We start from the raw sequence: 144,179 nt of genomic DNA, 5'->3' as shown, positions 1-144,179 counted from the left end.
CCACTCAAATTGTAGTTATGGATCAAAAGTTATGCTCATGTGAAGTTCCATGCACACTTGGCAATGATTGGATCATATCTCCTTAACCATTCATCAGATGCTCATGATCTTGGACATTTTCGAAATGGGAGAGAAAGATATACAACTTTCATGTTCAATAAAATTTCATTTGAAGCTTTTTTGATGATGTAAGATTGAGTTGAAGTTGGTCCAAAACCCTTCCATTTTTGGAAACTTCAAATTATGGGTCACCTTCCATTTTGGGAAATTTTTTACTTGACTTCAAATTCTTCAATGTGAGTGTTTGAAATGTCAAATGAGACTTGTTTGAACATGAATGAAGTATTTCTAATCACTTCCCACCTCCAAATCCACAGTTGACTTTGCAGTTGACTTTCTGGGTCTTTAGATGACCTGGCAATGTCCTGATGAAATTTAAGCCTCTACCACTTGGGATTTTGCTTCAAAATGACATCATAGCTCATATGAACTCTTGATAATGATCATGGGGTCCAAATCTCAAGAATAACCACCATCTATTACTCAACGAATGCCTTTCATTGCTTGACCTGCAAATGCTTCAGCTGCAAGTAACAAGGGTTAATGACATATTTTTGTACCTTTTGGTTAGTGATAAAAAGAAATGCAATGACATACAAATGCAAGCAATGCTTGGTGATCAAGAACCACTCTCAAAGGGATTCCACCCACAGGGAAGGAAGCAAGGTGTCCAATGATCCTTGAGGCAATGCAATGATATGATATGATGCCATGAGGGATCTTAGGGCCAAAATTGGGGTCTTACAGATGCCCCTATTTAAGGTCATTCTTGCCGGAGAAGTGAAGGTTAAAATCTTCATCTCGACACGGTAGAATGGGCTTAAATAACAGTAATGAGACAAATTTTGGTCCCTAAGAGACCTCATGATGAAAATGTATGCACGCAAAGGAAACAAACTTTGTGGGAATACTGGTCCACAAAGAAGAAAAGACGATCCATCGAAGTAATACACTCACCAGGAACAGAGACTCTAACAGGACTCTCATGGGGATAAGAAAAGAACGCGTGAGCAGGACACGACTCTGAATTAGGGGAAACAAGAACTAGACACAGCGTGAGCAGGACACGACTGGACTGGGGACTCACTGGGGAGTAAAGGACTCAAACTAGGGAGAAGAAGAAATTTCCAAAGGGAACACATCCAATGGAAAGACTCGAGCTGACTCAAAATTGCATGCATTAGGGAAAACGCCAATACAGCGAAAGGGTAAAAGCACAACAGAAACACTCCACCGGGGAATGTCTAACAAAGAGACTCTCCTGGGGAAAACAACAGGGGTGAGGTGTTACCGGTTACTGGGTAACAAGCTCAAAGAGACATGTGATCTAAACACCGGTTACTGGGTGAAAGAACAACAAGCTCAGGAAGAATGAATATCTAAGACCGGTATAAGGGTGAGAGATATCAATCAACCAAACATATGAGAAAGACCTGAAAAAGGTACATCAACTCAGGAAAATCTGACTCCGCAGGGGACCAAAGTCATAATAGGGAGCAGAAAGGAAGGAACACCAGGGATACCGGTTACTGGGTATATAATAGGTGACCGACCGAAGCGTGAATTGGTATATATGCCAATACACTCATCATCCTGAAAGGAGAGCTTAAAAAAAACAAATCGACTTACAGGATGGACATTCGAATCCGCAACGGGAAAACGAATCTTACTCAAATGGGGAAGGACAAAAGACTTCAACCAAAGAGCGCATGAGATATCTTATCCATTACCGTCAGAACGTGGATAGCATACTCGCATGAGATATATTATCTATTACCGTCAGAACATAGATAATATACTCGAAAATGGAAGGGACACCAGGGATACCGGTTACTGGGCATATAATAGGTGACCGACCGAAGCGTGAATTGGTATATATGCCAAAACACTCATCATATTGAAGAGAGCAAAAAGCAAACTTATCAAAGGACGGATATTCGATTCTACAAAGAATACGAATCTTACTCCGCTGGAGAAAAAATCAAAAGATTTTGACCAAGGAGTGCATGAGATATATTATCTATTACCGTCAAAACATAGATAATACACTCGCAAGGAAGGAACACCAGGGATACCGGTTACTAGGCATATAATAGGTGACCAGTCAAAGGGAGAAACAATCATTATCAACAAAGGATAAATGAGAGATGACTCACAGGGGATAAATTGCAAGCATACGACAATTATCCAAACAAAAGAGGGGGAAATAACAACACCGAATATTGGATGAAGATAACCACAAAGAGGGGATTACATTTACCGACTACTGGGTAGAAAACCACGGAAGAGGGATATTCGATTCCAACACGGGAAATATGAATCTTACTCAACTGGGGAAAGACCAAAAAGGTTTCGATAGAAGAGTGCATGAGATATATTATCCATTACCGTCAGAACGTGGATAGTATACTCGCATGGAAGATTATCCATAACCGGCTACTGGGTTAATAAAGGATAAATCGACCGAAAAGAAAGGCATCGGGATACCAAAACTAGGTATATAATAATGACCAATCAAAGGGAGCAACAATCATTACCAACAAAAAGGGTAAATGAAAGATGAATCACAGGGGATGCATTGATAAACATCAATGATCCGGGGAACAAATCACTGGAAAACGGTGAAAGGACCCACTGAGGATAAAATTGCTAGAATCCGGCAATTATCCACAAAAAGACTTGCTGGGAAATACAACTGCTTACTCAGAGCAATTACCCAAAAGCAAGGAGGGAATATCAACATCGAATACTGGATGAAGATAACCAACAAGAGTAACCGTCATCGGTTAGGATGAACAACAAGGTTAACTCTGCAAAGGGGAGTGTCGTACCCCAAATTTTGACCACCTTTTCATTTTTATTTTTAGCAGACACTAACACATCCAGAGCATACCAGTCATATGATCAAATGACCTAAAAAGTCAAAGGAAGACCATTTTAATTTTTTTAGTCCCTCCTAGGAGTTGATTTTAGTTTAGAGGTATTATTTAGAAATAATTTATAGGATTATACTAAAAAGTGGTTTATTATTATGAAAATTATTTTTAAAAAATAAATAAATATGATTAGAAATTATAATAGTATATCTCATTAGATTATATTACTTAAAAATATAAGTATTATATTAGGGTATTAATTATTTAATGAAATTATAGATTAATAGTTTATGAGATTTTTTTTGCCTTAGTTATTATTCGCTAGGAAAACATTTTAGCTATCTAAGTATTTAAATTATTATAAAAACTATTTGTTTAAGTATTTAGGAGTGTTATTTTATTTTGAATGAGTGCAATAGTCTAATGGAGGGTAGAACATGGGCATGGAGTTATAAGTGTGAGAGGTCATGAGTTTGAATCCTATAAAATATCATTTTTCACTTTCTACATTTTATTTTTATCAAAATAAATTACATTTTTTACTTTCTTTAAAGTTTAATTTTAAAACAGTTTTAGATAAATATTCTATTTTATGCACTTTTATTTAGAAAGAGTAAAAAAAGAAGAGAATGTTATTTACTTGTTTTAAAAAGAGTAAAAAAAAATCAAAATCAAATTCTTATTAGGATATTAGTCTTTGGATGCAGTTTTGTTTGAAATAAAAGTAATAATCCATTTGGTTAAGGTTTTATGTTATTTTATTGTTTTTTATCACTATTTTAATTTTGATTTATTTAATTTTTTCCTTTTTATATTTATTATAAGTTATTATTATATATTTTATTCTTGTTATTAATTTTAATTATCATTATAAAAAAAATATCCTTGTCATTAATATATATTATTATTAGTTATTATAAAAATCCAAAATAATATTATTATCATATTATGATTCATTATCTTTTTCATTATTACTACTTTATTACGAGGAAAAAGTTGTTATTATAAAAGTGAATGAGACCCAAAACTTCCAAACATGACAGATTGGAAAACACGATTGATGTTAATGTATCACTCCAAATCATTCCAAAATATAAGTTTCATATCACTCTAAATTAAATCAAAATTGAAGTTGATTCACTTTCTTTCCAAAATAAAATAGGAGCAAATCATGAGTCTGAAATTCAGAAGATTATAACCTTAAATTCATGATCTCAAAATTCCACTATAAAATCCACCATTTATCACCATAATAGGGGACCGAGGTTTTTCTAATGGAAATCATTAACATCCAACAAATCAAAATCCATAGAAAAATTCTGGTTTGAGGGAGAAAACAAGAAAAATTGTAACCGCCGCATTTTTGCTCATTCCACATCGCGCGTTGCCTTCCTATTGCAACTCACTCCGCCACCACCAGCCGCGTAGCATGCTCCCGCCGCACCGCCAACGAGTCCAGCCGTCGGGGAAATGCCCCTCCACAATACCAGATCCGCAGTGCAACGATACCTTCCACAACGGTACCATTTTTCATTTGTTGTCTTTATCATTATATGTATGCTTGTGATTGCTCTTGTTAGAAAGAGTGAAAATTTTATGAAAACGAAAAGCCAAACGAGAGAGATCGAGGAAGGAGATAAAGGAATTTTTTCTCTGTATTTTTTCTTTCTTCATTGTAACAGGGGGTGAGTAAAAGAGAGAGATAATTTTGTTTGTTTTTGAGTAAAATAATGTTGTTAGATGTACTACTTGTTATTTGTTTTGTTTTTATTGTGCTAAATTGGTATACACATGGTTGATTTCTATTGGTCCTCATTAATGGTTGAAAAGTCAATATTGGAAATGCATTTATTTTCTTGTTTGAAACAAAAACATGGAAAAGAGAGAAGAGTAGCTTATTTTTCCAATTTCTTACTTTCAATATAGTTCTTACTGAACATTTAATTTTAAAAAAAAACAAGAGAAGTGACTGAACCATCCCATCCAATAATGCTATCACTTTTATTTTTTTAATTTATTATTTAATTCATTTATTTAATATTAGAATTGAGTTTAATTTAGATTTGGGTCTCCCCCTCTTACTAGTTACACACCATAATCATAGTCCATTTTTAGCATAGTTAATTCGCACCTCCTGGGATTTTATTTTATTGTCTTATTTGTATTAATTATTTTCTATTTTATTTATTAATTAGAATTATTATTTAGGGTTAGATAATTGATAGATTACAATTAATTAGCAAAATAAAAAATACCAAAAATACATATATATTTAAAAGCTTAATTAGGTTTTTGATTAGGATATTGTTAAGGACTAATAGGATCTAATTGGAATAATTAAGCATAATTATGCATAATTAAATTAATATATAATTAATTGGCATCATTATTATATTTTCATTTAGAAAAATATATAATTGAATAGTTAATATTAATTAATTAGGAAATTAGGGAATATGGGATAACTATGGGATAAAATTTATGGATAATTTCTAGGATTTTAAGGATATAAATTAGGGATAGGGGATATATCTTATTATACTTTATTTAATTTTCTTAATTAAATTAAATTATATTTTCAAATCAAATGGGACAAGGACATGGGATACAAACATGGGATAAAGTACTAGTAATTTTCAAGGGATAAAATTATTGACAAAATAAGGGATAAGGGTTATGTCTAAATATTCGATTATAATCACTAATTTATTTTCTTAAATAAGTTAAATATTTTTATTTTTATAACATAACATGGGATAAAATCTATAACATTTGTTAGGGATAAAATTGGGATAAGGGATACATCTTATTACATCTAAATTAATTTATTTTTATCAATTAAATTAAATTATATTTTCAAATTTAATGGGATAAGAATGCGGGATACAATGTGGGATAAAACTCCTTTCTTTTCAAGGGTTAAATTGGGGATAAAATCGGGATAAAGGATTACATCTAATACATAACTATGACTCCTAATTTATTTTCTCAAATAAATTAAAACAATATTTTTGCAAGGGATAAAATCAATCTAAACTCACCTCAAACTATAAGTCCTCCGCTTTATTGCATTGAGACATTTTTCAAAATCAATTACTTCTCCGCCCCCGATGCGTGAGAACTTTTAAGGGATACAAATAACCAACCGACCAACATTTTTAAGATGAACTACGGGGCTCTGATCCTTCAATAAATTTGAGGGTACGTAGGCATAGAGTTGTAAGACTCTAGCGAGTATAATAATCAAAAACATTTTTGGGGATTCTCTTACTATAATAATAAAATATTTTTGTAAATAAATAAATAATTAAACAATTAATAAATATTAAAGCAAACTTTCCTTATAAACACACTAACCCTCGAACTAAAGGAGGATCCCATTGAGTACAATGGAGGTAAGGGGTGCCTAACACTTTCCCCCTACTTAACCGACTCCCGATCCCAGTATCTCACATTTAACTTATAGGTTTTATCATTATTTCCCTGTTCCTTAGGAACGAATAAAGGATGGTGGCGACTCTGTCATTTTTCCAGCCGCGACAGGGAGAGACTCTGCTGGGGAGTTCTTATACTTTCCCTAAAGAGAGTCCATCCTAACCTTGGGTTTTAGGGTTATGCTTGTTTCTATGTGTATTTGCTTTCCTTTATTTAGGTTTATTTAATATTTATTGACTTTATTCTTTATTATATTCTTATGCCTGTCATATCATGTTGATTGGGATTTTCAAAGGTGTGAAGCCAAAACCCAGGCTTGAGAAAAAATATAAGCTTAAGTAAGGGGTCGTCCTGTCTCGGCCACCGGGGTTTTCATCCCGTGGGGTCTTTGATGACGATTCCACCCAGAATAGATCAATTCAAAAGGGTTATCATGAGAAGTCCAACACTTCTTCGTGATAAAACTTTGAGTTCGGTCCATGACTCTGGGGACCTCTTCTAGAACCCTCTTAACTTAGGGTGACCTTATGTTATCAACCTGCAAAGGTCGTTACTAAGGTCCCGCCTAGACGAGACCTATCCTGAAGGATTGCCGTAGGAAGGCTTGCTCCTTCTCATGGTAAAACAAGGGTATAATCCATGACTCTAGGACTATTATCTTACCCAAAGCTTTATATCCTACAAGTGAAGGGATTGGGTAGTCTAAGCCTAGATCTGACATATCATAAGGAATCTACCCTTAACTAGGTCATGCTTGCTTATTATCTTACATATCTCAAAATCGTTTGGGTTTACCATGGCAATTATTACCCCTATCAATAAGGAACCTTTTTAAACAAGGTGTCCTTATATTCGACATTATCCTTAAACCCATATGTGGGTTCTATATCCATCACAATCTCTAAACCCGTGTGGGTTCTCCTATCTGTCACTGTCCTAATGGGATAGTTGCATTGCATCTTAAAAAAAAAACTTTTAGCATACCTTCAAATTAAAAAATTAAAAAATATTTTTGCATACCCACGCATTTTTGTGCATTTGCATACATACATATACATTTGCATACATACATATACATTTGCAAATCCATACATATACATTTGCATATCCTTTCCACTTTCTCCCCTATCCAGCTAGCAAGTCTCCCGATGCTCGCAAATGAACTTGCCACATGTCTCAAGAAGAGAAAGTACCATTTAAGAGAGAAGGTAACCATTTTCCTTGCAAGCCACCGGCCTATCCAATGCTTTAAGTACAATGAACCTGGATGATGTCACCGTAACAAGGTCTACAATAATATCTTCTTCAGCATCAGCCCTATGCGCCTCATTAATCACAACAAAGGAAGCTTGGAAGGAAATTGGATCATATACTAATATCTCATGACTTAATCAGAGGTGCCCTAGTGGAACTACAACCGAATGATCTTCCTCCTCGTCCATATCCTACAAGTTATGACGAGAATGCCCAATGTGAGCACATAGTCCAAGACTTGATCGACAACAAGCAATTGACTTCCAAAAAAGGAGTCCCATTGTTAAATAGTCACCCCTTATCTTTATAAGTGGGAGAACTTCAAGAGGTGTTGCCTAAATCCGGTTGGATCAACAATGAAGCTTGTCCCTAAGATCAATAGACTTTATCATTTCTAGTTGTAATCTCTTTTTTGCTAAGGGTTGTTTGTACTTAAAATTTGTACTCTTTGAAAATTAATTTTAATAAAATGAGCATGCACGTTTTTTGGATTGATCCATTCGCTTTCACTCTGTCTTTAAAAAAAAAGGCTTTTCCATTCCACTTTTCAACCATTAACAAACTCAAGAGGAGAATGATGTAATAAATAATTGAATTTGCCGATTATGCTTTTAATAGTAAGACCTGGTTGATGATGTAAGGCATTATTTCACTTCCTAAACACTGGAGAAATAAGGAGATAATCCGTAGTCACCCCCCTCGAGCCAGAAGTTGGTGTTTCTTTCTCTATTCATAAAAACCCTTAATATTAACCAGGGGCAGGGTAGTTTCAATTAAGTCAATGATGCATTCTAGTCTCAAGAGAATTGTTCCATATAATCATAAGGATGATAGGTTCAAGCACATCTTATTCCTCACACCATTCAACGTCGAGGAAACAATGAAGTCAAAGCTTACAATAGCTAACATGGCAGTCACAACTTTTGAAATCAAAAGCAAAATCACAAGAGTTGTTTAAAAAAGGCCCGCTAAGTCAAAAAAAAAAAAAGGGGAAACAACAATGTTTTGACCTAGACAAAAGTTAGGGCATTATTTTAAAAAAAACGCCCGCTAAGTCCAAAAATAAAAAGGAGTTGACTTAGGCAAAAGTTAGGGCATCCCAATGGACCACAAATTCAAAAGACTGGTTCCATGCAAAAATAGGGATTAAAAAGAAAGAAAGAAAAAGGGAAATAATCTTGTGAGTGAAAGTAGGTGACTGCCACCTCAAGAATCTCATTAGTGCTTGAATCATTATACCATAATCATTATCAAAATTCTCTTGCAGACTAAATGCATTGGCTGAATTAATTGGATTTAGGAATGAAGATCATCAAGGAGAAGGGGTGGGATAAAATTAAAATTTGAGCCTTATATCTTTTGTTTCATAAACCGTGAACCAGGCCACGTTATAACATTTAAAAGTCCTAATTGAAGCTAGGTTCACTATGAAAGCATACTCGGCAAAATCGTTGTTAAATTAACTCTGAATGTTTGTTATTAACCATCTTGTTCTATCATATCTTCCTTTATGCCAACCTCATGGCCATATATCATATGGATACACCATATCCATTTTCCATAACAATTTTCGATTTCAAAAGCTTGCATGAGCATGATGTTAGAATTACTTTTCAAAAAGAACATTTTTCTCACAAATCAATACTTAGCACCAAGAAAATATCAACAATGGTCTGATCAGGGGAACACCACTTCGAGACATTACGGACTAGGGGCAAGTCACCTAAGGATCCTTCCAGTTAGAGGGAAAATCCTTATAATCATAGGGGCACATCATCTGAAGATCCTATTGATTAGAGGAGAAACCTTTCAATATTTGATACATCTATGTCAAATAACATCCATGACCCTCACGATCATAGAGATACCTTTCAAGACTCTCATACTGGGGCATACCAACTCAAGGGCATAGTGAGGCCAATCACTCCAAAAAGTCATCCAATCTGGGGAATACTTTTCAAAGATTCAAATACTGGGGCAATTCATATAAAGGTCATACTACATCATGATGGGATCCAAGCTCCTTTTCAGGAAATACCCTCCAAGCCTTTATCAATTTGGGACAGACCGCCATAAGGCTTGATCAAAAGAGACCACTTCAAATGAACAATTCATCTGGGGCAATATCATTCTAAAGGTCGATTAGTCAAGGACGAATCTCTCCAAGGCTAAAATTACGGCATGACGTCTCAAGTGCATGGTATGGCTAAGTCACTTCAAATTCGTATTGACATGAATTTCTTCAAAGACCTAACAGACAGGGGAAACTATGGGATACTGCAGGGACAATCCCTCTCAATACTTTCAAGATGCATGTACAAGATCTATCATAGATCAACAATCGCCAAGTTTCAAACAGGTATCGGTAAGCCATGCTAGCGTAACACCCTACCACCTTTTGACAAAATAACTTGGTTACACAAACAACCTCTTTAACCCCTAACAGTCCACGACCCACCACAGGGGCACTTGTGGAAACATTCAAATCATTGTCATACATTAATCATGTCGCTACGCTCTAGCGTTAAACCATTCATATAGCACATTCCCATATCATGAATCTAACATCTATGCAAGCCCAATCTTACTTGGCACCACACAAAAGCCTAATCTTACTTGGCACCTATATCCTAAAAGCCCAACCTCATTTGGCATTCACCCCAAAAGCCCAACTCTGATTGGCATCTAACAAAAGCCCAACCTTGTTTGGCATTCAATACCTACAAATGTCCCATTCTTCAGCGGCACAACCCAAGACTAATACATTGCATGCATCAATCATCACATTAATACATCATATCACGCGTAGCATATCCATAAATGTGAAGCATTATACCATACAAATTCTAAACATGCATATATAGCATGCATAACATAACATAGGTTGAAACTCAAGACTCATCGTGAGAGTCTGGATATCCCCAACTAATCGGTGATAGATCTCAGTCCAAGCTTCTCCCGAGTTTTTTTTTCATTGTACACCCAGTGGGTTAGTCTTAAGGACAATTCCCCCGCAAGTATCCTTGGAACTCATTCTCCAAGTAGAAAACACTTAGCAACATTGTCCCCAGTATGCCCTAATGGTATATAATTCCTTCACCAGATCCTTGCAAGGATTTCTTAGGGCTTTCTCCAACACCCGCGCTCCTTAGGGAACCTCGCCTCGAAGCATATTCCCTAGCAGACAGTCATCTTACGTGACACCAGTCTTCCCCATTAGGGACATCGAGTTCTTTTGTCAATCTCCTTTTATTCACGTCTTCTTAGAGAACTCCTCAATAAAAGTTCTATCACCATTGTCACTTTGGTTCTTACACCACTGTTCACTTTGGTTCTTACACTATTACCACTCAGTCACTTCGGCTCTTACACCGTTGTCATGTACTCACTGTGGGTTTTACGTCGTTTTCATCCAGTCATTTTGCTTTTTACACTGTTTATCAATTCATTTGTACAGTTTCTTATACCGTGTATCATTTCGGTTTACGGTTCTTCTACCGTTGTTACTTCTTTTAGTTCTTATACCACTATCACTACTCTCGGGGTTTTACAACAATGATAATTTATTTAGCATTGGTTCTTATATCGAGGATGATTGAATTCTCAATCCCCAGCTATACAAGTACAATTCCCAAGCAAGAATGCTTATTGGGCTTCCCCAATAAGTAACCATCTCCATAGAGCCTTGCCAATAAAGGACTTTCCCAACAAACTCACTCACCGTGAGTCGTCAGAGGAATATATCCATTAGTATGTCATCCTGAATGATCGTTATCAACTATTGAGCGGGTATTCACCTCTTACATCTCCAACTTATTAACTTATCCCATACAAGGGATGTGTTCAATCAAATACACCAGGGTTTTATCAAAGGGTTACACCGGGGTTTTTTAAGGGGTTCCACCAAGGGTTTCATTAAAGAGCTTTTACCAGGAGTTCCATTAGGGGTTTCATCAGAAGTATAAAGTATTTTAATCAAGGGGTACTATCAAGGGATTTTACCAAGGGATTTTATCAAAGGAGTTTTATCAAAGGGGTTCAATCAAGGGGTTTTCATCAGATATTATCCACCGAGGGTTCACTAGGGTTTTACCAAGAAGTTTCAACAAAATATTACTATCAAGGGGTTTCATCATGGATTTATCAAAGGGTTTCACCGGAATTTTCTATCAAAGGGTTCCACTAGAATTTTATCAAGGGATTTTATCAAAAGGGTTTTGTCAAGGGATTTTATCAAAAGGGGTTTATCAGGAATGTCATCGAAAGATTCCATAAAGGGGTTCTTCCAGAATTTTACCAAGGGGTTTCATCTAGAGTGATTGGGGTATCAGTAGAGTACTACCCGATTCCCTTAAAATGATCGAATGATCACGGGAATGGTATGCAAGTTTCACCTAGAAGGGCTAAGATCGATCAAAAAGGGTTTCATTAATAGGTTTCATCAAAGGTATTAAGGGTTTCATCATGGTTTTATAAAAGGGGTTCCACCAGGATTCCACCAGGTTTACACTGTGGGTTTCACTAAGGATTTTATCAGGGGTTTCATCAAAGGATTCTATCAGGAGTTTCATCAAGGGGTTCTATCAAAGGGTTTCACCAGATTTCTATCAGGGGGTTTCATAAAGGGATTTCATTAAAAGAGTTTTATCAAAGGTTTCATCTAAGAATCCTATCTGAAGGATTCTATCAAGGAGTTCTATCAAGAGTTTCATCAAAGGGTTCTATCAAGGGGTTTCACCAGATTTCTATCAAGGGGTTTCATAAAGGGATTTCATCAAAAAGGTTTTATAAAGGGTTTCATCTAGGGATTATATTCGAAGTTTCATCAAAAGTTTCCATCAATGGGGTCTACCAGAACTTTCTCAAGGGGTTTCACCAGAATATCACCAGAGGGGTTTCATCCAGAGTGATTGTGATATCACTAAAGTCCTACTCGACTCCAGTGACATGATCAGGGGATCATAGGCAAATGTCACCCGGAGAGGTTGAAACTGATCATCAGGGATTAATCAAGGGGTTCCATCAGGAATTCGTCAAAGGGTTTCATTAGGGTTTTATCATCAGAGGTTCCATTAGAAGTTGTATCAGGGGTTTCATCAAGAGTTTTGCAAAGGGTTTTATTATCAGTTTTATTAGGGGTTCTACCAAGGTTTTATCAAATAACGACCGGAGGATCGTCAAAGTCCTACCCAATTTCAATAACATGATCGGGTGATTATAGGAATTGTATACAAATTTCACTCGGATGGACTGAAATTAATCACCAGGGTATTATTGGGGTTCCATCAAAGGTTGTTCTTGATCCCATTAGAGCATCAAGGATTGTTCAATCATTGTGTATTCCCAGAATCTACTGACTACGTGGTCAAAATTAGGGTCTCTCTCTATATTTAATCATCTTCCACCATGAGAAGATGAAGGCTCAACGTCATCATCCTCTCAGTTTGAAGCTGATTAAATAGGGGCAGCTGTCGTACCCCAAATTTTGACCACCTTTTCATTTTTATTTTCAGCAGACACTAACACATCCAGAGCATACCAGTCATATGATCAAATGACCTAAAAAGTCAAAGGAAGACCATTTTAATTTTTTTAGTCCCTCCTAGGAGTTGATTTTAGTTTAGAGGTATTATTTAGAAATAATTTATAGGATTATACTAAAAAGTGGTTTATTATTATGAAAATTATTTTTAAAAAATAAATAAATATGATTAGAAATTATAATAGTATATCTCATTAGATTATATTACTTAAAAATATAAGTATTATATTAGGGTATTAATTATTTAATGAAATTATAGATTAATAGTTTATGAGATTTTTTTTGCCTTAGTTATTATTCGCTAGGAAAACATTTTAGCTATCTAAGTATTTAAATTATTATAAAAACTATTTGTTTAAGTATTTAGGAGTGTTATTTTATTTTGAATAAGTGCAATAGTCTAATGGAGGGTAGAACATGGGCATGGAGTTATAAGTGTGAGAGGTCATGAGTTTGAATCCTATAAAATATCATTTTTCACTTTCTACATTTTATTTTTATCAAAATAAATTACATTTTTTACTTTCTTTAAAGTTTAATTTTAAAACAGTTTTAGATAAATATTCTATTTTATGCACTTTTATTTAGAAAGAGTAAAAAAAGAAGAGAATGTTATTTACTTATTTTAAAAAGAGTAAAAAAAAATCAAAAGCAAATTCTTATTAGGATATTAGTCTTTGGATGCAGTTTTGTTTGAAATAAATGTAATAATCCATTTGATTAAGATTTGAGTGAAAGGAGCAGTAACCATGGTGTCCAAGGTTCAAATCCAATTGAGACCTTTTATGTTATTTTATTGTTTTTTATCACTATTTTAATTTTGATTTATTTAATTTTTTCCTTTTTATATTTATTATAAGTTATTATTATATATTTTATTCTAGTTATTAGTTTTAATTATCATTATAAAAAAAATATCCTTGTCATTGATATATATTATTATTAGTTATTATAAAAATCCAAAATAATATTATTATCATATTATGATTCATTATCTTTTTCATTATTACTACTTTATTACGAGGAAAAAGTTGTTATTATAAAAGTGAATGAGACCCAAAACTTCCAAACATGACAGATTGGAAAACACGATTGATGTTAATGTATCACTCCAAATCATTCCAAAATATAAGTTTCATATCACTCTAAATTAAATCAAAATTGAAGTTGATTCACTTTCTTTCCAAAATAAAATAGGAGCAAATCATGAGTCTTAAATTCAGAAGATTATAACCTTAAATTCATGATCTCAAAATTCCACTATAAAATCCACCATTTATCACCATAATAGGGGACCGAGGTTTTTCTAATGGAAATCATTAACATCCAACAAATCAAAATCCATAGAAAAATTCTGGTTTGAGGGAGAAAACAAGCAAAATCGTAACCGCCGCATTTTTGCTCATTCCACATCGCGCGTTGCCTTCCCATTGCAACTCACTCCGCCACCACCATCCGCGTAGCATGCTCCCGCCGCACCGCCAACGAGTCCAACCGTCGGGGAAATGCCCCTCTACAATACCAGATCCGCAGTGCAACGATACCTTCCACAACGGTACCATTTTTCATTTGTTGTCTTTATCATTATATGTATGCTTGTGATTGCTCTTGTTAGAAAGAGTGAAAATTTTATGAAAACGAAAAGCCAAACGAGAGAGATCGAGGAAGGAGATAAAGGAATTTTTTCTCTGTATTTTTTCTTTCTTCATTGTAACAGGGGGTGAGTAAAAGAGAGAGATAATTTTGTTTGTTTTTGAGTAAAATAATGTTGTTAGATGTACTACTTGTTATTTGTTTTGTTTTTATTGTGCTAAATTGGTATACACATGGTTGATTTCTATTGGTCCTCATTAATGGTTGAAAAGTCAATATTGGAAATGCATTTATTTTCTTGTTTGAAACAAAAACATGGAAAAGAGAGAAGAGTAGCTTATTTTTCCAATTTCTTACTTTCAATACAGTTCTTACTGAACATTTAATTTTAAAAAAACAAGAGAAGTGACTGAACCATCCCATCCAATAATGCTATCACTTTTATTTTTTTAATTTATTATTTAATTCATTTATTTAATATTAGAATTGAGTTTAATTTAGATTTGGGTTTCCCCCTCTTACTAGTTACACACGATAATCATAGTCCATTTTTAGCATAGTTAATTCCAACCTCCTGGGATTTTATTTTATTGTCTTATTTGTATTAATTATTTTCTATTTTATTTATTAATTAGAATTATTATTTAGGGTTAGATAATTGATAGATTACAATTAATTAGCAAAATAAAAAATACCAAAAATACATATATAATTAAAAGCTTAATTAGGTTTTTGATTAGGATATTGTTAAGGACTAATAGGATCTAATTGGAATAATTAAGCATAATTATGCATAATTAAATTAATATATAATTAATTGGCATCATTATTATATTTTCATTTAGAAAAATATATAATTGAATAGTTAATATTAATTAATTAGGAAATTAGGGAATATGGGATAACTATGGGATAAAATTTAGGGATAATTTCTAGGATTTTAAGGATATAAATTAGGGATAAAATTGGGATAGGGGATATATCTTATTATACTTTATTTAATTTTCTTAATTAAATTAAATTATATTTTCAAATCAAATGGGACAAGGACATGGGATACAAACATGGGATAAAGTACTAGTAATATTCAAGGGATAAAATTATGGACAAAATTAGGGATAAGGGTTATGTCTAAATATTCGATTATAATCACTAATTTATTTTCTTAAATAAGTTAAATATTTTTATTTTTATAACATAACATGGGATAAAATCTATAACATTTGTTAGGGATAAAATTGGGATAAGGGATATATCTTATTACATCTAAATTAATTTATTTTTATCAATTAAATTAAATTATATTTTCAAATTTAATGGGATAAGAATGCGGGATACAATGTGGGATAAAACTCCTTTCTTTTCAAGGGTTAAATTGGGGATAAAATCGGGATAAAGGATTACATCTAATACATAACTATGACTCCTAATTTATTTTCTCAAATAAATTAAAACAATATTTTTGCAAGGGATAAAAGGGATAAAATCAATCTAAACTCACCTCAAACTATAAGTCCTCCGCTTTATTGCATTGAGACATTTTTCAAAATCAATTACTTCTCCGCCCCCGATGCGTGAGAACTTTTAAGGGATAAAAATAACTAACCAACCAACATTTTTAAGACGAACTACGGGGCTCTGATCCTTCAATAAATTTGAGGGTACGTAGGCATAGAGTTGTAAGACTCTAGCGAGTATAATAATCAAAAACATTTTTGGGGATTCTCTTACTATAATAATAAAATATTTTTGTAAATAAATAAATAATTAAACAATTAATAAATATTAAAGCAAACTTTCCTTATAAACACACTAACCCTCGAACTAAAGGAGGATCCCATTGAGTACAATGGAGGTAAGGGGTGCCTAACACCTTCCCCCTACTTAACCGACTCCCGATCCCAGTATCTCACATTTAACTTATACGTTTTATCATTATTTCCCTGTTCCTTAGGAACGAATAAAGGATGGTGGCGACTCTGTCATTTTTCCAGCCGCGGCAGGGAGAACAAAGGATTTACGACTACCGAATACTGGGTAGAAGACCAAAGATTCTGGCTGAGGAAACAAGAGGTTTACCACTACCGACTACTGGGTAAAAAACCAAAGACTCAGCTGAGGATAAAATTGCTAGCATACGGCAATTATCCACAAGAAAGCACAGACTCCGCTAGGGAGACAACAACAACATAGGATTTACAACTACCGAATACAGGGTAGAAGACCGCAAAATCTACCATCAACCAGGATGAACCACAAAGGTTACCTCTGCTAGGGGAAGAGAGATAGGACTTATAACTACCGAATACTGGGTAGAAGCCACAACTCTGATGAGGATAAAAAGAACTAGGGTTTACAACTACCGAATACTGGGTAGAATACCAAAGCCTCTGTGTGGGGAGTGAAAGGATCACAATTCCGCACGGGGAAACACAATAGGGTTTATAACAAACCGCAAACTGCTGGAGAGCAAGAAAGTAGGATTCACGACTACCGAATATTGGGTAGAAAACCATCGACTCTTGCTGAGGAACAAAAAGTTCACAAATACCAATCTCTGGGTAAACAACCACAGAGTCCACAAAGAGGAAAAAAGGTATACAGGATTTACAACTACCGATTACTGGGTAGAAGACCACAAAAATAGGACTTATAACTACCGGTTACTGGGTAGAGGCCACAACTCCGCTGGGGATAAGATGAACTATTGCCGGTTACTGGGAAATTTATTCATTTATTCCACAGGGACGTACAAAAGACAGTTGAAAAAAAGGCCAATTCAGGATCAATCCAAAAAGGCAAACTGAAACCAGACTCATCCTAATGAGGAAAGAACTCAAAAGGGAAAACCCATCCCAATATATGTGTTGGGAGGAAACGGAAACAACCGTCATCCACGAGGATATATCTCAGTGGGGAACTGCAGAAAGAATGACAGACATTTTTTGCTTATGGGGCTGACTCTATATTGAGAGAGTAAACACCCGACATCTGCTTGGAGGATCCACTAGATAGATCTATATCACCATTAGCAGGAGACAACAAACAAAAGATACATGGCAAAAAATGCAACATGAATATCTAAATGTTGAAAGTATGCATGAATATGCATGATTTATGTTTGATGAATGCTGACAAAACAGACATTTCTAACACAAACAGGTCCAGGAACCAAACGCCCGATACTACACTTCCAGAGGAAAATCCAAGAAATACAACTGGAAAGCCAATCCGCCGGAGATCTGAATGCTAAAAAGCAAAGATCTGCTGGAAAAATCAGAGATATCAAGAAATCACAAAATCTCTGAGTGACGGATCATCAGTCTACCCAACTGGGGAATAGAAGTCTACAACAGGCAGCAACTGCCACAAAGACAAATCTGTTGGGGAAATGGAGAAATCCCGAGATTTCTGCAGGGGAATCATCAGTCTCAACTGGGAAACAAGAGCTCACTGCACAAGCAAAAACTGCTGAAGAGAACCGAACGCACAAGTAGAATCTGGCTGCACAAGCAACTTTAGGATACTGTCAGCAACTCCAATGGGGATAAATCCACTGAGGGAAAATAGATCACACAAGTAGATTCTGCCACAAGCCACTCTACTGGGGATCAAAAGCATCAGGAAATCAACCAAATCTCTGCAGGGAAGAAAACCACTCCCAGGTACAATCCACCACCACCAAACTACTGGGGATTTATCTGAGGCAGAGAAGGAGAGTTGGGGATCAATCACCAAAAACTGAACCTTCCAAAAGGAAAAACAACTGCTGAGGAGGAACGAATCACTGCTCTGCTGAAGGGAAAAGAGGTATAAACCTCAACAAGCACCCTGATGGGGAGAGATAGCTTAGATGCAGTACATCATACCCACAACTCCGCTGGTGACTTTACTGAGGAAAATAACGAAGTACCGGGATATCAACCCACCAACTACCAAATCTTCCAAAAGGAAAGCATCCATGCTGGGGAGAGAATGCTGCAAGAGAGGAAAACTGAAGTTTCCAACAAGCATTCTGATCTGGGAACACAAAATCTCAACAGAAGCTCTGCTTGGGGAGCAACCCCAATAACCATCTGGAGAAAGAGGATACAACCATGCCAGGAATATGAACAAATGTCTTACCCTGTTGGAAATCATGGCACCCTTGGGAGAGCACTGAGAAATTCTTAAGTATCCTTTCATCATTGTGAATGTTCACTTTGTTTAAAAAATAAATTTTGAAAAATTTTATTTGTTTAAAACAATGATATTTTATCAATTAAAACATGCAAAACATTTGTTGAATTGAAACAAATAAGAGTGCAAATAATTGGATAAAAGCTCAAATTTATTTGATGGAATGATAACCTGCAAATGGCAGGACTCCATAGATCTGTACAAATTTGAAATCGGTGATATATATTGGAAGAGGGCTACATTGAACATAATGATCCTTTCTCTACCAATTTGAATCCGATGTATTCGAAGCTTCAGTCGACAACGAATCAAGAATCTCTGACGAAAAGACAACTGCGAAACAGAAAGTCTTGTCAGGATGCAGTTACTTGCCAAATCCCTAATTTTTGCCTAGATTGCCCCAGGGTGAGGTATTCAATCTAGCGGGATGCAAATGTACTTTTTTTTTCATGTCTCTAACTTTTGCCTGGATCGCCCTTTCGGGTTTTCAATCCACCGAGACGCTCATTTTTGCCTAAGCCGCCCTTTCGGGTTTTCAACTTAGCGAGCTATTCTGTTTTTTCTTTTTAGGCGAAGTATTTCTTGATTGCATCTGAATTCACAAGACGAGTGAAATCCTCCCCATCCATTGTTGTAAGCATCAAAGCACCGCCTGAAAAGGCTCTTTTAACAACATATGGACCTTCATAGTATGGAGTCCACTTGCCCCTGGAATCGGGTGTGAAAGACAAGACTTTCTTGAGCACGAGGTCACCTTCTCGGAACACACGAGGCTTGACCTTCTTATCGAATGCTTTCTTCATTCTCTGCTGATATAACTGACCATGACACATGGCCGTCAATCGCTTCTCTTCAATCAAATTCAGTTGGTCATAACAACTCTGAATCCATTCAGCATCAGTCAACTTGGCTTCCATCAAGACTCTCATTGATGGGATCTCCACCTCTACTGGGAAAACAACCTCCATGCCATAAACAAGAGAGAAAGGGGTTGCCCCTATTGAAGTGCGGACAGATGTACGATATCCATGCAAAGCAAATGGCAGCATCTCATGCCAATCTTTGTACGTAACAACCATCTTCTGGATAATCTTCTTGATGTTCTTGTTAGCAGCTTCAACAACCCCATTCATCTTGGGTCTGTAAGGAGAGGAATTATGGTGTGCAATCTTGAACTCAGCGCACAACTCTTCCATCATCTTATTATTCAGATTAGATCCATTATCAGTTATGATCTTATCTGGCACACCATAACGACAAATTAGGTGATTCTTGATAAACTTCACGACCACCTGCCTGTTCACATTCGCATATGATGCGGCTTCAACCCATTTGGTGAAGTAATCAATTGCTACGAGAATAAACCTGTGTCCGTTGGACGCTTTCGGCTCAATCATGCCAATCATGTCAATTCCCCACATAGAGAAAGGCCATGGTGATGAAATCACATTCAGAAGTGTCGGAGGAATATGAATCTTGTCCGCGTAAATCTGACACTTGTGGCATTTCTTCACATATTTGCAGCAGTCAGACTCCATTGTCAGCCAATAGTAGCCTGCTCTCAGCATCTTTCTAGACATGGCATGTTCATTGGAATGAGTACCAAATGAACCCTCATGGACCTCAGTCATCAACAGGTTTGCTTCGTATCTATCCACGCATCTGAGCAAAACCATGTCAAAATTTCTCTTATAAAGCACTTCACCACTGAGGTAGAAACTGCCTGACAACCTTCTCAAAGTTTTCCTATCTTTCACAGATTCCCCAGGCGGGTAGACCTGGTTCTGGAGGAAATTCTTGATATCAAAATACCAAGGCTTGTCATCATTCACTTCTTCAACTGCAAACACGTGAGTTGGTCTATCCAAGCGCATCACGGTGATGTTGGGAACTTCATTCCAATACTTGACTACAATCATTGAAGCAAGCGTAGCAAGAGCATCTGCCATCCGATTATCTTCTCGCGGAATATGATGAAAGTCAACTTCTGTAAAGAAAGTTGAAATCCTCCTCGTATAATCTCTATATGGAATGAGACTGGGTTGGTTCGTCTCCCACTCTCCCTTGATTTGATTGACAACCAGGGCCGAATCACCATAAACGTCAAGATGCTTGATCCTTAGATCAATGCACTCTTCTAATCCCATAATACAGGCTTCGTACTCAGCCATATTATTCGTGCATTTGAAAGTTAGCCTTGCTGTAAACAGAATATGTGTGCCTTGAGGAGTAATGACTACTGCCCCTATACCATTTCCATACTGATTTACAGCGCCATCAAACACCATCGTCCAACTGGAACCAGGTTCCGTACCTTCATCAATTGTAGGCTCATCACAATCTTTCATTTTCAAATACAGAATCTCCTCATCCGGGAAGTCGTACTGAACAGACTGATGATCTTCAATCGGCTGATGTGCCAAGTGGTCATCCAAGATACTACCTTTGATCGCTTTCTGAGCTCGATACTCGATATCATACTCAGACAACAACATCAGCCAACGGGCAATCCTCCCGGTTAAAGCAGGCTTCTCGAAGATATACTTGATTGGATCCATTCTGGATATCAACCAAGTTGTATGATTTATTATGTACTGGCGTAAACGCTTAGCAGCCCAAGCCAAAGCACAGCACGTCTTCTCAAGCATAAAGTATCGAGACTCACAATCAGTGAACTTTTTACTCAGGTAGTAAATAGCAAATTCTTTCTTTCCCGATTCGTCTTGCTGACCGAGGACACAACCCATCGAATCTTCAAGAACAGTCAGATATACGATCAGAGGTCTTCCTTCTACAGGCGGAGACAAGATTGGAGGTTCAGGCAGATATTCTTTGATACTGTCGAAAGCTTTCTGGCAATCCTCGGTCCAATCATGAGACTGATCTTTCTGGAGGAGCTTGAATATCGGCGCACATGTGGCAGTCATGTGGGATATGAATCTGGAAATATAGTTCAAGCGGCCAAGAAAACCTCGGACTTGCTTCTCAGTTTTGGGTGCAGGCATCTCTTGTATTGCTTTGACCTTTGCAGGATCAACCTCAATACCTCTCTCGCTGACAATAAAACCCAATAACTTGCCAGAACGGACTCCAAATGTACATTTGTTCGGATTCAGACGAAGCTTGTACTTCCTTAAACGCTGAAAAAGCTTCAACAAATGCTTAACATGTTCAACTTCCGTTCTTGATTTAGCAATCATATCATCGACATAGACCTCTATCTCCTTGTGCATCATATCATGAAACAAGGTAGTCATAGCTCGTTGATACGTGGCTCCAGCGTTCTTCAAACCGAAGGGCATCACTCGATAACAGAATGTTCCCCAAGGTGTGATGAATGTTGTCTTCTCCATATCTTCGGGTGCCATCTTGATTTGATTATATCCGGAAAATCCGTCCATAAATGAGAAGACTTTGAACTTAGTTGTATTGTCTACCAACATATCAATGTGTGGCAGAGGGAAATCATCTTTCGGACTAACTTTATTCAAATCTCTATAATCAACACACATACGGACTTTTCCGTCTTTCTTAGGCACAGGCACAATATTGGCCACCCATTGAGGATATGTGGAAGTCACCAGAAACCCCGCGTCAATTTGCTTCTGAACTTCCTCTTTGATCTTCACTGCAATATCTGGATGAGTTCTTCTGAGCTTATGCTTCACAGGCACGCACTCAGGCTTCAGAGGTAGGAAATATTGCACAATATCTGTATCTAGACCCGGCATGTCTTCGTATGACCAAGCGAAGATATCGGAATATTCTCGTAGCAAACTGATCAACCCCTTCTTGACAGACTCTTCAAGGAGTGCCCCAATCTTCACCAATCGAACACAATCTTCAGACCCCAAGTTGACTGTTTCCAGATTCTCAAGATGCGGCTGAATGATCTTCTCTTCGTGCTCAAGAAGACGGGTAATCTCATTAGGAATCCCTTCTACATCATCTTCCTCTGCTTCAAATACAGGGAATTCAAAATTGGGAGATGGCGTTGGATCATTATGTTCAATGGGTTTTAGAATCAATCTGCATAATGATTTTGGATAATAAAACTTTAGAATTTAAACAAACAAATCATTATGCAGATGAAAAGATTGCTTTTATTCTTGTTTTTAGGGTTTTTGGTGATCACCGATTTCATGCAAAAAAGCAAAAAGTGAAAACAAATGGAAAAACAAATGTTTAACATGAATTTATTGAATGAAATATCATTGTATATATGATGCCATCAATGTCATCACTTCTCCTTTTGGCTTGGGAGAAGGGTTTTAAACAAAATGAACATATTACTCTGATCTATGAATGACTGTAGGAACATCTACAGCGACCCAATTATGGCAGATCCCGCCAGGGATAACAAAGTTGCCAGTATCCTCTGCATCCTCTTCTAAGATAGCAACAGCTTCGTCAGCTTGATCGGCGTGGATGAAACCTCCACTCTTGAACAGCCCTTTGTCGTTGAAGACCCCTGAAGAATAGCCAATGCCAGCCCGGGATTTATTATCTTCAAGCTCGATCATATTCCCTAACCCAGCAACTGCACCACATTCAATGGCCAGTTTCGCATCACGGTAGGAAGCAAATGAAGGAGACTTCTTCTCAATTTGCTCAGCAATAGACAAAGCTTGGAAAGGCATTCCAACTTCATCCTCAGCATCAATATATGAGAAAGAAGAAAAGTGGCTAACCAGGAGAGCCTTTTCTCCCCCTACCACAACCAGTTTCTTATTCTTAACGAATTTCAGCTTCTGGTGTAGGGTGGATGTCACGGCGCCAGCCTCGTGAATCCATGGTCTACCAAGGAGACAGCTATAAGATGGGTGGATATCCATAACCTGAAAGGTAACTTGGAAATCACTTGGTCCAATCTTGATTGGGAGATCAACTTCCCCAATCACAGTCTTACGCGACCCATCGAAAGCTTTCACAACAACACCACTCTGCCTTATGGGAGGCCCTTGATATGACAATCTAGAGAGAGTGGACTTCGGAAATACATTTAGAGATGGCCCAGTGTCCACCAGCACGTGGGACATTGCGTCGTTCTTGCAATTCATGGATATATGTAAAGCCATGTTGTGGTCTCTTCCCTCCTCAGGGAGATCAGCGTCACAGAAACTCAAAGTGTTGCAAGAAGTGATATTTGCAACAATACTGTCAAACTGTTCAATAGTGACATAGTGACCAAGATAAGCCAGATCCAAAACTTTATGCAGAGCCTCCCTATGGGGTTCTGAATTCAGAAGCAAAGATAACACGGAGATCTTGGACGGCGTTTGTAGAAGCTGGTCTACAACGTTGTACTCACTCTTCTTGATGAGCCTCAGCATCTCATCACAGTCTTCATTCACAGTGCCACTTGGGCCAACAGAAGAAGTAGGAGTCTTATTAACAGAGGAGGGTTTGGCAACAGGTGCCGGGTTCGGAGGATTAACAGCATTTCCAACCGTACGCACAACAGTGTCAGCAACATCAGCCCTAGCCGGAGGCTTTGGCGCTGAAAACACACGACCACTACGGGTCAATCCGCTTACATCAACAATATTAACAACGGAGGACGAAGGCAAAGGCACTTCTTTCCCATATTCCACAGCAATAGGATTATAGCGGAAGGGAACAACTCTATCTGAAGAATAAGGCACAGGGCCTGCAGGCTTGATTACCAAAGAAGGAGAGACCTTCTGCTTGCTACCATCATAACGGATGACAACTGGCTCAGGGATATTGAACACAGGAGAAATCACATTCACCTCTGGTTCGTCTTCATCAACATTCCTGTTCTGAAGAATCTCAATAGTCCCATCATCTAGCAACTCTTGCAGCTCTCTTCGCACTTGGCGACAACCCAGACGATTGACAGAGCAAATACGGCATTTGTCATGGTCGTGCTCCATATGACTGTAATCACACAGCATACGATGCAACTCAACCAATGACTATCGAATATGGCTTACATATTTGACTTTATATTTGCGAGGGCAACCCTGGACCATGTTAACCGACTTCCCATGCTCGGGCAATGGGTTCTTCGTAACATTGGGGCCTGAGTCCTCAAAGCTCAGAATGCCGCACCGCATAAGGTCTTGAACCTTAGTCTTCAATGGATAGCAGTTTTCTACATTGTGACCCGGAGCACCGGAGTGGTAAATACAATGCTGATCAGGCTTGTACCACCACTGCGGGTTAGCAGGCACAACCGGAGGCTCTATAGGAGTAATCAGTTTCCGCTCTATTAAAGAGGGATATAGCTCAGCGTATGACATAGGAATCAGATCGAAAGTGATCTTCTTCCTCTCATAATTTAAATTAGCCTGATTACTACTGTTGTTGCGAGGCTGGTAAGCCTGTTGCTGAGGACGATGTTGTTGCTGATACTGAGGTTGTTGCTGATTATGCTGATATTGCTGACTGTTGTCTCTGAAGACAGGTGCTATGTGAGCCACCTGATGCTGGTTGCTGGCATGACGCACAGGCTTCCTCTTAACAGAGGGTCTTCTAGGTTTAGCATGAGATTGCACAGCATGTGCCTCCCCATCTTTCTTCTTAGCAAACGCCCCATACCGCTTGCTTGAAGAGCCTTCGTCCTTGGATAAACGTCCTTCACGGACTCCTTCCTCCAATCGAATCCCCATGTTCACCATCTCGGTGAAATCAGAGGGAGCACTAGCGATCATCCGCTCATAGTAAAATGAACTAAGAGTTTTCAAAAAGATTTTGGTCATCTCCTTCTCTTCCAGCGGAGGAGTAATCTGAGCTGCCAGCTCTCGCCACCTCTAGGCGTACTCCTTAAATGTCTCTTTGTCCTTTTGGGACATGGCTCTGAGTTGATCACGGTCAGGAGCCATATCCACGTTATATTTATACTGCTTGACGAAGGCTTCGCCAAGATCGTTGAAGGAACGGATGTTTGCGCTATCTAGGCTCATATACCACCGAAGAGCTGCACCAGACAAACTATCCTGAAAATAATGAATCAGCAGCTGATCATTATCTGTCTGAGTAGACATTTTCCTGGCATACATAACCAGGTGACTGAGCGGGCAGGTGTTCCCCTTATACTTCTCAAAGTCAGGGACTTTGAATTTGAAAGGTATCTTAACACCGGGAACCAAACATAATTCAGCAGCAGATTTACCGAACAAATCTCTTCCTCTAAGGGTCTTCAATTCCTTGCGGAGTTCAAGGAATTGGTCGTTCATCGCGTTCATCTTTTCATTAACATTTGGGCCCTCAGACGGCTCAGAATGATAGATGGTGTCGTCTACCCTGGGAGTGGTATGCACGACAGGAGGAGGCATTGAAAGGACCGGGCTAGATGCCGGCATGGAAGCAAATGTGGGAGCTGGAATATTAGGCATAAAACCAGGAGGCATACTGTCATACCCCAATTTTGTCCGGGCATATTTAAATTTTCGTAGAATTAATTTCATTTTTCATTTAGCATCATATGCATAACATGACACACATTTGCATCATGAATAGTACCTAAAATGTCAGTCAGAATGAATTTATTTGATAATACCGAAAAATCGGTTGAATCGTTAAAATTTGAAGAAAGAGTGTTTTTCAAATAATAGGTTTTGTGCTGACAATTTTAGTGTGACTGGTTTAATTTTTCCGAATAAAATTTGTACTCGATTTTTTTATTTTTTAATTGGTCAAATATTTTTTGATATTTAATTAAAGAAATTAGAATGATATTTAATTAAATATTAGTTAGTTTTTTTAAAATATTATTTAGTTTTTTAAATATTAGTGATTTAATTAAATAATAGTTAGTTTTTTAAATATTAGTGATTTAATTAAATATTAGTTAGTTTTTCTTAGATATTAATTAGAATCAAATAGTAATTAGTTTTTCTTTGTTGATTTTAGTTTGTTTAAATAAATAACAAGTGTATTAATAAATATATATATATTGTGTGCATTGGATTCCTTCTTTGCATAAAAAACAAAAAATCTCTTTATATCTCTCTCCTCTAACGACTACAAGAAAAAAATCAAAAAAAGATCTAAAAAGATCTCTTCCATCTGGCACTCTCTCTCTCGCTATATCCTTCCCCTAAAATTCCTCACCTTTATTCATTCTCCTCTCAACAGACAAAAACACACACCTCACAACGCTCTCTCTCTCAAAACCCTTCACTCTCTCACTCTCAGCTCACAAGTCACTCACATTTCTCACTCTCTGAAAAGCCACCTCCACGCCTCTCTCACAAATCCTCAAAGACTCCTCACGAAAACCCTTCATTTTCCATCTTCATCTCCAATCACCTCCACCGCTCAAAATCGCCGCCACACAACCACACGCGACTTTCATTCTCACCATCCACCGTCATCGACGCTGTCAAAACCCTAAATCCACCATCTACCCTCAAATCGCCACCCCACAACCATCTCTCGTCATCATCTTCATCGCGACTTCACCATCGCCTAACATCCTCAAACCCCAGCTTCAACCTCCGGCGCTCCACCAACAACCAAACCTTGCCGCCGCCTAACACACGAAACCCATTCCTCCGTCAAAACCCTAGACTCGCCCCCTTCACCGTTAACCTTCCGTCGATCCACCTCCAACCCGTGACTTCAAGTCGACAACACAAATCCTCACTCTTCTCTCTCTGTTAACGAAAGAAAACAGAAACCCTCACCGTATTTCAAGTCATCTCACGAAACCCCCAAAACCCTCTTCGCCGTCGCCGGTACACCATCACGAAATTCTCCACCCTCCGAAGCTCCTCTGGATTCGCCGCCACAGCACAGCAATCCAACAACAATAGCATTCCGCGAGCTCCTCTTTCCATCCGTCCACAACCGAGCTCCAGTTGGAAATTTCCGAATCTGACATCTCCAAGAAGCTCAATTTACAGCGGCGCGAACTCATCAACATTGCCAACACAACAGCATTGGGGGTAACGACATTCTAAGGCCATATTTGTATTATGTTGGTTATCTGTTTTATTGAGAAATTCTGTGTAAAATTTAGGTCTCTGTGATGTTGATTTTGTTCCATAGCATTGTTTTAACCTTTAGGGTGAATAAGTGTCATGCATAGTAGGTTTCTTTTGTCTTATTTTTCCCTGTGGATTCATTGTTATCATCTATTAGAGACTGGCGTATTGAGTGTTGCAGAATGTGGATTTACATTAAACTCTGAACTTGTTGTTAAGGTCACTGTAGTCATATATTCAATTGGTGTGTGTAGGTTTTTGATGTTTTCAATTGCAAAGTTGTTTTCTTTTCGACTTTGCTGTTGGATTCCTTGAGTCCAGCTTATTAAACTTCTGGGAAAATATATGTTGCTAATCATAAGATACCGTGCTTTAAAGATATACTGTGCTATTGTTATGATATTAGTTTTAGCTTCAATTACATCGTTATGTATAAACCGCTTGGATTGTGTTGGTAGCTATGTAAATATGGAAATATAGTTTGGTATTACCATCTTGTCCCATTTTTGCTCGTTCAAATTAACGGACTCGACAATTCTGTGTCGTTGGACCACCCAAAGTTTCAATAAATTAATGGACCAATTTCACCGCGTTATGAATTCGCGAATGACATCAATTTTATTGTCATTTCGCCCTAACCGGTTCTCGAGCACATTTTGTGACCATAATTCAATTTTGCAAATCAAAATCACACATTTCCATTTTCTTTAATTAATCAATTAATTTAAATATTGTTTAATTAATTACTATTAATTAATTTTAATTATCATGATTATTTGGTCTAAATAAATAATTTTGATAATTAATTTCAATTAAGTTAATTAATCGATCCATTTAAGTCTTAATTAATTAATTTGGCTAATTAGAAATTTATTGATTTATTCACCATCAATTCAAGCCAATTTCAAAAAGCACAAACAACAATTCTCGATTTAATATCGAGCCCACTTTCAAACACCCTTGTAAGTCGATTGCTCTTCGCATCGCCATCAACCTCACATAGCTTACTCTTGGGCTTCCTTACAATGAAACCTACTTGGTTATTGATTAATTGAGTAGATGAAATAATACACAAAACGAAATTCATTTTCATTCATAAACACAAATTCAAATCATTTTTTTGTAAACCATTCAATTTCAAAAGGATTTTCTCTCTTAACATAAACTTGGGATGAAAAGGAGATAGTAAGCGTACGCTTCACTATTTCTCAAACACTTGAATAATTGGCGTACGCCATATTGCGCGAGTTCTTGTCACCCGATTAAACCTTAATCATACACATTCAAACCACTTTTTTTTAAATCAATTACAAATTCCAAACCCTTTTAATTCCGTATTTTGGATGAAAAGGGGAATAGTAAGCTTCCGCTTAATATCTCTCGACTATTCGAATAATTGGCATACGCCATATTGCTCGGATTTTCGTCATTCAAGTAAAACCCTAATAATCATACAAGTTCAAATCACATCCTCTAAATCAATTACAAATTCCAAATCCTTGTAATTCCATAATTCAGATGAAAAGAGGATAGGAGGCGTACGCCTCACTATCTTTCGATTATTCGAATAATTGGCGTACGCCACATTGCTCGAATCTTCGTCATCAAATCAAAACCACAATCGAATAAATCCAAACTTACCAATTCAAATACAAACCATTTTCGCAAACCACATACAAACATCAAGACATATCTTTTACAATTTAAACTTCGGATGATAAAAGATGAGAGGCGTACGCCTCGCCATCTCTCGATTATTTGAATAATTGGCGTACGCCATATTGCACAAATTATCGACTTCCGATTAAAACACGCTAAATAAACTTGGATAAAGGAATAAGGGGCGCACGCCTCATTATTCTTTGGATAAGCAAGTAGGAGGCGTACGCCTCACTACCATGCATATTCAACATCCACAAACAAAAATTTCAAAATAATCTGAATGAAAAAGGAATAGAAGGCGGACGCCTTATTACTCCTCGAAAGAATTGGACGATTGGTGAACACCACATTGCTCAATCTTTCGTCGTTCTTCAAAAACATCTCAAACAAATCAAACCTAATTTCTCGCCCCCGAGCGATCGAAACCAATCAACCATCAAACCCAAACACATCAATTCAACTTGTCACCCCCGCGTGACCGAAACCCTTTTCAAAGGAACACTGTCAATCCTTTCTAATGCGCACAGCAAACCAGTGCTAGAGCCTCCCTCGAGAGTAAACAAGCCAGCGTTTAGCCGTTAGAACGCCGACCAACACAGTCGTTCATCAAAAACAAAACCCATCAAATATTCGTAGTAGCCCGAACTACGAATGCTCTGATTTCCTTATTGCACCATAAGGATACGTAAGCCAGCGTTTGCTATGACTGTTGGAAGATATTCTTTCTTTCCATGTTTATCTCTCTGTATTTTATTCTGATTACTTGTGTTGTATATAATTTGCCTTGATACTTTGATATGGGACTTGGTATATGTTGTGAGATAAGCTCCATACCCGAGCTTCGAGAAAAAACTTAGAACCCGAAGTTGTGTAGTATTGAACCGAGGGGTGTACACCTCATTGGGACAATACGAAGACTCCACCTAGAGTAGATCTGTTTGGAGTTTCCATTACAATATGGCTATCCCATCATTGCGGGGGAGGTTCTAAACACGATCCGTGACTCTAGGGACCTCGCCTTAAGCCCAAGTTTTGTTTTCATGATTGGTGATTGTGTAGTATTGAACCGAAGGGTCTACACCCTGTTCGTACAATACGAGAATCCCACTTAGATTAGATCATTTCAAAACTCCCATCACGATGTGGCTAGCCCACCATTGCGAGGAAGTTTTGAACTTGATCCGTGAGTCTAAGTTCCTTCCTTGAAAACATAACTTTAGAACCTACCTTTGGGGAATTTCTTGTGATCAGAGAAACCTTTGCTTCTTCCTGTTATCCTGATGTACTCGACATGTGGATAATTTTGAGTTTGTATTCCCCTGCAAAAAACATGGCAAAATTTCATACATTTGCATATCATCAACATGCATTGCATATCATCTTCCAGAATCAAAAACTTACACCATATTCTACCCTTTGTCCAGTAACGCTGACTACTCGACACCGGTACGAGACACGCCGCAATTACAAGATGACACTTGAACAACTGGAAGCAAACCAAGTTTCGATGAGAACAGACATTGACTCCATGCAAGAAAAGATGGATCGTTTGCTTGAGACCATGTTGCTCTTGGCCCAAAAGGAAAAGGATGCTGAGACTAGCGCCGAAGTCAGGAAAGTTGCTGCTCAGTTTGGATCGCCATCACTTAGCATCCCTGGAGTAACTAACCTTGATGGTAATCTTGCCCAGCCTAGAGGAGGACCAATCCTTATTCCTGCTCCCATGATCAACATGAATCCCCATGAGCATTCTGCTACATCTGCTCGACATGGATCAATGATGGGCGATGAGGATCCATACGACGCCTTCTTCATGCCACAACCCGCCAAACCTGCTGTTGGAGGTCTTCCAGACCCAGCTGTTGATAGACTCCATGCTTTGGAGGAAAAGTTTAAGTCCTTGGAGGTTCACACTACTCCCGGTTTGGACGCCGTTGATATGTGCCTGGTGCCAGGACTCGTGATTCCGCAGAAATTCAAAGTCCCAGACTTTGACAAGTACAAAGGGATCAGTTGCCCAAGAACACACCTCAGAGCCTACTGTCGCAAAATGGCTGCCCACATTAGTAATGATCAACTCTTGATTCATTACTTCCAAGATAGCCTCAGTGGGGCATCCTTGGAGTGGTACATGCAACTGGAGAGAGGTCAGGTCCAATCATGGAGAGACCTTGCTGAAGCCTTCCTGAGGCATTATCAGTACAACACTGATTTAGCGCCCAACCGCACCCAGTTGCAAGACATGACTCAACGCAACAACGAGTCATTCAAGGAATACGCACAACGTTGGAGAGAGCTAGCAGCTCGTGTTCAACCTCCTCTCCTTGATAAGGAGCTTATCGACATGTTTATGGGAACTCTGCATACCCAGTACATGGAAAAAATGGTAGGATCCAGTTTCCCAACTTTTGTTGAGGTTGTCTCCGTGGGAGAACGAATTGAAAGCCAGATCAAGAAGGGGAAGCTACCTTGCACTGCTAATGCTTCAAGTGGGATGAAGAAACCCTATCCCAATCTCCCAAAGAAGCCAAAAGGGCAAACCAATGCTATAATGGGAGAAGGAGGATATAGGACACATCCATATGTTCCTGTACCTTATCACCAGACTGTCGCGGTCATCCCAACACCATATCAGCCACCATATCAGCAACCCTATCAACAACAGTATCAACAGCCTTATCAACAGTCGGCTTACCAACAACAACATCAGAATCAACAACAACGTGCTCCGCAACAACGTCAACCTAACCAACATAGGGCAAGGAGGCCAGAAAGACATTTCGATCCTTTGCCAGTGTCATATAGCAAGATCCTCCCCTACCTGCTAAAGGATGGATCGGTTGTTCTGAAGGAGATAACACCTGTAACTCCACCATATCCTCCAGGCTACGACGCCAATGCTCACTGCGAGTATCACATGGGTGCTCCAGGGCACACAATAGAGAACTGTAAGGCTTTCAAGCACAAGGTTCAAGATTTGGTTGATAGTAAAGCACTTACATTCACGCCAGTGAGGCCAAACGTTGCAACGAACCCCATGCCGGCGCATGCAGAGTCAAGTGAAGCTCGAAGGTAAAGCTTCCCACCAGCCTGAACAAGCAGAGCAAATTCTGACGAAGAATTAAGAGATGAAGACCTATTCATTTGAATGAAGGCAATCTTGATGCCACTTTTACCATTTTTTGCATTCTTGTAATTTGTCTTGATTGTTTAAGTACTGTATGCTTTAAACATTGTTACTTGTATTTGGTCTTATTAATGGGATGATTATGCATGCTTTGAATCAATCTTTCATATTCACTCATCTATCACCTTTGCAAATCACAAAACACATACTTTTCCACCTCACCTTCTTCATCACAATATTGTTAGTAAATGTTGGAAGGAGGATGACGAAAACAAAATACTCATAATTGCTGATCATATGCTTTCGGATAAAACCTTACTGATGATGTACAGGCATTGTTTCAAATCCCCAAACACTGGAGAGATAAGGAGTCAATCCCTAGTCAACCACTTCGAGCCCAGAAGTAGGAGTTTTTTTCGGATCTACAAACCCTTACGCTTAACCTGGGGCAGGGTAGTGTTCAGTTAATCCGATGACACATTCAAATTACAAAGGTGAAATATCCCATACGCGGATCAACCACATGATATTCTTCACACACATCTTGAAGTGTCGAAGGAACCATACAAATCCAAATTTTATGTCGGTTGTTCTTCAATGACCAATGACTTGGCAGTCACAATTTCAAAAAAAAAATCAAAGAAAGAGCTCGCTAAGTCCAATACCCTAAAAGGAGACTTAGGCAAAAACAGGGGAAATCCCGATGGATTAAGGCTTCAACAAGCGGTCCATGAAAAAGTTAGGGATCAAAACAAAATCGAAAGAGACAATGAAAGTCTCCAAAACAAAACAAGATTCAGTGACCACCATACCAAAAGCAGGGGTCACCGACATCAAAAAAACAAAATAAGGTGGCTGCCATTCCAAGAAACCTTGAATCACCATCTTTATCCTTACACATGCAAAAGACGAATGTGTGTGAATTAACTGAACGTAGGATTGGAGATCATCATGAACAAGGGGTGGGTTAAAATAAACTTTGAGCCTTATATCCTTTTGTTTCAATAACCATGAACCAAGCCACGTTACAACCTTCAAAAGACCTAATTGAAGTAAGATTTGTTCTGAAAGCATACTATAGCAAGGTTGGGTAAACTAACTCCCAGAGATTTTCTAATATTCTCTTCTCACTATATCACTCACACGCTAGCTAAATCAACACCGCGTTTGGACTCATGATCCACTCGCCACACACTATCACGACACTCCAAATGAATGATTATTTTTCAAAACTTGCATAACTATTGCATTAAAATCACCATTTCTTGAATAACAATTCTTAATTGTCAGTCAGTACTTGACATCGAGAAAATTCCAACAAGGGGAAATTCAAGAGGCACTTGATCATTGTTGCTGACACGAATCAAGACCATCTCATAAATCAGGGGCATGACATCATTTTGATTAATATTGACCTAAGAAGCAGTCAGTACAAGACAAATCTCCAAGCATCGGTTGATCAGGGAGGAAAAACACTTCAATACTCAGTCCGTCTGAGGCAAGTCCCTCAAAGGCTAATCAGGGGAAAACCATTGCAAGATTCAGGAGCAGGAAAAACAGACTCAGACCATGTCATCAGATAACCACTCCCGAGGTTTCCTTTCAAGGAGAGTTCCTGTGAACACCCTACAGTCTGGGGCAAGACAAGTTGCAAGGGGCAAAATTCCCTTCATATCTTCAAGTCAGTCAAGCAGATTGCGTCAGACACTAGTAACTGCTTGAATTCATAACAAAAACATCGAAAGTTCATACCAATACAACATCATACCTTGACAAGAATCCTTAGGGCACGTCAAAAGCATAACCATCATGCGTTGATCACGTCGCTATGCTCAGTTACAGACTGGCCAAACACTTTAGAAGAAGCCAAGATCTTCTCAAAGACAAATACATAACGTATCAGTAAGATCCAAACTTGGGGCACCAAGCGTATCCATCTCCTATACGTGTTTATCACATCATCAACTACCGAGTGTTGGGAAGTCAGATCTTTTCCACCAACTGATGGTCCAACCCACATTGACAATTACCAGAAAAACCAAAGCCCACCTTGGTGGCACCTTCACAAAAACAAATACAACCATCATTGGTTTCCAGAAAACACATTGCCTTTGAAAAGGGGGGCCAATCCCAAACAAACCAATCAGCCTTTGCATTCAAACACGCATCACATGCATCACATGCATCACCTCATACATAACGCATACATGACATTTATGCATATAGCACGAATCAAAATCCAAGGTTTAGTCGTAGGCATCCAGGCCAACCCGCAGTTGAGTCATTGTCAATTCCTCTAAGTGAGTTCCTACCCTACTATCGGGCGTTCTCCATTGAGTTACATCCTTCAACCTTTTGTTGATAAGACGTACCCTCAGCTAAGTCAAACATTGCTTCTTTAAACACATACCTTGTTTCATGTTGAGCGTCCCTCAACAAGTCGTTTCCTGTAACCTTTTGTTGACAGAAACTACATCTCCCCAGAGAATATTTGTTCTGCAACCTTTTGTTGTTGATACTCCAAGCGAGTCCTACCCAGCAATGTTCCAATACTACCCAGCAAATCAGGTTTACTGAACTTTGACAGTAGCCTTATTTTTCCAATATTTTTCTCACTATCATTCTTTTGGTGAAAGTCCGTTGAGGAATAATATTAATCATCACCCTGTTTACGATCACCGTTATCCTTTTGGTAATGGTAAATCCTTGACATCTGTGATCTTATCGTCATCCTTTTGGTGTCGAAGATCCTTGAAGTTTTGGTTCAACCTTCATCCTTTTGGTGAATGGTGACCTCTACAGTTATTACAACCTACCGTCATCCTTTTGGTGTCGGCGATCCTTATGGTGATAAGCAATCCTTGTCATTTTGGTTCAGTCATCATCCATTTGGTGATGACGTCCAGTTTAATCTAAAATCATCCTTTTGGTGATAGAGATTACAAAGTTTGGTTTAAGCTATCATCCTTTTGGTGATGGTGACATTTGGAAAGTCCAATCCCACTGTCATCCTTTTGGTGTCAGCAATATTTGAATTTTTTATAACTTATTATCATCCTTTTGGTGGTAACAAGTTTCGAAGTTATAATCTCACCTTCATCCTTTTGGTGATGGTGATTGTTGATTCATTATCATCCTTTCGGTGATAACGAGTTATGTTGTGTTGTAGTGCCTTCATCCTTTTGGTGATGGTGACTATCGACTTATTATCATCCTTTTGGTGATAACAAGTTTTTGTTTTGATCTTACCCTCATCCTTTTGGTGATGGCGATCATTAAGTTTGTGTCGGCTTATTATCATCCTTTTGGTGATAACAAGTTTTTGTCTTGATCCTACCTTCATCCTTTTGGTGATGGTGACTATCGACTTATTATCATCCTTTTGGTGATAACAAGTTTTTGTTTTGATCTTACCCTCATCCTTTTGGTGATGGCGATCATTAAGTTTGTGTCGGCTTATTATCATCCTTTTGGTGATAACAAGTTTTTGTCTTGATCCTACCTTCATCCTTTTGGTGATGGAGACTATCGACTTATTATCATCCTTTTGGTGATAACAAGTTTTTGTTTTGATCTTACCCTCATCCTTTTGGTGATGGCGATCATTAAGTTTGTGTCGGCTTATTATCATCCTTTTGGTGATAACAAGTTTTTGTCTTGATCCTACCTTCATCCTTTTGGTGATGGTGATCAATTGTTTGTGTGCTTATTATCATCCTTTTGGTGGTAACAAGTTTTGTCGTTTGACAATACCTTCATCCTTTTGGTGATGGTGATTGTTGACTTATTATCATCCTTTTGGTGATAACAAGTTTGTGTCTTGATCCTACCTTCATCCTTTTGGTGATGGTGATCAATTGCGTTGTGTGCTTATTATCATCCTTTTGGTGGTAACAAGTTTTGTCGTTTGACAATACCTTCATCCTTTTGGTGATGGTGATTGTTGACTTATTATCATCCTTTTGGTGATAACAAGTTTGTGTCTTGATCCTACCTTCATCCTTTTGGTGATGGTGATCAATTGCTTCTGTGCTTATTATCATCCTTTTGTTGATAACGAGTTTGTCGTTTGACAATACCTTCATCCTTTTGGTGATGGTGATTGTTGACTTATTATCATCCTTTTGGTGATAACAAGTTGGTGTCTTGATCCTACCTTCATCCTTTTGGTGATGGTGATCAATTGCGTGTGTGCTTATTATCATCCTTTTGGTGGTAACAAGTTTTGTCGTTTGACAATACCTTCATCCTTTTGGTGATGGTGATTGTTGACTTATTATCATCCTTTTGGTGATAACAAGTTGGTGTCTTGATCCTACCTTCATCCTTTTGGTGATGGTGATCAATTGCGTGTGTGCTTATTATCATCCTTTTGGTGGTAACAAGTTTTGTCGTTTGACAATACCTTCATCCTTTTGGTGATGGTGATTGTTGACTTATTATCATCCTTTTGGTGATAACAAGTTTGTGTCTTGATCCTACCTTCATCCTTTTGGTGATGGTGATCAATTGCGTGTGTACTTATTATCATCCTTTTGGTGGTACTAAGTTTTGTCGTATGACAATACCTTCATCCTTTTGGTGATGGTGATTGTTGACTCATTATCATCCTTTTGGTGATAACAAGTTTTTGTCTTGATCTTACCCTCATCCTTTTGGTGATGGTGATCAATTGCGTGTGTGCTTATTATCATCCTTTTGGTGGTTACAAGTTTTGTCGTTTGACAATACCTTCATCCTTTTGGTGATGGTGATTGTTGACTTATTATCATCCTTTTGGTGATAACAAGTTTGTGTCTTGATCCTACCTTCATCCTTTTGGTGATGGTGATCAATTGCGTTGAGTGCTTATTATCGTCCTTTTGGCGATAACAAGTTGTGTTTTTTAATTATACCTTCATCCTTTTGGTGATGGTGATTGTCAACTTATTATCATCCTTTTGGTGATAACAAGTTTGTTGTGTGATTGTACCTTCATCCTTTTGGTGATGGTGATCATTGAAGTTATTTGACTTATTATCATCCTTTTGGTGATAACAGGTTTTGTTGTTGGATCTTACCTTCATCCTTTTGGTGACGGTGATCTCTAAAGTTGATGAGTCGACTATCATCTTTTTGGTGATAGCCTTGATATTATGCTTGATAACTGGAAACTTTACCAGAATAACCATCATCCTTTTGGTGACGGACATCATCCTTTTGGTGATGGAAATCTTTGAATTGGGTCTAACTTTCATCCTTTTGGTGATAGTGAGATTTGTTGTTGATCTTACCATCATCCTTTGGTGATGGAGATCTTGGTTGTAGCCACTGTAACCATCATCCTTTTGGTGATGATTACTTTTGAAGCTCGGTTTATCCATCATCCTTTTGGTAATGACGATCCTGACGATCATGGCGAATTTCTGTCATCCTTTTGGTGATAGCAATTAACTCTACTGTCATCCTTTTGGTGATAGCAACTAGCTCTACTGTCATCCTTTTGATGCCAGAAAGCATGTTCATGTGTCTCACATCAGAAACAACCTGTGCAAGATTTGAGGGTCGACTCGAGGGTTGGCATTGATCGGACAATCTACCCCTATTACCTTGGTATCCATTGCATTTTCATCTGCATCTCTCCATTGCATTCCAAAGGACAAAATTCGGATCTTTCTGTATTTAATTACCTTCTACCACGAATGTATGAAGACTGTTGTCATTCTTACCTTCTAGTTCAAGTTAATTAAATAGGGGCAACTGTCATACCCCAATTTTGTCCGGGCATATTTAAATTTTCGTAGAATTAATTTCATTTTTCATTTAGCATCATATGCATAACATGACACACATTTGCATCATGAATAGTACCTAAAATGTCAGTCAGAATGAATTTATTTGATAATACCGAAAAATCGGTTGAATCGTTAAAATTTGAAGAAAGGGTGTTTTTCAAATAATAGGTTTTGTGCTGACAATTTTAGTGTGACTGGTTTAATTTTTCCGAATAAAATTTATACTCGATTTTTTTATTTTTTAATTGGTCAAATATTTTTTTATATTTAATTAAAGAAATTAGAATGATATTTAATTAAATATTAGTTAGTTTTTTTTAAATATTATTTAGTTTTTTAAATATTAGTGATTTAATTAAATATTAGTTAGTTTTTTAAATATTAGTGATTTAATTAAATATTAGTTAGTTTTTCTTAGATATTAATTAGAATCAAATAGTAATTAGTTTTCTTGTTGATTTTAGTTTGTTTAAATAAATAACAAGTGTATTAATAAATATATATATATATATATTGTGTGCATTGGATTCCTTCTTTGCATAAAAAACAAAAAAATCTCTTTATATCTCTCTCCTCTAACGACTACAAGAAAAAAATCAAAAAAAGATCTAAAAAGATCTCTTCCATCTGGCACTCTCTCTCTCTCGCTATATCCCTCCCCTAAAATTCCTCACCTTTATTCATTCTCCTCTCAATAGACAAAAACACACACCTCACAACGCTCTCTCTCTCAAAACCCTTCACTCTCTCACTCTCAGCTCACAAGTCACTCACATTTCTCACTCTCTGAAAAGCCACCTCCACGCCTCTCTCACAAATCCTCAAAGACTCCTCACAAAAACCCTTCATTTTCCATCTTCATCTCCAATCACCTCCACCGCTCAAAATCGCCGCCACACAACCATACGCGACTTTCATTCTCACCATCCACCGTCATCGACGCCGTCAAAACCCTAAATCCACCATCTACCCTCAAATCGCCACCCCACAACCATCTCTCGTCATCATCTTCATCGCGACTTCACCATCGCTTAACATCCTCAAACCCCAGCTTCAACCTTCGGCACTCCACCAACAACCAAACCTTGCCGCCGCCTAACACACGAAACCCATTCCTCCGTCAAAACCCTAGACTCGCCCCCTTCACCATTAACCTTCCGTCGATCCACCTCCAACCCGTGATTTCAAGTCGACAACACAAATCCTCACTCTTCTCTCTCTGTTAACGAAAGAAAACAGAAACCCTCACCGTATTTCAAGTCATCTCACGAAACCCCCAAAACCCTCTTCGCCGTCGCCGGTACACCATCACGAAATTCTCCACCCTCCGAAGCTCCTCTGGATTCGCCGCCACAGCACAGCAATCCAACAACAATAGCATTCCGCGAGCTCCTCTTTCCATCCGTCCACAACCGAGCTCCAGTTGGAAATTTCCGAATCTGACATCTCCAAGAAGCTCAATTTACAGCGGCGCGAACTCATCAACATTGCCAACACAACAGCATTGGGGGTAACGACATTCTCCATATTTGTATTATGTTGGTTATCTGTTTTATTGAGAAATTCTGTGTAAAATTTAGGTCTCTGTGATGTTGATTTTGTTCCATAGCATTGTTTTAACCTTTAGGGTGAATAAGTGTCATGCATAGTAGGTTTCTTTTGTCTTATTTTTCCCTGTGGATTCATTGTTATCATCTATTAGAGACTGGCGTATTGAGTGTTGCAGAATGTGGATTTACATTAAACTCTGAACTTGTTGTTAAGGTCACTGTAGTCATATATTCAATTGGTGTGTGTAGGTTTTTGATGTTTTCAATTGCTAAGTTGTTTTCTTTTCGACTTTGCTGTTGGACTCCTTGAGTCCAGCTTATTAAACTTCTGGGAAAATATATGTTGCTAATCATAAGATACCGTGCTTTAAAGATATACTGTGCTATTGTTATGATATTAGTTTTAGCTTCAATTACATCGTTATGTATAAACCGCTTGGATTGTGTTGGTAGCTATGTAAATATGGAAATATAGTTTGGTATTACCATCTTGTCCCATTTTTGCTCGTTCAAATTAACGGACTCGACAATTCTGTGTCGTTGGACCACCCAAAGTTTCAATAAATTAATGGACCAATTTCACCGCGTTATGAATTCGCGAATGACATCAATTTTATTGTCATTTCGCCCTAACCGGTTCTCGAGCACATTTTGTGACCATAATTCAATTTTGCAAATCAAAATCACACATTTCCATTTTCTTTAATTAATCAATTAATTTAAATATTGTTTAATTAATTACTATTAATTAATTTTAATTATCATGATTATTTGGTCTAAATAAATAATTTTGATAATTAATTTCAATTAAGTTAATTAATCGATCCATTTAAGTCTTAATTAATTAATTTGGCTAATTAGAAATTTATTGATTTATTCACCATCAATTCAAGCCAATTTCAAAAAGCACAAACAACAATTCTCGATTTAATATCGAGCCCACTTTCAAACACCCTTGTAAGTCGATTGCTCTTCGCATCGCCATCAACCTCACATAGCTTACTCTTGGGCTTCCTTACAATGAAATCTACTTGGTTATTGATTAATTGAGTAGATGAAATAATACACAAAACGAAATTCATTTTCATTCATAAACACAAATTCAAATCATTTTTTTGTAAACCATTCAATTTCAAAAGGATTTTCTCTCTTAACATAAACTTGGGATGAAAAGGAGATAGTAAGCGTACGCTTCACTATTTCTCAAACCCTTGAATAATTGGCGTACGCCATATTGCGCGAGTTCTTGTCACCCGATTAAACCTTAATCATACACATTCAAACCACTTTTTTTTTAAATCAATTACAAATTCCAAACCCTTTTAATTCCGTATTTTGGATGAAAAGGGGAATAGTAAGCTTCCGCTTCACTATCTCTCGACTATTCGAATAATTGGCGTATGCCATATTGCTCGGATTTTCGTCATTCAAGTAAAACCCTAATAACCATACAAGTTCAAATCACATCCTCTAAATCAATTACAAATTCCAAATCCTTGTAATTCCATAATTCAGATGAAAAGAGGATAGGAGGCGTACGCCTCACTATCTTTCGATTATTCGAATAATTGGCGTATGCCACATTGCTCGAATCTTCGTCATCAAATCAAAACCACAATCGAATAAATCCAAACTTACCAATTCAAATACAAACCATTTTCGCAAACCACATACAAACATCAAGACATATCTTTTACAATTTAAACTTCGGATGATAAAAGATGAGAGGCGTACGCCTCGCCATCTCTCGATTATTTGAATAATTGGCGTACGCCATATTGCACAAATTATCGACTTCCGATTAAAACACGCTAAATAAACTTGGATAAAGGAATAAGGGGCGCACACCTCATTATTCTTTGGATAAGCAAGTAGGAGGCGTACGCCTCACTACCGTGCATATTCAACATCCACAAACAAACTTTCAAAATAATCTGAATGAAAAAGGAATAGAAGGCAGACGCCTTATTACTCCTCGAAAGAATTGGACGATTGGTGAACACCACATTGCTCAATCTTTCGTCGTTCTTCAAAAACATCTCAAACAAATCAAACCTAATTTCTCGCCCCCGAGCGATCGAAACCAATCAACCATCAAACCCAAACACATCAATTCAACTTGTCACCCCCGCGTGACCGAAACCCTTTTCAAAGGAACATTGTCAATCCTTTCTAATGCGCACAGCAAACCAGTGCTAGAGCCTCCCCCGAGAGTAGACAAGCCAGCGTTTAGCCATTAGAACGCCGACCAACACAGTCGTTCATCAAAAAGAAAACCCATCAAATATTCGTAGTAGCCCGAACTACGAATGCTCTGATTTCCTTATTGCACCATAAGGATACGTAGGCAGGAGATTGTTGTATCTTCGCGAGCACACTAATAAAAAACCTCCCATTTCCCCCTCTCGAGGTCTTCATCCATATCTATCAATAATTCCAATTATTCGAAGCAAGCAAGTAACAGTCAATTAACAGTCAAATAGCAAAATCAGAATAAAAGGTTCCCGTTGAGTACAACGGACGTAAGGGGTGCTAATACCTTCCACTTGCGTAATCGACTCCCGAACCCGAATATGGTTGCGACGACCATTATTCTTATCTATAAAGGTTTTCTCGATATTTTCCTATTCCTTCATTGGAATGAATAAAGTTCGGTGGCGACTCTGTTACGAACAACATTTTTTCCGCGTCCTATCTCGAGGGATCGCATTTTTGAGGTGCGACACATACCTCACGGAAACCCGGCTGGCATGGCTGGCATGAAATGGGCACTGGCAACTGGCACAGTTGAAGAAACCACTTCAGATATAACAGTCCTCTGGGGAGGAGTTGCAGGCGTCGGGGATGGTTGATTCTGAGCAGCCAAGAATTGCTCCATCAAAGCGGTGAGTCTGGCAACTTCATCCTTCAGCTCTCGGTTCTCTTGTTCGAGTTGATCCATCACTCTGGTAGAATTGGCTCGAGTATAGTACCGATGAGTCAGCTTGTCTTCAAAATAAATGAAGAGCACAAAGTTAGGCCACATACAAGAAGACCAGAACAACACCTGCTTATGCAAATGATGCATGCAATGCTCGTGCACATGATTTATTTTTATTTTTTTGAAGGAACTTTAGGGTATTATTTGCAATTTTTGAATATTAAGCATTTTAACCGCATATGGAAAACATCTCATCAAATATATTTGAACAAAGAAGTACAGCATTGTCAATTATATTACAAGAGAGAAGGAAAATAAACATCCTATGGATCCCTAGAAGCTCGGGATACTAGAAGATAAGCTGCACGAAGCCTCTTGATCTCTCTCTCATATGTTGCTTCCATGTTCGCCTTATCTTTGGCGAGTCTGTCATACTTCCTTTTCCAGAACTTAGAAGACTGAGGAAGTAGAGAAGTCCAAGTATCATTAGGATCATCAATCACCTGATGCTCGAGGAACTCGATCAGAGCATCCTTCTCCTTCATCTGTTGAAGCAACTCTTCTCTTTCACGGATCCAAGCACGTGAAAGGTATTCATCTCTCAACTCCTCTACGCCTTGGTTAGGGAGGGTTGAAGGCCCAACCACAACCAAAGGTGTAGGTCTCGGATAATCATAAGGCATGAGATACTCGGATGCTCTCTTCCTCACCCAAGTCGTATATGGCTCCAGAGCTATGCGGTTCTTCGGACCCAATTCACTTCTACCCTTCTTGTGAATCTTACGCCAAGCGCGGACCATCCTGGCTTTCAGGCCTTGGGGATCTTTACCCTCCTGAAAGAACACACCTTCTAACAGAATGTTATTAGGTTTATCCTCTAGGGGGTACCCAAGCTGACGACGTGCTAAGATAGGGTTGTAGCTAATTCCACCGCATGTAACAAGAAGAGGCACATTGGAGAATTCACCACAAGAGTCAATAATCTGGACACCGTTATATGCACGATCATACCAAGAGATATCATCATTAGTGAGAGACATGAGTCTCGTAGACCACCGTAGACATCCCTTGTTCTCCTTGAAAGAGACCGTCTGAGGCAAGTGCGAAATAAACCACTTGTACAACAGAGGCAAACAGCACACAATAGCGCCACCACCCTTTGCATTCCTCAGGTGCAAAGAGATATAGGTATCACCCAACAGAGTCGGAACGGGATTAAGAATAGAGAAGATCCTAATGGCGTTCACATCCACAAATTTGTCGATGTTGGGGAACAATACCAGTCCATAGATGAGAAGCACAAATATGGCTTCAAAGGCATCCTCACTCATGGCCTTTCCATATACGGTAGCTTGAGCGATGAGGAAATCAGAAGGAAGACCTTGAATTCCACCTTTGGTAGTCATATGGGCTTTAACCAATGATTCATCTATGTGCAACATGTCAGCTATCTCTCGAGAAGTAGGGATGCTCTCCAAGCCACTGAACGGCACCTGATCCAGAATCGGAATACCCACAAGATGAGCATACTCCTCCAGGGTAGGCAATAGCTGAAAGTCTGTAAAAGTGAAGCAGTGATACAGAGGATCATAGAACTGAACCAGAGTTCCCATCAGTCCCTCATCAACCTGAGTAGTCAGCAGAGGCAGAAGCTTCCCATAACGAGCTTTGAAACCCAAGGGATCTAATACATAAGATGTCAGATTCCTTAACTCTTTCACATCGGGTTGTCTAAAGTTGTACTTCTTTGTATGCCTTTTTGGTCTTTCCATATCTGAAAATTTTGCAAATAAACCCCTTAAGTTCCTTGAAAATTTTCTTTTTATCTGATGATATGGATGCAGATGAATGCATGTATGCATGAATGCACCAATCACACTCAAGGATCAAGCAAAGCACACTAGACAAAGGTCATGGGATGGTTCGTATTATCCTTAATATCAATCATCCATTTCGGTGGATTATGGTTTTCACCTTATCGACTCCCAAGTTCCATTGATATTAACGATACATGAACTGTTCAACCATCCTTAATATCAATCATCCATTTTGGTGGATTATGGTTTTCACCTTATCAACACCCAAGTTCCATTGATATTAACGATAGTTGAACGGATCAACCATGAATCACGGGTTTATTGTGAGTCACGAGCATGGAGTCTCAGTTAAGGACCACCCAAAGGGAGTGTACTATGGTTTAAACCTGCCGAACATGTTCTACCAGAGGTTCCCATAGTCATCATCCCATCTTTCGAATATTATCGGAGGAACGAATACTCGTATTCCAAAAATATTCTCAAGAGAGACTCTTATGAGTGTAGTATCGCGTAACAATCGCATCAGATCTTACATCTGAACGACCTCCGCACTACGTCCTAAAAAATAGGCCAAGATGGGCTTGGTAAACTAAGGTCCTTGGCTTCTAAGGTACATGATTGAAAGAATAATGCCTAACCACAAATAACTTGTGTGACATTATTAATCCAACATGACCTCCACCAAGTGAATGGACTCGCAAGTCAACTTGCTAAGGAATAACTCCACACAAGTCGACGAGACTATGCCATTCTCCTATCATAGGGTGCACTCGAGTTCGGGTATAGAACTCATCTCACAGAGATCACCAAGCAAGCAAGCAATTGATATATCAAGCAATTCAATCATTACAAACAATACAGTAATCCCAAATTGCACAAAAATATGTCATAAACAATATACAAATATAATACAACAAAGTGTGAAAAGTAGGCAAACCCACCAGGGAAATTTGATGAGTCCCCAGCAGAGTCGCCACTTTTCTGTAGCGGTGTATTCGTCACTTTATGATTTATTGATTAAATCAAAAGCAAAGCATACTGTAAGACCCCAATTTTGGCCCTAAGATCCCTCATGGTCCATATCATATCATATCATGGCCTCAAGGATCATTGCATACCCTAGCTGCCCTCCTAGTGGGTGGGATACCTTGTGAGTGTCGTTCTTGATCACCAAGCATGTATTTCATTTGTATATCATTGCTTTTCATATGTCCACTAACCAAAAGTACAAAAATATTGTCATCTAACCTTGTTTCTTGCAGCTGAAGCAATCATAGGTCAAAACAGTCAAATCAGGCATTAAGCAATTGATAGTGGCCATTCTTGAAGAATTTGGACACCATGATCATTCATAAAGAGTTCATATAACTTGTGATATCATTTGGAATCAAGATCTCAATTGAAAGAGGTTTGGAATTCATCAGAACATGGCCCAGTCAAGAAAAGTCAACAAAAGTCAACTGTGGTCGACTGTGCATTTAATCAGGGATTGGAGGGTGTGAGATGGTTAGAAAGACCTCTTTCATGTCCATACAAGTCTCATTTGGCATTTCAAAGATCAAGGTTGAAGGATTTGAGGTCAGACAAAAAGTTTCCAAAATTGGAAATGACCTATAATTCTCACCTGCCCAAAATGGAAAGTTTTTCTCCCAAATATTACGTGTCCAAGAAAGCTTCAAATGAAATTTTGTCCAACATGAAAGTTGAAGATATTGTTCTCACCATTCCAAAAAGTCCAAGAACACTCAATTCCCATGTGTGGTTGACAAGATATGGTCAAATCAATTTCAGAAAATGCCCGAATTCAAAGTGGCATAACTCTCACATGGAATGTCCAAATTGGATGGTTCTTCTTTGAGCAAACCACATTCGATATGTACTTTCATAATCCATCATCACATTTTGCCAAAAACCTTCACATAAAAAGGTCATTTTTTAAGTGTACTAATTAAAGGCCAAGGGCAAAATGGTCCAAAACTCAAAGTACATGGAATTTTGGCATGGGACCAATTCCAATAGCTTCTAAATGAAATTTGTGACTTGTTCAAATTGAAAATTTACTGTTACATTGGTCATAGCTCTCCAAGGGCAAAAATGCCAAATTGCATTACAAGTGCATTTTTCACTAATTATCATTTTTGCTTAATTATGATTAATGGTGGATTAATACATCATATATAAGGTTAATTATAACAAACTCAAGAGGGGAATAATCATTTTTTCAGATTCATCCAAAAAACTCTCAAATTCTCTCACTTTTTCTCCAATTTCCACATACACTTTTTCATCAATTCTTCAATAATTCACTATTGTTTCTGCGAATTCTTGGTTGAATCTTCATTTGCAGGTGATAGTAGAGTTCTGTTTGTAGCAAATTGAAGCAAAAACCATCCAAAACTCCAATTGTGCAAAGCTTCTTCTTCAATGGCGGTTGGAAAGATCGATTGATTCGTGCGTTCTTGAGCTGAAAGATCATCATCATTCACTTCCTAGAGCATTATACTCCATCTGTTTTCATCAATCGAAGCGAAACAAACACCGAATCACGAGCTGCACTTCAAGAAGGTAAAAATTCGAACTCTTCGATTCTTGAAATCAGCATGTGGTTTAGATAGATCTCACGACATAGAACAAACTGCAATTCGAATCGTGTTAAATCATTGAGTATTCATGGAGAAATATGGATTTGAACATTTAGATGCAAAACTTTTCTTGATTGAATCTTTTTATATGTTGAGTTCTGGATGAAACTATGGTGATATTAGTGATGTACGTTGCATGCCGGTTCCAACGGTATATGGTTTGTGCGATTTGGTGCGAAAATGTTCATAACCACATCTAGAATCAAGAACACGAAGAACGCTTAATTTTCTGGAATTTTCGTGAGTTTGATCCGCTGCTGTGCGTTGCCATTTGAAAAACGCGTTTACCGCCTGCTCCGTCCAATGGGAACGCGACACCGCTTTAAGTTGCTACTGTGTCGTTTTGGCAAGGCTAGTATATTTAAGGAAGTACCACTGCTGAATAACAATTCCATTAACTCACGTTACTGCTACTGCTATTGTTATAACATTTAATAATTATTCAATTAATCAATTAATTCATATAAGCCAATTAAATAATCATTACATAAAATAACCAAACTTAAATAATTCATAAAAAATTCAATTTAAATCCAAATTAGGTGGGATTTTTTTTGATAGATTCCAATTTTAATCTACTTTTTTTTAGGCATAGTAGTGTAAGTTGTGCCTGGTAGAAATTTTAATTGGCATAGAGATGTTCATCATGTGTGCTATTTTCATATGTTTTACCATTTTAATCACCAAATGCTCATACATTATCCAAAATTAATGAAATTTTATATGATGATTCTTGACACATTCCTGGAAGTTTTGATGTATCATTTGTAATTTTTGGACTTCTGGATTGGTAGATATGAATTATTCTTTTTGAGTGTGACAATTTGTGTCACACTATGCTATGCTGACTTCATGAATTATTTTTCCATGCTTCCCTTAGGCCAATGGCTCTGATTTTTTGCATGAGATACAATGTATATGTTAACTTTCAACATGAATTTTTGTGGATTTAATTGATCTATTTTCCATTTGATTTGGATTTTTGATTGCTGTTTAGCAATTTTGGCTTGTTTTATGTGTAACAAAATGTACATGTATCATTAAATGCTCATCCCTTATCCTATGAATATGAAATTTGGTGGAGTGCTTCCTAACATATTAAACCTTGATTTGGCTTTGGTCCCACTCATTTCTAATTTGATTTCACTGTTTACCATTTGATTGAAGTTAGTGTACATTTTGTGACCTAGTTTAGGATGATTTTTGCATGCCTTGACATGTTGATTTAATTGACATAGCTCCACTAGTCCAAATGGCATGAAAATTGATATGTAGCTTGTTGAATGTCTTCTGTTTAGGATATAATTTTTGTGGAATTTACTGTGCTGTTTTGATATTTTTTAGATTGAAATCATTCTGGTTGTCCATATGTGATTCAACATTGCTTACTTTGCCTTAATTTGTGCATAAAATGAGATTAGTGCATAGTTTGGATGTGAGACCACTTGGGATCTCTTCTTATTTGAATTACCTTGACATTGATTATGTTTTACTTGCTGTTTTAAGTTTTTCCCTCCTTTGGACCCTAGGCTTGTCCTAGTGGTCTTGTTACTTATGTTTGAGCTTGACTTTGACTTTTCAGGTTAAAAAGCTAATGCCTTAAGGAGGTTGATGCATATTTGAGTTGAATTCATTTGACTATTGTTGACTAACCTATTTGTTTTGTAGGGTGCTTGGTTCACTTGAGATTGGTGCTATGCACATATTGCATCATTGATTGTACATTGTTGATTGATCATTATGTTGTTGTTTTGTTTATGCTGGGATGCTGATTATATTTGATTGATTTCAGGTACCCTTAGTTGCTCAGTTCTCTTAAGAACTTGCTTTGCTTTGCTTAAATAGCAATTTGCATTGAGGTAGACTCTCTTGTCTCCATGTAGTCTGGAAGACCTGGCTTGTTATTTAGCCAGGCAACTGTCTGAAGTCCTCCTTAAGAGGCGATGTTTGTGATTGTTTATGTTTGTCCCAAGCAGGAAAAGTCCTCATTTGAGGCAATTGGTGGATATAAGAGATATGTAGCCTATCTCCCACTATTCTGTGAGTCTTCTCCTTGCTCCCATTACATGGTTGTAGCATTGAGATCCTACCCCAAGATCTATAAAGTCTAAAATGTGGAGAGAGTTCCATCTTTCTGAACTCCCACACCTTCTGATATTCAATACTCTCTCTGACCAGAGATAAGAGTGATGAGGCACACCCCTCATATCCTTTCATCTGCTTCACCTTAGCCCCTCAATGGCAAGGTTAAGAGCAACTTGAACCTATTACAGTTGGCTTTAATGCCTCACCCTTTTGCTTGAGCCTCATTGAATGGTTATAGTGTGTGCTACTTGAATTTATGTGATTGATTACTTGATTCATTTATACATGATTACTTGAGTTTGCCATTGTGCATTCATCATCCTTATTTGCCATTAGTGCATGATCATTTCATTTGTCTTTGTGACATATTGTTGTTTGCCCATTGAGGACAATTATAAGTCCATGTAGATTGGCTTTTGTTCCCATGATATGGAAGAGATAGAGTGTAAGACCTCATTGGTCACTCATATCTTCTTTGCTCTTTGTTTGAGCATTGGTGTTGTATGTGAGGATTCATTGTAAGTCCCTGTGATGTGGCATTTGTATTCCTAGGATCATACTGTGGAGGTTAACATAAGTCCAGATAGATTGGCAGTCGACTTCCCTGTTTTGTTTTTTTTGTTTTATTCTGATGGAGATTAGTGTAAGTCCATGGAGTGGCTTCTGATATCCTTACTTGTTTTAGGAGACAGGTATAAGACCATTGAGTGGCATCCAGTATCCGCTTTTATTTACTTTCATTTGTTACCATGTTCATATTATTGCTCATTTGTAGCCTATTCCTAAGGACCCACTTGAATCATCTTCTATATGATTTCAAGAGGTGGACCCTCCTAAGAAGTTTTACCTTCACTCCACCATTCCATTCATCCCATTGTGTCCTACCTTTTCACACATGTTTAAAACTTTGAAATAAATGTTGTGCAAACATTCTCACCCCTTTCCAAATTAGAAACTTGGACCTTAAGTCCATGACTTTCCAAACTTCATCTTTGTAAATACTTCATTTTGAATTGACTTTAACCATACCTTGACCATATTTTGTAAATAATCATAATCAATTAACTCCACCCATTCAATTGTTTTGGCTTTGTCCATTGTTAATATGTTTTCATACATTAGCCGTAGGTTTTAATTACCATAGTGGTTGATGTAAATCTTACCTTATCCTTAGTGAGTTGATTGTAAGTCTTCCATACTTATTATAGGGTTAACCCCTCACTAGTATGTTGAAGCCGTCCTCGCATGGTGGATTGTTGATGTTGGTTGAGTTTTCTCCCATTGGTAATGAAGAGCCTTGGTGCTTGTGTTTTAAAATGAACTCACAAATGTTTTGGAAATATTTTAGCCGAACTACGGCGTTTTGATCCTTACCTTTGATGGAAGGTACGTAGGCAACGGGTTCATCCGTTCGAACACAAAAATAATTAACTTGTACATTCTTTTCTCATCATCCCATTCATGTTTGCACAATATGTCAAAACAAATAAACATTTTTATACAACAAGTGTGAAAAGGGCTCCCTAGGAGTACCTAGGACGTGATGGGTGCCTAACACCTTCCCATTGCGTAATTTACCCCTTACCCCGATCTCTAATCTTTTTCATTAGTTTTCTACGTGTAAAACTTCTTAGGTTTTTGTTCGCTTTTTAACCAGTCCTTAGGATAAATAAAAGTGCGGTGGCGACTCGAATTCATTGTATACTTTGCTTATGATTTAACCAATAGATCATATAGCGACGAATACACCGCTACAGAAAAGTGGCGACTCTGCTGGGGACTACACCTTGGTGGTATTGCCTACTTTTCACCTTTGTTGTGATATATTATTATTTGTTATTTGACATATTTTTGTACAATTTGGGATAACTGTATTGATTGTAATGTTTGAATTGCTTGATATACAATTGCTGTTTGCTTTGGTGATCTCTGTGAGATGAGTTCTATACCCGAACTCGAGTGCACTCTAGGATAGGAGAATGGCGTAGTCTTGTCGACTGGTGTGGAGTATTCCTTAGCCAGTTGACTTGCGAGTCCATTCACTTGGTGGAGGTCATGTTGGATTGATAATGTCACACAAGTCATTTGTGGTTAGGCATTATTCGTTCAATCATGTGCCTTAGAAGCCAAGGACCTTAGTTTACCAAACCCATCTTGGCCTATTTTTAGGACGTAGTGCGGAGGTCGTTCAGATGTAAGTTCTGATGCGATTGTTACGCGATACTACACTCATAAGAGTTTCTCTTGAGAATATTTTTGGAATACGAGTATTCGTTCCTCCGACAATATCCGAAAGATGGAACGATGATTATGGGAACCTCTGGTAGAACATGTCTGGCAGGTTTAAGCCCTAGTACACTCCCTTTGGGTGGTTCTTAACCAAGACTCCATGCTCGTGACTCTCAGCAAACCCGTGATTCATGGTTGAGTCGTTCAGACACCGTTAATATCAATGGAACCCGGATCAGGTGTAAAACCTAAAATCCACCAAAGCGGCTGGTTGATATTAAGGATGTTTGAGCCGGTTCATGTACCGTTAATATCAATGGAACTTGGGTGTCGATAAGGTGAAAACCTAAATCCACCAAAATGGATGATTGATATTAGGGATACGTTGAGCTTTCCGATGACCTTTGTTTGGTGTGCTTTGCTTGATCCTTGAGTGTGATTGTTGCATTCATACATTCATGCATTCATCCGCATTTCATGTCATCAAAAAGAGAAAATTTTCAAGGAACTTAAAAGGGTTTATTTGCAAAATTTTCAGACATGGAAAGACCAAAGAGGCATACGAAGAAGTACAGTTTCCGACAGCCTGATGTAAAAGAATTAAGGAATCTGACACCTTATGTACTAGATCCCTTAGGTTTCAAGGCTCGATATGGGAAGCTTCTACCTCTGTTGACTACCCAGGTTGATGAAGGCTTGATGAGCACTCTTGCTCAGTTCTATGATCCGCTGTATCATTGCTTCTTATTTCCGGACTTCCAGCTATTGCCTACTTTGGAAGAGTACTCTCATATCATTGGGATCCCGATTCTGGATCAGGTGCCGTTCAGTGGCTTAGAGAGTATCCCGTCTGCTCGAGAGATTGCTAGCCTATTGCATATAGATGAAGCTTTGATCAAAGCTAATCTGATTACCAAAGGGGGAATTCAAGGATTTCCTTCCGAGTTCCTTGTCGCTCAAGCTACCTTCTATGGAGAAGCCAGGAGTGAGGATGCCTTTGAGGCTCTATTTGTATTACTCATCTATGGGTTGGTTTTATTTCCCAACTTCGACAAGTTCGTGGACATGAATGCTATTAGGATCTTCTCGGTTCTTAATCCAGTTCCGACTTTGTTGGGTGATGCATATGTCTCTTTGCACCTGAGAAATATGAAGGGTGGTGGAGTTATCGTCTGTTGTCTGCCTTTGCTGTACAAGTGGTTTATTTCGCACTTGCCACAGACACTTGCCTTCAAGGAGAACAAGAGTTGTCTACGTTGGTCTCAGAGACTCATGTCTCTCACCAATAATGATATCTCTTGGTATGATCGCGTGTATGATACTGTGCAGATTATTGATTATTGTGGTGAATTCCCGAATGTGCCTCTTCTTGGTACATGTGGTGGGATAAGCTACAATCCTATTTTAGCACGTCGTCAGCTTGGGTTCCCCCTAAAGGATAAACCCCATAACATTTTGTTAGAAGGTGTATTCTTCCAGAAGGGTAAAGATCCCCAAGGCTTGAAAGCCAGATTTGTCCGTGCTTGGCGCAGTATCCATAAGAAGAGTAGGAACGAGTTGGGTCCGAAGAATTGCATTGCTTTGGAGCCGTATACTTCTTGGGTCAGACAGAGAGCTGCCACCTACCTGATGCCATATGACTATCCGAGACCTACACCTTTGGATGTGGCTGGGCCTTCAACCCTCCCTATCCAACGTGTAGAGGAGTTGAGAGAAGAAGACCTTTCACGTGCTTGGATCCGTGAAAGAGAGGAATTGATGCAGCAAATTAAGGAGAAGGACGCTCTGATTGAATTTCTCGAGCATCGGGTGATTGACGATCCCAATGATACTTGGACTTCTTTGCTTCCTCAGTCTTCTAAGTTCTGGAAGAGGAAGTATGATCAGTTGGCTAAGGCGAAAGCAGATATGGAAGTTGCCTATGAGAGAGAGATCAAGAAGCTGTGCACTTCTCGTCTTCCAGCATCCCGAGCTAAGAGGGATCCATAGGATGTTGTTTTCCTTTTCTCTTTGTAATAATCAAAATGCTGTACTTCTTTGTCCAATATATTGAATGAGATATTTTCCATGTGAAATTCAAAATGCTTTTAATGTTCAAAATATTGCAAATAATGCCCTAAGGGTTCCTTGAAAATAAAACAAAGCATCTGCACAAGCATTTCATGCATCATGGTTGCATAAGCAGGTACCCTTGTTTCTGGTCTCCCAGTCCTAACTCTGTGTTCTTCATTTATTTTGAAGACAAGCTGACTCACCGGTATTACACCCGAGCCAATTCCGCAAGAGTAATGGATCAGCTAGAGCAAGAGAACAGAGAACTGAGAGATGAAGTCGCCAGACTTGGCGCCCTGATGGAGCAACTTCTCGCTGCTCAGAATCAACCTGCTCAACCGCCTGCAACTCCTGTCCAGAGGACCGTGATTTCAGAGGTTGCTACGTCAGCTGTGCCTGCTGCCAGTGTTCCTTATATGCCCAATGCTATGCCAGCCGGGTTCCCGTGGGGTATGCCTCCAGGCTTCATGCCTGATATCCCAGCTCCAACTTTTGCTCACATGCCGGCATCTAGCCCGGTCCTTACTGCTGCTCCTCCTGTTGTGCATGCCATGCCAAGAGTAGAAGAACCCATCTATCATTCCGAGCCATCTGAGGGCCCGGACGTTAATGAAAAAATGGATGCTATGAATGACCAATTCCTTGAGCTGAGGAAGGAATTGAGGACCCTCAGAGGGAAAGATCTATTCGGCAAGTCTGCTGCCGAGCTCTGCCTTGTTCCAGGGGTAAAAATACCTATCAAATTCAAAGTTCCTGACTTCGAGAAATATAAGGGGAATACCTGTCCTCTTGCTCACCTGGTTATGTACGCCAGGAAGATGTCTACTCAGACTGACAATGATCAACTCTTGATCCACTACTTCCAGGACAGCTTGTCTGGTGCTGCGCTTCGTTGGTATATGAGTCTGGACAGTGCCAACATCAGATCCTTCAACGACCTTGGCGAGGCCTTCGTCAAACAATACAAATACAACGTCGATATGGCGCCTGACAGAGATCAACTCAGGTCTATGTCGCAAAAGGATAAGGAGACTTTTAAGGAGTACGCCCAAAGGTGGTGAGAGCTTGCAGCTCAGATTACCCCACCACTCGAGGAGAAAGAAATGACTAAGATTTTCCTGAAAACTCTTAGCTCATTTTATTATGAGCGAATGGTGGCTAGTGCTCCCTCAGACTTCACCGAAATGGTGAATATGGGGATGAGACTTGAAGAGGGTGTCCGTGAAGGACGTTTGGCCAAAGATGAAGGCTCTTCTAGCAAGAGGTATGGCTCATTTGCTAAGAAGAAATATGGGGAAGCACATGCTGTGCAGTCCCATAAATCAAGGAAACCTCCCGTTCATAGGAAATCAGCACGCCGTGCTGGTCATCAGCATCAGGTGGCCCATATTGCGCCTGTCTTCAAAGACAATGCCCAGCATCAGCAATATCAACCTCAGCAACAGTATCAGCAACCACAGTATCAGCAACAACAACGCCCACAACAACAGGCCTACCAGCCTCGTGGAAGCACAATAAATCAAGCCAATTTGAGTTATGACCGAAAAAAGATCAGCTTCGATCCTATCCCCATGTCATACGCAGAGCTTTATCCCTCCTTGTTGGAGAGGAAATTGATAACTCCCAGGGATCCTCCTGCTATTCCTGCAAATCCACAATGGTGGTACAAACCAGATCAGCATTGTGTATATCATTCCGGAGCTCCGGGCCATAATATAGAAAATTGTTATCCACTCAAGACAAAGGTTCAAGACCTGATGAGATGTGGAATTTTGAGCTTCGAAGATTCGGGCCCAAATGTTACCAAGAACCCATTGCCTTCGCATGGGAAATCTGTGAACATGGTCCAGGGATGCCCTGGGAAATATAAAGTCAAATATGTGAGTCATATTCGACAATCGTTGGTGGAGCTACATCGCTTGTTGTGCCAATACAGCTATATGGAGCATGATCATGATAAGTGCCGTATCTGTTCAGTAAATCGCCTGGGTTGCAATCAAGTCCGAAGAGAATTGCAAGAGCTGTTAGACGAAGGGACCATTGAGATTCTCCAGAATCGCAATGTTGATGAAGATGAACCTGAGGTAAATGTTATATCTCCAGTATTCAAGTTACCCGAGCCTGTTGTTATTCGCTATGGTAGCAGCAAGCCGAAGACTTCTCCTTCACTCGTGATCAAACCCGCCGGCCCTGTGCCGTATTCCTCTGATAAAGCTGTGCCATTCAGGTACAACCCAGTTGCCGTGCAAGATGGGGTGGAAGTGCCTTTGCCTTCAACTGCTGTGACCAATATCGCCGATGTGAGCGGCCTGACCCGGAGTGGTCGTGTGTTCTCTGCGCCTGCTAAGGCTCCTGTCGCATCTGAATCTGCTGAACGTCCTGTTGGGACTGCTGTTAATATCCAGAATCCGACACTTGATGTTGCCAGACCCTCCTCCATACAAAAAACTCCTACTTCTTCAGCTGGCCCGAGTGGCATTTCGAATGAAGAATCTGATGAGATGCTGAGGCTCATCAAGAAAAGCGAGTATAACGTTGTAGACCAGCTCCTACACACGCCTTCCAAAATCTCCATACTATCCTTGCTGATGCATTCAGAACCCCATAGGGAGGCTCTGCAGAAAGTATTGGACCTGGCGTACGTTGATCACGACGTCACTATTGAGCAATTTGACAGTATCGTTGCAAACATCACTGCTTGCAACACTTTGAGTTTCAGTGACGCTGATCTCCCTGAGGAGGGAAGAGACCACAACATGGCTCTACACATATCTCTGAACTGTAAATCTGATGTTATGTCCAACGTGTTGGTGGACACTGGATCATCTCTTAATGTGTTGCCTAAATCCACACTCTCCAGATTGTCATATCAAGGTCCTCCTATGAGACAGAGTGGGGTCGTTGTGAAAGCTTTCGATGGGTCGCGCAAGACCGTCATTGGGGAAGTTGATTTCCCTATCAGGATAGGCCCGAGTGATTTCCAAGTTACCTTCCAGGTAATGGATATCCACCCATCATATAGCTGTCTCCTTGGAAGACCATGGATTCACGAGGCTGGCGCCGTGACATCCACCCTACACCAGAAGCTGAAGTTTGTTAAGAATAAAAAACTGGTTGTGGTAGGGGGAGAAAAGGCTCTCCTGGTTAGCCACCTGTCTTCCTTCTCGTATGTCGATGCAGAGGATGAAGTTGGAACGCCGTTCCAAGCTTTATCTATTGATGAACCTATAGAGAAGAAGTCTCCTTCATTTGCTTCCTACCGTGATGCAAAGCTGGCCATTGAATGTGGTGCAGTTGCTGGTTTAGGGAAGGTGATTGAGCTAGAAGACAACAAATTCCGGGCTGGCATTGGCTATTGTTCTGGGGCATATAATGAGCAAGGTTTGTTCACGAGTGGAGGATTTATCCATGATGATCAACCTGAAGAGGAAGTTGCTGCTATCATTGAAGAAGATGCAGAGGATATGAGCCATTTTGTTATTTCTGGTGGTGTCTGCCACAATTGGGTCGCTGTGGATGTTCCAACAGTTATCCATAGATCAGAGTAAATATGCTCACTTTGTTTAAAACCCTTCTCCCATGCCAAAAGGAGAAGTGATGACATTGTTTGGCTCATATATACAATGATGTTTTCATTCAATTAATGCATTGTTAAACATTTGTTTTTCCATTTGTTTTCACTTTTCGCTTTTTCATGAAATCAGTGATCACAAAAAACCCATAAAAAACAAGAATAATAGCAACATTTTTCATCTGCATAATGGTTTGCTTGTTTAAATGCTAAAGCTTTTCATTAACCAAAATCATTATGCAGGTTGATCTTAAAACCCATTGAACATAATGATCCAACGCCATCTCCCAACTTTGAATTCCCTGTATTCGAGGCAGAGGAAGATGATGTTGAAGGAATTCCTGATGAGATTACCCGTCTCCTTGAGCACGAAGAGAAGATCATTCAGCCGCACCTTGAGGATTTGGAAACAGTCAACTTGGGGTCTGAGGATTGTGTTCGTATGGTGAAGATTGGGGCACTTCTTGAAGGGTCTGTCAAGAAGGATTTGATTGAGTTGCTACGAGAATATTCCGATATCTTCGCTTGGTCATATGAAGACATGTCGGGCCTAGATACAGATATTGTGCAACATTTCCTGCCTTTGAAGCCTGAGTGCGTGCCTGTGAAGCAGAAGCTCAGAAGAACTCATCCTGATATGGCAGTGAAGATCAAAGAGGAAGTACAGAAGCAAATTGATGTGGGGTTTCTGGTGACTTCTACATATCCTCAATGGGTGGCCAATATTGTGCCTGTTCCTAAGAAGGACGGAAAAGTCCGTATGTGCGTTGATTACAGAGATTTGAATAAAGCTAGCCCGAAAGATGATTTTCCTCTACCACACATTGACATGTTGGTAGACAATACAGCTAAATTCAAAGTCTTTTCCTTTATGGACGGATTTTCCGGATATAATCAAATTAAAATGGCACCAGAGGATATGGAGAAGACAACATTCATCACACCTTGGGGAACATTCTGTTATCGAGTGATGCCCTTCGGTTTGAAGAACGCCGGAGCCACGTATCAACGAGCCATGACCACCTTGTTTCATGATATGATGCACAAGGAGATAGAGGTCTACGTTGATGATATGATTGCTAAGTCCCGAACGGAAGTTGAACATGTTGAGCATTTGTTGAAGCTTTTTCAGCGTCTGAGGAAGTTTAGACTCCGCTTGAATACGAACAAATGTACCTTTGGAGTCCGTTCCGGAAAGTTATTGGGTTTTGTGGTAAGTGAGAGAGGTATTGAGGTTGACCCTGCAAAGGTCAAAGCAATACAAGAGATGCCTGCACCCAAAACTGAAAAGCAAGTCCGAGGTTTTCTTGGCCGCTTGAATTATATTTCCAGATTTATATCCCACATGACTGCCACATGTGCGCCGATATTCAAGCTCCTCCGGAAAGATCAGTCTCATGATTGGACCGAGGATTGCCAGAAAGCTTTCGACAGTATCAAAGAATATTTGTCTGAACCTCCGATCTTGTCTCCGCCTATGGAAGGAAGACCTCTGATTATGTATCTGACAGTTCTTGAAGACTCAATGGGTTGTGTACTCGGTCAGCAAGATGAATCAGGGAAGAAAGAATTCGCTATATACTATCTCAGTAAGAAGTTTACTGATTGTGAGTCTCGGTACTCCATGCTTGAGAAGACGTGCTGTGCTTTGGCTTGGGCTGATAAGCGATTGCGCCAGTACATGATAAATCATACAACTTGGTTGATATCCAGAATGGATCCAATTAAGTATATCTTCGAGAAGCCTGCTTTAACTGGGAGGATTGCCCGTTGGCAGATGCTGTTGTCTGAGTATGATATTGAGTATCGAGCTCAAAAAGCTATCAAAGGTAGTATCTTGGCTGACCATTTAGCGCACCGGCCGATTGAAGATCATCAGTCTGTTCAGTATGACTTCCCTGATGAGGAGATTCTGTATTTGAAAATGAAAGATTATGATGAGCCTACACTTGATGAAGGTCCAGAACCTGGTTCCAGATGGACGATGGTGTTCGATGGCGCTGTTAATCAGTATGGAAATGGAATTGGGGCAGTGATTGTTAATCCACAAGGTTCGCATATTCCGTTTACAGCAAGGCTAACTTTCAAATGTACGAATAATATGGCTGAGTACGAAGCTTGCATTATGGGACTTGAAGAATGTATTGATTTGAGAATCAAACATCTTGATGTTTATGGTGATTCGGCCCTAGTTGTTAATCAGATCAAGGGTGAATGGGAGACGAATCAGCCAAGTCTCATTCCGTACAGAGATTATGCAAGAAGGATTGCAACTTTCTTCACAGAAGTTGAATTTTATCATATTCCTCGAGAGGATAATCGGATGGCAGATGCTCTTGCTACGCTCGCTTCCATGATTGTGGTCAGATGGTGGAATGATGTCCCCAATATCACTGTGATGCGCTTGGATAGACCAGCTCACATATTTGCAATTGAAGAAGTCAATGATGACAAGCCTTGGTATTTTGATATCAAGAATTTCCTCCAGAACCAGGTCTACCCGCCTGGGGCATCTGTGAAAGATAGGAAAACTTTGAGAAGGTTGTCAGGCAGTTTCTACCTCAGTGGTGAAGTGCTGTATAAAAGGAATTTCGATATGGTTTTGCTCAGATGCGTGGATAGACACGAAGCAAACCTGTTGATGACTGAGGTCCATGAGGGTTCATTTGGTACTCATTCTAATGGACATGCCATGGCTAAGAAGATGTTGAGAGCAGGCTACTATTGGCTGACAATGGAGTCTGACTGTTACAAGTATGTGAAGAAATGTCACAAGTGTCAAATTTATGCGGATAAGATTCATATTCCTCCGACACTTCTGAACGTGATTTCATCACCATGGCCTTTCTCCATGTGGGGAATCGACATGATCGGCATGATTGAGCCGAAGGCGTCCAATGGACACAGGTTTATTCTCGTAGCAATCGACTACTTCACCAAATGGGTTGAAGCCGCTTCATATGCGAATGTGACCAGACAGGTGGTTGTGAAGTTTATCAAAAACCAGCTGATTTGCCGTTATGGTGTGCCAGAGAGGATCATTACTGATAATGGATCTAATCTGAATAATAAGATGATGGATGAGTTGTGCGCTGAATTCAAGATTGCACACCATAATTCCTCTCCCTACAGACCCAAGATGAATGGGGCTGTTGAAGCTGCTAATAAAAATATCAAGAAGATTATCCAGAAGATGACTGTCACGTACAAAGATTGGCATGAGATGCTGCCATTTGCTTTGCATGGATATCGTACGTCTGTACGCACTTCAACAGGGGCAACCCCTTTTTCTCTTGTGTATGGCATGGAGGCTGTTCTCCCAGTAGAGGTGGAGATCCCATCAATGAGAGTCTTGATGGAAGCCAAGTTGACTGATGCTGAATGGGTTCAGAGTCGTTATGACCAACTGAATCTGATTGAAGAGAAGCGTTTAACTGCCATGTGTCATGGTCAGTTATATCAGCAGAGAATGAAGAAAGCATTCGATAAGAAGGTCAAGCCTCGTGTGTTCAGAGAAGGTGATCTTGTGCTCAAGAAAGTCTTGTCTTTCGTGCCCGATTCCAGGGGCAAGTGGACTCCAAACTACGAGGGTCCATATGTTGTTAAGAGAGCCTTTTCAGGTGGAGCTTTGATGCTTACAACAATGGATGGGGAGGATTTCCCTCGTCCTGTGAATTCAGATGCAGTCAAGAAATACTTTGCCTAGAAAAAAAAGTAAATGCAAATGAAAAACAGAATAGCTTGCTAAGTTGAAAACCCGAAAGGGCGGCTTAGGCAAAAATGAGCGTCTCGATAGAGAACCCGCATGGGTGATCTAGGCAAAAGTTAGAGACTTGATAAAAAAGCATATTTGTATCCCGCTAGATTGAGTACCTCACTCTGGGGCAATCTAGGCAAGAATTTGGGATCAGGCAAGTAACTGCATCCGGACAAGACTTCCTATTCCACCAGCTGTCATTTTCGTCAGAAGATTCTCGATTCGTCGTCAACTGAAGCTTCGAATACATCGAGATTCAAATTGGTAGAGAAAGGATCATTATGTTCAATGTAGCCCTCTTCCAATATATATCACTGATTTCAAATTTGTAAAGATCTATGGAGTCTTGCCATTTGCAGATTGCCATTCCATCAAATAAATTTGAGCTTTTATCCAATTATTTGCACTCTTATTTGTTTCAATTCAACAAATGTTTTGCATGTTTTACTTGATAAAAATATCATTGTTTTAAAAAACAAAATTTTTCAAAATTATTGTTTTAAACAAAGTGAATATTCACAAATGATAAAAGGATACTCAAAGAATTTCCCCAGTGCTCTCCCAAGGGTGGCATGGTTTCCAACAGGTAAGACAGTTGTTCATACTCCTGGTTTGGTTTGTATCCTTCTTCTCCAGATTTGGTTGTTGGGGTTGTTCCCCAAGCAGAGATTTGGTTGTTGGGGTTGTTCCCTAAGCAGAGCTTCTGTGGATTTTGACTCCCCGAAGCAGAGTGGTGTGTTGAAGACTCGGTCTGTTCTCCAGCAGTAGTCTCTCCCCGGCTTGATTGCTCAGTTGTTCAGAAAATTTGTGGTTAGTGGGTTGATATCCCCGTATCCCGTATTTCTCCCCAAGTGAGTTGCCAGCATGATTGCAAGTCGAGTTGTTGGTGGGGTTATTCCCCAAGCAGAGTGTTGTTGAAGATTCAGTGTTCTCCAGCAGCAGTTTTCCCCGGCGTGGATGCTTTCCTTGTGGAAGATTCGGCAGTTGATGGTTTGCCACCTTGGTGCCTTGCCACTTTCTCCAGTGGGTCGCTATGCCCAGACTTTATTTGTCTCCTCGGCACAGTTACGAGTAGTGCAGTTATTGATATCCCCATCGAAGTCGTGAGCAGAGTTGTTGTCACTCCTCCCCAGCGCAGTCGCGAGCGGAGTGTTTACTTTCGCTCCATCATAATGGTTGATCTCCTCAGTAGAGCAGGATTTATTTTCCTACTCAGTGGTTGATTGGGTTGATACCCCCGTATTTTCATCCAACTTTCTCCAGCATTTGTCTGCAGAGCGGTTGTTGTGGCAGCATTGCCTGTTGAACCTCTTTCAAATCCCCGGTATGGTCGGTTGATAGCTCCGTCATCCAGAGATTGTATTGATTTCCTGATTACTTTTCGATCCTCAGTAGAGCGGATTTTGTTGCAAAATCTGCTGATGTGATCCATCAGATGTGTGTTCGCCCCGAGTAGAGTGGTTTGTTGCAGAATCTACTTGTTTGGTGCTTTCCTTCCTCGGTGGGTTGTTCCCCAAGAGAGTAGTTGATGATATCCCCAGTAGAGTTGCTTGTGCAGCCAAACTCTATCCGGGTGACCTTTGCTCCCTCAGTGGGTTGTTCCCCAATGGAGTTATGTTGGATCCGTTTCCATAGCAGTGTTTGCTAGGATCCCCTGCAGGACTTTGAGATTCTCTTGTTCCCCAACAGATTTGTCTTTGTGGCTCTTTGCCTGTTGTGACTTTCTGTGCCCTAGTTGGGGTGATCGCTGATCCATCGCTCAGAGATTTGGTATTCTCCAGATATCTCTGATTCTTTTGCTTCTGCTTCCGTGCAGTACCCGCAGATCTTTGCTTTATGGCATGTAGATCTCCAGCAGAATTGGCTTTCCATTTGGTTTTCCCCTGGAAGTGTAATACCGGACGTTTGATTCCTGGACTGTTGTGTTAGAAATGTCTGTTTTGTCAGCATTCATCAAACATAAATCACGCATATTCATGCATATTCATGAAACATTCAGATATTCATGTTGCATTTTTGTCATATATCCCTTGTTTGTTATTCCCTGCTATGGTGATATAGATCTTTATAGATCTTCCTAAGCAGATGTCGGGTGTTAAATCTCTCCATATAGAGTCAGCCCATAAGCAGAAAGTGTCTGTCTTTCCTTCTGCGGTTCCCCACTGAGATATACCCTCGTGGATGACGGTTTCTTCCGTTTCCTCCCAGCATATATATTGGGATGGAGTTTTCCTATTGAGTTATATCCTCATAGGATGTGTCTTGATTCGGTCTGTCTTTTCGGAATATTCCCGAATTGGCGTTTTGTCAACTATATTGTGCTTCCCTGTGGTGATTTTTATCCCCAGCGGAGTTTTGGGCCCCTACCCTTATACCGGTAGTTGTAAGTCCTATTTTCCTGGCTTCTTGGCAGAACTTGTGGTTATATACCTTTTAGTCCCCAGCCAGAGTTGTTGGTTTTCTACCTGATAGTCGGTAGTCGTAAATCCTAATTCCCTACTCTCCAACAGAGTTTGTGGTCTGTTATAAACCTCATTTTTGGTTTCTCGTGCGGATTCGTGATTTATTCTATCCCTACGCAGAGTTTTGGTTTTCTACCCCGTATTCGGTAGATGTAAACCCTAATTTGTGGTTATTCCCACCAGAGTATGGCTACTGCCCCCATACCGGTAGTCGTAAGCCCTATCTCTTTTCCCCTAGCAGCGGTAACCTTTGTGGTTCGGTCTGGCTGATGGTGGATTTTCTGTTGTTGTGGTTTTACCCCTAACAGAGTTCTGTTCCCGGTGGTGATTTGTATCCCCAGTGGAGTTTGTGGTCTTCTACCCCGTATTCGATAGTTGTAAATCCTTTGTCACTGTGATTTGTCTCTCCAGCGGAGTGGTATCTTATGATACATGTGGATAATTGCCGGTTGCTAGCAATTTTATCCTCAGCTGAGTCTTTGGTTTCTTACCCAGTAGTCGGTATTGTTAAACCCCTTGTTTCCTCAGCTAGAGTTTGTGGTCTTCTGCCCCGTATTCGGTAGATGTAAACCCTAATCTCTTTGTGGTTATCTTCATTCAATATTCGATGTTGATATTCCTTCCTGCTTTTGGGTAGTTGCTCTTGAGTAAGCACTTGTATTCCCAGCAGTCTCCTGGATCATTGCCGGATGCTTGCAAGGTTATCCTTTTGAAGTCGCCAGTGGGTCTTTTCACCGTTTGCTAGTGATTTGTTCCCCGGATCATTGATTGTTTATCAATGTATTCCCAGCTTGTGTGGATAATTGCCGGATGCTTGCAATTTATCCCCAGTGAGTCTTCTTTCATTTACCCTTTGTGTCGGTAATGTTGTGACTCCCTTTGATTGGTCATCATTATATACCTAGTTTTGGTATCCAGATGCCTTTCTTTTCGGTCGATTTATCCTTTATTAACCCTTATACCGGTTGTGGATAATCTTCCATGCGAGTATACTATCCACGTTCTGACGGTAATGGATAATATATCTCATGCACTCTTCAGTTGAAGCCTTTTGTGTTTCCCTGGTCGAGTAAGATTCGTTATTTCCCCTTTGCGGAGTCGAATATTCTTCCTTGTTGTTGGATGATTGCCGGATGCTTGCAATTTATCTCTTTGAGTTGTCTCTCGTTTACCCGGATGCTTGGTAACGATTGTCTCTCTTTTTGGTTAGTCACCTATTATATACCTTGGTATCTCTGGTGTCTTTTCCTTTCGAGTATATTATTCACGGTCTGCCGGTAATGAATAATATATCTCTTTCACTCTTTGGTTGGAATCCTTTGTTGATCTTCCCCAGTAGAGCGAGATTCGTATTCTTCGTAGAATCGAATATTCATCCTTTAACCTGTTTGTGTTTTGGATGTGTGTTTTGGCATATATACCAATTCACGTTTTCGGTAGATCACCTATTATATACTTCGGTATCTCTGGTGTTTCTTACCATGCGAGTTTTTTATCTACGTTCTGACGGTAATAGATAATATGTCTCATGCGAGTATCTTATCCACGGTCTGCCGGTAATGGATATTATATCTCATGTATTCTTTGGGTTTGTGTCCCTAGTTGAGTAAGATTCGTTTCCCGTTGTGGGTTCGAATGTCCATCCTGTAAGTCGATTTGCTTTTTCAAGCCCTCCTCTCGGATGATGAGTGTCTTGGCATATATACCAATTCACGTTCTGTCGGTCACCTATTATATACCTCGGTATCCCTGGTGTTCCTGCCTTTCTACTCCCTATTATGACCTTGGTCCCCTGTGGAGTCAGATTTTCCTGAGTATTATACCCTTTGTAGGTCTTTCTCAGATGTTGGTTGATTGATATCTCTCACCCTTATACCGGTCTTAGATATTCATTCTTCCTGAGTTTGTTACCCTTATACTGGTAACACCTCATTCCTGTTGCTTTTCCCAGGAGAGTCTCTTTGTTAGACATTCCCCTGTGGAGTTTCCTTTGGTGATTTTTACCCTTTGCTATATGGGTGTTTATTCCCCAGTATATGCATTTCCCGGCAGGGAGGTTCTATGTGAATCTTTTCCTGGTCCGAGTCCGGATTTTTATCCGAAGTATCCTTTATGGATAATTTGAGTCAGCTTATGTCTCTCCAATGGATTTATTTTCCTCTGGAACTCTTTATTCCCCGGTGTGAGTCCTTTTCTTCCCCAGCAAGCTCTCCAGTCCGATGTCTGTTATCCCCACTCGGAGTCGTGTCTTGGTCACGCTACGTCAGTTTTGTTTTCCCTAATCAGAGTCGTGTCCTGCTCACGCATTCTTTCTTCTTACTATCCCCTATAAGAGTCTTGTTAGAATCTCTGTTCCTGGTGAGTGTATTACTCCGATGGATCGTCTTTTCTTCTGTGCGAATCATATATTCCCCACAGAATTTGTTTTTGCATGCGTACATCTGCATCATGAGGTCTCTTAGGGACCAAAATTCGTCTCATTACTATTATTTAAGCCCATTCTACCGCGTCGAGATGAAGATTTCTAAACTTCACTTCTCCGGCTAGAATGACCTTAAATAGGGGCATCTGTAAGACCCCAATTTTGGCCCTAAGATCCCTCATGGTCCATATCATATCATATCATGGCCTCAAGGATCATTGCATACCCTAGCTGCCCTCCTAGTGGGTGGGATACCTTGTGAGTGTGGTTCTTGATCACCAAGCATGTATTGCATTTGTATATCATTGCTTTTCATATGTCCACTAACCAAAAGTACAAAAATATTGTCATCTAACCTTGTTTCTTGCGGCTGAAGCAATCATAGGTCAAAACAGTCAAATCAGGCATTGAGCAATTGATAGTGGCCATTCTTGAAGAATTTGGACACCATGATCATTCATAAAGAGTTCATATAACTTGTGATATCATTTGGAATCAAGATCTCAATTGATAGAGGTTTGGAATTCATCAGAACATGGCCCAATCAAGAAAAGTCAACAAAAGTCAACTGTGGTCGACTGTGCATTTAATCAGGGATTGGAGGGTGTGAGATGGTTAGAAAGACCTCTTTCATGTCCATACAAGTCTCATTTGGCATTTCAAAGATCAAGGTTGAAGGATTTGAGGTCAGACAAAAAGTTTCCAAAATTGGAAATGACCTATAATTCTCACCTGCCCAAAATGGAAAGTTTTTCTCCCAAATATTACGTGTCCAAGAAAGCTTCAAATGAAATTTTGTCCAACATGAAAGTTGAAGATCTTGTTCTCACCATTCCAAAAAGTCCAAGAACACTCAATTCCCATGTGTGGTTGACAAGATATGGTCAAATCAATTTCAGAAAATGCCCGAATTCAAAGTGGCATAACTCTCACATGGAATGTCCAAATTGGATGGTTCTTCTTTGAGCAAACCACATTCGATATGTACTTTGATAATCCATCATCACATTTTGCCAAAAACCTTCACATAAAAAGGTCATTTTTTAAGTGTACTAATTAAAGGCCAAGGGCAAAATGGTCCAAAACTCAAAGTACATGGAATTTTGGCATGGGACCAATTCCAATAGCTTCTAAATGAAATTTGTGACTTGTTCAAATTGAAAAATTACTGTTACATTGGTCATAGCTCTCCAAGGGCAAAAATGCCAAATTGCATTACAAGTGCATTTTTCACTAATTATCATTTTTGCTTAATTATGATTAATGGTGGATTAATACATCATATATAAGGTTAATTATAACAAACTCAAGAGGGGAATAATCATTTTTTCAGATTCATCCAAAAAACTCTCAAATTCTCTCACTTTTTCTCCAATTTCCACATACACTTTTTCATCAATTCTTCAATAATTCACTATTGTTTCTGCGAATTCTTGGTTGAATCTTCATTTGCAGGTGATAGTAGAGTTCTGTTTGTAGCAAATTGAAGCAAAAACCATCCAAAACTCCAATTGTGCAAAGCTTCTTCTTCAATGGCGGTTGGCAAGATCGATTGATTCGTGCGTTCTTGAGCTGAAAGATCATCATCATTCACTTCCTAGAGCATTATACTCCATCTGTTTTCATCAATCGAAGCGAAACAAACACCGAATCACGAGCTGCACTTCAAGAAGGTAAAAATTCGAACTCTTCGATTCTTGAAATCAGCATGTGGTTTAGATAGATCTCACGACATAGAACAAACTGCAATTCGAATCGTGTTAAATCATTGAGTATTCATGGAGAAATATGGATTTGAACATTTAGATGCAAAACTTTTCTTGATTGAATCTTTTTATATGTTGAGTTCTGGATGAAACTATGGTGATATTAGTGATGTACGTTGCATGCCGGTTCCAACGGTATATGGTTTGTGCGATTTGGTGCGAAAATGTTCATAACCGCATCTAGAATCAAGAACACGAAGAACGCTTAATTTTCTGGAATTTTCGTGAATTTGATCCGCTGTTGTGCGTTGCCATTTGAAAAACGCGTTTACCGCCTGCTCCGTCCAATGGGAACGCGACACCGCTTTAAGTTGCTACTGTGTCGTTTTGGCAAGGCTAGTATATTTAAGGAAGTACCACTGCTGAATAACAATTCCATTAACTCACGTTACTGCTACTGCTATTGTTATAACATTTAATAATTATTCAATTAATCAATTAATTCATATAAGCCAATTAAATAATCATTACATAAAATAACCAAACTTAAATAATTCATAAAAAATTCTATTTAAATCCAAATTAGGTGGGATTTTTTTTGATAGATTCCAATTTTAATCTACTTTTTTTTAGGCATAGTAGTGTAAGTTGTGTCTGGTAGATATTTTAATTGGCATAGAGATGTTCATCATGTGTGCTATTTTCATATGTTTTACCATTTTAATCACCAAATGCTCATACATTATCCAAAATTAATGATATTTTATATGATGATTCTTGACACATTCCTGGAAGTTTTGATGTATCATTTGTAATTTTTGGACTTCTGGATTGGTAGATATGAATTATTCTTTTTGAGTGTGACAATTTGTGTCACACTATGCTATGCTGACTTCATGAATTATTTTTCCATGCTTCCCTTAGGCCAATGGCTCTGATTTTTTGCATGAGATACAATGTATGTGTTAACTTTCAACATGAATTTTTGTGGATTTAATTGATCTATTTTCCATTTGATTTGGATTTTTGATTGCTGTTTAGCAATTTTGGCTTGTTTTATGTGTAACAAAATGTACATGTATCATTAAATGCTCATCCCTTATCCTATGAATATGAAATTTGGTGGAGTGCTTCCTAACATATTAAACCTTGATTTGGCTTTGGTCCCACTCATTTCTAATTTGATTTCACTGTTTACCATTTGATTGAAGTTAGTGTACATTTTGTGACCTAGTTTAGGATGATTTTTGCATGCCTTGACATGTTGATTTAATTGACATAGCTCCACTAGTCCAAATGGCATGAAAATTGATATGTAGCTTGTTGAATGTCTTCTGTTTAGGATATAATTTTTGTGGAATTTACTGTGCTGTTTTGATATTTTTTAGATTGAAATCATTCTGGTTGTCCATATGTGATTCAACATTGCTTACTTTGCCTTAATTTGTGCATAAAATGAGATTAGTGCATAGTTTGGATGTGAGACCACTTGGGATCTCTTCTTATTTGAATTACCTTGACATTGATTATGTTTTACTTGCTGTTTTAAGTTTTTTCCCTCCTTTGGACCCTAGGCTTGTCCTAGTGGTCTTGTTACTTATGTTTGAGCTTGACTTTGACTTTTCAGGTTAAAAAGCTAATGCCTTAAGGAGGTTGATGCATATTTGAGTTGAATTCATTTGACTATTGTTGACTAACCTATTTGTTTTGTAGGGTGCTTGGTTCACTTGAGATTGGTGCTATGCACATATTGCATCATTGATTGTACATTGTTGATTGATCATTATGTTGTTGTTTTGTTTATGCTGGGATGCTGATTATATTTGATTGATTTTAGGTACCCTTAGTTGCTCAGTTCTCTTAAGAACTTTCTTTGCTTTGCTTAAATAGCAATTTGCATTGAGGTAGACTCTCTTGTCTCCATGTAGTCTGGAAGACCTGGCTTGTTATTTAGCCAGGCAACTGTCTGAAGTCCTCCTTAAGAGGCGATGTTTGTGATTGTTTATGTTTGTCCCAAGCAGGAAAAGTCCTCATTTGAGGCAATTGGTGGATATAAGAGATATGTAGCCTATCTCCCACTATTCTGTGAGTCTTCTCCTTGCTCCCATTACATGGTTGTAGCATTGAGATCCTACCCCAAGATCTATAGAGTCTAAAATGTGGAGAGAGTTCCATCTTTCTGAACTCTCACACCTTCTGATATTCAATACTCTCTCTGACCAGAGATAAGAGTGATGAGGCACACCCCTCATATCCTTTCATCTGCTTCACCTTAGCCCCTCAATGGCAAGGTTAAGAGCAACTTGAACCCTATTACAGTTGGCTTTAATGCCTCACCCTTTTGCTTGAGCCTCATTGAATGGTTATAGTGTGTGCTACTTGAATTTATGTGATTGATTACTTGATTCATTTATACATGATTACTTGAGTTTGCCATTGTGCATTCATCATCCTTATTTGCCATTAGTGCATGATCATTTCATTTGTCTTTGTGACATATTGTTGTTTGCCCATTGAGGACAATTATAAGTCCATGTAGATTGGCTTTTGTTCCCATGATATGGAAGAGATAGAGTGTAAGACCTCATTGGTCACTCATATCTTCTTTGCTCTTTGTTTGAGCATTGGTGTTGTATGTGAGGATTCATTGTAAGTCCCTGTGATGTGGCATTTGTATTCCTAGGATCATACTGTGGAGGTTAACATAAGTCCAGATAGATTGGCAGTCGACTTCCCTGTTTTGTTTTTTTTGTTTTATTCTGATGGAGATTAGTGTAAGTCCATGGAGTGGCTTCTGATATCCTTACTTGTTTTAGGAGACAGGTATAAGACCATTGAGTGGCATCCAGTATCCGCTTTTATTTACTTTCATCTGTTACCATGTTCATATTATTGCTCATTTGTAGCCTATTCCTAAGGACCCACTTGAATCATCTTCTATATGATTTCAAGAGGTGGACCCTCCTAAGAAGTTTTACCTTCACTCCACCATTCCATTCATCCCATTGTGTCCTACCTTTTCACACATGTTTAAAACTTTGAAATAAATGTTGTGCAAACATTCTCACCCCTTTCCAAATTAGAAACTTGGACCTTAAGTCCATGACTTTCCAAACTTCATCTTTGTAAATACTTCATTTTGAATTGACTTTAACCATACCTTGACCATATTTTGTAAATAATCATAATCAATTAACTCCACCCATTCAATTGTTTTGGCTTTGTCCATTGTTAATATGTTTTCATACATTAGCCGTAGGTTTTAATTACCATAGTGGTTGATGTAAATCTTACCTTATCCTTAGTGAGTTGATTGTAAGTCTTCCATACTTATTATAGGGTTAACCCCTCACTAGTATGTTGAAGCCGTCCTCGCATGGTGGATTGTTGATGTTGGTTGAGTTTTCTCCCATTGGTAATGAAGAGCCTTGGTGCTTGTGTTTTAAAATGAACTCACAAATGTTTTGGAAATCTTTTAGCCGAACTACGGCGTTTTGATCCTTACCTTTGATGGAAGGTACGTAGGCAACGGGTTCATCCGTTCGAACACAAAAATAATTAACTTGTACATTCTTTTCTCATCATCCCATTCATGTTTGCACAATATGTCAAAACAAATAAACATTTTTATACAACAAGTGTGAAAAGGGCTCCCTAGGAGTACCTAGGACGTGATGGGTGCCTAACACCTTCCCATTGCGTAATTTACCCCTTACCCCGATCTCTAATCTTTTTCATTAGTTTTCTACGTGTAAAACTTCTTAGGTTTTTGTTCGCTTTTTAACCAGTCCTTAGGATAAATAAAAGTGCGGTGGCGACTCGAATTCATTGTATACTTTGCTTATGATTTAACCAATAGATCATATAGCGACGAATACACCGCTACACATACAAAGATAGAGTCGTCACCGCACTTTTATTTATCCAAAGGAATGGCTAAAAAGCGAACAAAAGCCTAAGAAGTTTTACGCGTAGAAAACTAATGAAAGATCAGAGATCGGGGTAAGGGGTAATTATGCAAAGGGAAGGTGTTAGGCACCCAATGCATCCTAGGTACTCCTAGGGAACCTCTTTTCACAACTCGTTGTACCAATTTATTTGTTTATGAAATATTTTGTGCAAACATTGATGGAAGGGATGAGAAAAGAATATACAAATTTTTATTGTTTTTGTGTTTGAACGGATGAACCCGTTGCCTACGTACCTTTTCATGAAAGATAAGGATCAAAACGCCGTAGTTCGGCTAAAAGATTTCCAAAATATGAGTGGATTGATTTTAAACAAAAGCCCTAAGTTCTTTCATTATCCACGGGAGAAAACTCAACCTATACAACCACAAGTCCACCATGTGAGAAAAGCTTCAACTTGCCAGTGAGGGACCATGCCCTATAATAAGCAAGGAAGTCTTACAATTCAATCACTAAGGACAAAAGGCGAGATTCACATCAACCACTAAGATAATTGAGATCTATGGCTAATGTATGAAAACTTATCAAGAAATGGACTTGAGCCACAAAACAATTGAATGAGTGAAGTTAACCAATTGGAATTATTCACAAAAGATGGTCAAAGTATGATTAGAATTCGATTCAAAAGAAGTATTATGAAAATGAAGTTTGAAAAATCAAAGGCTTAAGGCCTAAGTTTCTAGTTTAAAAAGAAATGAAAATGTTTGCACAAAAGTTTTCTGGTTTGGGTTAACGTGCAAACGGAGGTTATAAAGAAACAAAATGGTGAAGGTTAAGGGATGCAAAACTTCTTAATTGTTCACCTCTTGAGATCATATGAAGATGATCCAAGTGATTCCTTTGGAAAAGGCAACAAGCAAATAACAGAAAAAGCCAACATAAATGGATACCGGATGCCAATTAATGGACTTACTCCAATCTCACAAAGCAAATAAAACAAGGATACCAGATGCCAATCTATGGACTTACACTAATCTCACAAAAGAAAACATGGAAACCAGATATCAATCAATGGATTTACACTAGTCTCTCAAAACAAAGATGGATACCAGATGCCAATCTATGGGCTTACACTAGTCTCACAAAACAAAGAAAACAAATGCAATAAGCAAAAATAAACAAGTTGCCAATAAATGGTCTTACACTTGACTCCAAGGAAATAGGATGCCAATATATGGTCTTAGTCCCAACTCTTACCAGATCACAGGAAACAACTGCCAATAAATGGACTTACAATTGACTCCTCAATGGACAAACAAAGTGTCACAAAGATATGAACAATGATCATGAAATGATATACAATTAATACTCAAAGATGAAAACAATGCACAAAGGCACACTCAAACAATTAAGTACATATGGGCAAACCAGCAAACAAGAAATCAATTAGCACACACTATACACAATCAATTAGGCTCAAGCAAGGTTAGGCTTTACATCCAACTGGAATGGGGAATTTTGAGCTCTTAACCCTAACATTGAGAGTTAGGGTGAAGCAGAGGAAATGGAAATGAGGGTTATGCCTCATAGCTCTTATCCCTGGCCTGGGAGAGCTTTAAACAATAGAAAGTGTGGGAGTTCAGAGTGTAGGAACTCTTCTCCACATACGGTTGACTCTATAAGATCTTGGGTTTTTATTCACAATGCATCAACACATGGTGTGAGCAAAGTGAATGACACAACTGAATAGCAGGGGATGGATTACACATCCCTTTTATCTTCCAATTGCCTCTTAAGAGGACTTTACCTACTTGGCGCAAAATTAAACAAACAAAAACATGGCCTCTTAAAGAGGGCTTCAGACAGGTGCCTACCAATAACAGTAGGTCTTCCAGACTACATGAAGATTAGGGATTATACCTAAGTGGTATGCCAACCACAAGCAAAAGCAAAGCAAAGTTCAAATGAACTTAAAGCAACTTAGGTACCTGTGGAAACAACTAAACAAATCAGTACAATACTCAGATAAACAGACAACAGTCAATAAGCAACAGATAATCCCAATGTACAACACAAAAAGCCATAAGGCAAACTCAAATGAGTTATCATCACCCTACAAAACAGCAAGTGTTAGCAATCAAAAGCAAATATCAACATCCAAATGATGAAGCATCATCAACTATGGAACTTGGATGCTTAAACCTGAAATTCAAAGCTCACATGTAAGCAACAAACCACTAGGTCAAAGCCTAGGGTCAAAGATGAAGGAAAAATTCAAAATAGGAGCTGAAATTCAACACATTGCAACTTCAAACACATATTAACATGTCCTAAAAAGGCTCACATCAAAATCAATCATCAAAGGCATTTCATGATCAAAAGAAGTCAAAGGCAATTTCAAAGCTCATATATGGACATCATGAATGAAAATTCCGAAACAAAACAGAAATGATTCAAATAATTCTGGAAAAATTCATGAGCATTCAACACATCCAAAACATCCATCATACAAAAAATCAGAAGCATCCAAGATCATTTGGCATGGAATTTAAATGGCACAAGTAAGAATAACCAAATGTGTGACACAAATGGTCACACCATGCTAACACAAGCATAAAACAGAAATGGTAAATGACAAAAATACCAAACCAAGCCTAAAACATCCAGCAATATGTCTAGAATCATCATGTAAAATTTCAAGCAATTTGGATTAAAATCAAGCATTTCACAATAGAAAGAGTAAGGCAAGGTCACAAATGCACATGTGTTCAATCAACCTAGAGCAAATAAATTTCCAACAATGCACAACTTTCAAACTTAGGATCATAAAGAACTAGACATCTCAAGGCACATTTTGCAAAAAATTAGGGATTAATTGATGCATTTTTCAATTTATTACGATTTTTTGAAGTTAGCATACCAAATGGAATTCAAACATGTGAAGCATACATGGAAATGGAGGGAAAAGTGAAAAATGCTGAAAACATTTGAAAATTGCACACGCTGGGAATCGAACTATGTACATATTCAAATAATGCGCACGCTACACAAAAACGACGCCGTTTCACTGTAAACCCTAGCCAGGCATGGTCGACGCAAGACCTCACACGGTCGACGCAATATTGTTGTGCGGTCGATGCAATATTGTTGTGCGGTCGACGCACAAATGAAGATCTTCATCTTCTTCACGAAGATGAAGATGAACAGTGCATGAGCTTCATACGCTTTTTCCAGAATTTTTTTCAGAAATCAAAAACAAGTACATCACCATGAAGCTCTTGCAATAGAGAGCATAGATCAACGAACAACTAAGCCTAATTCATCATATCCAAAGAGAATCGAGCAAAACATTTTTTGGTGCATCAAACTTCAATCATACACAACTCACTCAATAATGCACCATTTTTCATGAAATTTCTACCAGAATTATCAGCGACACAAGATCTACACAAACACGTACATGAATTTGAGAATTAAGAGATTCGAAAACTGAACCTCTTGAAGAGCAGTTCTTGTTTTTGCACGATCTGAAGCTCTTTATGATCCAAATCTACTCTATGATGCTTGTAATGATGTTTGATGAAGAAAAGGAAGCTTGAGAACATGTGGATCTAGCTCAAAACAAAATTTCCATCATCACCTTCATGAGCTTGCTATGCATAATTCTTGCTCGAATTTCACAATCTAATGCTTGATCTGCACAGAATCAAAGCCAAGGAACAAGAATATGGAAATAAATTGCAATGTTATGAAGAGAAAATTTGAATTATCAATGGAAGAAAATTTTGGAGGGAGAGAGAATTTGGATCTTGAAATGTGAGAAAATGATTAACCTCCTTCAATTTTGTTATAATTAGAGTATATATATGCCTTCTTAATCAACTTGCTAATCCATAATTAACTTGGCTAATGAAAATGAGGTGTTTTGCAAAAATCAAAATTTGCATGGTGCATGTAGTAATTACACGTGAACAGTACCACACCCTTCATCAAAGTCACTTAAAATGATCTTTTAAACACAATGGCAATGGTAGAAAATCCATACAATGCACCATTTTTGAATTTTGCAATTTCCCTCCAAAAAAGTCATGGATATGCAAGTGATTATGTGATGAGATTTTATGTAATGTGATGCATGATTTGAAAATTAAGGGTCAAGAGAAGAATATTGCAAAAAGAACCACTCAAATTGGAGTTATGGATCAAAAGTTATGCTCATGTGAAGTTCCATGCACACTTGGCAATGATTGGATCATATCTCCTTAACCATTCATCAGATGCTCATGATCTTGGACTTTTTGGAAATGGGAGAGAAAGATATAAAACTTTCATGTTCAACAAAATTTCATTTGAAGCTTTTTTGATGATGTAAGATTGAGTTGAAGTTGGTCCAAAACCCTTCCATTTTTGGAAACTTCAAATTATGGGTCACCTTCCATTTTGGGAAATTTTTTACTTGACTTCAAATTCTTCAATGTGAGTGTTTGAAATGTCAAATGAGACTTGTTTGAACATGAATGAAGTATTTCTAATCACTTCCCACCTCCAAATCCACAGTTGACTTTCTGGGTCTTTAGATGACCTAGCAATGTCCTGATGAAATTTAAGCCTCTACCACTTGGGATTTTGCTTCAAAATGACATCATAGCTCATATGAACTCTTGATAATGATCATGGGGTCCAAATCTCAAGAATAACCACCATCTATTGCTCAATGAATGCCTTTCATTGCTTGACCTGCAAATGCTTCAGCTGCAAGTAACAAGGGTTAATGACATATTTTTGTACCTTTTGGTTAGTGATAAAAAGAAATGCAATGACATACAAATGCAAGTGATCGGAAAAATAGCAAGTGTACTATTTTCACCGATGTAGTAATAGGGAGTTTATTTCCCAGTATCGATCTCGAGGATTGCGTAGGAATTACTTATTTCAATTCGATTCTATTCAAACAAAAAGATAATGGTTGGTTTGTTTTGGAATTTAGAATAGTAAACACAAAATTGATAACAAGAATAGATTAAGATAAAGGATGCTAGGGTAAGTGGTTGAGTTACCCGGTTATGAATTCCGTTCCAATTTCCTTACTGCCTATGAAGCCTTCAATCACCTAACCTCAGAATGCTCTTACTTAAGTCCTTAAGGAAGAAACTATTAAACTACCAATTATTACTTAAATGTCCATTTAATTAATCGTTGGTTTTAATCATATAAAATATCAAGGTTTACGGTGATTTACGAAAGTTACTAGTCCTAGATGATGCATTCATAAACCTAATTGTGTGAAAACCCTACCAATCACAGTCCTGTTATTGGAAGTCATAGATTAATTTGTATTTGTCCGATACAAAAGCATAATAACATCACACAATTAAATTGAAATACTTAACATAGAAATCAGGAAATTATCGGTTCAGATTCATACATACGATAACATCAGGACCACCCCCCTAGCATCAGGGGGTTTAGCCTCTCATAGTACTTAAAGAACTCATAAAGTAAAGATTAGACATTACAAAGAATTAGGAGAGTTTGATCTTCAATGGTGGCTACCCTTGAATCTCGCCGTCTTCGAATCTGTTGTATTCGCTATCTTCTCCACTGTAATGCTTTCGTTCGTCTGTCAAAAGGTCCCTTTTTCTTTCTCTTCCAAGCCTTCTTATAGTTTCAGATGCCTCCTCTCCAAGCAAAAGGTCCATACTTCCCTTAATGAGAAGAATCGGTTCACAATGCAAAATTAGGTTTTCCAGGCTGCGTGCAATCAACACGGCCGTGTGTGTACACACGGGCGCCCGTGTTTTTTCTCCTGCATTAATTAATTTCAGCATTTGTTACAGTAGCAACAACACGGGCCGTGTCCATACACACGGGTGCCCGTGTAGATGCACTGTTTTAATCAACACGGCCGTGTGTGTACACACGGGTGCCCGTGTTGATCCCTGTTTTCTGCTTCATCTTTTTCTCTGCTTGACCAACAACACGGCCGTGTGGTGGCACACGGGTGGCCGTGTTGACCTGCTGTTCTGTCATATTTTCGTCCTTCAGAGTGTCCCGAACTTCACCATTCTTGCTTTTGAACCTGGAACAATGACACTACCCAAACGAAGCATAAACGAGGTCTTTTTGACTTAAACTCGTAATCGAATGTAATGTAATACCAAACCAACAAAACTTGATACTTGACTCAAATGCAACTAAAAACAAACATAAATCTTACCAGAGTGATGAAAATACGTCGGATTAACGGCGGGAATTCAATGGAAATGGTGACCGATCACAACCCCAAACTTGTCTCATTGCTTGTCCTCAAGTGATGTATTGAGTCCAAACAAAGGTCACCTCCGAATTCGTTTTCCACAATGCAACCTAGTCTTTCACCATTTGTGTTCTTCCTTTCCAATCGAGTTTCAGGTCTCTCCAATTCAGGCAGTTTACCATATTTCCACATCAGAAACCTCTTCACCTGCAAGCTTTTCACTCACTCACAATATCTCTCGGGGTTAGGTGTGTACACTCACAGCACAGTATACAGTATCAGACTCTTAACTTTGAACACATTCTAATGTCATTACCACAGCAAATTTCACACACTTTTTGAGGTCTTTTTAGGTTGTAACGGGGCTTGGGTACGGTGGGATAAACAAAAAAATGGGTACAAAGGGTTTTGAACTCGGTAATCATATTGTGTACTTTTTCTTCTTTTCTTGTGCATCACATATATTTTTGGGGTAAAAACTCTTTTGACTCTTTTTCTACTCAACTTTCCGAGCATTTCATATCTCTCTAAGGTCTCGGCAAGTGCATTTTTTCTTTTCTTATTTTCTTTTTTTTTTCTCTTTCCGAGCCTTTCATATCTCTAAGGTCTCGGCAAGTGCATTTTTTCTTTTCTTATTTTCTTTTTTTTTTCTCTTTCCGAGCCTTTCATATCTCTAAGGTCTCGGCAAGTGCATTTTTTTTTCTTTTCTTATTTTTTTTTCTTATAAAGGACATACATACTGTTTTTCTTTTTGTATGATCTCATCTTATGCACTTGCCTTCCCTTTCAAAATTTTCACCCCAAACTTATTTTCATTGCACATCTTGCAATTCACACAATCATACCGAGTTATGACACAAAAGGGAATGGATAATTAAAAGTTAACATGGATTTATGAGGAATAATGCTTGACGTTAGCATGGGGTTTACAATGAACAAATGGCTAAGGCTCAATGGGGTTTTACGAAGGGAAACATACATATAGGGATGGCTAGAAAGGCCCTGGCTAAACAAACAACTTGCCTCAGTGTGTGTTGTCATGCTGTGACGTGTCAACAGAACATACGCAAAATCAGAGTGATAAAGTTATACCTGGCTGAACTCTCATGTTGATATTTCGTGTTTGGCCTTTTGTGATCTCACCATGTTGGTTAGCTTGCAAGCTCTGAAGTCTCTTCGTATTATGTGGTTCTTTCCTGACTTGGTCTTTCCATACCGCTCTCTTGGTCTAGTGTCACCAAATTGTGTCCGACTTTACCTTCTCATGGTTGCATCAACTTCCGGGGTGCCATATCAGAATAAGTATGAGGGGTGTCATTCATCCACTACCATTGATCCCGGATTCGTCCAACCATTTCTCATCACTCTGTACACACAAGTAAACAACGAAAACAAACAAAAACAAAAGCGATGGAAATAAAACATGAAAGGAAAACCCCCCCACACCTGAACTAAACATTGACCTCAATGTTTAAATCCAGATACTAAGGGGACTCACAGCGACTACTGTTGGTTTAATGCACTTGTGTAATTTCCTTCCACTTGGAGGTGTTTGTGACTTTGCCCTTTTAATTCTCCTCCTCCCCTACACAAAATTTTAGCACACACCAAAATATAAAAACGAAATAAATTAGAAATCAAACGCGTGGGTTGCCTCCCACGAAGCGCTTCGTTTAACGTCGCATGGCTCGACGGTTCATTTCCCTTATCATGGGGGATATTTCCGGTTCAAAACCTTTTTGCACCTCTTGTCTACAACACGGAAATTGTCTCTTTTATCAGTGTGGACTCCTTTGTACCACGATTCCTTTTTAACTATCCTTTCAGTGTTAGGAATCTTTCCATTTCGGGTGGCTACTGGCAGTGGTGAGCCTTTGATAGTATTCAATGTCTTGATTAAGCCTACTTGATACTGAGATTTTGTATTTTCTTCCATCTCCTGATTTTCAATAGCATTCAATGTTATTTCCTTGTTGTGAACTTTCAAGGTTAGCGTGCACTCATCCATGTCGAGCTTGCATCGACTCGTCTTCATGAAAGGTCGACCCAGAATAATGGTTGCCTCATTGTCTTCAGGTATGTCTAGGATTACAAAATCAACTGGGAAAGTCAAGTCCGCTATTGTTACCAGCACATCTGCAGCTATACCATATGCATCTTTCCTTGAGTGATCCGCAAACTTCAGATTGGTCTTTATATCACTAATATTTCTAATACCCAACCTGTGATAGACCGATAATGGCATCAGATTCACACTGGCTCCCGAATCTATTAATACCTTTTTGAAGGTTCTTTCTTTGATTGTGCACGGTACTGTGACGGTTCCTGGATCCTTCTGTTTGTTAGGAATGTTCTGCTCCAGGGAGTTTGCATTATATTGTTCCTTACCAGATACCTGTTCTTCAGTGGTTAGTTTCTTTTCACCCATTACCTCTTCCACGAATTTCTTGTACATGGGAATCCTGTCAAGTGCTTCAAACAAAGTCATATGACCCTCAATCCTTTTAAACATTTTTATGAATTTCTCGAAGTCTGACTCACTAGGTTCCTTCTTTATCACTCTCTGAGGGTAGGGCAACTTAATCACCGGTTTAGTTCCTTTTGTAGTTTCTTCTTTAGTCGGCTCGCTCGGTGATATAATTTTTTTCTTCTTAGCAACCTCTTTCTCTATCGTCGTGACAGTATTAACATTCTCCTGCCCTCTTGGATTTTGAACTGTTTCACTAGGTAGGGAACCTGGTGTTCTAGAGCTTGACAGTTGTTGTGCTATCTGCCCCAGCTGAACTTCGAGATTCCTTAGGGAGGCGGTGGTGTTTTTCTGATTGTTTCTAGTCTCTTCTTCAAATTGCATATTTTGAGCTGCCATCTTTTCAATTGCAATCTCCCAATCTGCCTTCTGAGGTACCTGTTGTTGCTGCTGCTGATATTGATTTTGATATTGACCTTGTGCCTGCTGTTGCACGTTCCCTCTTTGATCTTTCCATGCAAAGTTGGGATGATTTTTCCACCCCGGATTGTATGTGTTGGAGTAGGGATTGTTCTGCTTTAAAAATTTTATTTCTTCAATCTGTTGCGGTGTTGCAAAACAATGAACAGTATTGTGTGGTCCACTACAAATTTCACAAATCATGGTCGGAACCGGCTGAACTTGAGCAACAGTCTGGGTACCTAAATTCATAGCTTTCAATCTCCTTTCAACCTCAGCAGCAATCTGGTCTTCCATTTTCACTACCTGATTTGCTAATTTCAAGTCAATTTTTCCCTCCGGCTGATTTACAGTACGGTCATACAATTCCAAATGCTCATTTGCTGCAATAGCTTCGATGATTTTTTTGATACCGGTTGCTGTAGAAAAATTAGACGAGCCACCAGCAGCTGTATCAATGAGTTGCTTAGTTCTCATCTTCAGCCCATTCACAAAATTCTGCATTTGTTCAGTTTCATCCAGATTATGTGTAGGACATGCAACTAAACATCTTTTGAATCTTTTGTAGGCATCTCCAAGTGTCTCTCCTTCTTTCTGTTTAAAATTCACAATGTCATACCTCTTACGGATATACACAGAAGCAGGAAAATACTCATTCAAGAATGCTGTTTCCATTTGTTGCCATGTAGTAATGCTTCCTGCAGGTAGGGAATAAAACCATTCCTCAGCGTCCTCAGATAACGTGAATGGAAACATGACCAATCTCTTTGCCTCCTCAGAATGCCCATCAATTTTCAATGACGTAGTCATAGTCAGAAACCTCTGCAGATGCTTGTTTGCATCCTCATTGATCTTTCCTGCAAAAGGTTTGCTTTCTAACTGGCGGATAGTAGACGGGTGTAACTGGAAGTGAGCAACATTAACAGGTTGATTCACAATGGTCAACCGCACTGCTGGATTATTCTGTCTGCCATAGTCACCTAAAAGTCTCTCCGGTGGAGGTGGGTCTGCAGCCATGTTAACAGTGTCTGGATGGGAATCTGTGTCTGATTCAGATTTTTCGGAGTGAACAGAAGCTGGTGTTCTCGGTGTGGCCGGTTCTTCGCTGTCAGAGTTTGCCAGTTTCTTTCTTCTAGCTTCTCTGAGCTTTGCCCGCAATGTTCTCTCTGGTTCTGCGTCAAAATGAAAATCAGCTGAGGACTTACCTCGCATAAACAAGTTAGACAAAGATTAAAATTGAATAACAAAATTGTCACAGATAAAATTTTGGTTGGCGAGCAACAAAATTTCGATAGAATAGAAATTAAAATATGTAGTTTGGCAATCCCCGGCAACGGCGCCAAAAACTTGATCGGAAAAATAGCAAGTGTACTATTTTCACCGATGTAGTAATAGGGAGTTTATTTCCCAGTATCGATCTCGAGGATTGCGTAGGAATTACTTATTTCAATTCGATTCTATTCAAACAAAAAGATAATGGTTGGTTTGTTTTGGAATTTAGAATAGTAAACACAAAATTGATAACAAGAATAGATTAAGATAAAGGATGCTAGGGTAAGTGGTTGAGTTACCCGGTTATAAATTCCGTTCCAATTTCCTTACTGCCTATGAAGCCTTCAATCACCTAACCTCAGAATGCTCTTACTTAAGTCCTTAAGGAAGAAACTATTAAACTACCAATTATTACTTAAATGTCCATTTAATTAATCGTTGGTTTTAATCATACAAAATATCAAGGTTTACGGTGATTTACGAAAGTTACTAGTCCTAGATGATGCATTCATAAACCTAATTGTGTGAAAACCCTACCAATCACAGTCCTGTTATTGGAAGTCATAGATTAATTTGTATTTGTCCGATACAAAAGCATAATAACATCACACAATTAAATTGAAATACTTAACATAGAAATCAGGAAATTATCGGTTCAGATTCATACATACGATAACATCAGGACCACCCCCCTAGCATCAGGGGGTTTAGCCTCTCATAGTACTTAAAGAACTCATAAAGTAAAGATTAGACATTACAAAGAATTAGGAGAGTTTGATCTTCAATGGTGGCTACCCTTGAATCTCGCCGTCTTCGAATCCGTTGTATTCGCTATCTTCTCCACTGTAATGCTTTTGTTCGTCTGTCAAAAGGTCCCTTTTTCTTTCTCTTCCAAGCCTTCTTATAGTTTCAGATGCCTCCTCTCCAAGCAAAAGGTCCATACTGCCCTTAATGAGAAGAATCGGTTCACAATGCAAAATTAGGTTTTCCAGGCTGCGTGCAATCAACACGGCCGTGTGTGTACACACGGGCGCCCGTGTTTTTTCTCCTGCATTAATTAATTTCAGCATTTGTTACAGTAGCAACAACACGGGCCGTGTCCATACACACGGGTGCCCGTGTAGATGCACTGTTTTAATCAACACGGCCGTGTGTGTACACACGGGTGCCCGTGTTGATCCCTGTTTTCTGCTTCATCTTTTTCTCTGCTTGACCAACAACACGGCCGTGTGGTGGCACACGGGTGGCCGTGTTGACCTGCTGTTCTGTCATATTTTCGTCCTTCAGAGTGTCCCGAACTTCACCATTCTTGCTTTTGAACCTGGAACAATGACACTACCCAAACGAAGCATAAACGAGGTCTTTTTGACTTAAACTCGTAATCGAATGTAATGTAATACCAAACCAACAAAACTTGATACTTGACTCAAATGCAACTAAAAACAAACATAAATCTTACCAGAGTGATGAAAATACGTCGGATTAACGGCGGGAATTCAATGGAAATGGTGACCGATCAGCAAGCAATGCTTGGTGATCAAGAACCACTCTCAAAGGGATTCCACCCACAGGGAAGGAAGCAAGGTGTCCAATGATCCTTAAGGCAATGCAATGATATGATATGATGCCATGAGGGATCTTAGGGCCAAAATTGGGGTCTTACACCAAATAGGTCTTTTCCTCTCAATGTTTTCAATTCCTTGCAACTCAAGGAACTGATCCTTCATTTCATCCATCTTATCATAAACATATAGGCCCTCAGACGGATCAGAATGGTAGATGGTGTCCTCAACACGAGGCAAGGTATGACCAACTGGAGGTGGCACAGACATGACCGGGCTAGATGCCGGCATAGAAGCAAAGGTGGGTGCAAACCCTTCAGGCATGAAATTTGGTGACATTCCCCACGGGAATCAAGTAGGCATAGACGGACCGGATTGAGTAGCAGCAGCAGGAATAGTTGAGGTAGCAACCTTGGAGATGGCAGTCCTATGAGGGAAAGGGAAAAGTACGAACAAAACACAAAGATAAGAAGCTTTCAAATCAAAACTAATAAAATGCCAGAGATTATAGGTAAGGGGGTTGGTTACACATAGGGAAGGTGTTAGCACCCAAAGTATCTTAGGTACTCCTAGGGAGCCCTTTTTATGTGTGTATGTGTTTTTGGTATAAAAGATGTTTGCAATGAATAAAATATGGGGATGATAAAAGAATTCAATAACTATATTTTTGTGTTTGACAAGACCTTTGGACTTGTGCCTACGTACCAATATAAAAATGAGGGATCAAAACCTCGTTGTTCGTGGTATCAATTTCAAAATGAGTGTTAGTTCTTTTTATCTTTTGAAATTTTAAGTCGATATGGTTAAGTTCATTTACAAGTTTGATTAAGAAAAGAGTTTAAAAATGCAATGGCATAAGGCCAAAGTTTCTAATTTGTAATATAGTCTAAGTTTTAAAATCACAAGCACATAAAGGTTTTGAAAAGGGGGAGAGATTTTAAAAATTAAGAAGTGGGTGGAGATGAAGAGACTAATCCTAAGCATAAAATTAAAAGTTAAGGGTTGAAAATATCTGACCAATAGGATGCAATCCAACAGACAAGAATGTCATATAGAAAACCCGCTTCCCCTTTGGACTTTGAATCAAGCAATAATCAGGAAGCAATTAGCAATATCAAGAAAGGCATCAAATAAAGATGGCCACATCCAAGCAAACAACTCCATAGCTAATAGTCTTCTTTATCTCCTCATGTATCAGATGACATACTCCTTGATTAGCTCAGAATGAGGCATTAGACACAGGTTCAAAGTAACAATTGCATCAAGACCATGTAGCAGATGATTTCATGAGGATCTCAATACTTGCATCAGATGAAAGTTCAAATCACAATAACTTGGTCTCAGAAATGTTGGCATTGGCCAAGTACTTTTGCATAGGGAATGTTGCCAAATTCTAAGTCCAAAAGCTCAGATCAAATCCAACAGTTCACACAATTTTATTTAGGGTTTTTTGTTGTTTATTAAGTATTTTAAGGTCCTAAGACCACAAACACAAACAAAATACACAAACAAATATATACAATCACAATATATGGCTCAAATGAGCAAAGTGAAAATGACATAAACATAAACAAGTTAAATGGGATGTAAATGACAAATGAAATGGTAAATGACTTGAATTTAAATTGCATAAAGTAAATTGCTTGAAAATAAAAGCAATAATAATAAAAGTTAGTCAAATGCTAGTTGATTAGATGTTAGTAATGTTTTGCTTTTCAATTGATTAAGTCATTCTTTAGAGAACACTCAACCCTCTATTAACAAGCATGGATATTTGGACCAAGACATCTTCCAAAGGAAGGAAAAAAGGCCAAGTTTACACACAATACCATGAAAAGGGGGAGACTTACAATCTCACTTACTAGAATGTTATGCCTTTGGGTCAAATGAGCAAAGGAAAAAGCAAATGAATAATATGTGCAAGAATAGTAAATTGCATAAAAGTAAAGTGCATAAAGTAAAAGTTAATTGTTAGTGGTTAATAGTTAGGATGCCATAAGGCAAAATTTAGCGCAATGTTAAGCAATCGTAATTGGACTTATGTAGAAGTCACAACTATCTGAGGCCGGTCAATAATAATGTAGGCAACAACACAAGTTAGGAGTCTTGATTAGTGAACCAAGTCCCAACAAATTTCCATGCCAAAAAGAGGAAGAGAATTGATCTTGTATTGGTTTAAGCCTTTTGCATGATTTAGGAAACAACCTATCCTTAATGCAAAGCCATTCACTTGATCAATTGATCAAGATGAATTAGATTTGGATCAAGGAAGATTAAGTCTCCCTAATCAATGCTAACTTATCAACCTTCAACTCATTGATCAAAAAGAAAAGAGAAGAAGAAGAGGAAGAAGGAGATGAATAAGGGAAATGAAAATGAAAAAATTAAAGTGCATTAAATGAAGTAACATGTACCAATCCACATATGTTGACCAATGGCATTGAAAGTCAAGGTCAAACAATCAAAAACAGAAGTGAGATGAAGATTGGAAGTCAAGAAATGAACAAAATATTTTTTGGCATTTTTAATATTAAATAAACTTGAATTAAAAAGTAAAAGAAAAGGTCAAACATCAAAATCACTTCAAATCAACTTTGAAATGTCCAAGTAATTTATCCTAAGTTCAACAAGGTCAAACAAAGTTTAACAAAAAAATTCAACATTTTTAAAAGTCAGAAACTATTTTTTATCAATTAAAAATGAATAAAAATAACCTAATTGAACTAAAATCTCAAATAAATCTCAAATCAAATAAAAAATTGATGAGAATATTTTTCATGGATTCATCACCATTCAAATAGGTTAGGAAAATATTTTTGTATTTTTTGAATATCAAAAACTATTTAAAATGAATTAAAAATAACCAGAAAAGAGAAAATTCACAAAAAATATCAAATGACAAAATAAAAAATATTAAAAATCAGAAATAGAAACTAGAAATTATTTGGAGACTAATGCAATTGGTCCCATAATTTTTGGATTAAAAATGAGAGAGATATTGATTTTTGAAATAAAATGGAATTAAAGAAAATAAAATGGAAATTAATAAAATCAGAAAAAGCCTGGCGCGTTGGATGAGATTCATTAAATGATGTGGCACATCAGATGACTCACAGGCGCGCGCGTAACAAACACACTAGTCAACTGAAGCGTAGGGTGCATTAAAAAAAGTCATAACAACTAAAGGTCCAGATTAGATCTGGAAAAGAGATCACACGGTCCATATTTGATCTGGAGTTGGGACGGCCACCGGAGCCACCGTCTTCTCCGGTGAGACCTCCAGTTCCGGTGAGAATTGCAGACATGGCAAACTCAACCAAATGGAGCGATCTATACATAAATCAAAAGAGGAAGTGATGTACATCACTCCTATACCATGCACTTCCACTCTAGATCCCTATAAATGGAGAAATCAGAACTGGAAGTATGATGGTGTTCATCATAAACTTCATGTTTTTGCAAAATTGAAAGCACAAATCAAATGCCTCTATTGAGAGGACTTCAGCCAGACCAAGGAACACAAGAAATAAGCAAGGATCAAAGAGTTTCGAAGAGAAAAAGTTTTGTTATCCACCTTTGAAATGTAGGTCTTGAGAGCATGATTTTTCACAACCAAAGCTTGCAATGAGATCTAATGATGAAGAGGAAGCAAGGCTGAGGAATTATAGGTCTGAAAATCAACCAAGGTAGTTGAAATTCAGATCTGAATTTTTTAGAGAAAAGTGAAAATTCCTTTAGTGAAGGTTATGGAGAGAATTCTGCAGCATTTCAGGTTGAATCAGGGTGTAGAATGAAAGCTTACATGCCATGTATTTATAGCCAAAGCCATGTTGAAAGTGTGATTTCAAATTTACATGAATGGAAAGGGCCTCCATACATGGGCCTGTACTGGCGCATGTGTCGCAACCTGCGAAAAACTCAACCGACGAAAAAGGAAAAGACGGGAGAGTCGCCACCGTGCGTTATTTATCCCAAATGGGGGAAAGGAAACGCTCGAAGTAAACCTGGAAAACAGAAAGGAAAAGACAAGGTCTCGCAACCAAATCTTGGGTTCGGGAGTCGGTTATGCGAAGGGAAGGTATTAGCACCCCTACGCATCCGTAGTACTCTACGGGATCCACTCTTGTTGTTCTTGTCTAAAGGGTGTGGGTTTATCTAATGTGTTATTTATTAAAAGGGGGGTCAAAAGAAAATGACTCGCACGGATGTCGCATCCACTGCATACGTATCTCATATGAATATGAGAATTAGAGTCTTCGAAGCTCGGCTACCTATGGGTTAAGGGGAAGTTTGCTCGGTAAGACATCGCGTCTTATGCCTACGTATCTCATCTGGAATGAGAATCAGAGCAAAACGTAGTTCGGCTAACTACGGGGTTGGTTTTGGATGAACGACGTTACTACGCAATCTACCGGATGCTCGACCTTTGGAGACTTACTCGCCTGTAGTAGAAGGAGTAAACGTGTTCTTAGGAGAAGAAAAATCAATGAGTTGGTGGTGTTTGGGGATGCTCATGCAAAAAGGCAGTCCTAGACGAAGGAACCGCGCTACCTAATTGATATGCATAAAGTAAACTTGCCGACATGGGGCTCAGACATACATGGGTAGGTGTCATACCCCAAAATTTGCCCATTAATATTTCAAGACATTTTTCAAGGCATTCCGACTCATTTTTACGACACTGATCTTAAAGGAACAAAGGCCCAGCTCACGAATGGCCCAATCCAGAAAATGGCCCAAACTGGCATGTTCGCTACACGCTCGCCTAGCGAACGTTACGTTCGCTACACGCTCGCCTAGCGAACGTTCGCTACGCGTTCGCTACCAGCTCGCCTAGCGAAGCTGACAGACAACAAAAAATTTCGGGCTTCATTCTAAGCCCATTAGGTCATGAAAAAGAGCATTATAAATACCAGCACTTCAGTAATGAAGAGGGAGGACGAAAAACAGAGGGAGACAGACGAAAACCCTGGCACAAAAACCCTGGAGGCTACTTTAGAAACCCTGAAGGCCGCTCCTCCGCTCCGAAGCTACCACTGCCCAACTCAATCCGGCTCGCCAATTCAAGGTTGCAATTCGATTGCAAACAGGTTTGCATTACTATTATCGCTTTATTTTCTTAATTTGCATGTGATACCGCTTTATGTTCTTAACTTGTATGTGATATTATAATTGAATTCATAAACATATTTGAGGTTTTGCATGTGAATTTAAGTGTGCCTGAATATTGTGAATGCTGAACCATATAATTATGTGTTGGATGCCATAAGCCATGCCGCAGGTTGAAGTCATACTGTTCTGAAATTCAAAACCCGCAGCCGCTCGCTAGCACATCGCTAAGCGAGCATGTAGCGAGTATTCGCTAGGCCCTCGCTAGGCGAGGCAGAGGCGAACGGGACAGTCGCTAATATTTTGTTTGTTATGTCCTATGCGTATCTGATCTATTCTATGTTAATTATGCACTGTTTTGCCTGACATTCATGCTGCTGTGTTTTCTTTTGCGGTGTAATCCTCGATTGCACCCGGATTTTGGTATGCTAACCCGTTTGTTGAATTATGCAAAGGTTCATATGTCCCAGAAAAAGATCGTCGTTTAGGTCTTCCACTTTATTTGTGGGATACCCTTGTGGAGACTCACCCTAAGTGGCCTAATTAATTTTAATGTGTTAATTTTAATGTATTAATTTTAATGTATTGATTTTAGTATGGACTTAATTACTTAATTGACTTTAAAATATGACCTTTAAATAAGTGATCTTGGACCTCTCTTGTGCCTTACGATATTACGGTGTTACGGTCATGTCCCGCGAATGTGGGGATACACTTAGCAATGGCCCTTCGATTAAATCATCATAAAATAAATCATAGTCCCTCGGATGTTGCCTTCGAAAATACGATTTTGTCCCTCGATGACCCTTCGGTGTAGCCTACGGTTAAATGATGATCGTCCCTGCAAATGCTAAGGTATCCTTACAACTGTTGCCTTCAATGACCTATCGATGACCCTACGATGACCCTTTTACATCCAAAAGGCTAAAATTACTTACTTCTCAATAGTAAGGACAGTTTTACCCTCATAAGGATAGTAAACGTTCATAACGACCTCAGGAAGGTATAACTCTCAATTACTGGATCATAACCTAAAACATTTTCCACCCCTCACACTTTACACTTTACAAATCCTAGAAAATCACCACTTGGTATACATTCATACTAGAATCATTACCGAGTTATATTTTTCTAAACCGTTTTCAAAATTAAATGAGATAACACTTTGTATACATTCATACGAGAATCATTACAAAGTTAAACTCTCTTTCAAACATTTTTTAAGCAATTCACCGACACTTTTCAGACAAAAATATAAGTGATCCAGCAATTAAGAGCCCATGGATAACCATGGATACAAAGGGTGCTAATACCTTCCCTTTGTATAATGTACCTCCCGAACCCAAAATCTATTGAGGTCTTTCTTGTTCTTTTCCTCCTTTCCTTATTGGATAAAAGAAAAGTCGGTGGCGACTCTTGCTATCCGCGACATTGCGATAAAAAGCAAAACACCCCAAGTCAGTTCACCGTATGACAGAACTGGCGACTCTGTTGGGGAAACTTACAAGAGAGGTTACCTTAAAAAAACAAGATCACTTATTTAAAATTGTCTGATTTACTTTTAAGGGACTGCTTGGGTATTCTTGAGTGAAAGATCCTACACCCGGATCTAGTGTACCTTAGGTAAGTAGCAATAGATCATCGCGACTATCCGGCGTATACTGGAATGGTTAAAATGATGGCTACGGTTAATGTGACACTTTGGTTGTCCTGATGTTCCTCATGTTCACTTGAGGAAAAATTTGGCTTCCGCGCGGTGTCATCAAAGCATTAACCAGACCTTTAGAACCCTAATTGACTCATCCTAGCCATTAGAAAGTAGTGAGATAACTGACTTCGGTTCCGACTGGGGTTGGTTGATACTCGATACTACACTCTTTGAGATTGGACTTTAGGGAAGCTTCGGTCAACCACTTGGCGTTGCACTGAGGTGGACTTAAAGGAAGGTCAATGATTGGAGATCCTTCTAGAACCCGGTTACTATTCTAGGACAGGTTGAACCAACCAAACTTCAGTGGGGAGGGTACTTACCTATGGAACTCATGCAAGCCTTAAAACTTAGGAATGATTGTTGTGTGACTTGCTTGTGCTTATTATTTACATAACATCATAACATCATAACATCATAACATCATGGCATTGTACTAACCATTTCGAGGACTTAGGGATTTAACTTTGCTCTGTTTTGTAAAAAACAAAAAAAAAAAAAAAACAAAAAAAAAAAGTTTCCTTTTTTGTTGGTTTACGTAAAGTTAAATTCCAAAAGTCCTTGAAAACATTTCATACATTGCATAGCATAACATAACATTGCATAACAGAAAAATGGATCTCGAACAAATTGTCAAAGATCTCCATGCTCAGAATGCTCAGCTCCAGGAGGTGATCTTGAACTTATCCAAGGGGCAGGAGGAACTGAAGGCTCTCTTGCTCGAGAAAAAGGAAGACAAGAAACCTGTGAGTTACATCAACCCGGGAAGAAGGCTCAAACGACAGGCCGCAGGAGTCGAGATTAGAATTCCGAAGGATCAAGAAGAAGAAACAGAGACAGATTCCGAAGATGAGAATGTTGATCTCTTCAACCCTGAGGACGGCAATGAAGAGTATGAGAATGAACAGTACTCTCCAAGAGATGATAAGTACAAGTTGCTGGAAGAACGTATGCTAGCTATGGAAGGTCAGAAGACGCCCGGTCTGGACTTCGAAAGCTTGGGTCTAGTCTCTGATGTGGTCATTCCCCGCAAATTCAAGGTCCCCGCTTTCTCTAAGTATGATGGGGCATCTTGTCCTCAGATGCATCTGAGAGCTTATGTGAGAAAGATTCAGCCGCATACCACCAATAGGAAACTATGGATCCATTTCTTCCAAGAGAGTCTGTCTGGCACACGATTGGAATGGTACTATCAGCTCGAGAGCTCTAACATCCACACATGGACTGATTTAGCGACAGCTTTCTACAAGCACTACCAGTATAACTTTGAACTAGCGCCTACCCGGCTACAGTTGCAGAATATGACTATGGGATCTAAAGAAAGCTTCCAAGAATATGCTCAAAAATGGAGAGACATGGCTGGCAGAGTCAAACCTCCTCTGACTGACAGAGAGTTAGTGGACATGTTCATGAGCACACTAACTGGCCCATTCTACAGCCATCTATTGAGGAGTTCCTCATTGGGTTTCACTGAACTTATATTAACAGGTGAACACGTTGAAAGTGGCATTCGAAGTGGAAAGATACAGGCGACTACCTCTGATCCTCCGGAGACTCCTAATGTCATCACTGCTCCTCTGCCTAATCAAGACGAGACTGTCAATGCTGTGGAAGATACTGATAACGATTGCGACCTGGATAGCTGGATTTTCCCAACAATTGGTGACAGACTCGACAATTGGAAGGCTGAAGACACTATCCCGATTTCCTTTAGTCAGGAGTAATTGTTATTGCTATTTTAGTGTTTCAAAGCATTGTGTCTATGCCCGGGGCACAATAGCTAATTTTTCAAGGGTTTTGTCATTTTCATAAGCATATTCACATTCAATGAATCAATGGACTTTTTGCATTCAAATATTGCGCTCTTTATCTTTCCTGTCTTCTTTTAAACAAAGCTATGTTTTTTTTGCACACACTCACGTAACAATTTGCCGATCCATATCCACTCTGGATCCTGTTGGTAATGACTCTGCTACTGTTCATTATGACTTTGAAAATCCGATCTACCAAGCCTAGGATGGAAGTGAGGAAGATTGTGAAGTCCCTGGAGAACTTGCCAGACTGGTACTACAAGAAGAAAAGACCATACAGCCGCATGAGGAATCAATTGAAATTGTAAATCTGGGTACTGAAATAGACAAGAAAGAAGTCAGAGGTTTTCTTGGGGCACTTGAATTGCATTGCCCGATTCATTCCACACTTGACTGCTACTTGCAAACCCATCTTCAAATTACTAAAAAGGAAAAATCAAGAGATGGTATGGAATGATGAATAACAAAATCAGGAAATATCTCCAAGAACCTCCAATTCTGATGCTACCAGTTGAAGGAAGACCTCTAACGATGTATTTGGCCGTGTTAGAAAATTCAATAGGGTGTGCTGGGGCAACATGACGAGTCTGGTCGAAAAGAGCATGTCATACACTGCCTTAGCAAAAGGTACCGACCGTGAAACAAGATACTCACAGCTCGAGAAAGCTTGCTGCGCTTTGGCTTGGGCTGCTCGCCGACTAAGACAGTATATGTTGAACCATACCGCTTTATTGATTTCTAAGATGGATCTTATCAAATATACATTCGAGAAACCTGCTGTCTCCTGAAAGAGTTATCACTGATAATGGTATTAAACTGAACTCTGCATAAAACACCATAACTCTTCTCCGTACCGGCCAAAGACGAACGACGCCGTGGAGGCTGCTAACAATATCAAGAACATACAAAGACTGGTATGAGATGTTACCTTTTGCTCTTCATGGTTACCGCACTTCGACAGGGGCAACCCCTTTCTCTTTAGTCTATGGAATGGAAGCCGTTTTACCAGTGGAAGTTCAGATTCCCTTTCTAAGAATTGTGAAAGATGCAGGCTTAGGTGAGGATGAATGGATTCAAACTCGACTCTATCCGATAAATCTGATTGATGAAAAGAGACTTGCGGCTGTATGTCATGGGCAGATATATCAGAAGCGCATGACCCAGGCATTCAACAAAAAGGTCAAGAGACGAGTGTACCGAATCGGCGACTTAGTTATCAAGCATATCATTCTACCACAAGGTGATCCCAGGGGCAAATGGACTCCCACACACGAAGGGCCATTCGTAGTTAAGAAGGTATTCTCTGGTGGAGCCATGATGCTTGCTACAATGGATGGCGAAGAGTTCCCGCATCCTGTGAACGCTGACATAGTTAAAAAATACTACGCATAAAAGAGACCCGCTAGGTCGACGTACCTAGGCAAAAGTAAGGGCATCCCGGCGAACCAAAAGGGTTCGGGCAAAAATTAGGGATAAACATATAAAGACATACACCCGGCAAGTCGAAAACCTGAAAAGGCGGCTTGAGCAAAAAAGGGTATCCCGGTGGACTGAAAACCTGAAAAGGCGGTCCAGGCAAAAATTAGGGATTAAAAGCGTATGACTATGCCCCGTTCTCTGTCTGCTTCAACCAAGTTCAAGGGACTGAACCAGCCAATCACTTCTATCCGACAGGAGGAGTTGAGATGCTTGAAGACATAATGACAGTGGTGGAATTAGAATCGATAGGACTTTTTCTGCATAGCTTTCTCTTTGTTTGCCTGACAATTTCCTCTTACTAGGATTTCTGTCTCCTTGTACTCAAATTGCCTATGTATAGGCCCTCTTTCAAAATCAATACCATTTCATTTCCAAAAAGATGCTTTTGTTTTACTTTCTCTGTTTTGTTTGCGTAAACGTCCATTGATTTAACTTGAATTGATATATGCATTCGAATATGATCAATGTTTATCAAAATGCGTGCATAAAATAGAAATAGCAGTTACTAAAAGACTTTAGGATCGTGGATAAGGTCTAACCAGGATTTCCAATGAATCTGTCGCTAATTCTATTCCCCAGTATAAACCAGCTATTCCTCAGAAGAGGTTGACATCACCAGACAGACTAGTCATCTCTTCCACTCCCAGCCAGGCTCTGTCGAATATTGCTACCATCAGACAAGGATCAAGTATCCCCAGCTGAGACAGGGTCATCAACACAAATATCCCCGACCAGAAGACTGAGATTTATTTCCCCCAGTAGAGTCCCCCGACGCATAATTCATTCATTTCATAACATATACGTGCATACAGTGTTCACATTTATTTCATTCCGCATCATATACATTACATCGTTTCATAGCATGCACACGCATACCATGTTCGCATGCATACAACATTTGCATCTCATGCATCATGACATGGCATGAAGCTAACTTTATTTTTCAGGTTAATTATCCTCTTGATACAATCAAAACAAAGGTCCATTCAGACGGGCAGCTTTATCAATTACAACCAGAATTCGACTACATCTTTCAGATAAACTCCATGTCAACATTCATTCTGACATCCTCATAACGATGGCGTCTATGAGTTCATCCCAGACATTTATCGCAAATACAACATATACAAATACTATCAGATACAGCCTAACGTACGGTTCACTCTGATTCAGCTCAACATATGACTCTTCCAACTCAGATGCGATCTAACGTACGATCCATTCTGACCTTCAACAACTCAGATACGATCTAGCGTACGATCCATTCTGACCTTCAACAACTCAGATGCGATCTAGCGTACGATCCATCCTGACCTTCAACAACTCAAATACGGTCTAATGTACGACCAAGTTAGACCTTACATTTCTGAAGCGTAGTCTAGCGTACGACTACCCCTTTCGGCATCAGATTCAGCCTAACGGGCGGCTCGTTCCAGTCAGCAACTACAGTCTAATGTACGACCAAGTTAGACCTTCCAGTCATCAAATACAGTCTAATGTACGACCAAGTTAGACCTTCAAGTCCTCAGAGGCCACTCAAATACAGTCTAATGTACGACCAAGTTAGACCAGATTCTGCCCAGATACAGTCTAATGTACGACCAAGTTAGACCAGATTCTGCTCAGTGACAGTCTAATGTACGACCAGGTTAGACCGTCAAGTCCTCGGATTCTGCCCAGATACAGTCTAATGTACGACCAAGTTAGACCAGATTCTGCTCAGTGACAGTCTAATGTACGACCAAGTTAGACCGTCAAGTCCTCGGATTCTGCCCAGATACAGTCTAATGTACGACCAAGTTAGACCAGATTCTGCTCAGTGACAGTCTAATGTACGACCAAGTTAGACCGTCAAGTCCTCGGATTCTGCCCAGATACAGTCTAATGTACGACCAAGTTAGACCAGATTCTGCTCAGTAACAGTCTAATGTACGACCAAGTTAGACCGTCAAGTCCTCGGATTCTGCCCAGATACAGTCTAATGTACGACCAAGTTAGACCGTTAAGTCCTCAGATGCTGCTCAAATACAGTCTAATGTGCGACCAAGTTAGACCAGATGCTGCTCGAATACAGTCTAATGTACGACCAAGTTAGACCTTCATCTCCTCAGATGCTACCTAGTGTACGGTACGTTTCTGAAGTGTAGTCTAGCATACGACTACCCCCTTCTATCATCAAATTCAGCCTAATGGACGGCTCATTCTGCTCAGATACGGTTTAATGTACGACCCAGTTAGACCTTCATCTGCTCAGATGCTACCTAGTGTACGGTACATTTCTGAAGTGTAGTCTAGCGTACGACTACCCCCTTTCATCATCAGACACAGCCTAACGGACGACTCATCCTGCAACTCCAATACGGTCTAGCATAAGACCCATTTGGATCTTCAACTCAGATACGATCTAGCATACGATCCGGTCTGATCTTCCATCCCCAGCGAAATCGCCCGCTTAATGGAGGTTTCGTTCCGCAACTCAGAGACGATCTAGCGTACGATCCATTCTGATCTTTCATCCTCAGCGAAGTCATCCGTCCAATGAACAACTCACTCTGGTATTCAGATACGGTCTAGCGTGTGATCCATCTGATCCCTTATCCCCAGCAGCGTATAACACACTCTGACTCCCCAGTGAAGTCGATAGCATAATGGATGACTCACTATCCGGTCTACCGTATGACCCGGTATGACACCCATGTCTTCAGATATCGTCTAACGTACGACACAATCTGAAGCTCTCATCATCAAACTTCCTATCTCCATCAAGACAAATTGACAAGTGCAAATTTTTGGGGCATTCTAAGTGTTCAATAATCTTTCACCTCCAGACCACGAACGGCATACTTGCCATCCCAACTCTCTCGGTTCAAGAATATTGAACAGGGGCAGCTGTCATACCCCAAAATTTGCCCATTAATATTTCAAGACATTTTTCAAGGCATTCCGACTCATTTTTATGACACTGATCTTAAAGGAACAAAGGCCCAGCTCACGAATGGCCCAATCCAGAAAATGGCCCAAACTGGCCTGTTCGCTACACGCTCGCCTAGCGAACGTTACGTTCGCTACACGCTCGCCTAGCGAACGTTTGCTACGCATTCGCTACCAGCTCGCCTAGCGAAGCTGACAGACAACAAAAAATTTCGGGCTTCATTCTGAGTCCATTAGGTCATGAAAAAGAGCATTATAAATACCAGCACTTCAGTAATGAAGAGGGAGGACGAAAAACAGAGGGAGACAGACGAAAACCCTGGCACAAAAACCCTGGAGGCTACTTTAGAAACCCTGAAGGCCGCTCCTCCGCTCCGAAGCTACCACTGCCCAACTCAATCCGGCTCGCCAATTCAAGGTTGCAATTCGATTGCAAACAGGTTTGCATTACTATTATCGCTTTATTTTCTTAATTTGCATGTGATACCGCTTTATGTTCTTAACTTGTATGTGATATTATAATTGAATTCATAAACATATTTGAGGTTTTGCATGTGAATTTAAGTGTGCCTGAATATTGTGAATGCTGAACCATATAATTATGTGTTGGATGCCATAAGCCATGCCGCAGGTTGAAGTCATACTGTTCTGAAATTCAAAACCCACAGCCGCTCGCTAGCACATCGCTAAGCGAGCATGTAGCGAGTATTCGCTAGGCCCTCGCTAGGCGAGGCAGAGGCGAACGGGACAGTCGCTAATATTTTGTTTGTTATGTCCTATGCGTATCTGATCTATTCTATGTTAATTATGCACTGTTTTGCCTGACATTCATGCTGCTGTGTTTTCTTTTGCGGTGTAATCCTCGATTGCACCCGGATTTTGGTATGCTAACCCGTTTGTTGAATTTTGCAAAGGTTCATATGTCCCAGAAAAAGATCGTCGTTTAGGTCTTCCACTTTATTTGTGGGATACCCTTGTGGAGACTCACCCTAAGTGGCCTAATTAATTTTAATGTGTTAATTTTAATGTATTAATTTTAATGTATTAATTTTAATGTATTAATTTTAATGTATTGATTTTAGTATGGACTTAATTACTTAATTGACTTTAAAATATGACCTTTAAATAAGTGATCTTGGACCTCTCTTGTGCCTTACGATATTACGGTGTTACGGTCATGTCCCGCGAATGTGGGGATACACTTAGCAATGGCCCTTCGATTAAATCATCATAAAATAAATCATAGTCCCTCGGATGTTGCCTTCGAAAATACGATTTTGTCCCTCGATGACCCTTCGGTGTAGCCTACGGTTAAATGATGATCGTCCCTGCAAATGCTAAGGTATCCTTACAACTGTTGCCTTCAATGACCTATCGATGACCCTACGATGACCCTTTTACATCCAAAAGGCTAAAATTACTTACTTCTCAATAGTAAGGACAGTTTTACCCTCATAAGGATAGGAAACGTTCATAACGACCTCAGGAAGGTATAACTCTCAATTACTGGATCATAACCTAAAACATTTTCCACCCCTCACACTTTACACTTTACAAATCCTAGAAAATCACCACTTGGTATACATTCATACTAGAATCATTACCGAGTTATATTTTTCTAAACCGTTTTCAAAATTAAATGAGATAACACTTTGTATACATTCATACGAGAATCATTACAAAGTTAAACTCTCTTTCAAACATTTTTTAAGCAATTCACCGACACTTTTCAGACAAAAATATAAGTGATCCAGCAATTAAGAGCCCATGGATAACCATGGATACAAAGGGTGCTAATACCTTCCCTTTGTATAATGTACCTCCCGAACCCAAAATCTATTGAGGTCTTTCCTGTTCTTTTCCTCCTTTCCTTATTGGATAAAAGAAAAGTCGGTGGCGACTCTTGCTATCCGCGACATTGCGATAAAAAGCAAAACACCCCAAGTCAGTTCACCGTATGACAGTAGGGCTTTAGTCAAGAGGGGTCATATCAACCTCGACAAACAAGCCATGGGAGGGTAATCAAACGGGCTCTTAACCACTAACACTGAATGTCAGGGTGAGCAGATCAAAAGGGTAATGAGGATAGGACCTCATAGCTCTTAACCCTGGACAGGGTGAGCTCATGACAAGGCGTGGGGGTTCAGAAAGAGGGAACCCTCTCCACTGACTGACCGGACAAAAAATCTTGGACTTTTGTTCTGAAGCATCGACACGTAGTGTGATCTTAAAGAATGACGCACTGAATAACGGGGGATTGACTACTAATCCCTTTTATCCGTCAATTGCCTCTTCAGGGAGGTCTTTGGGCACAAAAGTAAATAAACAAAAGAAAACATTGCCTCCTATCGAGGTCTTCTAGCTAAGAAAGCGGTAAAATGCGGGAAAGATGTAAAAGTACCACACGGATAAAGATCCGAAGTAACAGCAACTAAAGAGACAAGAAACTAGGAGATCTCTCAAGCTGACACCATCAAAGAAAGCAAGTAAGCACAGGTAATCGGAATAAATCTCCCAGTGGTATCCCACAAATAAAGTGGAATACCAAACAGGCTATCTCTTTAGGAGTCATGTGAGCCCTCACAAAAAAAACTCAACAAACAGGTTAGAGAAACAAGATGGGGTGCAATCAAGAGTTGCACCAAATAATAGAGTCACATGAATCATGCCATTAAAGTTCACAAAAATCTCACAAAAAGCAACCAAGGGTAGGAGGCCTAAACCTCTTGTCAAACAAATGCATTAAAAGGGTATCAAAATTTCAGGTTGAAAGTATAAAGTAGTGGAAATAGGGCAAACCTGATTGGAGAGATCGAATGAAATTGAATTGCCCTGTTGGAATGCAAAGCAATCTGAGGGTTTATATGAGATGGAATTGGCTCTTTGCAGATGAGTTCCCTTCAGTCTCTGGAGGTTGCTCTGAACTCTGTTAGCTCTTCTCTCACTATCTTTTTCCCAGGTTAGGTCAGGGTCTTTTTGGGAGATGGAAGTCTATAATATATAACCTAATTTCGTGGCTTTGCGGGCTCAAATGAGAGAGGTCCAAGTCCAAGATTTTTCTGTTATTTATTTATTTATTTATTTATTTATTTATTTATTTATTTATTTATTTATTTATTTATTTATTTATTTATTTATTTATTTATTTATTTATTTCGAAACGCGTGGGCTTCGCCTACCGAGCATGACAGTTCAAGAAATTCCTCTGAGCGTAGGTGATTCTGGTGGCTTTTCTTGGGACTCGCTAGGCGACCCATTCTGCTCGCCTGGCGAGCATGACAGCTAATTGAAGGTGAGAAAAACAAGAAAGGGGGGGTTTGAATTGTTTGAAAAATAAGCGCTTTTCCAAAAATGAAAATCACACAATGATTTTATACTGGTTCGCTTATAACACAAAGCTACTCCAGTCCACCCGGCCAAGGTGATTTCGCCTTCAACAAGGACTTAATCCACTAATCTTGAAAGATTACAAACAACCCCTAAGAGAGAAGAAAATCTCTTAGTCCTCTCAAGTCTACACACTACAAAGAGTCACTTGAGGAAATTAAACAAATAAAAGATACAAGATATGTAATCTAGAGTGCTTCTAAGAAAGCAAGTATTACAAAACTTAGGAACAGATTTTTCACTTAATAAGCAAAAGCTTAGTGAAATTTTTTGAGAGCAAAGATGATTTTCTTGAGCGTGAAATAATTCAGTATAGTTTTGGCTAGTTGATTTCTTGCTTCTGAAAGTTGATTTCTTCTCTATTTATATAGGAGTTGAAGTAGTGTTGAAATAGAGTTGAAGTAGAGTTGAAACTGGTGGATAATGAGATGTAATTACGCCATTCCATAAATAGCTTCTGCAGGAGACTTTTTCTTTTAGAAGTGACTACTTACCACAAGTAGTATCTTCTCTCTTGGAAGAGGAGATTAACGTCTCTTTCTAATTGAGGAAATCTATTTGCAGAACTTTAACTTGGCTTAAACGTTACTTCATCATGATTAACAAATCTGATTAGAGTCTTCGTGTATCTGGAGAATCTTGGGATCTGGCTTCTGATGTTATTTCTTGAGAGTTCAGATAGCGCTGATAAATTTCAGAGTTTACAGAAGGCATTTGTTCAGAGTCAGAGCTTCTTGAAACGAGATTCCACTTTAGATGCTTCTGATACTTGAGAAATTGTATCTGATCTTGTTGTGCATCTGATGACATCATCAGATTTATTTCTTCTTTCTTTAGAACCCTGCACACTTAGAAACTTTTCGTTAGGGTGCCATTTTTGGTTTCATCCTTTGTTATCATCAAAATCAAGGAATCTGTTGTAGAACAATTTTTGTTCTTACACTAATGAACAAACTTTTGCTCCTTCGAGATTAACGTTTTAACTGATGAATAGACCCTATTTGAACATGTTGGAAGTATGTCAAGCCATTCCCTTGTGTTGACTGATCACCCAGATAGAACCCACAAAGTGTCTTGGATGATGTTCAAGCTTCTTGGATCTGATTCTGATTGACATGATGAAATGCAATATGAAATGTTAAATGACCTAAAAATGAATGCATGAATGAGGAGGGAAAATTTTGGGGTGTTACAGCATGGAGGGCCCAATTCCACTTGATTTGGCAAGCTGAGATCACAAATGAATGAAATGGACGTGCAACATAGATGTAATCAGCTCATGCATGGCAATTGAATCAAGTTTCCCAAAAATGCACTAAAAGTTCTCCTCTTCGAAAATGATATTTGCCAAATCCAAATATGGTCATGTGAGTAATGGTTGGAAAGGTCTTGATGTAAGGAACAATTTTTATGTTGGGCAAAAATCAATTTGAAGTATGGAAATTTATGAAATTTGAGTTTAAAGTGCAAGGTGCATGACATGTCAAAGCAAGGTTTCCAAATTTGGCCAATTTTCAAGCCCCTCTATTTTGATGATGTAAACCTCAAATGAAAAAACCTTCAACTAGAAAGTTGTAGATATTTTCAAGAAAATCAAAATTTACTTAAATTTTGCATCATTTGGATTTTTGATGAAAGAGTTATGGGCACTTGAAGTGGGACTTTTTTGCCTTTTAATGCCTTTGGTCAAAAAGGACCTATAATGTTTTGCATTATCACATGTATTTACTTTGAGATTCTTAAATTTAATGTTAGAGCTATTTAATCAGAGTTATTTAATCAATTGTTGCAGAGTGCTTAAGGTTTTAGACAAATTTTCATCAGAGCTATTTAATGATTTCTCCCCCTTTTTGTCAGAATCAAAAAGGTAGATATACATAATAAAAAAAATAACAAGATAATAAAGAGAAAAACATTTCATTAATCAGAAGCACAAAGGCACAAAGGCATTCAAAAACATCAGATCCAAGAGAATATCAGAGCTAAAGAAGACAGAAGCAAAAACACTAGGCAAGCAAACAAAATAAATCCTAAGTGCCTAAGGGTTCGGAGGTTGAGGAAGTCTCTGAAGCAACATGGCAAACATGTTCTGGATGTTTTCATTCAAAGCGTCTTGCTTGTCCATCCTGGCACGGAGCTCATTCTGATCTTGCTTGATTTCTTTCTGATCTTGCTTGATCTCTTTCAGAGCATGAAGAATCATAGGGATCGCAGAGGAAGACTCCCCCTGAGTCAGAGCCTGCTGAGCTTCAGCTTCAGCAGCAGCTTGGGCTTCTGCATCCGCCTGAGCCTTGGCTTCAGCTTCCTTAATCCTTAGAAGTTCTGCTTCCTTTGCCAGTCTTTCTTCTTCTAACCTTCTTGCTTCTTCTTCAGCTTCCCTAGCCAATCTTTCCTCCTCTAATCTTCTGGCCTCAGCTTCTCTGGCCAATCTCTCTTGGAGCCGTTCCTCAGCATCTCTGATGTAGCCATTTCTGACTTGTTCAGAGATACTCTTCAGCCTATAAGACTCAGAGGTCATCCAACTAATGACTCTGTTCCAGTGTGTCCTAACAGATTTAGGATCATCACTAACTTCAGAGTTTTTAGCCAGAGACTTGACCTTCTGGACTGAAGCTTCTGCAACCTGTATAATGGCTTCCTCAAGGGTAGGTATGGTAAGTTCAGGTTCAGGTTCAGGTGAGTGAGGTGGAGAGTTTGGAGGGCTAAGATTTAGAGTTTGAGGTTCAGATTCTGCTTCTGGTTGAAGTTCAGAATCTGCTTCTGGTTGAAGACTGGGGGATGAAGCATAAAGTGGATTTAGGTCTAATGGGTCAGAGTCTGGTCCAGGTACAGCGGGAATAATTGGTGGAGTGATATTAGAGGTGAAAGGATCAGATGGTTGAGTTTCAGAGGGGAGAGTTGTTGTTTGTTGTGGTGGAAATGAAGTTTGGAGTGGTGAGGTTACTTCAGATTGTGTTAGAGTTTGTTGTTGAGAGGCAAATCTGTTGGCATAGAGAGTGGCTATGGTTGGGGATTCAGGATCAGAAAAATCAGGGTCAGAAGAGAGGGAAACATGAGGAGGTGATTCAGGTTCAGAGGATGAAGAAGAAGAAGAAGGACTTAGGTGAGTTTGTGCAGGTATAGAGGGAGGAATGAAGGTTCTGGCTATGTTTAGAACTGGTGTAGGTTGGGAGGTTCTGGTGATTGAGGGTGGGATTTCAGAGGTAGTATATAAGGGAGGTGTTGTGAGAGGATGAGAAGAAGCCATCATAGGTACAGAAGTAACAGGAGGAATAGACTTACTAGTTGAGATTTGCAGAGGAGCTGAGGATCCGCTTCCAGAAGCTCCTTCAGTTCTGGCTTTCTTTGCTTTCCTTGCCTCAGCAGCTATCTGTTTCTCAGAGACACCTCTCTTGTATCTGACTAGATCTTCTTCTGAATCCAGACAGTCATCGATGCTGAAATCAGAGACATCAACACCTTCTTCCAGCAGACGATGAAGATAGAGGGCAACAGTGTCTCTGGGCTCATTCTTGAAGAATCTGGCCAGGCCATGAGGCATCTTCCTCTGATCTTTTAGAGATTCCCAGGAAACATCCAGAGTGGGCTTGACTCTAATCTCTTTGATGATTCCCATGCTCTTGAGGTTTTTGGCATTCAGAGGCTTTCCCACATCAATTGCCAGATCATCCATACATCTGGTCTTTTCCAGAGCGTCTACCAGTCCATGCTCAATGAAGATGTCAGAGAGCAATCTACCCAGAGGAATGTAGGATCTGGGCTTCATGTTATTCCTGGTTTCTCTGACTGAATCCCTCAGATATCTGAACAGGAGAGTAGGGAGGTTGATCTTGATACCCTTCTGAATGCAGTACAGAATGCATTTCTGGTCTGCATTGATATAATCTGAAGAGTTAGAGGCTGGACGGTGATGGATTGTTCCCAGAATTATCTTCAGCCAAACTCGGAGGTTCTGGTGAAGCTCCTTGTTCTTAGAGGGGTTTCCTTCAACATTAGGTTTGAAGATTGTTGGGTTGATGACTTCAGTGATGCGCTTTGACCTTGGAGGAATGTTGTAAATCCTTTTTCCTCCACTTTCCTCCATATTCAGCAAGGAGGCTATTGACGCTTCAGTGATGACAATTTTTACCCCTAGAACAAAAGAGACAATGAATTGGTCATCCGCATCAGCATGTCTCCAGAATTCCTTGACCAGAAGAGGGTAGATTGGACCATAAAGCCTGTCGAAGTAGGTTTCCCATCCTTGTTGACGAAGTTCCTTGGTAAGATCAACGCCATTTCTTCTTAGGTTGTCAAAATCAACCAAAGATTCATACAAAACATCCAAACCTTCAAAGGGAGTTGAAAGGTTTATGTGGCTTTCTCGGTCAAGAATGTGGGGTTCTTGATAAACAGGGGTTATGGTGACGCCTGTAACAGTTGGTGTTTGAGTGTTTGAGGTTTGGGGATTAGAAGCGGATTCCATCTGTTGGGAGAAGTTAAAAACTTCTTGCTGTTGAGCATCCATGAAGAAGATTGATGAAGAAGGTGAAGAACTTGCAGAGAACTTGCAGAGAAGGGTTTAGGGTTTAAGAGTGAGTGAGAGTGATAAGTGTGTGAAATGTGAGAAAAGTGTTTATATACCTTAAGTAAAACACATGCAAAACGAAACCTCAGAATGCGTTAAACACAATACTCAAAATAGCACGCTTGGGGGGAAAAAATGATTACAGCTCATAAATGAATGTCTAATCCCACAGTTTGCACACTGCTCGAGGAAAACTCAAACGTCTGCCTTTTGAATTTCTTGACAGCTGTCTAGAAGTTCTAAGGTTTGACGCTCAGAGCTCCACGTGTTTAATGTATCTGATCTTCAGGAATACCAAGAGATTGGTTTCTGAAGATTTCTAACTCAGATATCTTCTTAACTTGTAGAAGTATCAGAGTCAGAGGCAGAAGTGTATTTGTTTTTATCAGAGTCTCATTTTACATATTCAGAGCCAAATTTTACTCAGGGCAATTTTTAATGTTCAGATTCTCTAATATAAAAAGAAATCTATCTTCAGCTAGAGGCTTAGTAAAGATATCTGCCCATTGATGTTCTGTATCAATGAACTTCAATGTTACTATCCCTTTCTGAACATAGTCTCTGATAAAATGATGTTTTATTTCTATGTGTTTGGCTCTGGAATGTAGAATAGGATTCTTACTTAAACAAATAGCAGCAGTATTATCACAAAAGATAGGAATGTTACTCTCAAATATCTGAAGATCTTCTAGCTGATGCTTCATCCAGAGCATCTGAGTTGTGCACAGTGATGCTGAGATGTATTCTGCTTCTGCAGTTGATAGAGCGATAGTTGACTGTCTTTTGCTAGCCCAGGAGATTAGATTGTTTCCCAGAAGCTGGCAATTTCCAGATGTGCTTTTTCGTTCTATTCTATCTCCTGCATAATCTGCATCACAATAACCAGAAAGCCTATACTCTGATGTTTTCTCATACATCAGGCCCAGGTTAGGAGTTCCTTTCAGATACTTAAGAATTCTCTTAACAGCTGTTAAATGAGATTCTCTAGGATCTGATTGGAATCTGGCACAAAGACAGACGCTAAAGAGAATATCAGGACGAGTAGCAGTCAGATAGAGAAGAGAGCCTATCATACCTCGATAGAGCTTCTGACAAACCTTGTTGCTTACCTCTTCCTTTTCCAGAATGTAAGTTGGGTGCATGGGAGTCTTTGCAGAGTTGCATTCAGTCATGTCAAACTTCTTCAGAATGTCTTTAATGTACTTACTTTGATGAATGTACGTGACTTCTGGAGTTTGATTGATTTGAATTCCCAGAAAGAACTTTAATTCTTGCATTAAACTCATTTCAAATTCTGCCTGCATTAGCTTGGAAAATTCTTGGCAAACAGAGATATTAGCAGAACCAAAAATAATATCATCAACATAAATTTGGCATATCATGAGATCATTATTAAGGTTTTTACAGAAGAGTGTAGAATCAACTTTCCCTCTGATAAAATTTTGTTCCAGAAGAAAATTACTTAAGCGTTCATACCAAGCTCTGGGAGCTTGTTTAAGTCCATATAAGGATTTCTTAAGTTTGAAAACATGTTCTGGAAAGTTTGAATTTTCAAAACCTGGAGGTTGATTGACATACACTTCTTCTGAAATATAACCATTAAGAAATGCACTCTTGACATCCATTTGATATAGTTTAATAGAATGATTAATAGCAAAAGATACAAGAAGACGAATAGATTCTAACCTCGCGACTGGAGCAAAAGTTTCATTATAATCAATACCTTCTTGTTGACTATAACCTTGAGCTACCAGTCGTGCTTTGTTTCTGACAACTTCTCCTTTCTCGTTCAGTTTGTTTCTGAAAACCCATCTGGTTCCAATGACATGAGTGCCTCTGGGTTTAGGAACGAGATCCCAGACATCATTCTTGGAGAATTGATCTAACTCTTCTTGCATAGCTGCCACCCAATCGTTATCTTGAAGAGCTTCATCACAGGACGTAGGCTCAATCAGAGACACTAGTCCCAGAGGAATATCTTCAGAGGTTCTGAAGGTAGATCTGGTTCTAACAGGTTCATCTTTGTTTCCCAAAATCAAATCTTCAAATACGTTAATACGACTTTTAACTTTCCTTGGAATTTCTGGAGATTTAATTTCTTCAGAGTCTGGAGTGACAATTGCTTCTGGAGTTTTCTCAGATTCTACCAGAGTGATCTCTAAATCTGCAAACTTTTCAACTAGCTTTGACTTTTCAGGGTCAAGCTTATCATCAAATCTAACATGAATTGATTCCTCCACAATTTTGGTTTCTGTGTTGTATACTCTGTAGCCTTTAGAGCGTTCTGAGTATCCTAACATAATACCTTTCAATAGTTCCGGAGCCTCTGATCCTTCCTTTCTGATCTCCTCCGAAGCCTACAAATCCAGCGTCTTTAAGTTCCAGGCTTTGGAACATAGACTTTCTTCTCGTCATATGTCGCGAGCATCCAGAGTCCAGGTACCATGACTGGTGTCTGAACTTTGCTGCATAGGATATTTGCAACATAGATAATCTTATCTTTCGGTACCCAGAATCTCTTGGGTCCTTTTAGATTAGTTTTCCCAGAGTTTCTCATAACTTTGGGTCTTCTAGCATTTTTAAACTTGTTTTCTTGTGTGTGTGTGTAGTGATATGAAAAAGGAGATTTAAGCTGGTTACTGGTAGAGGTTTTATTTTCCTCAGAATCATACCCAATTCCCCTTTTATTATTCTGACTTACTCCATAAATCATGGATGCCATAATACTCCTATCTATTCCATTCTTCAGAAATTTTTGAAAAGCTTCTTCATATTTATAAATAGTTTCGTTTGAAGTTTGTGGTGCTTGAGACAACGCTTTTTCTAATTCTAAGCTTTTTGTTCTAGCTCCATCTCTTTCTAACGTTAAAGATCTGATTGTATCTTCTCGTGCTAGAATTGTTGTCTCAAGTTTACTACATACTTCAGATTTTGCTTTAAGAAGGCCTTTAATGTCTTTAACTTTTTGTTTTAATTTCTGAAGAGAGGTAAGAGTTTCTGATAAACATGATTCTAAGTCAGATCTAGAAAGTTCAGAAAATACCTCTTCAGATTCTTCATCTGAGCTGCTGGATGTGGTAGCCATAAGAGCTACGTTGGCCTGTTCATCAGAGTCAGATTCTGATGATTCGGATTCACTATCGTCCCAGGTGGCCATTAATCCCTTCTTTGTTCTGAAAGTATTTTTCTTGAAGCTTTCTTTCTTAGAGTTATCTCTCTTCAGCTTGGGGCATTCATTTCTGTAATGACCTGTTTCTTTACATTCAAAACAGGTAATATCTTTGTTAGGTTTACCTTTTGAAGTTGACTATGATCGATCCCCTCTGGGTCTTGATCTTCTGAAGTTGTTGTTGTTCCTCCTTTTCCAGAGTTGATTAACTCTTCTGGTTAGTAGGGACAGTTCCTCTTCATCATCAGAGTCTTCAGATTCAGAGTCATCAGTGTCTGCAGTTTCTGCTTGAAGGGCTTTGGTTCTGTCTGACTTCCGTCTTTCAGGTCTGGACTTCAGCGCCACTGACTTGTTCCTTTTCTGAGGCTCATCCTCCTCTAGTTCTATCTCATGGCTTCTGAGAGAACTAACAAGTTCTTCAAGGCTGATATTGTTCAGATCCTTTGATAACTTCAGAGCAGTAACCATTGGTCTCCATTTCTTTGGCAGACTTCTGACAATCTTCTTAACATGATCTGCAATCGTGTATCCTTTGTCTAGCACTTTAAGACCTGCAATGAGAGTTTGGAATCTGGAAAACATAGCTTCTATAGCTTCGTCATCTTCCATCTTGAAGGCTTCATATTTCTGGATCAGCGCCAGAGCCTTCGTCTCCTTGACTTGGGAGTTTCCTTCATGGGTCATCTTCAGAGAGTCAAGTATATCTTTAGCCGTCTCAATGTTGGTGATCTTTTCATATTCGTTGTATGATATAGCATTTAGAAGTATTGTTCTGGCCTTGTGGTGATTTTTGAAATCACGTTTCTGATCTTCTGACATTTTGCTTCTGGGAACTTCAGCTCCATTTGAGACTGGAGGTTTGTATCCATCTGTGACAATGTCCCAGAGGTCAGCATCATAACCCAGAAAGAAACTTTCGATTCTGTCTTTCCAGTAATCAAATTTTTCTCCATCAAAAACAGGAGGTTTAGCATTGTAAGAATCTCTTTCATTTGAGTGAGCCATTTGTTTTTCTCGCACTGGATCTCTCTACACGGTTAAGTGTTTGATTTGAAAATCAATAACAGAGCCGGAGCTCTGATACCAATTGAAGGTGAGAAAAACAAGAAAGGGGGGGTTTGAATTGTTTGAAAAATAAGCGCTTTTCCAAAAATGAAAATCACACAATGATTTTATACTGGTTCGCTTATAACACAAAGCTACTCCAGTCCACCCGGCCAAGGTGATTTCGCCTTCAACAAGGACTTAATCCACTAATCTTGAAAGATTACAAACAACCCCTAAGAGAGAAGAAAATCTCTTAGTCCTCTCAAGTCTACAGACTACAAAGAGTCACTTGAGGAAATTAAACAAATAAAAGATACAAGATATGTAATCTAGAGTGCTTCTAAGAAAGCAAGTATTACAAAACTTAGGAACAGATTTTTCACTTAATAAGCAAAAGCTTAGTGAAATTTTTTGAGAGCAAAGATGATTTTCTTGAGCGTGAAATAATTCAGTATAGTTTTGGCTAGTTGATTTCTTGCTTCTGAAAGTTGATTTCTTCTCTATTTATATAGGAGTTGAAGTAGTGTTGAAATAGAGTTGAAGTAGAGTTGAAACTGGTGGATAATGAGATGTAATTACGCCATTCCATAAATAGCTTCTGCAGGAGACTTTTTCTTTTAGAAGTGACTACTTACCACAAGTAGTATCTTCTCTCTTGGAAGAGGAGATTAACGTCTCTTTCTAATTGAGGAAATCTATTTGCAGAACTTTAACTTGGCTTAAACGTTACTTCATCATGATTAACAAATCTGATTAGAGTCTTCGTGTATCTGGAGAATCTTGGGATCTGGCTTCTGATGTTATTTCTTGAGAGTTCAGATAGCGCTGATAAATTTCAGAGTTTACAGAAGGCATTTGTTCAGAGTCAGAGCTTCTTGAAACGAGATTCCACTTTAGATGCTTCTGATACTTGAGAAATTGTATCTGATCTTGTTGTGCATCTGATGACATCATCAGATTTATTTCTTCTTTCTTTAGAACCCTGCACACTTAGAAACTTTTCGTTAGGGTGCCATTTTTGGTTTCATCCTTTGTTATCATCAAAATCAAGGAATCTGTTGTAGAACAATTTTTGTTCTTACACTAATGAACAAACTTTTGCTCCTTCGAGATTAACGTTTTAACTGATGAATAGACCCTATTTGAACATGTTGGAAGTATGTCAAGCCATTCCCTTGTGTTGACTGATCACCCAGATAGAACCCACAAAGTGTCTTGGATGATGTTCAAGCTTCTTGGATCTGATTCTGATTGACATGATGAAATGCAATATGAAATGTTAAATGACCTAAAAATGAATGCATGAATGAGGAGGGCAAATTTGGGGTGTTACAGCATGGAGGGCCCAATTCCACTTGATTTGGCAAGCTGAGATCACAAATGAATGAAATGGACGTGCAACATAGATGTAATCAGCTCATGCATGGCAATTGAATCAAGTTTCCCAAAAATGCACTAAAAGTTCTCCTCTTCGAAAATGATATTTGCCAAATCCAAATATGGTCATGTGAGTAATGGTTGGAAAGGTCTTGATGTAAGGAACAATTTTTATGTTGGGCAAAAATCAATTTGAAGTATGGAAATTTATGAAATTTGAGTTTAAAGTGCAAGGTGCATGACATGTCAAAGCAAGGTTTCCAAATTTGGCCAATTTTCAAGCCCCTCTATTTTGATGATGTAAACCTCAAATGAAAAAACCTTCAACTAGAAAGTTGTAGATATTTTCAAGAAAATCAAAATTTACTTAAATTTTGCATCATTTGGATTTTTGATGAAAGAGTTATGGGCACTTGAAGTGGGACTTTTTTGCCTTTTAATGCCTTTGGTCAAAAAGGACCTATAATGTTTTGCATTATCACATGTATTTACTTTGAGATTTTTAAATTTTTCTCAACATAACATTTGAAGTAGACATATTAAGATTTCCAATGCATTTTATCCCACCTCAAAATTATAAAAAATGAATGAGTTGTGTCCTTGGGAATTTGACCCAAAATTAGGGTTTCAGTCAAAATGACCTATAATGTCTGGGAATGGATGATGATCTTCCAAGCTTCAAACCAATTTTTGATGAACATGAAAGTTGTTCATATTGTACTTAATAACATTTTTTTCTTTTAGAATCATCTCCATTTGACCAACACATCAAAAGTTAGGTCTCAGTGCATTTCAAAATAGTCAGATGAATTGACTAATCAACTTTTCAAGTCCACAACCCATATCTTGATAAATTGATGATTGGGGACACTCAAATGAGTTCAAATATGCATGAAATGATGAATTAAAGAACTTCCCTTGATTATATTTGACCATGGGCTGAGGTTGCTTCATGAGCAAGGCATTGTGGTGCACAGATGAATTAGGGTTTCTCTGGGGAACAAACCTCAAATCCTTTGACTTGCTTTGATCAAAATGATGAATTGAAATACTAGGGAGGCATATTTGATGGATGAGAGCTTTGGGAACCATTACCATGCTTGTTTTCATCTTCTCTTGGCCATGTCATTGCACAAAGGATCTCCTAGAAGCTTTGAACCTTGTGATTGCTCAAGCTGTAAGCAAGAAATGTTAGTGACATATTTTTGTGCTTTTGGTTAGTGAACAAAATAAGAAAAGCAATAATATACATTTCAAGCATGCTTGGTGATCTCAAATCACTTACAAGGAGTCCCACCCAAAGGCAAAGGGGAACCAAGATGCTTATGATCCTTGAGGCTTTACAAATGCAATGTTATGATGCCATGAGGGATCTTAGGGACAAAATTGGGGTCTTACACATCTGAGCCTTCTCAAGTAAAAGCTGATCAACAATCTTCTTCCAAGCACTGGAAGGATGAGGCATACTAGAGGAAGATGGACCCTCTAGCTCTCTCTGTCTCTTCACTGCTCGGTCTTCAAGAAGTTCAATAAGTGCATCCTTGTCTTTCGACTCAAGCTGCAACTCCTCATGCTTTCGGCTCAAAGCATGGAATTGCTCTTCACACATATCTTTCTCTTGCTTCATCTTTACGAGTGCATCTTACAACTCCTCTACATCTTGGTTAGGGAGAGTCGATGGCTCAGCCACAACCATAGACATAGGTCTCTCGCAAGCATACGACATTTTCAAGTTCAAAGCTCTCTTCTTCACCCAAGTAGTGTAAGCTTCTAAAGCTACACAGTTTCCCGGACCAAGCTCGGATCTTCCTTTCCTATGCACATTATGCCAAGCATGTATCATCTTCTGCTTCAAATCTTGGGGATCTTTACCTTCTTGATAGAAAAGACCTTCTAACTGAGTGTTATTAGGTTTGTCTCTCCAGGGGAACCCAAGTTGACGACGAGCCAAAGCGGGGTTGTAGTTGATTCCTCCTTGTGTACCAATGAGAGAAAGATTAGAGAATTCACCATAACTGTCAATAATGTCCAAGCTACCCAAGTCAGGATCATAACAAACAATATCATCATTAGTGAGAGACATGAGTCTCTGAGACCACTGTAGACATTGTTTGTTCTCCACAAAAGCAAGCGTCTGAGGCAAGTGCAAAATAAACCACTTGTACAGAAGAGGAACACATCACACAATGGTCTGACCACCTTTAGAATTCCTTAAATGCAAAGAGAAGTACATATCACCCAACAGAGTAGGCATAGGATTCTTAATCAAGAAGATTCTAATGGCGTTAACATCAACAAAACCATCAATGTTAGGGAACAAAGCTAGACCATAAATGAGCAACACAAAGATGGCTTCAAAAGCATCCACACTACCGGCTTGAGCAAAGACAATAGCTTTCCCAATGAGAAACTCAGAAGTCAATCTAAACATTCCTCCTTTCTTCACCCAACGAGCCTCAATCTCAGACTTCTTCAGATGAAGAGCTTCAGCTATGATATGAGATCTGTGAATCTCCTCCAATCCAGTAAATGGCACCTTGTCAGAAATAGGTATTCCCAAGAGATGTGCATACTCCTCTAACGTAAGCATAAGTTGATAATCAGGAAAAGTGAAGCAACGGTATGGAGGGTCATAAAACTGAACAACCATGCTCAAGAGTCCTTCAACCATATCAGTAGATAACATAGATAGAAGTTTCCCATGACGTTGCTTGAAGTCCAAGGGATCTAATACAAAGTATGACAACTTCCTTAACTTTTTCAAGTCGGGACATCTGAAACTGTACTTCTTAGTGTTCCTTCGTCCATAATCTATGGTCTGAAAATGTTTGCAAATAAAGCCTCAGTTCCTTGAATTTATTTTTCGTGTGATGAATGTTATGATGTGTATGAATGCATGAATGCAACAATCACAAATAAGGGATCACATACAAGGAAAACAAACAAAGGTCAAGGGATGAATCAAGTCATTGTCAAGATCAATCATCCATTTTGGTGGATTATGGTTTTCACCTTACCAACACCGAAGTTCCATTGATATTGGCAAGACTTGGTTGAATCAACCAAGAATCAGAGGGTTTGTTGTGAGTTACGAGCATGGAGTCAGGTTAAGAACCATCCCAAAGGAGTGTATTAAGGATAAAAATATGTAGATCATGTTCTAAAAAGTTCTCAGAGTCTTAATTCCATCTATACGATATTATAGGTTAGGATGATTGACTCATCAACCCATAATATTCTCAAGAGAAACTCGTCTGAGTGCAGTATCACGTAACAACTGTTATCAAGTTTACACTTGAACAGCCTTCGCACTACGTCCTAAATAGGCCAAGTTGGGTTAAATGTTCTACGATCAGTTGGATGTTCTACGGTCCTCATCTTCTCGGACCCCAAATCAGAGAAAGTAATTCCTAACCACAAATAACTTGTGTGACATCAATATCTCCAAAAGGGTCTCCACTGAGTAGATGGGTCTCAAGCCAACTTGTTAAGGGCTCTTCCACATAAGTCGAACATGACTATACCATCCTCCTATCTTAATTGAACTCAAGTTCGGGTTAGAACTTATCTCACTACTCAGAGATCACCAAGCACAACAAACATATTATATCAGACAAACAAATATACAAACATCAAATATACAAATATATACACGTAAAAAAGTAGGCTAAACCCACTGAGGACTACTCCCCAGCAGAGTCGCCACTTAATTTTTGTAACGGTAAATTCGTGATCATTAAGCTATGGATAAACTTAACGTCAATAAAACCAGAGTCACCACCGCGCTTTTATTGTTTCCTAAGGAAAAGGGAAAAGTACGAATAAAACACAAAGATAAGAAGCTTTCAAATCAAAACTAATAAAATGCCAGAGATTATAGGTAAGGGGGTTGGTTACACATAGGGAAGGTGTTAGCACCCAAAGTATCCTAGGTACTCCTAGGGAGCCCTTTTTATGTGTGTATGTGTTTTTGGTATAAAAGATGTTTGCAATGAATAGAGTATGGGGATGATAAAAGAATTCAATAACTATATTTTTGTGTTTGACAAGACCTTTGGACTTGTGCCTATGTACCAATATAAAAATGAGGGATCAAAACCTCGTTGTTCGTGGTATCAATTTCAAAATGAGTGTTAGTTCTTTTTATCTTTTGAAATTTTAAGTTGATATGGTTAAGTTCATTTACAAGTTTGATTAAGAAAAGAGTTTTAAAATGCAATGGCATAAGGCCAAAGTTTCTAATTTTTAATATAGTCTAAGTTTTAAAATCACAAGCACATAAAGGTTTTGAAAAGGGGGAGAGATTTTAAAAATTAAGAAGTGGGTGGAGATGAAGAGACTAATCCTAAGCATAAAATTAAAAGTTAAGGGTTGAAAATATTTGACCAATAGGATGCAATCCAACAGACAAGAATGTCATATAGAAAACCCGTTTCCCCTTTGGACTTTGAATCAAGCAATAATCAGCGAGCAATTAGCAATATCAAGCAAGGCATCAAATAAAGATGCCCACATCCAAGTAAACAACTCCATAGCTAATAGTCTTCTTTATCTCCTCATGTATCAGATGACATACTCCTTGATTAGCTCAGAATGAGGCATTAGACACAGGTTCAAAGTAACAGTTGCATCAAGACCATGTAGCAGATGATTTCATGAGGATCTCAATACTTGCATCAGATGAAAGTTCAAATCACAATAACTTGGTATCAGAAATGTTGGCATTGGCCAAGTACTTTTTCATAGGGAATGTTGCCAAATTCTAAGTCCAAAAGCTCATATTAAATCCAACAGTCCACACAATTTTATTTAGGGTTTTTTGTTGTTTATTAAGTATTTTAAGGTCCTAAGACCACAAACACAAACAAAATACACAAACAAATATATACAATCACAATATATGGCTCAAATGAGCAAAGTGAAAATGACATAAACATAAACAAGTTAAATGGGATGTAAATGACAAATGAAATGGTAAATGACTTGAATTTAAATTGCATAAAGTAAATTGCTTGAAAATAAAAGCAATAATAATAAAAGTTAGTCAAATGTTAGTTGATTAGATGTTAGTAATATTTTGCTTTTCAATTGATAAATCATTCTTTGGAGAACACTCAACCCTCTATTAACAAGCATGGATCGTTGGACCAAGACATCTTCCAAAGGAGGGAAAAAAGGCCAAGTTTACACACAATACCATGAAAAGGGGGAGACTTACAATCTCACTTACTAGAATGTTATGCCTTTGGGTCAAATGAGCAAAGGAAAAAGCAAATGAATAGTATGTGAAAGAATAGTAAATTGCATAAAAGTAAAGTGAATAAAGTAAAAGTTAATTGTTAGTGGTTAATAGTTAGGATGCCATAAGGCAAAATTTAGCGCTATGTTAAGCAATCGTAATTGGACTTATGTAGAAGTCACAACTATCTGAGCTCGATCAATAATAATGTAGGCAACAACACAAGTTAGGAGTCTTGATTAGTGAACCAAGTCCCAACAATTTTCCATGCCAAAAAGAGGAAGAGAATTGATCTTGTATTGGTTTAATCCTTTTGCATGATTTAGGAAACAACCTATCCTTAATGCAAAGCCATTCACATGATCAATTGATCAAGATGAATTAGATTTGGATCAAGGAAGATTAAGTCTCCCTAATCAATGCTAACTTATCAACCTTCAACTCATTGATAAAAAAGAAAAGAGAAGAAGAAGAGGTCAGAAGGAGATGAATAAGGGAAATGAATATGACAAAATTAAAAATGAAATTAATATGAATTAATCAAAATAAATGGATAAAATGAAAAATCAGAAAATAAAAAGAAATTCGAAAAAACAAGGGTCATCAGATCTCCCTCATTAAATGAGGTGGCAGAAGTACACATTCCAAGAGTACCTGAGTCAAACGCGTTGCAGGCTTGGTAATCAAAAACAAAGGTTGAGATTAAAACATTTCAAATGGATCATGTGGCTGAGATGTGTGACAACACATCACCGGAGCTAGGGCTCTGGTCTTCTTCCCCGGTGGACCTCACCGGACTAGTCCACCATCAACCATCACCAAAATGAAAAAAATAAGGACATGAATTCAAAGAAAAAATGACCAGGAGCTCAAATATGGCCTTAATTTTCTCCAATTCCAAGTATAAGGGATTTGAATTTTGAGGATCATGAACTGAGTTACTTAGGTTTGAGCTCAAAGCAACTCAATCTTCTTACCTACATTGATAGGACTTCATACAACCAAAAATTATAAAGAATGGTGAAGAATTAAGGGAGAATCGAAGAGAAGAAAATTCTGAAAATTCACCTTCACTGGAGCTTCAAACTGGAACGATCTTGATTCTAATTGTGCTTGGCCTTGCTTTAGATGCTTATTGGAAGTGATTAGGATCAAGAAAAGGTTTGGACTCTTGAAGTTTCAATCTCAAAACAGATGGAGATTTGAAACTCGATTTTCAAAGAAACCCTTCAATGGTGAGGGTTTGGGATTGCAGGTTCAAAGCTTGGGCATGACGTCCTTAATTATGAGCAATGAGGGTCTTATTTATAGGCCATGAGATTCATTTCCACACACTTCCAAATATGGAAAAAATGAGAAATTCCCTTTGCATGATTGCATGAGCATGTGATAGGCCTATTAAGTGATGTAATCAGGTCCAAAAATGAGTGAGAATCATGCTGAAATCATGTTGTTAGACCATGCAATCATGTATGAAAAGTGGAAGTGGAAATCATCCAAATGGTTCTTCATATTGCACCCATGTGCAAGTCCTTCATTCTTTGGCCAAATGAGATGATCTTGGACTTTTTGGAAAGGTGAGATCAAGGGAAACAATTTTCATGTTGAACACTTTTTCATTTGAAGATTTGATCATGATGAATTTTGAGGTGGAAGTTTGGGAAATCAAACATATTTGAAAATTTTCTAAGTCCCAAGTCAATTGTTCACTTCTTCCACCTTGAATAACTTTTTCTTTGGACTTCAAATAAGAAACGTTCCTACATCAAAGTTGTATCTCTTTCGGATATATTCAATTTGGTTACAAATTTTACCTCATTTGGATTTGGCATGAAGGAGTTATGCATTTTAGAAGTTGAGAAAAATCACTTGTTCAATGGTAATGGTCCAAAATGAGCTATAATTTTTCCTCTTGGAACATGCATTTGCAAGTTGAATTTGAACTTCCTCCAAACATAAAAGTTGAAGTAGACATATTTAATTTGATCATGGAATTTGAATGACATTCATCTCATGAAAATTGAGCAAGTTTTAGTCTTGGGATGTTGACCTCCAAACTAGGGTTCAGACAAAATGGCCTATAATCTAGCACCATAAAAAATGATTTTCCAAGAAAAAATAGCTCTTGACTTCAACATGAAAGTTGTTTGTGTAAGAACAAAATTGGTTCTACAATAGATTTCTAAGATTTTGATGATAACAAAGGATGAAACCAAAAATGGCACTCTAACGAGAATTTTTCTAAGTATGCAGGACTCTGAACATTCATGCAGGAATCTGAACATTCCCGCTGGACTCTAAACAGCTATGAAGGACTCTGATCACATATTAGATACAAACGTATGTCAGATACAAAATATTCAAGGATCAGACACCGCTGAGAAAGAAGTACGTCCAAGAAGTTCTGACTTTGATCAAAGAAAGACAACAAAAAGATCCAGAAGCTCCAACAAACTACTGGTCTCAGACTCTGATATTTAAGAAGACTAGTACTCTAAGAAGCTTTGGTGAAGTTAGACGTGATCATCCTCTGAAGAATAACTCTGGTACCTCAAGACTCTGATGAAGATTCACAAGTCCAGAAAGCATAACGGAAATAAATCTTACTATGGAAAGAAAGTATTTTTAGAAAGAATTTAAACGGAAAACAAAATGGTTATAGCAAGAAACACATAAGTAATGACATTGAATACTCATCAAAGACCAAGCTTTTGTCATCACTCCAACGGTCCTTCTCACTACTATATAAAGGACAATCTACCTCACTAGAGAGACACACTTGCAACGCACAGAAAAGTCATTCATATTCTCTCTCATTTTTTCACGAGCTGCTGCTCTTACGTGAAAAACTCTTGTTCTAATACTTTGCTGTAATACTTGCTTACTCTTAGAAGCACCTTACATTACAAATCTATTTTGCTTAAATTGCTTTTATTCCTCAAGTGATTCTGTGCAGTCTGTATCCTTGAGAGGGCTAAGAGATTATTCTCTTAGACGATTGGTTGTGTAATCTTTCAAGATTAGTGGATTAAGTTCTTTTTGAAGGAGAAATCACCTTGGCCGGGTGGACTGGAGTAACTTTGTTTTCTAAGCGAACTAGTATAAAATTTTGTGTGTTCTTAGTCTTTAAAAAGTATTTATTTCCAAAACAAATCATACCCCCTTTCTTGTTTTTCTCACCTTCAGTTGGCATCAGAGCTTCGGCTCTGTTATTGATTTTCTAATCAATCACTTAACAGTGTAGAGAGATCCAGAGCGAGAAAAACTATGGCCAACACCAATGAAAGAGATAGTTACAACGCTAAACCTCCAATCTTTGATGGAGAGAAATTCGATTATTGGAAAGACAGAATTGAAAGTTTCTTTCTGGGCTACGACGCTGATCTCTGGGACATTGTCACAATTGGCTACATACCACCTATAGCAGATGCTGGAGTTGCTATTCCCAAAAGCAAAATGTCAGATGATCAGAAGCGTGAATTCAAGAACCATCACAAAGCCAGAACGATACTTCTCAATGCCATTTCCTACAATGAGTATGAAAAAATCACCAACAAGGAAACAGCTAAAGAGATACTTGACTCCCTGAGGATGACTCACGAAGGAAACTCTCATGTCAAAGAAACGAAGGCTCTAACTCTAATCCAGAAATATGAAGCCTTCAAAATGGAGGACGATGAAGCTGTAGAGGTAATGTTTTCTAGATTCCAAACTTTAATTGCAGGACTCAAAGTGCTAGATAAAGGATATACAACAGCGGACCATGTCAAGAAGATCATCAGAAGCTTGCCAAAGAAATGGAGATCTATGGTCACAACCTTAAAACAATCAAAGGATCTGAACAACATCATCCTTGAAGAACTTGTCAGTTCACTCAGAAGTCACGAGATAGAACTGGAGGAAGATGAGCCTTAGAAGAAGATCAAGTCTGTAGCACTAAAGTCCAGATCAGAAAGGCGTAAGTCTGATAGAAACAAAGCCTTCCATGCTGAAGAAGAAGACATTGATGACTCTGAAAAGGAAGATTCTGACGATGAGGAAGAATTATCCCTTTTAACCAGAAGAGTAAAACAACTCTGGAGAAAAAGGAATAATAACTTCAGAAAACCAAGATCCAAAGGAGATCGGTCAGAACTAACTTCAAAAGGTAAATCTAACAAAGATGTAACTTGTTATGAATGTAAAGAAACAAGTCATTACAGAAACAAATATCCCAAGTTGAAGAAAGAAAGCTCCAGAAAAGAGAACTTCAAGAAAAGTTCCTTCAGAACCAAAAAGGGATTAATGGCTACGTGGGACGACAGTGGATCTGACTCATCAGAATCAGACTCTGATGAACAAGCAAATGTGGCACTCATGGCTACCACCTCCAAGAATACTTCAGATGGAGAATCTGAATCCGAAGAGGTATTTTCTGATCTTTCTCGATCTGACTTAGAATCATGCCTATCTGAAACTCTAAACTCATATCAGAAACTTAAACAAAAATTTAAAGTTGTAAAAGAGGTGCTTGAAGAAACTCTAGAAGAATGTGGTAAACTTGAGATAACAGTTTCAGACCTAAAAGATGAAAACCGAACTTTGACATTAGAAAGAGATTCCACAAATAAACAATGTTTAAAACTTGAAGAAGCGTTATCTCAAGCTCCAATAAACTTCAAACACAGTAATTTATGAATATGAAAAATCCTTTCAAAAGTTTCTGAAGAATGGGGTAGAGAGAAGCATAATGGCATCCATGATTTATGGGGTTAGTTAGAACAATAGAAGAGGAATTGGGTATGATCCTAGTGAAGATAAAACTTCAACTAATGACCAACCTAAATCTCTGTTTTCCTATCACTATACACATACACAAGCACAACGCTTTGATAATGCTAGAAAACCCAAAGTGTTAAGAAACTCTAGGAAAACTAATCACAAAGGACCCAAAAGATTATGGGTACCAAAGGGTAAGATTGTTTATGTTAAAGATATCTTATGCAGTAGAGTTAAGACACTAGTCATGGTACCTGGACTCTGGATGCTCGCGACACATGACGGGAAGAAAGTATATGTTCCAAAACCTGGAACTTAAAGATGATGGATTCGTAGGCTTCGAGTTAGTCAAAGGTCTACCCAAGCTGAAGTTTTCTTCAGATGCTCTATGTGAAGCATGCCAGAAAGGAAAATTTTCAAAATCATCTTTTAAAAAGAAAAATATTGTTTCCACCTCTAAGCCTCTAGAACTTCTTCACATTGATTTATTTGGTCCTGTGAAAACAGCATCAGTCAATGGGAAGAAATATGGATTAGTTATTGTTGATGACTTTAGTCGCTGGACATGGGTAAAATTCTTAAAGCAAAAGACTGAGTCTCACTCTGTATTCACTAGCTTCTGTTCCAAAGTGCAAAATGAATTTGACTCTAAAATCATCAGAGTCAGAATGATCATGGTGGAGAATTTGAAAATAAATTTTTTGAAGAATTATTTGACTCTAATGGAATATCCCATGATTTCTCCTATCCTAGAACTCCACAACAAAATGTAGTTGTAGAAAGGAAGAATATGACACTCCAAGAGATGGCCAGAACCATGATCAATGAAACATATGTGGCTAAGCACTTTTGGGCTGAAGCAGTAAATACAGCATGTTATATTCATAATAGAAGCTCCATAAGACCTATTCTGGAGAAGACTCCCTATGAACTGTGTAAAGGAAGAAAACCCAACATCTCTTACTTTCATCCTTTTGGATGCTCTTGCTTTATTCTGAATACTAAAGAACATCTGAACAGGTTTGATTCAAAAGCACAAAAAGGTATTATGTTAGGATACTCATAACGCTCTAAAGGCTACAGAGTATACAATACAGAAACCAAAATTGTGGAAGAATCAATTCACGTCAGATTTGATGATAAGCTTGATCCTGAAAACTCAAGGCTAGTTGAGAAACTTGCAGATCTGGAGATTACTCTTGCAGGTTCTTACGAGAAGATCGAAGCACCAGAAGCATCTGATATACAAAGTTTAGAAGGAACTAAAGCCCCATCGATCCAAAAGAAATCAAAAAGTCGCCTCAACATATTTGAAGAGTTGATTCTAGGAAACAAGGATGAACCTATCCGAACTAGGTCAACCTTCAAGATACCTGAAGAAACCCCTATGGGACTAGTATCTCTGATCGAGCCTACTTCCTGTGATGAGGCACTTCAAGATGACGACTAGGTTTAGCCATGCAAGAAGAGCTAGATCAATTCTCAAAGAATGACGTCTGGGATCTTGTTCCTAAACCCAAAGGCACTCACATTATTGGAACCAGATGGGTGTTCAGAAACAAACTAAATGATAAAGGTGAAGTCGTCAGAAACAAAGCTCGACTTGTGGCTCAGGGGTACAGTCAACAAGAAGGCGTTGACTACAATGAAACCTTTGCCCCAGTCGCCAGGTTAGAATCTATTCGCTTACTTGTTTCATTTGTTGTAAATCACTCTATCAAACTATATCAAATGGATGTCAAGAGCACATTTCTCAATGGCTATATATCAGAAGAAGTGTATGTCAATCAAACTCCAAGTTTTGAAAATTCAAATTGTCCAGAACATGTTTTTAAACTTAAGAAATCTCTATACGGATTAAAACAAGCTCCTAGAGCTTGGTATGAAAGATTAAGTAATTTTATTTTGGAACATGATTTTATCAGAGGGAAAGTTGACTCTACACTCTTTTGTAAAAACATTAATAATGACCTCATGATATACCAGATATATGTTGATGATATCATTTTTGGTTCAGCTAACTCCTTTGTATGTCAAGAATTCTCTGAGCTAATGCAGGCAGAATTTGAAATGAGCTTAATGCAAGAACTAAAGTTCTTTCTAGGAATTCAAATCAATCAAGCTTAAGAAGTCACCTATGTTTATCAAAGTAAATACATAAAAGACATTCTGAAGAAATTCGAAATGGCTGAATGCAAACCTGCTAAGACACCCATGCATCCAACTTGCATTCTGGAAAAAGAAGAAGTTAGTCAGAAGGTTTGTCAGAAGCTCTATCGTGGTATGATAGGCTCTCTTCTCTATCTGACTGCTACACGTCCTGATATTTTGTTTAATGTTTGTCTCTGTGCCAGATTCCAATCAGATCCTAGAGAGTTTCATTTAACAGTTGCTAAAAGAATACTCAGATATCTGAAAGGAACTCCTAACATGGGCCTGATGTATGGGAAAACATCAGAGTATAGACTATCTGGTTATTGTGATGCAGATTACGCAGGGGAAAGCATGGAACGAAAAAGTACATCTGGAAATTGTCAGCTCTTGGGAAAGAATCTGATATCCTGGTCCAGCAAAAGACAATCAACCATAGCCTTGTCAACTGCAGAAGCAGAATATATTTCAGCATCATTATGCACTACTCAGATGCTCTGGATGAAGAATCAACTAGAGGATCTTCAAATCTTTGAGAGTAACATTCCTATCTTTTGTGACAATACTGTTGCCATCTGTTTAAGTAAGAACCCTATTTTGCACTCCAAAGCTAAGCACATAGAAATAAAACATCATTTCATTAGAGACTATGTTAATAAAGGGGTAGTAATGTTGAAATTTATTGATACAGACCATCAATGGGCTGACATCTTTACCAAACCCCTTGTTGAAGATAGATTCTCCTTTATCTTAAAGAATCTGAACATTCAAAATTGTCTTGAATAAAATGTGCCTCTGAGATAGCAAAATAAGATTCTGTTGTAAACAGTTGGATTCTGTATCTGACTTTGATGCTACTACCAGTTAGAAGTCATCTGAGTTAGAAATCTCCTGGAACCAACCCTTTGGAATTCCTGAAGATCAGATAAAGTAACACGTGGAGCATCATGCGTCTGACCTTGGAACTTCTAGACAGTTGTCTTGCAGTAATCAAGAAGCAGTCTCTTGAGATCTCCTCGAGCAGTATGCTGATTTTGGGATTAGACATCATTTATGAGCTGTAATCATTCTCCCTCTAACGTGCTTACTTGGTTTTTATGCTAAACTCAATTATGTGTGTCGTTTTGCATGCGCCCTAATTTGGGTATTTAAACGCTTCTCCTCATAATTGCATACTTTTCACTCACAAACACTCCTAACCCTCTCGTAAGTTTTCCTCTCTCTCAAGGCATTTCTGCAGTGTTCACTCAAGTTCTTCAACTTTCAACCCAAGCTCATCAACAATTTTCATGGATTCTCAACAACAATCTGTGTATAACTTCTCTCAACAGATGAACTCGAATGAGCAAGCTCCAAGTTCAAGCCATCAAAACCCAGCAGTCACCGGCGTCGTTTCCACTCCCATTTACAAAGAACCTCACATTCTTGATCGTGAGCCTCATATCCATCTCGCAACACCTTTTGAAAAGCTGGAAGTATTGTGTGAAACGTTGGTTGATTTTGACAACATGAGAAGAAATGGTGTCGACCTCACTGATGAATTGAAGAAGCAAGGGTGGGAAAACTAATTCGAACGTCTCTATGGTCCAGTCTATACAAATCTGGTAAAAGAATTTTGGAGATTCACTGACGCTGACGATCACTACATTGTCTCCTACGTTCTGGGAGTCAAGATGGTAATCACAGAAAAATCAATTGTTGCTCTACTGGGCATGGAGAAGGCTGGAGGAAGACACATTTACAACATTAATCCTAGGGAAAAGTATATGTCCCATTAGATAAACCCTACAATCTTTCAACAGAGTGCTGAAGGCAAGCATTCCAAGAACAAGGAACTGCATCAGAACCTCCGGGTATGGCTGAAGATCATCTTAGGCACCATCCATCATCGCCCAGCCTCCAACTCCTCATACTACATCAACACAGACCAGAAATGCATTTTGTACTGCATTCACAAGGGTCTGATGCTCTGCCTTCCTGCACTCCTCTTCAAATATCTCAGAGACTCCGTGAGAGATACCAGAAACAACATGAAGACAAGAAATTACATTCCTCTAGGGAAGCTTATTTTTTATGTACTGATTTAAAGTGGCCTCGTGGACCATCTGATACAGTTCAGACTCATGGAAGATGTGATGATAGATACTGGAAGACCTCTGAATGCTCGCAATCTGAAGAGCATGGGAATAATAAATCAAGTAAGAGTCAAACCAACTCTGGACACCTCTTGGGAAGCTCTTAAAGATCAGAGGAAGATCCCAAATGGACTCTATTTGTTCTCAAAGATCGACCCTCTAGAGGTAGTCATGTACTACTTAGATGATCTGCGCAAACAAGGAGTAGACATCTCAGACTTCACCTTAGACTAGCTGCCAGAATTTGCTCCAGATTTCATGAAGAGGACACGAGAACCATCTAAGAAGGCAAAGCAGGCGAAGAGAGCAAAGTTGGGAGAGTCATCTGGATCAAGACCTCCAGTACATCTGGTTGCATCACCTGCTAAGTTTGTTCCTCTCCCTCCTCCTGTAACTATCAAACCAATTGCTTCCTCACTCCCTCAACCTTCGCCCATATATACAAACTCTGAAACTCCTCCCTCAACCACTAGACCCTCTAATCAACCCTCTCAAAAATTTAACCTTGCCACCATATCTCTACCTGTTTCAGAAGTAGAAATGCTGAACAAAACCACTTCACCCTCCTCATCACCATCTCCATAATCCCCACCTTACTACACCCTCTCATCTGACACTGAACCTTCTGATCCTCAGTCTCCAACTCTGGCTCAGCTTCAACATCGTGCTCTGGCCTCTCAACAGGCAACACACTCTAGCTCTGAACCAGAAGTTACCTCTCCACCCCCAGAAAACCCAAACACAACCACCTCTGACCCTCCACCATCCGAGCTAATCCACTCTGAACCACAACCCTCTGAAATAACCCAACCAACTCCTTCCGCTGACCCACAAACTCCCACATTTAACTTAAGCCCCTCCACTTCTCCACCCCAAGCCTCTGAACCAGAAAACACCCTACTGACCCTTGAGGAAGCAATAAAGGTGTTTGCAGAAGTTTCAGTTGACAAGGTCAAGCCTCTGACCATCAACTCTGGCATCAGTGATGATCCCTCCGCTGTAAGGACTCACTGGAGCAGAGTGATAAGTTGGATGACCTCTAAAGCCTTGAAGCTGAAAGGCCTCTCTGAACAAGTCCGAAATGACTTCATCAGAGACACTGAGATCAGACTCCAAGAGCGTCTAGCCAGAGAAGCTGAGGAGCAGGAAAGAAAGGAAGATGAAGAGAAAGCAAGGCAAGAAGAACTTCAGAGAATCAAAGAAGTTGAGGCCAAAGCTCTAGCTGATGCCGCTGCTGCTGCTGAAGCTGAGGCAAAAGCCAAAGCTGCCGCTGAAGAAGCAGCTCGTCTTGCTGAAGAATCTGCTGCCAGGGTAAGAAAAAATGCATTGACTTAGGGGGAGTCCTCCACCTTTGTCCCTCTGGTCCTGAAGACCCTTGAAGAGCTGCAGAAAGAACAACAGGTAGTTCGAGCCAGACTGGACCAACAAGATTCTGTTAATGTCAACATTCAGAACATGCTGACCCAGCTGCTCCAGAGGATGCCTCCACCTCCAAACCCTTAGCCCTCTAGGATTTCTTTGTTCTTTCCAATGTGCTTGTTGCCTTATCTGATTTGCTTGTTGCTTCTTTCTTCCATGTTTGCTTTTTGTGCTTCTGGCTTCTGTCGCAACCTGAAAAATGGAATGCGAAAAAAACAACCGGCGAAGAAAGACAGGAGAGTCGCCACCGTGCGTTATTTATCCCAAAGGAAGGAAAGGAAACGCTCGAAGTAAACCTGGAAAAAGGAAAGGACAAGACGGGGTCTCGAACCAAATCTTGGGTTCGGGAGTTGATTATGCGAAGGGAAGGTATTAGCACCCCTACGCATCCGTAGTACTCTACGGGATCCACTTTTGTAGTTCTTGTCTAAAGGGTGTGGGTTTATCTAATGTATTATTTACTAAAAAAAAGGGTCAAAAGAAAATGACTCGCACGGATGTCGCATCCACTGCATACGTATCTCATCTGAATATGAGAATCAGAGTCTTCGTAGCTCGGCTACCTAGGGGTTAAGGGTAATTATGCTTACTAAGACATCGCGTCTTATGCCTACGTATCTCATTTGGAATGAGAATCAGAGCAAGCTGTAGTTCGGCTAACTACGGGGTTATGGATTGGGTTTTGGACGAACGGCGTTACTACGCAATCTACCGGATGCTCGACCTTTGGAGACTTATTCGCCTGTAGTAGAAGGAGTTAACGTGTTCTTAGGAGAAGAAAAATCAATGAGTTGGTAGGGTTAGGGATGCTCATGCAAAAAGGCAGTCCTTGACAAAGGAACCGCGCTACCTGTGGGGATACGAACACATACAAAACAAACATGTATAAAGTAAACGTGCCAACAAGGCAATCAGAATAAATCTCCCAAATGGTATCCCACAAGCAAAGTGGAATATCCAGCGAGTTATCCCTGCAAAAGTCATGTGAGCCTTCACAAAAACTCAACAAAAGGGTTAGTGAAACACGATAAGCATTCAAGGCATTTAAGGCATTATTTATACATTCATACATAATTATGAACTCGTGGGAAAAAACCTAAAGAAATTCATCCATCATACCTCAAACATTCAGAGTATTCCACTTCAAAGCACAAAGGTAATGGGAATAAGGGCAAACCTAATTGGAGAGATCGGTTGAAATCAAATGGTACGGTTGGATTTGCAAACCAACGTTAGGGTTTGCTTGAGCTGAAAGTGTGTGAGTCAGAATGAACCTTTCAGAGTTGCCTGGAGGTTGCTGCAGATTAATTCTCACTCTCTCTGTCTAGGTTTCTCTCCAGGTTTTGTCCAGGATTTTGTTCCAAGGAAACCTCAGAGTGTTTTGCTTCTCTTCCTTTTTCTGTCTGTTCTCCCTCTTTTATAACCTGATTTTCATGGCTTTGTGGGCTCAAATGAGAGAGGTCCAAGTCTAAGATTTTTCTATTTTATTTATTTATTTATTTATTTATTTATTATTTTTTTTTCGTTTTTTATTTAAAATAAAGCTATGATGAAATGCAATGTATCTAATGTTAAATGACCTAAAAATGAATGCATGAATGAGGAGGGCAAATTTTGGGGTGTTACAGCTGCCCCTATTTGATCATCAGCTAACCCGAGCAGGATGAAAGCGAACATCTTATCAGACAAACAGGGTGAGCTGTGATTGAATACCAAAGACAGACCGCAAATTTGCGCACCGAGAACACCACAAAAACGCTGAAATACACCGCGCTGTTTATTTCTCTTCCGATCCTCTGGCTGAATCTGAATCAGTCTTCTGACTTAATCTGGAGTTTCGATCCTCTGGCTGAATCTATACTCAATTTAGTCCTCTGGTTGGATGTTAATTTTGATCCTCGGGCTGGATACGGTTTCAATCTTCTGGCTAGATCTTCTTCGATCTTCTGGCTAGATCTTCTTCGATCTTCTGGCTAGATCTTCTTCAATCTTCTGGCTAGATCTCCTTTGTTTTGATTCTCTGACTGAATCTATTTCCTTTGATTCTCTGGCTGAATCTACTTCGATCTTCTGGCTAGATCTGAATCGTTTCGATTCTCTGGCTGAATCTATTTCCGGTCTTCGGGCTAGACCTGACTTCGATCTTCTGGCTAGATCTTCTTCGATCTTCTGGCTAGATCTGAATTGTTTCGATTCTCTGGCTGAATCTATTTCTTGATTCCCTTAGCTCCATCGACATCCTCTGAAACTTTTGCAACAAATTCCCAAGCTCTAAGACTTCCTAAAGTGCTATAACCAGATCGAGCTTCATCAACTTTTGATCACCATCTGGACAAAATAGTTCTGAGCATCATTTGAACTCAAACAAGTTACCACAATGTAGTCATTCACTCTCTGATGCTTTCCCCTAACTTATTTTATGTTGATTGTTCGTGTTCATCATTTAATTTAATTTTTCGTGGCTTGCTTGTTTCTGAAACTTCTTTGAAATTCCCTTTGCTCAGTTCACATAAATGAATTTGGAGTACGAGGTTGAATCCGGGATGAGAAGAGGATCACAATGACGGTGGTCTCTTTTCTTGAATTTACAAAATGATGAAACTCCGGTGAGAGCTCACCAAAAAAGACGACCGAAATTTTCCTCAGGTGATCTGAGATTGAACCAAACACGTTGGCAAATTGAAATGTTTTTAATTGGTTGAATTTAAACGGTTGGATGAGTAAGTTTTAGAATCATTGAGTTGAAAGATATTATATATAAATCATACTCATAATTTTTGAGATTAACTAATAAATAGTGCCTATATTATCAAATTACTTCAAAATTAACATTTTAATAAAGTATTTTTTAATGTTATTTTTTATATATTTTGACGGCATAAAAGATGATTATAAATTAATTTTCAGAATTTTAAAATTATTTATATGATAATATCTTTTCATTTAATAATATATAACTTGTGTGATGAATATACATGCGCATTATTATTTATTAGTTATTGCAAGAAATATATTGAAATTCCACAAACACATAATTATATTTTCATATATCTATAAATACGTAGATGGCTAAAAATATCTGGTAGAATAATTAATTATAATATATTATTTTATTTTTAATTATGATGTTTATGTGTGGAAAAGATTAATTTTAATTACATGATTGATTTTACAGTAATAATGTATTCTAATTAATCTCTTGTCATATATCAATAAATAACAATTAAATAACAATTAAAATAAAGAAAACACTAAGTACATAAATAACAAATTAAATTTAAAATAATTAAATATGTTTAAACATATTTATATTTTCATTTTATTATTTATTAAATATGTTTAAATTTATTTTATTTTTAAAATTTTAGTATCACTTTTTAAATATCTTTTTATTGTTTATATACTAATCTTTTTTAGATTTTATAGAATTTAATAATCTTTTCAAATTATATATTATCATTGTGACGTCTTTATAAAATATTATATGATGTTCTTTAATTGAATACTTATATTTAATATTAAAATAGTATTCGATTTATGATTTATAAATGGTAAATATGATAAATCTTGTTGCAAAATTACAATTATCAAAAAAAAAATATTTTAAATATTTCATTTTCATCTTTTGAACCAAACACATTTGTAATTAAAATCTTTTTATTAATAATAATTTATACATTATAGCTATCACATCTACTTTGCAAAAGGACCCTGTTCAGGAAAATGATTGTACGTCACCATAAATGGTTTGCAAAGCATCACGTGAATAAATTAAAGTAGAGACAATAAAATTAAAACCCATGTCCTTTTGAGATATTCACTATGTAACGTCGTCGATATATATATATATATATATATATATATATATATATTATTCAATTATGGAGCTACTTGTAACTGTTATATGTGACCATTAAAATGTCTGTTTGCCAATAATTCCATAAACCTCTCAAAACCTCTTATTAAGTTAAAACAAATCACATATCATCTCATTGAGTTGCTTTTAAATTTTATAATTTTGTCAGAAAGAGAATTCCAACATCTGAATTTTTAATAGTTATGATTATTAATAATTATGATTATTACAAACTCAAATCTAAAATTATTCATCTCATTTTTGCACTTCAGTTGGTGTGGATATGCCTGGTGCTGACTATAAACTCACAAATCTTTTAGGCCTAAGTCCGGATGTAAAGCGTTATATGATGTACCAACAAGGTTGTTATGCTGGTGCAATGGGACTTCGTTTAGCTAAAGATTTGACTGAGAACAACATAGATTCTCGTGTGTTGTTGGTTTGTGTAGAGATGAGGATATTAGGTTTCTCTGGACTTAGTGATACTCATCTTGATGGTCTTGTGGGACAGGCATTGTTTGGAGATGGTGCGGCAGCTGCGATTATTGGTTCATACCCATTGTCAAAAATTGAAAATCCTTTATTTGAATTGGTATGGACTGCACAAACCATCCTTCCAGATAGCAGAAGATACATTAAATGTGACATTCGAGAAGTAGGAATGATACTATATCTCGACCAGGATCTTCCTAACCTCGTTTCAAAACACATTGAAAAAGCTCTTGTCAAGGCCTTTCAATCTTTGAATATTTCGGATTACAATTCCATTTTTTGGGTTTTACACCCAGGTGGACGAGCTATTCTTGACAAAATTGAAGCAAAACTTGGCTTAAAGTCGGAAAATTTGCAAGCTAGTAAGTATGTACTAAGCGAATATGGTAACATGTTAAGTGCTTCTGTATTGTTCGTCATGGATGAAACTAGGAGGAAGTCAAAAGATGAAGGACATATCACAACAGGGGAGGGACTTGAATGGGATATGCTTCTCGGTTTGGGACCTGGAATTACTATCGACACTGTTTTGGTCCGAAGTGTGGCCATTTAAATCCCCACATGTTACTAAGAAAATAAGTTTTATGTTTTCATGCGCTTTTTTTTTATCAAAAAGTGAATGTTATATCTATGTGTTTCCACTAAATTGTTGGTATTTTTCAAATTCACATGTTTTATTATCTATAATTAATTAAGGTTATCGGTGTTGTATGTAAGCTGTCCAATAAAACGTTTGTTTACATATGTCTTATAAAATATCACCTCTTTGTATTCACTGAATTTACTACAAGACTCATATAGCAGTGCACTCTTTTAATATCATATGTTAATTTTAGGTTTATTTTGGTCTTTTAAAATATATATATAATGATATTTTTTTGTTTCAGATTAGAATAATTATTAATACGAATATGATTTCCATGAGATTTAGAATGTTTTACAGTTAGTTTGGTTTAACAGAGGGATAATAAGAGAGATAATTTTATTAAAAGAGGGGGAAGTAATAGGAAGGGAGGGGGAGATAAATGTTAATTACATGTTTGGTTCAAAATATAAGAATGGATGAAAACAAATTTTATTTACGATTAAATTTTGTTCACTAAGGGAGATGAGATATTTAAAATAAATTTTCTTTTTTATAATTGTAGTTTTACAATATGACTCATCATATTTATCATAAATCAAAAATAATTTCAATATTGAAATATAAGTATTTAATAAAAAAAAATAATATAATATAATATTTTATGAAAAACTTAACAATAATAATATATAATTTGAAAAGATTATCAAATACCATAAATCTAAAAGAAATTATTATATGGAAAAATAATAAAAAATTTAAAAAGTGATATCAAAATTTTAAAAGTAAATATATTTAATAAATTGATGAAAATATAAATATACTTGTATAATTATTTTGATTTAAATTTGTTATCTATGTACTTAGTGCTTTTTATTTTATTTTAATTATTATTTAATTAAGTTTTGGGATAGTCCTCAGTACGAAAATATGATTATATATTTATGGGGGATATCAATGTCTTTCTTTTTTGATTAACTATTAAAATAATCATGCGCATGTATATGTTACATATTTTTATAAAATTAATAATTAAATTAGAAGATATTATCATATAAATAATATTCAAAAATTTAAAAATTAATCTATAATTTTTTATGCCATCAAGATAGTATATATATATATACATATACATATATATATATATATATATATATATATATATATATATATATATATATATATATATATATATATATATATATATATATATATATATATATACTATTTAAGAAATTGATTTTTAGACAATGTAAATTGAATTTTTATTAATACAGTAATAATTTATTCATTGATTTGTCCTTGCAAAAGGACCATGCTGTCTACCAAAATGAATGAACACACTTCACCACAAATGTTTGATACTCCTACTAGATAAGAGTTGGCACGAACTTTATCTTTATGATTGTTAGGGTAGTGAAAACTACTCCCCCTCCGTTTTGTCATTTTTTATGAATTTATCGGTAGTGAATATGTCTCATTTTTCTCAACGAGTCATCCTTGATATGTTTATCCTAACCGTTAACGGATGTCCCTCAGTTCTAGTATATTATCTTCCTACCCAGTAACCGGTAATAGATAATATATCTCTTTACTCATGTGTTGAAGTTTTTTTTTCCCAGTTGAGTTTGGTTTCGTATTTCTTTGTGAAATTGAACCCCGTTTGCGTAAGTATATCAACTTTGTTCTGATTTACGATTTTCCACTGCATTGTTTTTTGCTGTATTGGTGTTATCCCAATATGTGCATATTTTCCTCGTTCCCCAACCAAATCTTTTCATTGATTTATTTTTATAGAAATCCCTTCGTGTCTCCCAACAGTTTTTAAGTTGTAACCTAACCTACACATAACTTTTTATCCCCCAGAGTCTTTGTCTTCCCAGTGAATTTTTCTTACAAAATGCATTGCGCTCCTGTGGGCTTTCAGTTTCTCCGGTTTCTTTTCCTTTGTGGCAATATATTCCCCAAAAAGATTATTTTAACATTCATATCATATGTATCATGAGGTCTCTTAGGGACCAACATTTATTTCTTGATGTTGTTATTTAAGTCTATTCTACTGAGTTAATACAAAGATTTTAACCTTCACATCCTCAGCTAGAATGTCCTTAAATATGGACAGCTGTAAGACTCCAATTTTGATTCTAAGATCCCTCATGTTATCTCATCATTTGCATTGACTATAGGATCACACCTTGGCATCCTCCTTATCCCTTATTCAATGGGTTTGCATTGGGAGAGATCACCAAACACATTTGATTGTATCATACTTTATTTTTCTTTGTTTACTAACCAAAATACCAAAAATATGTCCATGTATAGCTTTTGTTTCTTTTGTAAGTAGTGTGTGCATCCACTTGTGTCTCATCAAGCTCACAACTAGGGTTTGAGACCCTCATGGAAAAGAAAAATTCAGGAGTGGTTCACAATGGTTCTAAACATCATATATGGATCCCCATGATCTTTATTTATCATTTTGATGAAGAATTCATCAAGAGTTTGAAGCTTGTTTGCCTTGGAAGCCTAATTCATTTAGGTATCTTGTGTGACTTCCTCAGCAAGTTTCTTCAACAATTGGTCAAATATATCAATGGGTACTTCATTATACATCATCTTATGCATATATGATCCTCCATGAGTCCCAAAGATCAAGAGAACTTCAAGTTTGCAAGTTGGTTCAAGGAGGTTGACCAGAGAAAGTCAACTGGTCAAAACTGGGGTTCCCTAGACCCTATCTCCTTCAATTTTTGTCATATGAAAATGATTCCATGATAAACACTACTCTTTATGACATTCCAAACAACTTTCATGTTGGCATCAAGACCTATCTTTGCTTGGAAAGTCATTGTTTATGGTTAAAGATTATAGGTCATTTTGTTTATGCCCTAGTTAGGAGATCAACTTCCAAGGACCGTAACATGCTCAATTTTTATGATATGAAGGTGATCCTTGTTTCATGATCAAATTCAAGATGTCTTACCCAACTTTGATTCTTTGAGAAATGTCAAATTCAACTTGCAAGGGCATGTGCCAAGAGGAAACATTATAGGTCATTTTGGGCCATCATCATTGAAAGAGCTACAACTTTGGTGAAGAAACCATTTTAAGAGGGATGAAAGAGATACAATTTTGGTGAAGAAACCATTTTCATTTGGAGCTCATAGCAAAAGTTATTCAAGGTGGAAGAAGTGATCATTTGACTTGGTACTTAGAAAATTTTCAATTATGTTTGATTTCTCCAACTTCCACCTCAAAATTCATCATGGTCCAAGCTCCAAGTGGAAAAGTTTTCAACATCAAAGTTGTTCCCCTTGATATCACCTTTCCAAAAAGTCCAAGATCATGGCATTTGGAGCATTTACAAGGACTTGCGCATGGTTACTTTTCATGGTCCCATTTGGATGATTTTCATGACCAATCTTCAATTACAATTGCATGGCCTCATGTTAAGCTTTCAGCATCATTCATGCATAATTGTGGACTTTTTTCAATCATTTTATGGGCCTATCACACACCAATGCAAGCACGCACCAACATTTCTAAAATTGGCCAAATTTTCAAGTGTGTGAAAAGCAATGCAAAACCCTATAAATACATTGCCATTGTGATCAGAATGAGGACCCCTTTGCCCAAGCTTTGAGCTGCTTCTTCCCTAACCTCCATTGATAGGATAACCTTGAAGATTTTCACTTGTAATCGAGCTTCAATTCCACTTCTATTTTGGGATTGAAACTCCAAGGATCCAAGCCTTTTAATAATCCCTTTCATCTCTTGCAAGCAAGTAGAAGCAAGCCCAAGCCAATTGAGATCCAAATCGAGTTTCATCACTGCAAACAGAAGGTGAATTTTGTGAAACTTTATCTCTTCGATTCTCTCTCAATTCTCCATCATTTCATGTAATTTTTGGTTGGCTGAAGTCCTACCAATGTTGGCAACAAGATTGAGTTGCTTTGAGGCCAAATCGAAGCAACTCAGATCATGCACCTCAAACTTCAAATCAACGTATCTTTCAATATACTTGGAATTAGATGAAATTGAGGCCATATTCAAGCTCCTGAGAATTTTTTCTTTAACATAGTGTACTCACTTTTTATTTTAATGGTGGTTGGTGGAGGACTAGTCTGGTGAGGTCCACCGGAGAAGACAACCGGAGCTAGGGCTCCGGTGATGCATTGGCGGGTCTCCTGGCCACTTGATCTATTTAAACTGTTTTAATCTTGACTGCTCCTTGTGATTACTTTCCCTATAACGCGTTGATTGGGGTGCATGGTGTGAAGCGCACGCTTGGCCATCAGATCTGCCACTTCAATTAATGAGGGAGATCTGATGGCCCTTGTTTTTTTTAATTTTATTTTATTTTTTTATTTTTCATTTAATCCTCTTATTTTGTTTTATTCATAGAAATTTCATTTTTAATCCAAAAAATATGGGACTTTCACCAAAAATATTTAAATATTTGTCTCTTTCATATTTTGAGTTAAATTATTTTTTGGATTAATTTTGATATTTTTCATGAATTAGATGTTTTTGTGCATATTTTTAATTATTTTAAAATACTTACAACTTTCCAAAAAAATCTTGAAATTTTTTGTGTTAGGTCCTTTGACCTTGTTTGACCTAGGATAAATCCCTTGGCCATTTATTTGGTGTTTTGAAGGGATTTGATGTTTTGTCCATATTAAAATGCATTTTAATTCATTTTTAATTGAATTTTTAATTGACTAAATGTTTAAAAATTATGTTGAGCCATATTTATGGTCTTGTGATGTTTGACTTTCTGTTTGGGCCTTGGTCATGGTTGATTTGATTTTGTTTAATCAATACCATTGGATTTATGGGGATTGATGAAATGTACATTTCATCTCCCAAAATGAATGGATGGTATTGATCAGATGAAATTCCTCTCATGATCAATTTGTGTTTTTATTTCCCCTTCCCTCTTCATCTTCATCCATATTCTTTCCCAATCCTTCATTTGACCAATGATTTCCCTAATGTCTAAATGCTAGTTAGTTCATCAATGACCTTGTGTCAGATGAATCAACACAAGTCTGACTGAGATAGGTCTTTCCCATTTTTTAGTGTGTGGTATGTTTTAGGAGTTTGGTTTTTGTACCAAATCTCTAACATGCATTAACACCTATATTTTTATTGCCCGACCTCAGATAGTTGTGACTTCTACATAAGCCAAATTACGATTGATTAACATAGAGCTAAATTTGTCCCTCATGGCATATCATTCTGGTAAGTGAGATTGTAAGTCTCCCATTCTTCATGGCATTATGTGGAAACTGTAGTGGTAAATTCATGACCATCAAGCTATGGGTAAACTTGACGTTAATAAAACCAGAGTCGCCACCGCGCTTTGATTGTTTCCAAAGAAAAAGGGAAAAGTACGAACAAAACCCAAAGATAAGAAGTTTTCAAATCAAAACTAATAAAATGCTAGAGATTACAGGTAAGGGAGTTGGTTACATAGAGGGAAGGTGTTAGCATCCAAAGTGTCATAGGTACTCCTAGGGAGCCCTCTTTTATGTGTGTATTTGTTTTTGGTATAAAATGATGTTTGAGAAAAATAGAATGTGGGGATGAGAAAATAATTCATTGATTATATTTTTGTGTTTGACAAGACCTTCAGACTTGTGCCTACGTGCCAACATAAAAATGAGGGATCAAAACCTCATAGTTCGTGGTATCAATTTCAAAATGAGTGAATTGCTTTTAACAAAATTTTAATTAAAAAAGGGCACAAAGGGGCCAAAAATTTGACAAAGTGAATGTTCTTTTTGTCTTTTTAAATTTTAAGTCAATATGGTTAAGTTCATTTACAAATTTGATTTAAGAAAAAGGTTTGAAAGTTCATTGGCATAAGGCCAAAGTTTCTAACCATTTAAACAAAGTTTAAGTTTGAAAACACAAGCAAAGAAAGTTTTTGAAAAGATTTTGAAATTTAAGAAATGGGGAGAGATGAAGAGACTAATCCTAAGCATAAAATTAAAAGTTAAGAGTTGAAAAGATCTGACCAATGGGATGTAATCCAATAGACAAGAATGTCATATAGAAAACCCATTTTCCCTTTGGACTTTGAATCAAGCAATAATAAATCAAGCAATTAGCAATATCAAACATCATGAAGATCAAGGCATCAAATAAATATAGTCACATCCAAGCAAGAAAATCCAATAGCTAGCAGTCTTCTTTATCTTCTCATGTATCAGATGACATACTCCTTGGTCAACTCAGAAGAAAGCATCAGACACCAGATCAAAATAAATGTTTGCATCAAGACAATGTAGTAGATGAGTTCAAATAAATCTTCAAGACTTGCATCAGATGAAGGCTCAGTTCTTAATAACTTGATTTCAAAATGTTGGAATTGGCCAAGTCCTTTTTGCATAGGGAATGTTGCCTAGTTCTAAGTCCAAAAGTTCATATCAAGATCAACAGTCCACCAAACATTTTTTAGGGTTTTTGTTATTTATTAAGTATTTTAAGGTCCTAAGACCACAAGCACAATCAAAATACACAAACCAATATATACAATCACAAGATATGGCTCAAATGAGCAAAGTGAAAATGGCATAAACATAAACAAGTTAAATAAAATGTAAATGTAAATGAATGATAAATGGCTGAAATTTAAATTGCATAAAGTTAATGACTTAAAAGTAAAGCAATATTAACAAGAATTATTCAAATGTTAGTCAAAGTTGAATGAATGTTAGTGACGTTTTACTTTTTAATTGATTAAGTAATTCTTTGGAGAACACTCAACCATCTATTCACAAGCATGAATCCTTGAACCAAGACATCTTCTATAGGGAGGAAAAAAGGCCAAGTTTCCATACAATACCGTGAAAGATGGGAGATCTACAATCTCACTTACTAGAATGCTATGCCTTTAGGGTCTAGCTCTATGTTAAGATATCGTAATTGGACTTATGTAGAAGTCACAACTATCTGATGCCGAGCAATAGAAATTTAGGTGTTAATGCATGTTAGAGATTTGGTATAATGAACCAAACTCCTACAACATACCACACACTAAAAGAAAATATCCAAAGGGATGGACCTCTCTCATCCATACTTGTATTGGTTCATCTGACACAAGGTCAATGATGAACCAATTAGCCTTAGGATATTGAGACTTCATTCGTCGATGAAAGAAATGGGAAATAATATGGATGAAGATGAAGGGGGAGGGAAAATGAGAGAAACACAATGTAGCGGGGTATTCGTTACCATTAGACATATTGGCTAAATCCAAGGTAAACCATACAAGTCGAGTCGCCACCGCACTTCTATTTATCCAAAGGAATGGTTAGAAAGCGAACAAAAACCTAAAAGTTTTATCGAATCAAAAACTAGTAAAAATGTCAGAGATCGGGGTAAGGGGGTTGGTTATGCAATGGGGAGGTTTTAAGCACCCAAAACATCCTAGGAACTCCTAGGGAGCCCTTTTCACACTTGTTGTAAGGTTGGTATTTTGTGAAAAAATTGTTTGTGCAAACATGATTGAAGAGATGAAAGAAGAATATACAAGTTATTTACAATTTGTGTTTGGATGGATAAACCCATTGCCTACGTACCATCTTAAAAAAGATTAGGATCAAAACCTCGTAGTTCGGGGTAAAAATCTCAAAACAAGTTGGTGAATTGATTGGTCCAAAAACCTTAAGGTCTTTTGTTATCCAAGGGAGAAAACTCAACCTAAAACCACAAATCCACCATGTGAGGATAACTTCAACATGCTAGTGATGGGTTAACCCTATAATAAGCATGGAAGACTCATTGTCCATCACTAAGGATATAGGTGACTTTTATATCTACCTCAAGGATAACTCAAACCTAATAGCTAAAGGTTATGAAAAGTTTTTTATAAGAAGGGGCCATTGAAACCACAAAAAAGTATTTGAATGAGTTATATTTACCAATGAAAAGTATTTACAAAATATGGTCAAAGTGGACTTAAAGATTCCATTCAAAATAAGTGTTATGAAAAGAAAGTTTGAAAATCAAAAGCATAAGGCTTAGGTTTCAAATGTTTGAAAACAAGTGTTAAATGTTTGCACAAAAGTTTTGGCTTGGGTTAGAGTGGAGGGAAGAAGACGAATGGCTAAAGTCCTAGTCATACAAGAGATGAAGGATAAGAGACAAGACCACAAATGGAGTTCCTCTCTTGAGATCATATTGATGATCCAACTAGCTCCCATCCTGTGGAATAAGCAAGCAAATAAGTGTAATCTCAAGCAATCAAGATAATCAAACAAGCTCTTAGAAGATCCCCAATGGCTCTTGTATCTTTCACTTTGGATGAACATGGCAATGGTTCTTCAATTTTGCTCAAATAGGATTCCCTATCCCAAAAGCACACACATCAAAAAGTTCCATGAAGTAAATCAAGAATGGACAAGAGTGAGTTTTAGAGGTTTGGTCCTTCTAATCCATCTTCAACATTAAGGCCTTTTTACTCCAATTTTCATAGGTAATGTCCTAGAAACTAAGTCCGTTTGTCCATTTTTTGCATTTGGTCCACAACAATCAAAACAAAACACAAGCACAATAATATATACACAATTATATGCTCAAGTGAGCAAAAGGCAAATTGCATTAACATAAACATGTGCTCAAATGAGCAAAGGGCAAAAGCAAATGAATAATATATACAAGAATAGTAAATTGCATAAATGTAAAGTGCAAGAATTAAATGTTAATGGTTAATGGTTAGTGTTAGAGTTAGTGTGCCATAAGGCAATTTAGCGCTATGTTAAGCAATCGCAATTGGACTTATGTAGAAGTCACAACTATCTGAGACCGGTAAATAATAATGTAGGCAACAACACAAGTTAGAGATTTTGATTAGTGAATCAAACTCCTACAACTTGCCATGCCAAAAAGAAGATGAGAAATGATCTTGTATTGATTTAGGTTCTTTGCTTGATTAGGAAGCAACCTATCCTTAATGCAAAGTCATTCATTTGATCCATGATCAAGATGAATTAGATTTGAATCAAGGAAGGTTAAACCTCCCATGTATCAAGGCTAACCACCAATCTTTAACTCATTGATCAAAAAAAGAAAAAGAAGAAGAAGATGATGAATATTAAAGTGCATTAATGGAAATGGAAAGAAATAATCAATAAGCATTGACCAAATATAGAGAAGGTCAAGGTCAAACAATGGTAAACAGAAGTAAGATGAAGATTAGAAGTCAAGAAACAAATAAAATATTTTTGGTATTTTTCAATATTAAAATAAAACTTGAATTAAAATAAGAAAGAAAGGTCAAACTTCAAATTCACTTCAAATCAGCGTTGAAAAGTCCAAGTGAATTATCCCAAGTTCAACAAGGTCAAACAAAGTTTGACAAAAAATTTCTAGCATTTTTAGAAGTCAGAAACTATTTTTAATCAATTAAAATGCATAAAAAATAACCTAATTGAATTAAAATCTCAAATAAATCTCAAATCAATTAATAAATTGATGAGAATATTTTTCATAGATCTATCATCATTCAAGAGGTTGAAAAAATATTTTTGTATTTTTTGAATATCAAAAACTATTTAAAATGAATTAAAAATAACCAGAAAAGAGAAAATTCCTAAAAAATATCAAATGACAAAATAAAAAATATTAAAAATCATTTTTAGAAACTAGAAATTAAAAGAAGAAAAATGCGATTGGTCTCATATTATTTGGACCAATAATGAAGGAGATATGGATTTTTAAAATGAAATAGAATTAAAAGAAATAAAAGAAAATATAATCAGAAATAAAAAAAGATGAAAAAGCGTGGACCGTCTGATGAGACCTCATTAATTGAGCTGGATCATCACGTGGCCAGGAAGCGCACGCTCACCATGCACTCTAGTCAACTGAAACGCACATGGCCTTAAAATAAGTCATAACAATGAACGTATGAGATTAAATCTGGAAAATGAAATGGAAGGCTCAGATTTAATCTGGAGATCAGATGGTGACCAGCGCCACCGTCTTCTCCGGCCAGCTTCCGACGAGGCTCAAAATTACAGAGAAACAAACATGCACCAAATGCCACGATCTAGGTACCAATCGAAAGCTGGGGTGATGTACATCACCCCTGTACCAACCAAATCCACTTTAGGTTTCTACATTAAGAGAAATCAGAGATGTAATTTCTGTGGTGTTCAACTGAACTTGCTAGATTTTGAAAATTCGAAGCTCAAGTATGTTGCATGTATGCAGAGGACTTTAGATCACACAACAACAACAAGAAACAACCAGTATATGAGCAGATTCGAAGAAATTAAAATGTGACGTGAACCTCTGATTTGTATAGTTTGAGGGCACAGTTTCTTGCTATGGATGCTTGCAGTTTGTTCTTTAGATCAAAGGGAAGAAGGCTAAGGAACTTTAGATCCAGAAAACAATCAATGAAATTGAATTCTAGATCTGAAAAATTGAGAGAAAATTGGTGAGTTCCTTTGGTAGTGAGGGTGAGGATTCAATTGCACAACATTTAGGGCGCCTTCAGGTTGCCAAAATGAGAGGCCATGGCATTGTATTTATAGGAGAAGCAAGCTGAAATGCATGATCAAAATGCTTGCATGAATGGAAAGGGCCTCCATGCATGGGCCTGTACAGGCGCATGGAGGGCCCAATTCCACTTGGATTTGGCAGCTAAACAATGATAAAAGCAAATTGGGCGTGCAAATGGTACAAGATTAGCTCATGCAATGCAAATTAATTGATTTTCCAAAATGATACCAATATGTTCATGTCTTCGAAAATGCCATGTCCAAACTTGAAACACCACCTCATGAGTAATGGTTGGAAAACTTTTTGCATGAGGAAAATTTTTTATGTTTATCAAAACTCCATTTGAAACTTGGAAATTGATGAAAAGTGGTCATGAAGTGTAGGGTGCAAAACATGCACATGTGAGAATCTCAAAAATGGCCAAAGTTCAAGTCGTTCTGTTTCAATGATGAAAGCTCCAAATGACAAAATCTTCAACATCAAAGTTATATATCTTTTCAATACAATCAATTTGGACTTAAATGTTGCATCATTTGGAATTTTATGAAGAAGTTATGGGTACTTGAAGTTGGACTTTTTCACATTTCAATGCATTTGGTCCAAATTGACCTATAATGTTTTTCATTATCACATGTATTTCTTTTAGGATTTTGAAATTTTTCTCAACATAACATTTGAAGTAGACATCTTAATCTTTCTAATGCATTTGATCCCACCTTAAAGTCATGAAAAATGAATGCGTTATGTCCTTGGGAAGTTGACCCAAAATTAGGGTTTCAGTCAAAATGACCTATAATGTTTGGGAATGGATTATGACCTTCTAAGCTTCAAATCAATTTTTCAGGAACATGAAAGTTGTTCATATGGTTCTTAAGAACATTTTACTCTTGGGGTCATCTCCATTTGACAAACACATCAAAAGTTAGATCTCAGTGTATTTCAAAATAGTCAGAAGAATTGACTGATCAACTTCTCAAGTCCATGCCTCACATCTTGATGAATTGATGATTGGGGACACTAAAATAAGTTCAAATATGCATGAAATAATGAATTAAAGAACTTCCCTTGATTGTATTTGACCATGGGTTGAGGTTGCTTCATGAGCAAGGCACGATTGATGAGCAGATGAATTAGGATATCCTTGGGAAACAAGCCTCAAACCCTTTGGTTTTCTTTGATCAAAATGATGAGTTGAGATACTTGGGAGGCATATTTGATGGATGAGAGCTTTGGGAACCATTTCCATGCTTGCTTTCATCTTCAATTGGCCCTATCAATGCACATAGGATCTCTTAGAAACTTTGGATCTTGTGACTGCTCAAGCTACAAACAAAAGATGTTAGTGACATATTTTTGTGCTTTTGGTTAGTAAATAAAATGAGAAAAGCAATAATATACAATTCAAGCATGCTTGGCGATCTCAAACCAACTCTCAAGAGATCCCACCCAAAGGTAAGGAGCCAAGATGCCATGATCCTTGAGGCAATGCAAAATGCAATGTTATGATGCCATGAGGGATCTTAGGGTCAAAATTGGGGTCTTACAGATGCCCCTATTTAAGGTCATTCTAGCCAGAGAAGTGAAGGTTAAAATCTTCATCCCGACGAGGTATAATGGGCTTAAATAATAACAAAGATACAAATTTTGGTCCCTAAGAGACCTCATGATGCAAATGTATGTATGCAAAAGGTAATACTCCATGGAGATATGTGTCCACAAAGAGAAAAGAAATCAGGAGAAACTGATAATCCATATGAGTAATATACTCAATGGGACAGAGACTCTGGGGACTCTAATGGGGATACGAAAGGGAATAAAATTCATGAGCAGGTCACGACTTAAGACTTGCTGAGAGACACGAGGGGAAATCCATGAAAATAAATCAATGGAAAGACTCGAGCTGACTCAAAGATGCATGTATTGAGGAATATGCCAAACAACAAAACTATCCACAAAGGATACTTCGGATGAAAATCCGGACTCAGATGGGGAAAATCCAATAAGGGAGTTCAGTGGGAAATGTCCAAACATGACTTATCTGAGGAAACAACAGGATGAGGTATTACCGGTTACTGGGTAATAGGCTCAAGGAGACATGTGATCGAAGCACCGGTATAAGGGTGAGAGAATAACATGCTCGGGGAGAATGAATATCTAAGACCGGTATGAGGGTGAGAGATATCAAACGTCCAAAATCATCTGAGGAAAACATAAAAAGGTATGTTTCAACTCAGGAAATCTGACTCCACAAGGGACCAAAAGTCATAATAGGGAGCAGAAAGGGAAGGAACACCAGGGATACCGGTTAGTGGGCATATAATAGGTGACCAACCAAGCGTGAATTGAGGAATATTTCCAAGACACTCATTATCCAAAATGAGGGCTAAAAAGCAAACTCAATTTACAGGATGGACATTCGACTCCGCCAAAAGGGATAGGAATCTTACTCGACTAGGGAAGAACAAAAGACTTCGACCAAAGAGCGCATGAGATGTATTATCTATTACCGTCAGAACATAGATAATATACTCACATGGAAGATTATCCACGATTGATTACTGGGTTAATAAAGGATAAATCGACCGAAAGGAAAGGACATCGGGATACCGAATACTAGGTATAAAATGATGACCAATCTGTAAGGGCAAATTGTCAGACAACATACAATCATAAGTTTCGATGATGACAAATGGCCATCATAGATGAATCGGCATTGTCGATTCCATGTCTACAAACAAATGCAACATATTATCTATCATATCCTTCCCTATGCCTATCTAAAACTGCTATATTTCATAAAACATATATGGATAAAATGTGATCATGACGAAATGCATGAAAACCACAAAA

The 144,179-nt window shown here is 38.2% G+C and overlaps 1 long non-coding RNA gene and 1 pseudogene across 1 annotated transcript; both read left to right on the top strand.

Annotated features, from left to right (window-relative positions):
* Window positions 1-3,984: 3,984 nt before the first annotated feature.
* LOC127087933 (uncharacterized) lies at window positions 3,985-14,943 on the top strand. The gene is made up of 2 exons (XR_007790088.1): window positions 3,985-4,067; window positions 14,335-14,943. It is a non-coding gene; the product is annotated as an uncharacterized LOC127087933 (long non-coding RNA).
* A 16,854-nt stretch (window positions 14,944-31,797) lies between these two features.
* LOC127079791 (chalcone synthase-like) lies at window positions 31,798-130,815 on the top strand (annotated as a pseudogene).
* The last annotated feature ends 13,364 nt before the right edge of the window (window positions 130,816-144,179 follow it).

Source organism: Lathyrus oleraceus, chromosome 5, assembly GCF_024323335.1.
Source record: "Lathyrus oleraceus cultivar Zhongwan6 chromosome 5, CAAS_Psat_ZW6_1.0, whole genome shotgun sequence".
Classification (NCBI taxonomy): domain Eukaryota; kingdom Viridiplantae; phylum Streptophyta; class Magnoliopsida; order Fabales; family Fabaceae; genus Lathyrus; species Lathyrus oleraceus.
This window is presented reverse-complemented; position numbering and strand designations above follow the sequence as displayed.